Raw genomic sequence first — 142249 nt, 5'->3', positions numbered from 1 at the left:
GCACAGAGCCCCACGTGGGGCTGGAACCCACTAACCATAAGAACATGACTTAAACCAAAACCAAGAGTCAGTCACTTAACTGACTGAGCTACCGAGGCATCCCCGACTTAAAGAATCACTAATTTCTTCTGGATCTATTGAGAAAAAGACCTGTCTCAGAGATTTTTCTTTCAAGATGATTGTTTATAAAATTTTTGAATTGAGGCTTTTCAGCTTCTGGGATTTTACCCTGAAAACTTTTCTCTCAAATTATTTTCTTGGCCATGAATTTAAAATAGCAACTTTAAAAAGCAAGAGTTGATTAAGATATCAAAACATGCCATTAAGAAAGTAAGAAGGCAAAAAAAAAAAAAAAGTAAGGCAAGCCACTGTATGGAAGAAAACGTGTGATGTGTATAACTGACAAAGGATTCAGCAGAATGTATGAAGAACTCTTAAAAATTGATAAGAAAAAGGATAATCCAGTGGGAGAATAGGCAGGAGAATTAAGCAAGCAATTCACACAGGGATATTTGAATGACCGATAAACATATTAGGAGATGCTCCATTTTATTTGTCTTCAGGGACATGGAAATTAACCCAACAATGATATACTACTTATATCACTTATGTCTACAGGATTCACAGAGGTAATTGAGCGATGACATGGAGAGACGAGAGAAGAGAGATGCCATTGAGAGAAGAGTTGTATTATGTATTGTTTCTAGGAGAAGAGGGGACACATGCCATGCTGGGCCACATGGGGAAGCACCAGGTTTGGTCAGCAGGGAGAAGCAGGAGTGACAGAAAAGGATAGGCCACAGCCTTTATTGAGGTTTTTGCAAGAAAGGCAAGGCAGGACAAGGTAAACAGTTTAGGATTGGCCAGTTGAATAATGTCAGCTATACAAGTGGTCTCTAGTTGTCTGGCACCTAGCCCTGGATGATTTCGGACAGGGGAAATGTTGGCTTGGTGTGTGCAAGTTAGGTAAAGAGGGGGTTGGGAGGATGGATGTGGGCTTTGTTGAGGGGTTTGTAATGTGATTTTTGCAGGCTCACAAAGCCAGATTGCAGGGGAGATGCAAACAATTTGGCTGTTAGTTTGGCCCTGTGATTAGTGGATGCCAAATAGACAAATGCAGAATCTGAGAAAACAGAACAGCACTACCTCTACTAGAAAGGCTAAAAATGAAAAGAAAAACTGAAAGTACCAAGATCCGGCAAGGATGTGGGGAGCAACTGTAAGGCTCATACACTGCTGGTAAATGAAGTTCAAGAATAGGAAAAATTAATCAAGGTACTAGAAGTCAGAATAGTGGTTTCATCTTCTTAGGGGGAGCATTACTGAAAAAGGAGGGGCACAACAAGAATATTGAGTTGGTGAAGTCTTTTTCTTGGGCTTAGTTAACAGAAAACAGATATGAGACACAACAATATACATTTATTATATCGTCTCATGGCTACATGAATTCTTGGGCTTCATGCCACAATTTAGTACATAGGGATTTTGACCATCATACCCATTCCACAAGATTTCTTGCTGGATGTGACATAATAAGTATATATTCGATCTCTGCCCTTGTTCCTAAACACAGAGCTCCTAAAATCCATGTCATTTCCTGAGTAACAGGGGTGACAGGAGCATCTTACATAGAGCTCTTAAGTCCCTTGGACTTTCCCTGGTGATTGGAATGTCTTTTGTTCAAATGAGGTGGGTCTTGGTGGACTCTTGGAACGGGCCTGGTCACCAGAAAGACCAAGCCGTATTTATAGGGTTATAGGGGAGAAGTGTTATAAAGACCTAACCTTGAGCATCATTTCTGAGAAGGTTTAAAAACTTAGGTGAAAACATGAGGCAGAAACATCAGAAGTAGAGAAACCAACATTGTGATTTCTAAGTGCGTGGAATTTTAGGAGAAAAAGATGACACAGCCTATGACCTGGAACACCAGGCTTACCTGACACCTGGGCATTTCTTCTTCTTTCACCTCATTCTCTAGATTTCTTTCTCAGAAGATGTTTGTGGAGAAATCACAGCTGTATCAGGAAAAAAATTTTTTAATGTTTATTTTTGACAGGGAGAGAGCACGCAAGTGCGTGCGCGTGCGCACACACACACACACACACAAGTGAGCAGGGGAGGGGCAGAGAGAGATGGAGACACAGAATCTGAACAGGCTCCAGGCTCTGAGCTGTCAGCATAGAGCCTGATGTGGGGCTCAAACTCACGAACTGTGAGATCTTGACCTGAGCAGAAGGCAGACACTTAACTAACTGAGCCACCCAAGCGCCCCAGGAAAAAATACCTTTAAAGCCACCAACACAGCCTCTTCACTAGTAAACTCCTCACTGGCAGGCAGGACTTTGAAATGAAGAAAGGCCCAACTTCCCAGTTTTTTACGTCAGGAGCTTTTCAGAAACTAGGAGCTCCTCCTTGCAGACCAGTCTCTGAGTTTTCCTTCTGTGCTTTCAGGGGCCCCTCCTTCCAAAGACACCCACAAATTCTGCTTGAGCATAAGCATACTTTGCTACATGGACCTGACCCTCCCAAACTCCTATAGAGATCCAGTTACCTCTCCTTGAGCCAAAGCCTGCAATCAACTCTCATAAATTAATGGAAAGCCTTTCTGTGTAACCCTGGCCTCACTTAGTGCTCACCTGGAGTACTTAATTAAAACAACGACAACAACAACAACAGTCCCATCCTCTGGAGAGATGAGAGGGATGTCAAGACTGAGTTAGTAATCAATAATGCCCATGTGATGAAATCTCCATAAAAATCCCTGAACCACAGAGTGTAGAGAGCTTCCAGGTTGGTGAACATATCCATGTGCCAGAAACTTAGCACACGGTGCTCAGGATCCTTCTGGATCTCACCCTATGTGTCTCTTCCATCTAGCTGGTCATTTGTATCCTTTATAATAAACCAATAAAAGTATTTCTCTGGGTTCTGTAAGCTCTTACAGCAAATGATCAAACCTGAGAAGGGGGTCATGGCAATGGCAATGGCAATGACAACTCCCGATTTGTAGCCAAATCAGACAGAACTGGTCCACTGAATAGATGACATCAGACTAACAGGACACACGGAGTATAAAATGGCAAGTACCTTACCTGCTTTAGGAAACACATGAATATCAAAGGATGGGGAGACCAAAGTACAAAGGCTTTCACTTCATTGAGGTGTTTTGTGGTTTTGCATACAGGTGTCCCCTCCAAAATGAAGGACATGTTGCTTTACTTGTGCTAGCTATCACTAAATGAAAAAACAAAGAAACAACATTCAGGTGACTTTAGAGACAATGTTTACCATAGTTAGGTGTGTTGCTCTGACCTCCTTACCTGGTCACCTGAAAAGAAGCCACATCTGAGTGAGACTCAGAGGAAGAGAAGCTTCTCCGGCTGGTCCAGTCTGCAGTGCAACTTGGTCTTTATGATCCCTTTGGTGTGCACTGTTTGTGACAGAGGTACTGTATGGAGCCTGGGTCAAGTTCTGACAGGAGAGTCACAGCAGAGGCCCTGTGACCATGACCTTTGACAAGTAACTGTCTCTTTGAGAATCAATTCTCGGCTTGCTGCTGGGCCTTAGACACAGAATTGCCATGGAATTCAAGCTGTTCATCACGAGCTCTGTAGTCCTCCTAAATACGAAGCTGGATATGGATCCATTATCAAATAGAAATGATATATACACGGTGATGCTTGAGCAGATCCTGATGACACGAGTGTCTCACAGGACCCATGCCTGTACGTCTGTATTACCACTATGCTTCCCTGCTTCTGTCACTGTGACCTGGTGAGATGTGCCCTGTTATCAGTTGGCTGTGGTGGAAAAGCATCAATATTAGTTTATAGCTGCATTTACCTGATATGCTGGCATTAGAAAGAAACAGACTGCAGCACTATTATGGCCCCAAATCAAGGGTGACCCTGGAGGACATTGGGGGTGGGGAGAACTTCAAGAAATACATCTCTGTAGTTTTCCCAAAAGGAGAGATGGCCTGAGGTAAAAATATGCACTGATTCTTGGACAGAGGCTAACGGTTTTGCTAGATGGGGAGTTAGAAGTAATGTTAAAAGGAAGTTTGGAGAGGAAGAGTGTAGATGAAACACTCAGAAATGTGAGAATGTCTGTCAGGCTTTGGTTGCAGACCGCAGATATCACTATCTTCTTTAAGGGAAAAGGGATTTACTCTAAGGTGGCTTCTGCAACATTTGGAAGGGCTAGAGGAATAAATTTTATGTGGAGCTTTAAGAGCAACTTCCTGTCCCTAGAATCTCACCGGTTCTGCTACAGTTGGGTAAGCTATGGCTGTCACCACAGGAAACTGTCAGATTAGTGAACTGGTAACCACAGATGCAGTTTCTCTGCCATGATCCACAGCAGCAAAATAGATACTTCACACTCTGCCTCCTCTGCCCTTAACTCAGTTAATTCAGTTTTCAATTCAAGTTTCATGTAAGCGCAAGATTGGCAGAATCTCAATCACATCTGGAACACTGACAGCAATAGGATCCAAGACTTTGTTTTAGCTTTCCAGGCTGAGTATAGGAAAGTACACTAGAAGAAGTTTGGAATGTGTGTTGAGCGCACCATCCTACTATAGGGAAAATATTTGTGTCCCAGCTATAGAAGAAGCTCGAAACAGTCAGGTAGACAACATGACCTGGTCTGTGAATGGTGTCCAGCCTCCACCCTAGTTACTCCAGAGCTTGCTCTATGAGCTCATGAACAAAGTGGTCTTGGGATGATTGGTGCTGCAAGGGCTCAGCAATAGGGACTTTCCCATGCTAAAACTAACCTGGCTAGTGCCAACTTGGACCCCTTCCAGCATGGAGGGAGCACTAATATGTCCTCACTACAGAAGAAACTTATTTTGGATTTCTGTATATTTCCCTGCCTACTGTACTTTTGCTAACACCACCATCCAAGAAGTTATGGAATGCCTTATATATCAAGCTGACGTTCCACACATCACTGCTTTTGACCAAGGGAATTCACAGTGAATGAAGTAGGGCAGTTGGAAGACACAGTTTAACCCTTATGGTACTCCTTTGTCTTTTCATGTATTCCAGCTGGCCTTATCCAACAGACCTACTGAAGTCTTCGTTCTTTTGCCATCCAGAAGACAGCAATTCATAATATTAGAGTGCTATTCTATACAATGTGCTGTGTGCTCTGAACGTGAGCAAGTATAATGGAGCTATGTTTCTCATGCCCATAATTCACAAGTGGTACCTCTTAAAATTACACTTGCATCTGTAACAGATCACCACAAACGTAGTGGCTCAAACCAACCCATTTATTATCTTATAGTTCTAGAGGTCAGAAGTCTGAAATGGTTCTCACTGAGCAAAAATCAAATGTCATTGTGGCTATATGACTTTTGGACACCCTAGGGGCAAACCTGTTTTCTTGCCTTTTCCAACTTCTAGAGAGTGCCCACACTCCTTAGTTCACGGCCCCCTTCCATTTTTTTTTCTTTTTTCTTTATTGAGTTTTAAATTTAATTCTTTTTTAAATGTTTATTTTTACATTTTTTAATGTTTATGAGAGAGAGAGAGAGAGAGAAAGAGACAGAGAATGAGTGGGGGAGGGGCAGAGAAAGAGGGAGACACAGAAACTGAAGCAGGCTCCAGGCTCTGAGCTGTCAACATAGAGCCCGATGCAGGGCTCAAACTCCTGAACCCTGAGATCATTACCTGAGCTGAAGTCAGACACTTAACTGACTGAGCCACCCAGGTGCCCCAATGTTTATTTATATTTGAGGGAGAGAGACAGAGAGAGCACAAGGGAGGGACAGAGAGAGAAGGAGACAGAGGATCCGAAGCAGGCTCTGCTCTGTCAGCACAAGAGCCCAATGAGGGGCTCAAAACCACGAACCATGAAATCATGACCTGAGCCAAAGTTGGATGCTTAACTGACTGAGCCATCCAGGAGCCCCTTAAATTTTAGTTTTAATTCCAGTGTAGTTAACATACAGTGTTATATTAGTTTCAGGTGTACAGTATAGTGATTGAACAATTCCATACATCACCCAGTGCTCATCATGACAAGTGCCCTCCTTCGTCCCCATCACCTATTTCACCCATCTCTCCACCCACCTCCCCTCTGGTAATTATCAGTTTGCTTTCCATAATTAGGAGTCTGTGTCTTGGTTTCTCTCTTTCTTTTTTTCTTTGCTTGTTTGTTTTGTTTCTTAAATTCTACATATGTATAAAATCATATGGTACTTGTCTTTCTTTTGTTTTTTTGATACTTAAGCATATCATTCAAAAATTTGCAGCATTACAAATGTAAATGAGCAGACATTTCATCTGAGGAGGAATGTGGGGCAAAAAAGTAAAGCTGAGTGAAAACAAAGTCAGAGAGAATAGGAAGGCAAAAACCAAAACATTTTGACAGCAGAACTAGAACCAACCAATGATTTCTTGTTATGCACACATTCTGAACTCTCCTTTCTGTGCCCTGACTGAATATGAATTTACAGCATCTGTTCTCTTTGATATCATGCAGCAGAAATGGCATGTATCCTGTAACACTGCTGGTGAACAGTAAGAAAAGAAGAAGCTAATGCCACCATACTTACCATTTGGGTATTTCCAACATAGCAGTTCTTATTCCATAGGCTTATTTATTTATTATTATTATTATTATTTTGTAATTTAAATCCAAGTTAGTTAATATATAGTATAATAATGCTTTCAGGAATAGAAGTTAGTGATTCGTCACTTACATACATACTATCCAGTGCTCATCCCAACAAGTGTTCTCCTTAATGTCCCTTGCCCACCCCATCCCCCACCCTACACCCATCCAGCAACCCTCAGTTTGTTCTCTATACTTAAGAGTCTCTTACAGTTTGTCTCCCTCTCTGTTTTTATATTATTTTTGCTTCCCTTCCCTTATATTCATCTGTTTTGTATCTTAAATTCCACACATGAGTGAAGTCATGATATTTGTCTTTCTCTGACTGACTTATTTCGCTTAGCATAATACCCTCTAGTTCCATCCATGTTGTTACAAATGGCAAAATTTCTTTCTTTTTTTTTTGATTGGCAAGTAATATTCCATTGTATATATATACCACATCTTCTTTATCCATTCATTAGTCCATGGACATTTGGTCTGTTTCCATACTTTGGCTATTGTTGATAGTGCTGCTATAAACATTGGGGTGCATGTGCCCTTTGAAACAACACTTTTGTATCCTTTGGGTAAATACCTAGTAGTGCAATTGCTGGGTCATAGGGTAGTTCTACTTTTGGTATTTGTATTTCTTTGACTTATTTTGCTTAGTATTATATTCTCTAGCTCTATTTATGTCATTGCAAATGGTAAGAGGGAAATAAAAGCAAAAATAAACTATTGGGACTACATCAAAATAAGAGCTTCTGCACAGCAAAGGAAACAACAAAACTGAAAGGCAGCCTACTGAATGGGAGAAGATATTTGCAAATGATATGTCTCATAAAGAGTTAGTATCAAAAATATATAAAGAACTTATACAACTCAACACCCAAAAAACAAATAATCCAATTAAGAAATGGGCAGAAGATATGAACAGACATTTCTCCAGAGATGACATCCAGATGGCCAACAGGCACATGAAAAGATGCTCAACATCACTCATCATCAGGGAAATGCAAATCAAAACTACAATGAGCTATCACTTCATACCGGTCAGAATGGCTAAAATCAACAACACAAGAAACAACAGGTATCAACGAGGATATGGAGAAAAAGGAACCTCTTGTACCTCTGGTGGGAATGCAAACTGGTACAGCGACTGTGGACAACAGTAAGGAGTTTCCTCAAAATGTTAAGAATTTTTTGGGTATTTACCCAAAAAATACAAAACCACTAATTTGAAGGGATACATACACTCCTGTGTTTATAGCAGCATTATTTACAATAGCCAAATTATGGAAGTGACTCCCTTCCATTTTCAAAGCCAGCAATGGCTGGTCAACTCTTTCTCATGCTTTATCACTGACATTGAATCTCCTGCCTCTTTCTTTCATTTATGTGGTAAACACATTGGGCCCACCTGGATAATGCAGGATACTCTCCCCATCTCAAGGTCAGCTGATTAACACTCTTTATGCCATCTGCAACCTTAATCCCTCTTGCTGTGCCTAACATATTCATAAATTTTAGGAATTAAGATGTGGATGCCTAACTATTCATAAGTTTTAGGAATTAAGATGTGGTCATATTTGGGGACCATTATTCTGCCCACCACATCATCAACCCTGAGCTCTGCTAGGAGGAAAGGTTTGACCAGTTGGCACAATAGGGAGAGTCAGGTTGCTACTTGGCCATTTGGACTCCTCATTGCAGTGGGTCAACAGGGAAAAGTAAAAGTTACAGTGTTGTCTATAATCATTAATCCTAATTTTCAAGGAGAAATAAGTTTGACTACACAAAGGGGTCAAGCAGCATATGGATGGGACCCAGAGAGTTCCCAGGGGTACATCCTTATACAGTCACATCCAGTACAAGAAGTTAATGAAGGACTCCTTCAACCTCTTGTATAAGCAGGACCACCGAGAGCTTGGATCCCTCAGAAATGAGATTTGGGACACACCGTGGGTACAAAGCAATAGCCAGTGGAAGTTCTGCCTAAAGGCATGGAGAACATGGACCAATCAGAGAGGGCAAAAGTTATAAATACCCACAGCCTTACAATCAGTTATGGAAATGAGAACTGGAGTCTCTACCCATATTTCCTTCCTCAATGTTTCCTAAATATATTTATCTATCTAAGCTAATTTCTCTTTTCTTTTAATTCCTTTCCTACTTTTTAAAGAAAAAATTTTTAATGTTTATTCATTTTTGAAAAACAGAGCATGAGCGGGGGAGGGGCAGGGAGAGAGGGAGACAGAATCAAAAGCAGGTTCCAGGCTCTGAGCTGTCAGCATAGAGACGCAGGGCTCGAACTAAGGAGCCATGAGATCATGACCTGAGCCAAAGTTGGACGCTTAACCAACTGAGCCACCCAGGCACCCCCTACATTAAAAAAATATTTGTTAATGCTTATTTATTTTTGAGAGAGAGAGAGGCAAAGTGTGAGTGGGGGAAGGGGCAGAGAGAGAGGGAGACACAGAATCTGAAGCAAGCTCCAGACTCTGAGCTGCCAGCACAGAACCTGATGCGGGGCTTGAACTCAAGAGTCGTGAGCTCATGACCTGAGCTGAAGTCAGATGCTCAACCGACTAAGCCACCCAGGTGCCCCTCCATTCCCACTTTTTAAGAAAAGTTTATTTATTTTATTTTTATATTTTTAAGCATTTATTTATTTATTTATTTTTAAATTTTATTTTTTATTTTTTAAAATTTACATCCAAATTAGTTAGCATCTAGTGCAACAATGATTTCAGGAGTAGATTCCTTAGTGCCCCTTACCCATTTAGCCCACCCGCCCTCCCACAACCCCTCCCATAACCCTCAGTTTGTTCTCCATATTTATGAGTCTCTTCTGTTTTGTCCTCCTCCCTGTTTTTATATTATTTTTGTTTCCCTTCCCTTATGTTCCTCTGTTTTGTCCCTTAAAGTCCTCATATGAGTGAAGTCATATGATTTTTGTCTTTCTCTGACTGACTAATTTCACTTAGCATCATACCCTCCAGTTCCATCCATGTAGTTGCAAATGGCAAGATTTCATTCTTTTTGATTGCCGAGTAATACTCCATTGTATGTATGTACCACATCTTCTTTATCCACTCATCCATCGATGGACATTTGGGCTCTTTCCATACTTTGACTATTGTTGATAGTGCTGCTATAAACATGGGGGTCCATGTGTCCCTTTGAAACAGCACACCTGTATCCTGTAGATAAATGCCTAGTAGTGCAATTGCTGGGTCATAGGGTAGTTCTATTTTTAGTTTTTTGAGGAACCTCCATACTGTTTTCCAGATTGACTGCACTAGCTTGCATTCCCATATTTTTAAATAATCTTTACACCCAACATGGGGCTCGAATTCATGGGGCTTGATCACTCATGTGATCAAGAGTCACATGCTCCACCGACCAAGCCAGCCCAGGCCCCCTACTTTCCCACTTTTTGGAAAACATAAATACCATGAATGGTGATTGATAACTTTACAAGTTAGTCTACAGAAATATCAGGATGAGCCTGGACAGAGCTAGGAGGGAAGTAGGCATCAACAGACACTGGACTTGGAGCTGGATGCAGTGACTACTGAAACCTGAAGTTGTCTTTTTGCGAGGAGGTAGTGGGTGATTTCATTTGTATAAGGAATATCTGAAGTTGCTGAATAGAATTACTTTCTGGAAGACTAAATATAAGAGAAGAATGCATGTGGATAATAGGCAGCAGGAGGGATTTTCTGAGCCTTTCCCATCAACACTGTGAACTGCACAATTTACTTTCAATCATTTTATTTTCTGCTTAAGTTAGCCAGAGTTGAGACGTCTCACTTATAGCTAAACACCCTGATTGACACAGCCTCCCGGCTTGCCTTATCCCTCCCCTTCTCTCTTCACACCTACCAATTTCCTCTTCCTAAAACACAGAAAGGGTAGATCACTTTATTTTATCAGGCAGAAATGTCCAAAGACTTCCCCACTACTAACAGGGAAAATTCTAAATTCCTTACACTGAGATGCAGGGTTTTTCACCAGACTGAGACCAAGCTCTTCTCCAAATGCGTGTTTGCCTGCTTCCTTCTAAAAGTCCAGCATTCAAGCCAGATTGTCTCTTGGGTGCCCAGAGAATCACCAAGAACATTGCAATGTAACCTTTTCTCAGGACAAAGGAGTGTAGCCTTCTTTGACATCCCAGTCCTCAAAGAGGTCTCCATATACAAAACTCCTGTTTGCAACAATTGGACTTAATGATTCACCACCTCAAGATTTTTTTTTTTTTTCTAAAGAGAGAGCACATGAACGGGCAAGAGGAGCAGAAGGAGAGAGAGAAACTCAAGCAGGCTCCACATTCAGCACAGAGTCCGATGCTCAGTCCCACAACCCCAGGATCATGACCTGAGCCAAAATCAAGAGTTGGATGTTCAACCAACTGAGCCACCTGGTGCCCCATGTGTTTTTTTACTGATAATGAAAGAGAACTTCAACTACCCCCATTTTGACCTCAGTCTGTACTTTCTAATTGGTTAAGTTCTTCTTTCCAGCTTACATAACTCAGGCAAAAGACCCTATGGGCAAAGCATCCCCTGATGGGAACTGAAACTACCCCTCAAGCAATAAGGACTGCCCTGAGCCAGCAAGACCCTGTGTGACTGACTCCAAGACCATAATCCACCTGCCCACCTGCATGTACCCACTGACCTTTGTCCCACATTTTTCTTACATAAACCAAGAAGTATTTTTAGCACTTTGGAGACAGTCTTTGAGATGCCAGTTTGGGGCCTTCCTGGGGTGGGCCTTACTGAAATAAATTCCCCCCCCCCCGTTTTTTTTTTAGAGAGAGAGAGCGAGAGAGTTGGAGCAGAGGAGGGGGAGAGGGTGAGGGAGAGAGAGACTGTTAAGCAGGCTTCACACTCAGCACAGAGCCCAACACAGGGCTCAATCCCACCACTCTGGGATCATGACCTGAGCCGAAACCAAGAGTCAGATGCTTAACCGACTGAGCCACCCAAGCGCCCCTGTCTTGAACGGAAATAAATTCCTGTCTTATTTCACCACTACTCATCCGTCTGCCTTTGGATTTTGTCAGTGGCAAGTGGCCAAACCTGATGTGTTTGGGACCCCTGGAGCCAAGTGCTCCTGCACTCCTGCTCCTCAGCTACGATATTTTGAACACTACAGAAAGAAACCAAAAAAACACCCCCCAAACCCTATGAGCTTCTCAAAGAGAGGGACTGTGTCTTACTCATCTGTATAGATCAAAACATAACAGTGTTCCTGGCAGCTATTATGATTAGAGTTTTCAACAATTCAGGGATATTTAATTTTTTTTTCTTTTTGCAAATTACAGTACCAATTTGAGCTAAGTTAAACTAAAAATGGAATCAATTAGAAGGTGTGATAGTTAATTTCATGTGTCAACTTGGCTTAGCCATGGTGCCCAGGTATTTAGACAATCATTATTCTGGATGTCTTTGTGCAGGTGTTTTTTGGATGAGATTAACATTTAAATGGGTGGATTTTGGATAAAGCAGATTGCTTCCGTAATATGGGTAGGCCTCATGCAATCAGTTGAAGGCCTTAATAGAACAAAGTGACGTCCCCAAGCAAGAAGGAATTCTGCCAGCAGACGGCCTTTAGACTCTTCCATGGGTCTCCAGCCTGCTGGCCTCCCCTGCAGACTTTGGGCTTGCCAAGCCATCACAACTGCATGAGCCAATTCCTTAAAATAAATCTCTATATATATCTACATCCTGTTGGTTCTGTTTCTCTGGAGAACCCTGACTAATACAGAAGGTTATTAGGTTGTTGTGTGTCATAAGAAATATATTTGGCCTTCTCCCCCAGTTTCTAGCACAAAGTCCCTAAAACCCTTGGAAATTCCTGATAGGAGTGTTTTGGCTATTCATAAGGAGCCCCAATAAGCACACTTGACTTTATGCTAAGGTGACTTAGAGTGGGACCCCCAGATAGCCTTAAAATGGGGCTGGTCATCTGAAGACGAAGTGATTAGAAAGTTATAACTTTCAGCCCCACCCACTGACCTCTGGGAAGAGGAAGGAGAAGGGCTGCAGCTTAAATTCTATAAACTCTTTAATTATGAGATTTGATCAATTTCCTGGTTGGTAAACACATCTACATGCTGGGAGGGTGGTGCACCCCAGTTCCATGAAGACACAACTTCTTTTGCCCAGGACCCTCTGGACCTCACTGTTATGCAACTTTTCATTTGGCTGCCCATCTGTATTACTTATAATACTCTTTATAAAAAATTAGTAAATGCAGGTGCCTGGGTGCCTCAGTCAGCTGGGCATCTGAGTCTTAATTTCAGCTCAGGTCATGGTCTTGTGGTTCATGGGTTTGAGCCCTGCATTGGGCTCTGAGCACTGATGGTGAGGAGCCTGCTTGGGATTTTTTCTCTCTCCCTTTCTCTCTGCACACCCCCCCCCCATCTTCAAACTAAATAAACTTAAAAAAAATAATAATAAACTGGTAAATGTAAGTAAGTGTTCCCTTGATCTTTGCGAGCCATTCCAAAAAATTATCTAATCTGAAGAGGGGGTTACTGGACCCCCTGAGTTACAGCCAGTCAGAAGCATAGGTGACAGCCTGGACTTGTGAATGGCATCTGAAGTGAAAGTAGTCTCTCTCTTTTTTTTTTTAATGTTTATTTATTTATTTAAAAATTTTTTTTTAATGTTTTGATTTATTTTTGAGACAGAGACAGAGCATGAGCAGGGGAGGGGCAGAGAGGGGGAGACACAGAATCCAAAGCATGCTCCAGGCTCCGAGCTATCAGCACAGAGCCTGATGTGGCGCTCGAAATCACAGACTGTGAGATAATGACCTGAGCTGAAGTCGGACGCTCAACCAACTGAGCCACCCAGGCATCCCAATGTTTATTTATTTTTGAGAGACAGAGAGAGACATAGCTTGAGAGGGGGAGGGGCAGAGAGAGAGAGAGACAGACAGAACCTGAAGCAGGCTTCAAGCTCTGAGCTGGCAGCACAGAGCCGGACGTGGAGCTCAAACTCATAAGCCATGAGATGATGACTTGAGCCGAAGTCGGACGCCCAACTAACTGAGCCACCCAGGTGCCCCATGAGGTAGGAGCAGTCTTGTAGGATGGAGCTCTTACCCCATGGGATTTGACATCATCTCCAGGTGGATAGTGTTAGAACTGAGTTAAATTTGTAGGACATCTAGGTGGTGTCCACTGAGAATTGGAGAATTGCTTGGTGGTATTAGAAAAGAGTCATCCAGGATTAATTCCAGACTTATCTCATGAAATCCAACTAAAGTTTTAACAGCTAGATCTTGAGAAGAAAAGGAGCCAGCACAACTTCTGGAATATAAGCAGCTGGAGTTATTTACACCGTTGTCTCTGATGTGACTCGGCTTGTAACAGTTCTGTGCATTGGTGTCTCTCACTGTTAAAACTCCCAGGAGAGACTAAATGATCGGCTTAACTAAAATCAGATATCTATCTATGTTTCAGTCAATTCTGACTATAGAGCACAAACATGATTAGAAATGACATATCTCTTTGGGGGAGGCAGTTTCCAGAGAAGGATAAATCACTGTGAAGAGCACAACAAATTATGGTATACCCTATGAAGAATATTATAATTTAATTTCTCAAGCTACTATTTCTTGGTCCTAACTTGACCGTAAGCTCTTTGAGGACAAGAAAGTTGAGGTGTAATTATTAATTCCTCAGAACTTAGCTCACATAACCACTAATAATCTAAAGGAGATCCAACCTATGTCTACTTCTGAGATTGATTCTAGCCAGTGGTCTGATGAACCAGTGGCAAGGGCCTGATAAACTAGTATAGGGACCATCCTTGGGAAATACCTCATTCTAAGGGAAGAGAGCATCTGACAGATAAACTTTGACTAATGACAAAATCTCTGTGATGGTTAATTTTATGTGTCAACTTGACTGGGCCATGAGGTGCCCAGATATTTGGTCAAAAATTACTGTGGCCGTGTCTGTGAGGGTGTTTTTGGATGAGATAACATTTGAATCCATAGACTGAGTAAAACAGATTGTACTCCCTAATGTGAGTGGGCTTATCTAATCAGTTGAAGGCCTAACTAGAGCAAAAAAGCTGATCCTCCTGCAAGTAAGAGGGAACAGCTGCCTGACTGTTTGAGCTGGGACATCATTTTTTTTTTTCTGCCTTCAGGCTCAACTGAAACATTGGCCTGCTGGCATTTTGGACTAGAACTCTACCATTGGGTGTCCTGGATCTCCAACTTGCTGACTGCAGATCTTGGGACTTCTGGACCTCCATAACTATGTGAGCCAATTCCTTATAATCTGTCTCTCTTCTCTCTCTTTCTCCCATTCTCTCTGTAGTCTCACTCCACATAGATTGGCCTCTCCAGTGGACTGTTGGACTTCCTGCGTAGCACCTTAGGCTGTTCAAAGCCAAAGCTTTCCAAAAGGGAGGAAGTCAAAACTGCCAGTCCTTTTAAAGGCCAGGAACAGAACTGGCCCAGTGTCGTTTCCACCATGTTCTATTGGTTAATGTGAGTCATAGATCAGCCTGCATCTAGAGTTGGAAGGAACTACCCAAGGGTATAATCATTAGGAAGTGTAGTTCATTGGGAGCCTTCTTTGCAAAGCTACCACAGATAGTTTAGCTGGGTGTCAGGTCTAAGTTGAAAATCATTTTTCAGGGGTGCCTCGTGGCTCAGTTGGTTAAGCATCCGACTTTGTCTCAGGTTATGATCTCATGTTTTGTGAGTTTGAGCCCTACATCGGGCTCTCTGCTGTCAGTGCAGAGCTTGCTTCAGATCCTCTGTCCCTCTCTCTCTGCCCCAACCCCCCCCCTCCCCCGGTCACTCTCTATCTCTCTCTTTCTCAAAAATAAACATAAAAAAAAGAAGAAAATCATTTTTCACTCAAGATATTTGCTACATTGTACCTACTGAGAAGCCGAATACCACTCTGATCCCTAACCTCTCTATACATGGCCTCTTTTTGTGTCTGGAAGATTGTAGGATATTCTCTTTATTGTCAGGGTTCTGAAACTTCTGGTGCTCTTTAGTTGGGTCTTTTAGATTCATTGTATTGGGAACTCAGAGAGCCTTAGAATTTAAAGACTCATCCTTCAGTTCTGGGAATTTTTATGTATTATTATTATATTTTTTGATAATTTCTTCCCCTCCTTTATCTCTGATCTCTCTGGAATTTCTAATAGTCAGATGTAAGATTTCCTGAACTGATTATCTAATCTTATAGTCTTATTTTTCCCCATTGTCCATCTCTTTGGCATTTGTTCCACTTTTTTTTAATGTTTATTTATTTATTTTTGAGAGACAGAGAGACAGAGCACAAGCAGGGGAGGGGCAGAGAGAGGGGAGACACAGAATCCAAAGCAGGCTCCAGACTCTGAGCTGTCAGCACAGAGCCCAACACTGAGCTCAAACTCAAGAGCCTGGCCATGAGATCATGACCTGAGCTGAGGTCAGATGCTTAACTGACTGAGCCACCCAGGCGCCCCACATTTGTCCCACTTTCTAGGAGATTTCCTTGTCCTTAAATTCTATTCTTCAATTTAAATTGTTATTTTGCCCAATAATGTTTTAATTTCAAATACCCTTTTTGATTTCATTTCTTTAATGTTTTTATTTATTTTTGAGAGAGAGACCCCGTGTATGCGGGGAGGGGCAGAGAGGGAGACACAGAATCTGAAGCAGGCTCCAGGCTCTGAGCTGCAGCACAGAGCCCAATGTGGGGCTCAAACCCACGAACTGTGAGATCATGACCTGAACCGAAGTCAGACACTTAACCAACTGAGCCACCCAGGTGCCCCTATGATTTCATTTTTATAGTCCATTTCTCTTGGTTCATGATTGCAATATCATCTCATGTCTTTTGGGGGATATTGTTACTTTTAGTTTTAAATTTCTTTTGGCCCACTTCCTCTGTTCCATTTGAGTTTCTTTTTTCTTTCTTTCTTTTTTTTTTTTTTTTTTTTTCCTGATGTTTAGCCTATAGGTGGTTCTCAATGGGTGATCCTTGGCTATCATTTGTATTTAAGAGAAAGGCACTAAGAAGCTGAGTAACTATAGGTGCATGGTGTGGGCTTGTGGGCAAGTCGGTATCATTGCAGAGTGCCCCAAACGTTGGTGTCTATAGACATTTTCTCTGGGGGTGATTCGATCTCTTCAAGGGAGAGTCCTCCAGTCTCTTGGCTAGGAATATAGGCTTCCTGCCTGCCTGCATTCTGGAAGCTGGTTAAAAAAAGGACTGGAAGGTCTTGCCAGACTTTTGTCCTGTTTTTCAGTATGCTATCTCATCACCATGCTCTGCTGTGGAGATTGCTCTACTGTGGAGACTGCTCCCAACTGTTGGGGAAGGGAAGGTGCAGCCGTCTGGCTATGTGGGCTAGAGGAAGAGGTCAAAGGGTCCAACTACTCATTATACCAACTTGAACCCAGTTTTACTGTTTCAGCACCACCTCCCCTCCCACCATCAGAGGTACCTGAGGCCTCTAGGATCGTGAGAGTTGTGTGTATGAATCATCGGGTCTCTTTTTGGCTACCTCCCTGCATGCCTGTTTCTGCTTTGCTGAGTCAGTTACCCATCACCATTTACTTTCCATTTTCCTAAATTCTGTCAGCATCTCCTGTCTATTCTCACCAGTCCTCTTACTCCTTTTGTCCCTAAATATTTGCCTTTTTAATTCCTTTATTGTCTTTTCTTTTTAAATTGAAGTAACATTCACATAACAAAAAATTAACCATTTGAAAGCAAATAATCTGGTGGCATTTCGGGCATTCCTATCCCCAAGTAAGGTCACGTTCTGAAGTACTGGGGGGACTCCAACAGCTTTTTTGGGGGACACAGTTCAACCCATAAAGGCGGCATGGATGTTAGGTAGGAACTTACTCAGAGAAAGAATCACTGGGCTTGTCGTGTGCAACAAGGTAAGGAGGTTGTCCAGGCAAGGGTAGCCTGGGATTGGTGTTAGAGCCCCTAAGGGAAAGAATGTGGTGGCCCTATGTGGGATGTCATAGGAGGGTGTTCACACATCAGCCTGGCACAGGGTGTCAGAGTCCAAGTGGATTGAGAAAAGGGTATCTGCACAAGGGAAGGGGTGGTGATAGCAATGGGAGACTGGTTACAAGCAGAAAGGCTGATAAATAAGTAAAGTCGTTAAGGATCCAAGTTTCCTCAGTGTTGCAGAAGAGAAAAGCAAGTATGGAAAGGGAGGAAACTAGATGGAGCCCTGTGGAGTCATACTGTAATTAGAGATATCATTGTGAACCCATGTTATTCAAGAAGGAGATAGATAGGGGTGTCTGGATGACTCAGTCGGTTAAGCGTCCAACTTTGGCTCAGGTTATAATTTTACAGTTCATGGATTTGAGCCCTGCATCGGGCTCTGTGCTGAGAGCTCAGAGCCTGGAATCTGTTTCAGATTCTGTGTCTCCCTCTCCCTCTGCCCCTCCTCCGCTAGCACTCTGTCTCTGTCTCTCAAAAATATGTAAACATTAAACAATTTAAAAAAAAATTTTTTTAACGTTTATTTATTTTTTGAGACAGAGAGAGACAGAGCATGAATGGGGGAGGGTCAGAGAGAGGGAGACACAGAATCGGAAACAGGTCCAAGGCTCTGAGCCGTCAGCACAGGGCCCGACGCGGGGCTCGATCTCACGGACCGCGAGATCATGACCCAAGCCAAAGTCGGCCACTTAACCGACTGAGCCACCCAGGCGCCCCTAAACAATTTTTTTTTAAAAAGGCGATAGATAGGATAAGATGAGATGAGATAACAAAGGGAAGCCTGGGTGGTTCAGTGGGTTAAGCATCCAGTTCTTGGTTTCGGCTCAGGTTCTCATAGTTCGTGAGTTCCAACTGAGAGTCAGGCTTCGCACTGACAGTGCTAATGCTCCTTGGAATTCTCTCTCTCCCTCTCTCTCAGCCCCTTCCCCCCACCCTCTCAAAATAAATAAATAAACTTAAAAAAAAGATAAGATAAATAAGATAGGTAGATATGTAAATGTATACACGTATATATACATTTTCTAGTTCTGTGCACTGAGAAGGCCAGGAAGTGGCAACACTCCTATAGCAACGAACACACCAACTTCATAGATCTTGGATTCTAAGTATTATTTCTCACTGAAAGGGCTTCTTGCAGGAATGGCTGACTCCACCACTGGAAAGAAGGAAAGTACAAGATAGGCTGAACATTTTGTTGTGCCCCCAAAAAAGGAAGTACTCAAAGAGTAATGGAAATGTATCAAAAGAACACAGAATGGGCTCTCACTAGCTAAATTGAAGACACTTTGAGGATCAAAATAAATAATGATAGTAACAGATTACAGTTCATTGAATATAATCGAAAACCATAAACCAATAGTGATATAAATGAATGAATGGATTATATAATGAACAGGACAATTACAGTTTCAAATGCTTCTATGCAAAATACTTAACAAATTCCTAAAAAAAGAGAAACTGCACAGTAGATAAGCCTGGCAGATATCACCTTCCTCAGGTGATGGGAAAGTTCACCTTATCAGCACTATAAAGGAACATTTGAAGTCTTGCACCACCTGATGGGATGCAATGAGAGGAACATAGCATCCCTTCTATAGTATTCCTACCAATGATATATAGTGTGAATCCAACCACAAGGAAATCCCAGCAAAACCAAATTGAGACACATAAAATAACTGGCCTATAATCTTTTTTGTTTTTAAAGATCTAATTATTTTTTTAATTTTATTTTTAATTTTATTTTTTTTAATTTTTTTTTTAACATTTATTTATTTTTGAGACAGAGAGAGACAGAGCATGAACGGGGGAGGGTCAGAGAGAGGGAGTCACAGAATCCGAAACAGGCTCCAGGCTCTGAGCTGTCAGCACAGAGCCCGACGCGGGGCCTGAACTCACGGACCGCGAGATCATGACCTGAGCCGAAGTCGGACGCTTAACCGACTGAGCCACCCAGGCGCCCCGTATTTTTTTAAATTTTAAAAAAGTTTATTTATTTATTTGAGAGAGAGAGAGAGAGAGAGAGAGAGAGAGAGAGAGAGAGAGAATGTGGGGGAGGGGCAGAGAGAGGTAGAAAGAGAGAATCCCAAGCAGGCTCTTCATCACCAGTGTCGAGCCTGATGTGGGGCTTGAACTCATGAACCATGAGATCATGACCTGAGCCTAAGTTGGATGTTTAAACGACTGAGCCACCATGATGCCCTGGCCTATAATCTTTTAAAAAGTCAGGTCATGAATGTCAAGCAAAGAAATGAACTGTTCCTGATGAATAAGACTAAAGAGATATAAAACTTAAATGCAGTGTTATGATTATGATCTGGATCTTTTGGGGACAACCAGAGGCTCTTGAGCAGAGTCTGCAAGTTAAGTGGTTGTTCTTTATCAATGTTAATCTATATTGTATGGGAGTTAGGTAAGATAATGTCCTTACTTTAGGAAACACCTATTGAAGTACTCAGAAACAGTGGGGCAATAGGTAGCAATTTATTCTCAAACCATTCAAGAATAAAAAAAGCTCTGTAATTTGTGTAACTTGCAAGTTGTTTCCAAACCTCATGCCAGGAATGGGTTACAAGTGTGTCAAGAAATTATTCCTCTCAGTCCTGGGGCACCTGGGTGGCTCAGTCGGTTAAGCGTTCGACTCCAGCTCAGGTAATGATCTCACAGTTTGTGAGTTCCAGCCCTTCATCGGGCTCTGCACTGACAGCTCAGAGCCTGGAGTCTGCTTTGGATTCTGTGTCTCCCTCTATCTCTCTATCCCTCCCCTGCTTGCACTCTCTGTCTCTCAAAAGTAAATAAATAAACATTAAAAAAGAAAAGAAAAGAAATTATTCCCCTCAGTCCTGAGCAGGAATAGGTACAGACTGACTAGGTGAGTAGAGTGGACAGAGCCAAGGACAATGAAAAATGAAAATATCGGGAAGTCCCAGATAAAGGGTTCCCTCTGCCTAGAAGGCTTTACCCTCCACTTCTGCCTCCTTCTCATCTTCAGAACTCAACACCAACATCACTTATTTGGGAAGCCCTCTTTAACTTCTCTGGCCATGTCAGATCTCCTTACTATATGTTCTCAGACCATCCCATGCCTTTTATTTCATCATACTTATCATGGTTGTAATTTTATGTTTGTTTGTTTATTAATAAACATACGACTCTCATACAATTCATCTTGACCTTAAGTTATATGAAAGCAGGGACTGTGTCTTCATCTCCTCTTTGTAAACTTTTTGTTTATTTATTTGTTGGTTGGTTGATTTGTTTATTTAAAATTTATTTATTTTGTGAGAGATAGAGAGAGGGGGAGGGGCAGAGAGAGAGGGAGAGAGAGAATCCTCGCAGTCTTCTTGCTCAGTGTGTGAGAAGGGGCTCGATCCCATGACAGTGAGATCATGACCTCAGCTGATATTAAGAGTCAGATGCTTTAAAAAGGGCTTCTATTGTGAGTGGCACACATAGGGCAGCTCCATTGCTCTTTGTGCAGAATTGACATCAAGAGATTTCAGAAGCATAATTTTTTGTTACCCAGGCAGCTTGTGATCATTGGTCCTGAAAGAAAAAAAAAAAAAAAAGAGTCAGATGCTTAACCGACTAGGCAACCAGGTGCCCCTTTTTACAAACTTTTAAAATCGAAACCTATACACAGAAAAGTGCACAAATCCTAACTGTTTAGCTTGATGAATTATCACAAAGTGAACACATCTTGGTCAAGAAATAGAACATTCTCAGGATTCCAGAAGCCCCCCTCATGTAACCATTGAACTTCAAACCTCATAATTAATTTTGCCTGCTTTCTGAACCCAGTATAAATAAAATCATACAGTTTGTATTTTTTGTGTGTCTGGCTTCTTTGATGCAACATTGAATCTGTGAAATTCATATAGTTATTGCATATAACTACAGTCTATTTTTTGCATTGCTATATGGTATTCCATTGTATGAATATACTACAATGTGTTCATTATACAGTTGAAATCTCGACTATTATAAATAATGCCATAAGAACGTTTTTGCATGTCATTTTTATTGTGGGAAAACATACATAATATTTAACTTTTTAACTATTTTTAAGTGTACAATTCAAAGGCATTAAGTATACTCACAATGTTGTGCAACTATCAACACTATCCATTTCCAGAATTTTTCTGTATGTGTCTTTTTTTTAAATGTTCATATATTTATTTTTGAGAGAGAGAGAGCACGTGTGTGAGCTGGGGAAGGGCAGAGAGAGAAAGAGAGAGAGAATCTTAAGCAGGTTCTGCACCGTCAGCACAGAGCCCAATGTGGGTCATGAACCCACAAACCATGAGATCGTGACATGAACTGAAATCAAGAGTTGAATGCTTAACCAACTGAGCCACCCAGGCACCCCTGTACATATATCTTTTTTGATGCATATATGTGCATATTTCTGGTGGGCATATGCTTAGGAAATGCTGGGTCATAGAGAATGTTCAATTTTAGTAAATACTGCCAAACAGTTTTCCCAGGTGGTTGTACCAATTTACATGCCCACCAGCCCTGTATGAGAGGGCTGTATTAATCCTTTAACCTAATAAGTGTTTAGTACAGTGTATCTTTTCCCATTTCTCTGATAACTAAGACAGTTTAGCACCTTTTCGCATGCTTAATGGCCATCAGAGAGCTTCTTTTCTTAAATGACTATTTAAGTCCTTTGCCCATTTTTTATTGGATTGCCTATATATTTCTTATTGATGTGCAAGTTTTTTATACTAGTACAAGCTCTTTCTTGGATGTTTTGCAAATATTGTCCTTCATTCCATGACTTATGTTTTCACTCTCTTAATGGTGTCTTTTGAGCAACCAATGTTTCCACTTTTAATATAGTATTATATACCAGTTGTTTCATTTACAGTTAGTGCTTTTTGTGTCCTATTTAAGAAATCTTTCTTTGCCTATTGAGAGTCATGAAGATATTCTCCTATGTCATTTTCTAGAAACTTAATTGTTTTACCTTTTACAATCTGAAATTTACATGTAGATAATATCAATCTGGAATTAACTTTTGTGTATGGTATTAGATAAAGGTCAAGATTCATTTTTTTCTCCTGTAGTTATATGCCCAGCAGACCCAGCCCACTAACTGAAAATATCTTCTGTTTCCCAGTGCACTGCAGTGACAAATTTGTCCTAAAACAAGCATGGATTTGTTTCTGGACTCTGAATTGTAGTCATTGATCTATTTGTCTCATTGTGCCAATATCATGCAATCTTAATTTGTAGCTTTCTGATAAATCTTTTTTTTTTTTTAAGTAACCTTTACATCAAATATGGGGCTCTTACTCATGACCCCATATGCTCTACTAACTGAGCCAGCAAAGTGCCCCTGTAGATTTCTGATAAGTCTTAATATCTGGTAGTGTTCTTCTTGCAAAGTGCTTTTGCCATTCTTCAACTTTTGTGTTTCCATACATATTTTCAAATCAAGTTGTTGATTCCTACTAAAAAATATGTTAGGATTACATCGACTCTATCTATAGATCAATTTGGGAAGAGTTAATTAACATTTTTACAATATTGAGTCTTTCGGTCCACGAATATGGTATATCCCTCCAGTTATTTAGATCTTCTTTACTTACTTTTATTAATGTTGTATAGTTTTCTCTGAAGAGATTTTATACTTCACTTATTAGATTTATTCTAAGTACTTGGAATTTTTTGAAGTTATTGAAAATAGGCCTGTTTTTCAAATTTTAGTTTCTTTCCATAGGTATATAGAAATACAATTGATTTTGGTGGCCCCTGGGTGGCTCAGTCGGTTAAGCTCCAGGTCTTGGTTTAGGATCAGGCCATGATCTTATGATTCATGAGATTGAGCCCCATGTCTCACTCTGCACTGTCAGCTTGGAGCCTGCTTGGGATTCTCTCTCTCTCTCTCTCTCTCCCTCCCTCCCTCCCTCCCTCCCCCCCCCCCCCCCCCAAATGAATAAAATAAACTTTAACCAAAAAAAAAAAAAAAAGAAGGATACCTTAGTATTACAGTTTCCTTAACATTAAAAGTCAACCTTAGGGGTGCCCAGCTGGCTCGCTTGAAGAACATGCAACTCTTTTTTTTGTTTTTTTTTGGTAGTAGGTTTTAAAAAAATGTTTACTCATTTTTTAAATGTTAATTTACTTATTTTGAGAGAGAGACAGAAAGCGCAAGAGGGAAAGGGGCAGAGAGAGAGGGAGAGAGAATCCCAAGCAGTCTCCACCAGAGAAGAGCCTGATGCAGGGCTCTATCCCGTGAACCATGAGATCTGCCGAAACCAAGAGTTGGAAACTCAACTGACTGAGCTACCCAGGTTCCCCAGTGTTTATTCATTTATTTATTTATTTAGAGAGCACACATGTGAGTGGGGGAGGGGCAGAGAGTGAGGGAGAAAGAGAATCTCAAGCAGGCTCCAAGCTGACAGCATGGAACCCAACATGGGGCTGGAGCCCACAAACCATGAGATCATGACTTGAGCCAAAAATCAAGAGTCTGATGCTTAACCAACTGAGTCACACAGGGGTCCCCCGCATGCAATTCTTGATCTTGGGGTTATGAGTTTGAGTCCCAGGTTGAGAATAGAGATTATGTAAATAAATAAATTAATTTAATTAAATAAATAAATAAATAAATAAACTTTTAAAAAATCACCTTAACTTCTTTTTACTTTGCCTCCAATTTAGCAATATCTATGAAGATATAAATTTTATATGCAAGCCATTTTAAATTTATTATTTATTTATTTGAAAGAGAAAGTGCACAAGCAGGGCAGAGGGGCAGAGGGAGAGAGAGAGAGAGAGAGAGGGAGAATTTTAAGCAGGCTCCACTCTCAGTGCATAGCCCAATGTGGGCTCAATCCCACAACCCTGGGATCATGACCTGAGCTGAAATCAAGAGTCTGACACTCACCTGACTGAGCCACTCAGATGCTTCAGCAAGCCATTAAAAAAAATTTTTTTAATGTTCTATTATTTATTTTTTTTGGGGGGGGGGAAGGGCAGAGAAAGAGGGAGACACAGAATCCAAAGCGCAAACTCACAAGCTGTGAGATCGTGACATGAGCCAAAGTTGGATGCCCAACTGACTCAGTCACCCAGGCACCCCAGAAAGCCATTTTGCAATCAATTAAGCAAACACTTGTCTGTTAACATATAAAAGTTTGTTTTACATAAATCTCTAGAATTACTTCAGGTGTACATATTACACTTTGGGATACATTGCTGTAAATGTTAGCTGTTTCATAAACATTTGTGTTAGCTGTTCATATTGTTGCTAGTGTTTATTTTTTAAAAAGATTTTATTTATATATAATGTCTACACCCAATGTGGGACTCAAACTCACAACCCTGAGATCAAGAGTCATATGCTCCACAGACTGAGCCAGCCAGGTGCCCCTATTAATGTTAGTTTTTAAATTTTTTTTATAAGTTGTCATATTCTATTGGTCACACAGACCAAACCTACTGCCATATAGGAGGGGACTATACAAAAATGTGAATACCAGGAGACAGAGATCATGGGAGGCCATCTTGGAGGCTGGATACCACATCTGAGGAACATAAATTGCTTGCTAGCACAAAAATAATACCATCTGGACTTCAAATTTCATAGGCTACAGTTTTGTCTTCTCTCTTTAACCCTTTTATATTGTAAAAATTTTCATACTGTGCATAAAAGGTGCGTAAAACATAAATGTGCAGTTTACTAAGTTATGAAAAAAACTGATATCTGTGGAAAAACAATCACCCAAGTAAAGATCTGGAACAATGCCAACACCCCAAAAGACCCCTCTCCATTCTCCTGAATCACAGTGCCTTCCACACTTTTGATGATCACCATGCTGATTCTTAGGGTTTTCAGTTTACTTTTCTTTATAATGTACCACCTAAGAATGCACTCCTATTCACTATAGTTTAATTTGCCAGTTTAGAAAATTTTTTACAAATGGAATCATGCAGTATGTAGTACTTTTGTATCTATTTTCTTTGGCTCAATATTGTTCTTAAGATTTATTTCTGAAAAAAAAAGATTTATTTCTGTTATTGAATTAAGCAGTTCGTTCATTTTCGACTCAGTATAGTATGCCATTCTATAAACATACAAAGTGAATCCATTTTGCTGTTTAAGAATATGTGGACTGTTTGTCTATTACAAATAAAGCTTCTGTGAGGATTCTTTTTAAAAAAAAAATGTTTACTTATTTATTTTGAGAGAGAGGGAGGGAGAGAGAGAGCGAACGAATGTGAGTGGGGCAGGGGCAGAGAGAGAGGGGGAGAGAGAGAATCCCAAGCAGGCTCTGCACTGTTAGGAGACAGCTCACAACCAGAAGTTTACGACCTGAGCCTAAATCAAGAGTTGGACCCTTAACCAACTGAGTCACCCAGGCACCCCTCTGTGAGCATTCTTACATCTTCCAGTATACCTGCACATGATTTTCTTAGGATATATACTTAGGAATAGAATTAAATAGTCATTTTCAACTTTAGCAGATAATGCCAAACTGTTCTTAAAGGGGCTGTGCCAACTTACACTCCCATCTGAAGTGTATGTGCATGTCCTTTGTTCTACCTCCTCACCAACATCTGGAATTTTAGCCCTGTTAGTAAGTGTAAAGTGTTATTTCATTATGGTTTTACTTTTCATTTTCATGATTATTTGTGAGGTTTTACATGTTTACTAGCCATTTGGATTTCCACTTTTGAGCACTTAAATATTTTGTCCATGTTTTGATCGAGGTGTCTGTCTTTTTCTTGTATTTTAACTGTTGTTTATATATTGTATATACGAGTCCTTTTTACGTGTACCATATCTTTTCCAACTCCATTCTCTTTTTTTAATTTATTTTTATTTTTTGTTTTTAATTGAAGTATAGTTGACATACAATATTAAATTAGTTTCAGGTGTACAACACAATGATTTAGCAGCTCACACATTTCCAAATTCTCACCACAGTAAATATACTACAAAATTATTGAATATAAATATGTATTTTTTACTATAAACCAGGTATTGTGCTACATGTAGATTTTACAAGTTTGAACAAAATGGACATGGCCATTACTCTCATAGAGCTGACAGAAATTAAACAAGCAATTATAATTATACTGGAGATATTATAAGGATGTCAGCAAGGGGACTCTATTACAGATGGTCAGTGAGGGCATCTCAGCAGAAGTAATATTAAATGCTTCTTTCCTTGTATTAAGTTTCTGTATATATCAGTGTATGATTTAGAGCCATACTGACTTTTTATTTATTTTTGTTTATTTATTTTTCACATTAGCAATGATTTTAATGAAAATGATCTAAATACACAAGTTAAAAGCCTGAGATTTTCAGGGTGGATTAAGAAAATTGTATTCAACCATGTTATGTGAATATGATTAATATTTTAGGAAGGAAAATTATATTAAGTAAAAAAAGTAAAAGTGATATACTATTCAAACAGCCAAAAAAAAAACTATAATGGGTATAAGGACAATATAGTCATTAGAACAAGGAAAATTATCATGAATAAAAAGGATATTAAAAAATGACAGAAAGGGTCAATTTTCCAAGATGATATAACAATTTTAAACATGTACACACCTATTTTTTGAAAGTATATATGTTTTCTAAATTTGATATATCATTTTATATTCCCACCAGTAATGTATGAGTGCCCCTGTTACTCTGTGTTCTCACCAGTAATTGAAATTTCATTTTTTTCTCCTTTCTAATAGTTTTCTAGTGCTATCTCATTGTACTATTACTTTACCTTTCCTGATGTTTGCACATTGTTTTATGCACATACTTGCAATCTGTACGTCTTTTTTTTTTTAAACTTGTTTTATTTATTTTTTTAAATTCACATCCAAATTAGTTAGCATCTAGTGCAACAATGATTTCAGGAGTAGATTCCTTAGTGCCTCTTACCCATTTAGCCCATCCCCCCTCCCACAACCCCTCCCGTAACCCTCAGTTTGTTCTCCATATTTATGAGTCTCTTCTGTTTTGTCCTCCTCCCTGTTTTTATATTATTTTTGTTTCCCTTCCCTTATGTTCCTCTGTTTTGTCCCTTAAAGTCCTCATATGAGTGAAGTCATATAATTTTTGTCTTTCTCTAATTTCACTTAGCATTATACCCTCCAGTTCCATCCACGTAGTTGCAAATGGCAAGATTTCATTCTTTTTGATTGCCAAGTAATACTCCATTGTATGTATGTGTGTATATATATATATATATATATATATATATATGTATCCATTCATCCATCAATGGGCATTTGGCTCTTTCCATACTTTGACTATTGTTGATAGTGCTACTATAAACATGGGGGTACATGTGTCCCTTCGAAACAGCACACCTGTATCCTGTGGATAAATGCCTAGTAGTGCAATTGCTGGGTCATAGGGTAGTTCTATTTTTAGTTTTTTGAGGAACCTCCATACTGTTTTCCGGAGTGGCTGCACCAGCTTGCATTCCCTTCCAACTCCATTCTCTTAATGGTGCCATTTGATGAGCAGGAATTCTTCGTTGTGGTGAAGTCAAGTATATCATTCTTTTTGTTGTCATTTGTGTTAGCCTGGTTCCCCCTAAACCAGAGCCTCATTGTATTATTAGGGAGTCCAGGGTGCAGGTGTGAGGGACAAGGAGAGTGATGCAGGAAAGAAAGGAGAAACAACAGGAGGATGTTTCATCAGATACCTGGCGACCACTAAATGAAAGTGATTGCTGGATCTGGACACCGTGTCCTCAATAAACAAACTGCTTCTCAAAACCATCCTGGGAGAGGTGAGATAATGGAAGAAATGGAGATAAATTATTCACAGGCTCTTGTCTCCCACTGGTCAAAATTCCACACCATGGAGCATTATCTCCCTCACATTTACAGGTTGCATGTAAGAGTATGCACCTTAAAAAACAGACAAATGAAACATTTACTGTCATTTTAGAGGGGTTTAGGGACTTAATAGTGATAATGCATGGATTGAATCCACCATGTTTAACATAAAATCATATTTTCTAATTGGTTATTGCTAGCATATAGGAGCTGGTGATATAAAGGTACGGCCATTCCACTCACTGAACAGGCAGTGCCTAAGCTCAGTTCTCATCTAAAGACTCAAAACTTTGTTCTCCCGCTTACTTGGCACACAGCTTCCCATAAAGCTATAGCCCCAAGCAGAGGTTTGGCAATAGTTATGTTCAGGTTGCACATAGGGTTGGAGTGTCCTTGGCTTCAAGCTGAAAACCTGGCCCAGGTCCTCCACTTCCTGGGAGGCACTTACTTCTCCACACACAGGAGTGAAATCTCTGACGGCTACCCTTACTTCTATCTAAACTTATTTCAAAGCCTCGGAAGTTTGTGGATTTGCACATATTCACAGGGAAGGTGTATTGTGTCTTAAAGTCTAGGTCTCTTTTCCCTTTTCAGGTTTTATCTGTCATTGCTATACGTCTGCTGCAGTGTGTGTGTGTGTGTGTACCCATTTCACCATTTTCATTGGGGGTCTAGTAAGAGTTTCTTGAACTGGTGACAGACAGCAGTTATGACAGGATGTTAATTAGATTCTCCCTGTTGTCTTTGGAGTTTCAGCAAAGGCCTCAAAAGCAGAAAGGAACACAATAGATGCCAGGCACCCCTTCCCCCACCATCCACCTCAAAGGGAGATGGGAAGAGATTGTGATCCAGTCGGCCAGCTTTACTAATGTTCTACAGTTTGTATATGAGAATGAGGATTGTGTTGGGAGTTACCTGTGGGCTCTGAATTTCCTCTTTGCCACTCTGGCGAGGGAGAAGGGTTGTTCCCTTCGCCTAAGGCCAAGTGACTTAGAGGCTTCCACTAGCACCTCTCAGAATGTTTGGCATATATCTCCTGGGGTCTGGAAGTCCATAGGGAATGATATCCTAACTCCCACCTGAGGAAGTTCAAAAGCAAGATGCCAGCTGACTGACATGGCAAGTAAGGTGTGTGGGATAGAGAGTGAACTGCACTGCCCTTGTTAGCAGGGCAAAGATGCATAAGTGGTCTGGTGGGCCAAGTGTCCCCACAAAGAAACCAACATGGAATCATTTTAAAAGGATCCTTCCCAATCCAATTAAAAAATGGGCAGAAGACATGAACAGGCATTTCTCCAAAGAAGACATCCAGATGTCCAACAGACTCATTACCAGGGAAATACAAATCAAAACTACAATAAGATGTCACCTCACACTAGTCAGAATAGCTACAATCAACTATACAAGAAAAAACAGGTGTTGGTGAGGATGTGGAGAAAGGGGAACCCTTTTGCACTGTTGGTGGGAATGCAAACTGATGCAGCCACTCTGGAAAACAGTATGGAAGTTCCTCAAAAAGTTAAAAATAGAACTACCCTATGATCTAGCAATTGCACTGCTTGGTATTTGCCCAAGGAATACAAAAATACTAATTCAAAGGGACACATGCACCCCAATGTTTATAGCAATATTATCTATCACATCCAAATTTTGGAAACAGCCCAAATGTCCATCAACTGATAAATGGATAAAGAAGATATGGTGTATATATACAATGGAATATTAGTTATAAAAAAAGAATGAAATCATGCCATTTGCAATAACATGGATGGAGCTAGAGTATTATGCTAACCAAAATAAATCAGAGAAAGACAAATACCACATGATTTCACTCATGTGGAATTTAAGAAATAAAACAAAGGAGGATAGGGAAAAAAGAGAGAGAAAGAGGCAAACCAAGAAACAGACACTTAACTATAGAGAGCAGACTGATGGTTATCAGAAAGGAGGCAGATGGGGTGACAGGGTAAATAGGTGATGGGGATTAAAGAGTGCACTTGTTGTGATGAGCACTGGGTATTGTATGTAAGTGTTGAATCTCTAGATTGTACACCTGTAATTAATATTACACTGTATGACAACTAACTGGAATTTAAATAAAAACTTAAAACAAACAAGCAAATAAATGAAAGGATCTTTCCCATGATGTGTGCCCAAAGAGGAAAGGGACCCCAGGAGAGTGAGTTTTATGTGGGATGAATCTCTATAAGGCCAGGGACTGTGGGGAGAAAAGTAACAGGCAGTCAACCAGAGAAGAGGCATCACTGAGGTCCCAACAGGAGAGCCATAAAAAAGCCCACAGAGGTGACATACAAGAGAAAGAGCCAACATTTGTGAATCCTCCACGTGCATGGGAAACCAACTTTCAAAGATAACAGTACTCTGCACCACCCAGGAAAGACGGCCCTTTCCCCCTAATCCATTCTTTTCCTGCACCAAATGCTGGAGGAGGGCAGTTCAGAAACAGCAGCTGGCCAGTGGGAGAGGAGCAATAGACACTGAGGAGTAAAGGCAGGGATGTGGAGAAGCCTGGCATTCCTCCCTTCATCACAGCAAATTTCCCATCTGTAGCAGGCAAGAGCTGGGGAATGGGAGAACCTCATAAACTGAGGTGTAGAGTGGTACTTGTTACCCTGGACAAAACATTTTCACTACTGCAATGAGACTATTCTTGTGACTGAAAAATACTTAAAAAGTGAAGGAATCTGCAAGAGGTTTCATGCGGGACATGGAAAGAACTATGTGTAAGGCAGATGTGAAGGAGAAGCAGAAGAGTTTTGCAATTTTACACCATGGAGGCCAAATCCCTTGGTAAAAATAGCTATTCAGTATGGGAGAAGGATTGAAGAGGAGAATTTGATATAGAGTATAACTAACCCTGATTTATTTTGTTTTAATTTATCAATTTTTTAAAGTTTATTGATTTATTTTGAGAAAGAGAGTGTGTGGGCGTGAGTGGGGAAGCAGGAGGGGCAGAGAGAGAATCCCAAACTGTCAGCACAGAGCCTGACTTCGCCCACTGGATCCCATGAACCAAGAAGTCATGACCTGAGCTGAAATCAAGTGTCTGATGCCCAACCAACTGAGCCACGCAAGGTGCCCCTAACTAATCCTGATTTAAAAGGTATTGACTCCAGGGGCGTCTGGCTGGCTCAGTTGGTGGGGTGTGTGACTCTTAATCTTGGGATGTGAGTTTGAACCCCACGCTAAGTGTAGAGATCGCTTAAAAATAAAATCTTTAGGGGCGTCTGGGGGGCTCAGTCAGTTAAGCGACTGAGTTCAGCTCATGTCATGATCTCACAGTTAGTGAGTTTGGGCCCCTGTCGGGCTCTGTGCTGACTGCTCAGAGCTTAGAGCCTGCTTTGGATTCTGTGTCTCCCTCTCTGTCTGCCCTTCCCCCGCTCACACTCTGTTTCTCTCAAAAATAAACATTAAAAAAATAAGTAAATAAAATAAAATCTTTAGGGGCACCTGGGTGGCTCAGTCGGTTAAGCGTTGACTCTTGATTACGACTAAGGTCATGTTCTCCATATTTGTGAGTTCGAGCCCTGTCTTGGCCTCCACAATGACAGGGTGGAACCTGTTCAGGATTCTTTCTCTCCCTGTCTTCCTGCCCCTCATCTGCTCGCTCTCTCTCTCTCTCTCACTCAAAAATAAATAAATAAAAATAAAATAAAATCTTTATTATTTTTTTAAGTTTATTTATTTTGAGAAAGACCACATGCATGAAAGGGGGAGGGTCACAGAGATAGAGGGAGAGAGAGAGAGAGAGAGAGAGAGAGAGAGAGAATCCCAAGCAGGCTCAGCACCATCAGGGCAGAGCCTGATGCAGGGCTTGAACTCACAAACCACAAGATCATGACCTGAGCCGAAATTGGACACTTCACTGACTGAGCCACCTAAGCGTCCCTAAAATAAAATCTTAAAAAATATATAATAATAATTGTTTCTCAGCCTTTTGGCTAAGATCAAGTGTAAAAAAATAAATAAAATGTATTGACTCCAAGTGTCTGTGAACATCTTTTAACTTTTCTTCATGTTTATTTAGATCCCACCAAAAACATGAGTAACTGAAATTCATGTTTAGGCTAATAAAAAGACAGGGCACACCCCTCTGGCAGATTTTTAATTATTTTTTAAAACAATTTTATAGACTTTTAATTTTTATAAATTTTTAATTTTTAATTTATAGATTTTTAATTTTTAGAGTCAGACAATACAGATGCAAAACAAAATAACCAAAAAACCATTTTCATAATGGTCACATTCGTCAAGGTTGTACTGTGGTAGCAAATTATCCTTCAAAATCTCAGTGTTTTACACAACAAAGCTTCATTTCATGCTCATAGTGTATGTTCAACTCAGGGTTGGGGGTGGTACTCTGTTTTACACAGTCACTCAGGGACCTAGGCTGACAGGTTGTACCATCTGTAACATGTGGCTTCCTCATTTGCCACAGCAAAGGAGGAAAGAGCATGGAAATCTTATAACCATTCCTTCCTGATAGAGCCTGGAAGTGCTTCCATTCAGTCTATAGTGGATAGAAATAGTCACGTGACCCCCTTTCTGAAAGAAGGAAGGAAATGTCCTTTTCTTTGTGCCCTAAATGAGAGGAAACACAGATTATCAATAAGCCCTGCTAAAGTCTCCCAGATCTCTGAATCTCACCAACCCAGGGATGACTAAAATCATCTTCCCTGGACTATTTTATTTTTTTAAAGTAGGCTCCATGCCCAATATGGGGGCTTGAACTCACAAGTCTGAGATTGAGAGTCACGTGCTCTACTGACTGAGCCAGCAAGGCACCCCTTCTCTGGACTATTTTATATGGCAACTTAACTTATATAGACTGTCACCCTTCAGTTGTTACCTAACCAGTTCAGTTTGCCCTATGCACAGAAAGCCAATCACTGAGACCTGCAGATATGTGGCAGAGAAAGGAATTTATTCACAAGGCAGCCAAGCGTGGAGATGGAGAACAGGTCTCATATCACCTTTCCTGAAAAAAAGGTCTCTTGAGTATTTATGGGATTTTAGGGACAGTGTGGGGGGATATGACTGGAAGCTAGAGAGGGTGAGATAAAGGTCAGGGAATTGTTGATCTATGCAGGCACAGTCCATCATCTTGCTTCTTCATATATCATATGCTCAAAGATGGGGTATTGACAAGATTAGGGGGTGGAGATTTCAGGCTCCTTGACATCAAAATGTCACCTATGGAGATTTGTGCGGGCCCAGTAGGAAGGTCTTGACCTGTCTGAACTGGATGAAAGTGGGCCTCTTAGTTCCTGGAAGACAACTTAAGCTTAAGTGTCTTGTGACTTGTACCTCAGAGACATTTCATACATAGAAGCAGTTATACATTCTTATGATATTTTACCTGGGCTGTCTGCTGTTCAGAGGCAGTTTTAAAGTTTATTGTTTTAAAAAACGGGCCTTAGCAATGAGAAAGAATGAAATATGGGCCTTTGTAGCAACGTGGATGGAACTGGAGAGTGTGATGCTAAGTGAAATAAGCCATACAGAGAAAGACAGATACCATATGTTTTCACTCTTATGTGGATCCTGAGAAACTTAACAGAAACCCATGGGGGAGGGGAAGGGAAAAAAAAAAAAGAGGTTAGAGTGGGATAGAGCCAAAGCATAAGAGACTCTTAAAAACTGAGAACAAACTGAGGGTTGATGGGGGGTGGGAGGGAGAGGAAGGTGGGTGATGGGTATTGAGGAGGGCACCTTTTGGGATGAGCACTGGGTGTTGTATGGAAACCAATTTGACAATAAATTTCATATATTGAAAAAAAAACGGGCCTTAGGTTATAGTTTGAGTAGGAATTTTCCCCATTTTCAACCTGACAAGTCTTTTATGCTACTTAGCTGGTATAATCAAATCTCTGAGTAGAGGTCTCTACTGCACAGCACACATTATGAAATATGTTCTAAACTGTACAAAAACCTTACATTCATGTATTATGGTTATAATATAATATAAGAATAATGAATAATATGAATTCATGAATAATAATGAATAATATGTGAAATATGAATAACGAATAATATATGAATAACTCATATATTCTGGTTAAGAGCCATTGCTTTCTCAGACTGCTTTACTTTCTTTTACTTCCATCATCAATACTGATATTTTGTTTTCTTTTCACAAGGAAATCCCATTAACAAAATCTCTTTACTGTTAAATTACACAACTAAAAGAAAACAAAATGGGCGGAGTCGTGGATGGTGAACACTTGGCAAGGTTCATTCATTAGCTGGGTAACTCACTCCCTCACTCTGACTTCCCACTATACAGGTAATCCCAACTCATGTTTTGAACAAAATTGGTTATCTGTGAAAAGTAATTTTAAATTTTAACTTAATGAATTGATTATGGGGGAATTCACACGTAAAATCCCAGATAAACTAAATATGGAAAACAAAATCATTCAAGTGTTAAAAAATATGCGGAATACATTAATAACCTTGACATGATGAAGACCTTAAGCCATGAAACCCAAAAGTCAGGAATCAAAAATTCAAATGCCTATTGGGAGCAAGCTTGTAATGTTAAGGAGGGAACTAAGCTGAGTGCAAGAGAAATTAACTAGTAAAAAAGTTATTCTTACAGAGCTATGATATAAGCAAATGTCATGAAATTGGATATATTTTAAATTTAATGTTGTAATATATAAATTAGAAGATAGAAATCTTTTATGTTTAAAATTTTTGTTCTGCCTTTGCTTGCGAATCAGAAGTCTAATTCTCATACCAATTTCACATTTTGTGTTTCTAGCTGATAGATGAAAACTGTCAAAGCGTTGTTTTGTTTGGAAGAGTTTGGTTAAGGTCAACTTTTTTTTCTGTTTTGACCATGGTTTTTCTTCTTTCATGTGTTGACTTCTTGACTTTTGTATCAAGTATGCAGGCCCTGAGCCTGGGGACTACTACAGTCAGGTGTCCAGGAAAATTCTGGTCATAGATTGGAGGATCTGAATCGCTCAAAAAACTCTCTAGTCTTCCTCTCATGATATGGACCCCTTGGCAATGAGACCTTCCCCATGACCGTAAGTATTTTGGTTGATAGAACAATTTAGTCTGATGTCTGCTTTGGGTTTGACTCTCGCCCCCCAAACCCGTCCCCATTCCGCATTTCTCCGTCCCCAACTTCAATCGACAGAGATCAGATAAAATGGAAGGTAAAATGATGCGTCTTCTGTGGGGTCCGGGGCGTTGGTGGTCACTACGTGCCATAACCTTCTCCATACCTAACGTTTTGGGTTTATTTACATTCCCATCACTTATAACCACTTATCGTCCCCACATAAAGTAACAGGGTTGGGGGACAGGAGAAGAGCGAAGATGCTACCAGATGTCACCCTACGCCTCGAGCAACCCCAGAAAAGCCAGTTCAGCTCCCTCTAATCCCCTCTTCCGCCCGGGCCTAACTGCGCGGAGGCTCCCGAAGTCACGTGGTCGCCGGGGGACGGGGAAGTGGGAGGCTCAGCCGCCGCCATCTTGCAGGTTCGGAGGCGGAGCGTGCGGGGCGCAGGTCGCGCGTCCGCTTCCCCTCCCCTCGCCCTGCCTCGCTCGGGCTTCTGCGCTCCTCCCCACTTCAGGCTCTTGTGGCCGCTCCCTGAGTGGAGGAGCGGGGAGCCCCGGAGGGCGGGGGGGTGTGTCGGACGCGTGCTCGCGCTTCCAACCGCCAGCAGCGGCCGCGCGCTCGGCCGGCCCCAGCGGCGGCGCGGGGCCGAGGGGAGGGGGCGGCTCCGGCTGCGGGGGCGGCGCGTGGCGGCCGTGGCTGCAGCTGCGGCGGCGCGCTGGGGCCCCGCGTCCAGGGCGCCCCCCGGTCGGAGCTGCCGCCGTGGCTGCTGCTGCCGGAGCCATGTACCGCAGCGGCGCCCGCTCCTCCGTCTCTTCGCACCGGCCTAAAGAGAGCGGCGGGGGCGGCCCGCGCACCGGCCGCAGCTCCGGCTCCTCCTCAGGCCCGGCTCGCCGCACCTCGCCGCTGCCCTCCAGCTCCTCCTCGTCTCGGAACCCAGCTCGCCGTCCCCGCTCGCCCTCAGGGCACCGCGGCCGCCGGGCCTCGCCGTCCCCGCAGCGGGGTCGCCGTGGCTCCCCGTCCCCGCCCCGCGGCCGCCGGGCCTCGCCGTCCCCGCCGCGGGGTCGTCGCGTTTCCCCCTCCCCGCCGCGGGCGCGTCGCGGCTCCCCGTCGCCGCCGCGGGGACGACGACTCTTCCCGCCGGGCCCGGCCGGTTTCCGAGGCAGCAGCCGCGGGGAGTCCCGCGCGGACTTCGCCCGGGACGGCCGTGGAGACCATCCAGGCGACAGCGGCAGCCGGGTAATCCCACCCCTCGACCGGGACTCCCTCTATACCCTAGCCCCCTCGCCCGGGCTTCCCGCTTTCAGAAACGCCCGCAGCACAGGCGCCCCAAGGCCTCCAGGCCAGAGTCCCAGGATCGAAGGCCCTCCACCCCCCCCCCTCGGGCTCCCTCGGCGACGTCCGAACCTGGAGGTTCCCCCTCAGCCCTGGGAGCCGCTTTACACAATAACGGACTCGGGACCCAGACGGGCGCCTGGTTCGGGAGGCAGTGCATCATTTCAGGAATAGGCTGTTTGTCTCACTCTGGGGTGAGATGCGGAAAAGTTTGCCAGGGCGAGGGGAATGTCCTCCAAACTGTGTGCCTGGTACTTGTTCAGTAGTCGATGTTTCCCTCAGAGTTGCGTGGTTTGGTATCCCCTTAGACCTGAGCTGCCCCGTGGCATCTTTTCTTAGAAAAGAAGCTGAAATGTCTTTGTGGCCAGTTAGGGTTGCCTAAACCTCATCAGCGAAGACACCTAGAGTGTAAACTGTTAGCAAATTGGCGCTACTCCGAAATGAACTGTGCATACCCACAGTCATTAATAAGTACCACCACTTACTGAGTTATGTGGCAGGATTATGCTTCGACCTTCATTTACACATTCCCTTTGAACACTCACAACCCTTTGAGGCGAGGAAGTTAAAATTTTGCCTTATTGAATAGCTGAGGTTTCCAGAGAGGTTTGAGCAACTTTAAAAAATGTCATACAACTAAGAAGTGGTGTAGCTGTGATTCAGTCCATGCGTACCCGGTTCCCACCATCCATAATTTTAACAGTTATGTTTCCCTGCTAAAGGAATGGGACATGAGATTAAGAAGTTCAGTTTAGGAGCACCTGGCTGGCTGGGTTTGTAGAGTAGGGCTCTTGATCTCAGGGTCATGAGTTCAAGTCCCACATTGGGTGGAGAGACTACTTTAAAAATAAAATCTTTTTTAAAAAAGATAGAAGGTTAGACATAATATTGACCTCTCACCGTAACTGCCTCTGGCCTGGGACTGGTGTTTTGGAATTTGTTTTTATTTTCAGTTCATCAATTTTTTTTTAAAAAACCCCATGACAAAGTTTCTGTTTTCTCTGCTTGCTCTCTAAGAGTATTGACGTGCTCTAGGTACTCTGGTCTTAGGTGAATTGACTTGTCACTATGTTAAGATTTTCACAGCTGAGCAGCTATAGTCTGAGGAAGCAAGAAGTTCTACGGAGGAAGCAAAGAAAATTGAATACTAGTTCCCACAGCCTCCCTTTTCTTCAATGCTCCAAGCTTTTCTTCTCAAGTCAGTGACATCACCCATTGCTCAGCCAGAAATAGTGATGGTTTCCCTTCTCCCAAGTCTAAGCTGTCAGATTCACTCCATGTGTCAACATGTCAGCTCTGCCTCCAAGATACATCCCCCAAACTGTCCACCTGCCATTAGTCTAAGCCCTATTGCCTTTTGAGTGGATTATTGCCTTAGTTTCCTTTACATTCCATTCTTGTTACCACCTAGTTTATTCTGTACCTAGCAATCAAGATAATTTTTGTTAATCTTCATTTTATACAATTGAGAAGTATTTATTCAACATCTACCATATTAGACACTGTTCTGGGCACTGGGGATACAACAGTGAACGGTCAAAAACCCCTGCCCTTACAGAGCTTATATTCTACCAGGGGGAGTCAGGCAATAAGAGAAGTAAAATATTTTGGCATATTAAATGGGATTAAGTACTAAGTAAAAACAAAAACAGAAAGGAATTCATCATTTTTAATAGGGTAGCCAAGGAAGGCTTGGGAAGGTGACTTCAATAAAGACTTGAATGAGATGAGAGTAGGAGCAATGCAAGCATCTGGAGGAAGAATGTAGTCAGATCATATCACTCTAATGCTTGAACTCCTTCTGTGGTTTATTACTACACTAAGAACAAAATCCAAATTTCCTGTCTTCTGTCACTTTGCTACAGTCACACTGGCTGTCTTTCTGTTACTCAGAACATGCTAAGCTCATTCCACAGCTTGTTCTTTTTGCCAGAAACATACTTCCATCTGTTTGCAAGGCTGACATCTCATCAGTCAAGGGTCAGGTTAAATAATATCACCTCAGAAAAAGCCATCTTTAACCATCCTATCTGAAGTAGTTCCTTTTCTCTAATCTCTTTCATATTATCACTTTTTAATGACTTTATAGCACTTACTGCTATCAGAAGTACTTTAAAAAACACACAAAACCTGTTATTTGCTTACTTCACCAGAAATGTATAGATTCTGAGTACAGACTCGATTTACTCTTTTAGTCCCATGCCCAGTACTAGTAAATGAAAGAATGAGAGGTCTCTGATTGGGAGGCTTGGAAGTGTGGTCTTTCATCTAAGAAAATGATAATTTTTAAAAATATGCTTTATTTTTGGATAGTATCTTACCATAGTCATTTCTCTCCTTTTTGGGTGACAATTTTATGACCTCCGAGGAGTACATTTTTGGGTATAGGGATGTCTTGATCCTATAGAATATTACATTATCTTTTACTTTTGTAGAGACGCTCTCCTGGTCTGCGTTCTGACTCTTCTTTGGAACAGAGCTTAAGAATCACTGTTGGCAATGACCATTTCTGTGTTGGCATACCAGAACGGCGGCGGCTTAGTGATCGACTGGGGTCACCAGTGGATAATCTGGAGGACGTGGACAGGTAGGCTTCATTTGGGGTAGGGCACACTATAATAGTGCTTGAAGCTAGAAAAGTTGCTTTTTTCTGAATAATGTATTTGAAAGAGTGGTGCCAGCACTGAAGTTACACCTTGTGTCCAGTACAAAGTATAGCATTGGAAAAGGCTTTCTAAGTGGGAAGAGTGTATTGACGTAGACTCTGTTGCTGAAAGAATTACATAGAAGAAAAGACTTTAATTTAGAATGTCATCCTGGTCCATCTAGAAAGGGGAAGGCTGAGGGGACATAGACAGGACATAAACGTAAACAATTGAGATGGTAAGGATTCTAAAATACTGGAACTAGGATCCTTTCTACAAAAGAAAGTTCTGGACAAAATAGGAAATCTTTTTTAAATGGCGTTTTCAGCTTGGTCAGGCTGAAATATAGATTCAGAAAGGTTTTAGATAAATTCATATCTAACATGTATCTAAATTCAGTATAAAGTATATTAAGCGTTAGTAGAAAAGTTAAAGCTCTTTAAAAATGTTTAATTTCAGTTTTTACAACTATTGAATGCTGAGGGCAGACAAATACACTCCACAGAGTATTAAATGTAGATCTTAGGTATTAGGAACCTCACCACGTGGGAAGTTAACTAATCACCTTAGGTGTTTTTCACCTCACAAAAGTAAATAAATAAGAATGGGAGTACAGGGAAAGTGCTTTCTGAGAGCTGGGAACCATGTCTGTTGTGGTATCTGCCCAGCATATTGGGAGTTTTCACAAATGATTAGCAGTAGCAACAAGTCAATGTAATATTCTTTCAAACTGAGACTGTCCATGTAGTGGTACACTGAGCATAGGCAGACAGGTGGGGGACAGCTGGGCAGGAAGTCTGAAGACCAGTGTTACTCTTTGGTGATATTTACTTCAAAGCTCCAGTGGCAATTTGATGTGGCAGACCAAGGCAGGAGAGTTGTGTGTCATATGACAGCAATTTCTGGGGCACCTGGGTGGCTCAGTAGGTTAAGCATCCGACTTGGGCTCAGGTCGTGATTTTGTGATTCACGAGTTTGAGTCCCCCGTCTGGCTCTGTGCTGACAGCTCAGAGCCTGGAGCCTGCTTCAGATTCTGTCTCCTCTCTCTATGCCCCTCCCCCACTCATGCTCTATCTCTCTCTCAAAAAAAACTAAAAACATTAAAAAATATATTAAAAAAAAGAAACTTCTGAACATAGGGCTTTAAGTTATGTGACTATATCCCTTAATTGAGGCAAAAGCCCTTCCCCTTCTGGCTACTTCTATTTTGGGAAACGATTGAGTAGGTGGTGCCAGGTGTGACTCTCTTCCTTCCTTGTTAAGGTTTTGAGATAACTATAGCATTTCCTCTTGTCACCTCCCCTTTCTATAAGCTTCGTTATGCACTTGTGCTTCAGATAGTGAATTGTCCGTTTTTAAGTTGTAAAAATTAAAAATTGCCTTTTAGGGAGTTTGGGATAGTAATTGTCTTCCCAGAATCATGTGTTTCAGAGAGACAAGTCTGTTTTAGAGAAAATGAGACTAAGGTTCTAAAAGGAGCTATCAGGGGCGCCTCAGTTGGTAGAGCATGCAACTCTTGATCTTGGGGTCGTGAGTTCAAGCCCCACATTGGGCATAGAGATTACTTAAGGAAAAAAATAATAATAAAAGGAGGTAGCAATCCATTCTTTATATTGTTTTGTCCCCTGTATTTTTTCTCTATATGGTTTGTGTGGATAATTACTGTCCAGTAATACCAGGCCATAGGACCACTGGCGTTCTCATGATGTCTCCTGACAGTGTATCCAGTTCAGCTAATGAAACAGGCCATTTCCATCCTTTGTATGTAGGTGCTTTACATTTTTTTCCTGGCGATACGTGGTTAGCTAAGTCACTAGGGCATGCCACTTTTATTCCCAGGGACTCTCGTTCCTGGGGGTGTTAAGTTCGAACCCCAGGTTGTGGGTGTAGAGATTACTTAAAATTTTTAAAAATAAACTTTTCCTGGGACCCTGATAATCTTTCTCTTCCCTTATTTATTTTTTTTTTTTTGTAAAGTTTATTTATTTTGAGAGAGAGAGAGAGAGCGCACGTGCTCTAATGTAAGCTTCTAAAGACTTGTGGCTGTGAGTTCAGTTTACCCTGTTAACAAAGTAGTCTGCACGTTCCATTCACAAAATTCTTATCTTAACTCTTCCTTGCCCTGACTTAGGTTGAAGGAGCAGAATTTTTTCTTTCTGATTTGCCTTAGGGAAAAGACAGAAGCAAAGAGCTTTCTTCAGGCATTTTAGGGAATCAGCAGAAGAATGGGAAGTTTGGACTCTACAGGGTCTTTTTTCTTCTTCTTTTTCTTAATCATATACATTTTTTAACAGCTTTATTGAGCCATAATTCACATACCGTAAAATTCACCCATTTAAAGTGTATGGTTCAGGGGTGACTGGATGGCTCAGTCTGTTAAGCACCCAACTGTTGATCTCCGCTCAGGTCTTGAGCTCAGGGTTGTGAGTTTAGGCCCTGCACTGGGCTCCATGCTGGGCATGGAACCTATTTAAAGAAAAAAAAATGTGTGCAGTTCAGTGACTTTTAGTCACTGAGTTCACAGAGTTGTGCATCCACTACTATGATTAATTTTAGAAAAGTTTTATTACCTGCACTCTTAGCTATTAGTAACCCCCCCCCCCCCATGCGATAGTTACCGCTAATCTGTTTTCTGTCTAGATTTGCCTGTTCTGGACATTTCATATAAATAGAATCATACAATATATGGTCCTTTGTGACTAGCCTCTTTCACTTAGCATAATGTTTTCAAGATTCATTCATGTTGTAGCATATAATAGTACTTCATTTCTTTTTGTTACCAATAATATGTCATTGTATGTGTTTGTTTATCCATTCATCAGAGATGATTGGATGGATAAATTTGGGTTGTTTCCACTATTTGGCTATTGTGAATAATGCTGCTGTGAACATTGGTGTACAAAGTTTTATGTGGGTATATGTTATATGTTTTTTTACTTGTTTAATGCAATTCATAAATACAGAAGTACAGAGAGGGAGCTCCCATCTACTTGCTAGATGAGATGCTGACCAATGCATGAGTAGCTTAAAAAAAAAAAAAAAGTAGAATAATATAGTGAACCCCCATGTACCCATCCAGCAATCCAACAATCAATTACTTATTTATTTATTTTTAAAGTTTATTTATTCATTTTTGAGTGAGAGAGAAAGTGAGAATCCCAGGCAGGCTATGCACTGTCAGTAGAGAGCCTGATGAGGGGCTCGAACTCACAAACCATGAGATCATGACCTGAGCCAAAGTCGGATGCTTAACTGGCTGAGCCACCTAGGCACCCTGTCAGTTTTTAAAGTAGATAGACCTTATACACTATTTAAAACCTTAGAAAAGAGTGGGACTTAACTAAAACTTTCAGAGAGAGTCTGTCCCTGGACTATTCTAAGCTACAGAGGATGGGACCCTTTTTAGGGCTCACTTTTACCGTAGCCAGTTCTTTCTCTTATCCTTTGGGAGACCTGGGGAAGGAAGACATGAGCTTCTAATAAGCATCTTGATTTCTGCCTGTATAGAAATCAATGATTTCTGTATTGCATGATATATATGCATGATATACATATGATAGTTTATTCTTTTAACTGTTAACATACCTTTTTTCATTGTGTTGTTTTTGCCTTCTTTTGCTGAAGGTTACAAGTCTGGATTGATACTGTCTGGGAGTCATCTCATTATTTCTAGCTTCTTTATATTTAGTGCTAGATTAGATCTTGAGCTAGTATGCCATTTGGTGGTGATATGTAATAGTTCTAGTGGGGAGCTGAACATGGAAGTATGGATGAATTTGCCACTCCCCATGGAGCCTGTGTTTTTTCCTCTACACTAATACAGTCAGAGACTTTTTTATGGTAGATGGTGTTGTAGTAATAGAGTGGCTCATGGACATTTCCTCCCTGGAAATAGGCGTGTTCATGGCTGACAAACCTATAGAGTAAAATATATTACTCTAGTTATGTTTGATTTCAGAGATCATCCTTGGTTCATTCCCATTTTTTCCTATTTTATTTATTTCCTACTATATCGAGACCTCAAAATTCCCCAGATTCTTGGGGAGGAGGTGGGTAACAGGAACCTGGATTCTCATGGGTGGCATTCTTTTATTGGAAGTGATAAAGTTTATCTATGATAGTCTTTCGTAAAATTATTTATAGCTGTTACCCAGGTCTACAACTTTGAACAAAGTTCTAGAAAAGGCAACTCTTTGATGTTCTGCTCAGTCCCAGAGAAAGCAACTAAAAAAAAACAAAATCAAAGAAAAGTTATTTCTCAGAAACTCTACAAAACACAAAAGTACATACTAGAAACTAGAAAACACCAATGTGAGTGGAGTGTGAATGACACATAAATTTTTTAAAAATGTTTATTTTTGAGAGCACACGTGCAAGCAGGAGTTGGCGGGGGGTGGATGGTGAGAGAAAGCAAGACAGAGAATCCCAAGCAAGCTCTGCACTGTCAGCACAGTGCCCAATGCAGGGCTTGAGGTCATGAACTGTGAGACCATGACCTGAGCCGAAATCAAGAGTTGGATGCTTAACCAACTGAGCCACCCAGGTGCCATGACATGTAAATGTTTCATTCAGATTACTTAAAAGTTAGAGTGCTGGAGGATCTTTATTTCTATCTATGATTGAGTCAGAAATTTTCTTTTTTGGACAGTAGAAACTCTGTGACCATAGTACCCAAAAAGATTAGGGCTATTTTGTGTGATAAAGATCTCTGAGCTGAAAGGACAGGTGTCCCATCCTATATTTTTATCTTTGTGCCACAAAGGTCCAAGACCATTTTATTTCTTTTTTTTTAAAGACCATTTTATTTCTATGAAAATAAAAATATATAGTGAGCCAAATCATTCCATACTCTTTCATAGACCCAGGATGAGCAGAGTGCTTGTGGATATCCAAGCAAAGTAGAAAAGAGAGAACAAAACAGGCTGTAAATGGATTTTATGGTTTTTAATATGTGACCTAGCAAAACAGAGCATTGGAGAATCTTCTAAAACTTGTGAGAAAATCGTGCCAATTAGGTAGCTCAGTAGTTTAAAAAAAAAATCTTCCCCACAGTGAAATACTTCTTTTCCAAATGGTATATTATACAGAACTTTACATTACAAACAGTAAAAGTTGGGGCCAGTATGATTTCAGTGAGGTGGAAGGCCCAGAGCCATGCAGGCTCTGCTTTCTTAGCATGTCCTTCCTTTAGGCATCTCCTAAGCACTCTTAAGAGTCTCTGTAGAACACAGCTTGAAAATTATTGACCTGGCCTGATATTTCTCACATTTCATTTATGGATTAATTTTTTTGAGAGGGGGTTGCAGAGGGAGAGGAAGAGAGAGAATCTTAAGCAGGCACCCCACCCAGCACCAGAGCCAGTGCAGGGCTTGATCTCACGAACCGTGAGATCATGACCTGAGCCAAAATCAAGAGTTGGATGCTTAACTGACCTAGCCACCCAGCCAGGTGCTCCCATCTCTCACATTTAAAAGTGCATACAAATCATCTGAAGCTCTTGTTAAAATAATGCAGTTTCTGAATCAGTAGGCCTGGATGGAGCTTGAGATCCACATTTCTAAAAAGTTCCTAGGTAATACTCATGCTGCTAATTGAGACCACACTTTTGATAGCAAAGAGCTAGAATTTAAACTAGCGTGGAATTGTGTAACCCACACTTTTTGTAGTCTGGTAGCGATGTTTTCACATCTCCCAGACCCTCTCGTGATATTCTGCATCCCCAAAGTCTAGTCAAAGAGATTAGCCTAAAAGTTCTGTCTAGATAGATAGTAATAGTTCCCTTTGGTTAGAGATTGAAGCTGCTTGTGCCCAGGGGAAAGGGAGAAGAAATGTTCCATAGATTTGTTCTTGGATTTCATGATTTTTGTCTTTTGTCCTAAGCAATCTGTAGCCCCCTTGCTGAATGTCAGCCTCTTAGAGGCTTATTTGCTCTTGCTCTTTCCAAGTCCATTGTATTCACTGATGCTTGTCTCTTTCCTCAGGGATGACCTGACTGATGATTCAGTCTTCACTCGAAGTTCCCAGTGCTCTCGAGGTCTTGAACGATATATTTCTCGGGAGGAGGGACCTCTCAGTCCCTTCTTGGGACAACTTGATGAGGACTACCGGACAAGAGAAACTTTCTTGCATCGTTCTGATTATAGTCCCCATATCAGTTGTCATGATGAGCTGTTGCGGGGAACAGAGCGGAATAGAGATAAACTCAAAGGCTCCTACTCTGTACGACCTGAGGAAAGGAGCCGGGAGGCCAAACGGCCCCGTTATGATGACACAGAGAAGATACATGGCATGGGCGGTGATCACTCAGGTTTTTCATCAGGGACCCGCAACTATCGACAGCGTAGACGAAGCCCAAGCCCTAGGTTTCTAGATCCTGAGTTTCGAGAGCTGGACCTTGCCAGGCGAAAACGAGAAGAAGAGGAAGAACGAAGTAGGAGCTTGAGTCAGGAGCTAGTGGGAGTTGATGGTGGTGACACTAGCTGTTCTATTCCTGGACTATCAGGTGTCCTAACAACATCAGAGCCAGGGTATTCTTTACATCGCCCTGAGGAAGTATCCGCTATGCCCAAGAAGTCAATTCTGAAGAAACGGATTGAGGTGGACATGGAGCCTTCCATTCAGGTCTCTGCTGCATTTCTTCTAGAATCTCTTGCTAGTCCCTCTAATATCTTAAAACTCGGTTACTTTCCTGAGGGTTGTGTCCCTAATGGTATCTTTGTAATATAGTATCTTCCAAGATTCTCCAGAGTAAACTGTAGGCCTCATAATGCATCAGTAGAGGGCTTCTATTGTCATATATTAGGCTAAGTAAACATTTTGGAGAGTATTTATTGAAAGTTTTTTTCTCTAAATTGGATAGCCCTCAAGGAATCTTTGAATATGGGTTTCTTGGAAGTGAAGCTTGGAGGGCAAAGAGAGTAGACGATCTGAATTTTCCTCATTTCTCTTTAGAGAAAAGATTTATGAGTAGACACTAGGCACTAGACCAGAAACCAGGTGATTCTGATTCTGATTCCGCTGCCACTACTTGCTGTGTGATTTTTAGACAAGTTACTGGGCCCTGATGTTTTTTCCTCATCTTTGAAAAGGTGGTCAAGCATGAACGCTAGTTTTTAGCTATTCTCCTAGGAGCTAAAAGTTTCTGAAGAAGTACCTAAGGGCATGTAAGGAAGCAAGGGGAGGTTGATCAGTTAGGTTTCAGAGTTTCCTAATCTCACTTCAAAGTGGCTCCACTTTTATATGTTTCCCCCCCTCCCCTTTGAGGGACCCATAGAAAAGAAACAAGCTAGAGTATATCTCTAAAATCCTTTTGAATTCGTATTGCTTGGTAAGGAGTACAAGAAATGGGCAAAAGTAAAGATTCATGCCAATCTACTTTATTTCCTGTTCCCCCTTGCTACAGCAGAAGCATCTGGACAGACGGAGACCCAAATCTTGAACCTGCCTAAGGATACTGTACCTCCCTTTCATTCATACTTAGCATCCCCCTATTTATTCAAGAAGAACCAACTATTTAAGTATTTGTCTCAATTACTAGTTTTCTGAGATTCTACATAGAGGCTAAATCAGTTGTGTCTGTCTTTACAGCTTGAGAGTTTTTCCAGCAATACCAGCCCCAGCCAGGATCACCCTGTCTACTCTGGTCACCCATCTCTTCCACTAAGTGGTGCTATTGCTGCTTTTGCCTCAGAGATTGAAAACAAGGGGACTATGGTAGAGACTACCTTGAAAGAACCTCAGGGCAACCTCTATCAATGGGGTCCCCTCCCTGGGATGCCCAAAGACAACAGTCCTCTCACAGAGAAGTTTGGAAGTTTTCTGTGCCACAAGGAAAAATTGAATATGAAGCCTGAGGGGCCTGAACGACACACAGACTTCTTGCTGCCCCATGAGAGAGCTAGCCAGGATGGCAGTGGTTTTTCCCGCATTTTGAGCATGTTGGCAGATTCTACCAGTACACAGGAAAAAAGGCGCCGTAGTTTCCCTGACATTGAGGATGAGGAGAAATTTCTCTATGGGGACGAAGAAGAGGATTTAAAGGCAGAATCTCCACCAAAGCCCCTTGGGAGCTCTGAGAATGAAGTCATGAGACAGAAGGCAAGCTCCCTGCCCTCTTCAGCTCCAGCTGTAAAACTAGAATCAATAGAAGACACCAATCCAGAATATGCCAAGATTCATGACTTGCTCAAGACCATAGGGCTGGATATTGGGGTAGCCGAGATTAGTAAACTGGCCGCACGCACTCAGGAACGACTTCATGGCAAGAAACCATCACGTTCCTCTGCTGACCGCCGTCCATCAGTTGACCGGCACTTTTCAGCAGAACGCTGTTCCTCAGTTGACCACCATTTCTCAGCTGATCGGCATTCCGCAGAGCCTCACAGACTGGAGAGCAGAGAGGCACACCATAGCAATACCCACTCCCCAGAGGTGTCCCATCCACATCCAGTCTCCCCTGTAGACCCTTACCTGCTCACAAAAAACAGCCCCCCATTCCTAAAGTCTGACCATTCAGTGGGTCATATTGCAGGACCAGAGGTGGTTGGCAGTGGATTTCAGTCATCTGTGGCAGTCAGATGCATGTTACCATCAGCCCCATCTGCCCCAATTAGACTTCCACATCCTGCTTCTTTATCACAGTTTCATATGCCAAGGGCCTCTCAGTTTGCTGCAGCTCGGATACCTCCTAACTATCAGGGACCTGCCATTCCCCCTGCTTCCTTTGATGCCTATAGGCACTACATGGCATATGCAGCCTCCAGGTGGCCCATGTACCCTGCCTCTCAACCATCAAACCACTCTCTACCTGAACCACACAGGGTAATGCCAGTTACCAAACAGCCTACTCGTAGCCGTCCCAATCTCCGTGTGATCCCCACTGTGACTCCTGATGAGCCCAAGCAGGAGGAGTCAGTGCTAGGCTCAATTCCTACTGCTCAAGTGCCTGTCCAGGTGTCCATCCCATCACTCATAAGATATAATCCGGAGAAGATCTCTGATGAGAAGAACCGTGCTTCCCAGAAGCAGAAGGTGAATATTAGCTTTGGGCATCCTGTGCCTGAGTCTTCTATTTTAACATAAATTGGTATTTGCCTTTCAGAGGATGTAAGGCCCTTTTAAGTTTTTGGAGGCTGCTGTCCTCACTCTAAGTAATGTATATACTCCCTCTGTTTTTCTCACATTTTCTTATTAGGACTAAACTAAATTCTAGCCCTAGGTCCCACTGTGATTTCTTGACTTTTTTAAGTTTATTTCTCTATCAGAATTATTGGCCTTAGAATACTATGGGTAGGAGTTGAGAGCCTTGAAGTTTTCAATATGACCTCGTCAGGGTGTGAGGAACCAAAATTGGATTGGGTGAAGGACGATCGGTAAATGTGTTTTCATCTTAGTGAATTTTGGATCCATTTCCTGTAGTGATTATGTGGGTTAAAAGCTAATACCTGGTTGTTGCTTGGTAATTAAAAAATCAGCTTTGCTTTTTCTGGTTTGTTTTAGAGTCCAAGAATACAACATATTTTTTGACACTTAAAAAAAACAGTAGTTTTTATACTACAAAGTTCATTGGGTTCTCAGGTACAGGAAGGGAACTGGCTGGGGTAATGATGTAATAATTCTACATATTTTAAAACAGCAGGTAAAAATTAGGGATGAGGAATACAGAATAGCAGAATTTCAAATGGAAAAATTAATGTGTATTCTTAACGTAAAGGTCCTTAGTAACTAATGACTCACTTTGTTTAGGAGCGTAAAAATGTAATATATTAAATTTGGTTTGCTAATAAAGTAATTAAAACCTAAAGAAAAAGAAGGAAAGGAAAAATTAGAGGGTCAATTTTTTTCCAGTTTAAAAGAAATTTAGCTGATTCTTGAGAAAACAAAAATCACCTCTTAATTTTTTATTGCATTTAGATACTCTGAGCTTCAGTCTTTTGTTCTGTTGAAGTCTTTTGGAAAAGAGGAGGGAAAGGTTCAATATAGACAAAACCTGAGACTGTACAGACACTGTTTGGAGATTGAGTGCTTTCCTTTTACTTCCCCTTCAAGAACCTAGCACTTAAGTCAGGGCTGATAATATACAGGTTTTCCACACTAGTCCATTATATACAAACTGTATTTGTTTTTTCCATCAACTAGTAGTAATAACAGTTGAAATGTGTGCTTTAGGCTATATATACATGGATTTTATCTATCTATCTATCTATCTATCTAATATACCTGGATTTTAAATCTTCTTACTGTATGACCTTGGATATGTTACTTTATCTTTCACAACCTCAGTTTTCTTACTGTAAAACAAGGATAATGTCATGAGGATTAAATAAATTGATGTATGTAATGCAACTAACACAATGTGTCACCTGTAACACTCATTAGTTCACTTCTTGATGGTTCCCTTTGAGCTCAGAACCACTGTCTAATAGTTGCTGTCAGTGCCTTTAGGTTAACATTAATAGTACAGTGCTTCCTGCATAAAAATAATGCTTTCTGGGCAATGTAGTTCTGAAAAGGATAATTCTACTCTGGAATTTGGATCAGAATGAAATACCAACTTTGCTATAAAGTCAGAACTTCTCTGTGTAGACATTTGGGTCCTTGGATTCAGGTATCATCTGGCAGGAGGACTTACAGAAGAGAGTAGTAGAAAAAGGAGAATGATGGAGGCTGAAGGACACTATTATGTACTTTGCAGGTTATTGAAGAGAGGGAAAAGCTAAAGAGTGACCGGGAAGCTCGCCAAAAAAAGATGTACTACCTCAGGACTGAATTGGAGCGGCTTCATAAACAACAAGGTATCAGACATTCCTGTGCAGAAGTGCCTTTTTGCAGTAACTTGAGTAGGAGACCCAAATGGAGAACTGTGGGGACTCTCAGATAAGTTCAGTGATCTGAAGCCTCACTTTTTAAAAAATTTGGCTTAGGGGCGCCTGCGTGGCTCAGTCGGTTGAGCGGCCGACTTTGGCTCGGGTCATGATCTCGCGGTCCGTGGGTTCGAGCCCCGCGTCGGGCTCTGTGCTGACAGCTCAGAGCCTGGAGCCTGTTTCAGATTCTGTGTCTCTCTCTCTCTCTGACCCTCCCCCGTTCATGCTCTGTCTCTCTCTGTCTCAAAAATAAATAAACGTTAAAAAATTTGGCTTAATTAGACTCATAAAAAGTTGCAGTAATAGTTGAAAAATTCTCAGATATTCTCCATGATTATGAGCATTTTATCATATTTTCTATATCCTTTTTTTCCTCTCAATCTGTGTATGTGTGTGATTTTTCCTGAATTCTTTAAGTTTTATATATGATACTCCTTTAACTCCTAAATACTTCATTGTGTATCTCCTAACAATAAAGCATTCATTTGTATAACCATAGTACACTTACCAAAATTAGGAAATTAACCATAGTGTACTACTAGTCTACGGATCTTATTTATATTTCACTAGCTGTCCTAATAATGCCCTAAAGCAAAAGAAAATGGAAAATTATACGTTGCATTCAGTTGTCATTTCTTTCACTCTTTTTTTTTTTTTTTTTTATAACATTTCCTGGATCTTTATAGTTCATGACATTGACATTGTAGAAAAGAAGTCACATATTTATAGAATGTCCTTTAATTTTGGTTTGTCTGATGTTTCCTTATGATTAAATTTAGGTTATGCATTTTTGACAAGAGCATCACAGAAGTGATGCTGAGTTTGTATCATTATTAGTTTGTCCCATTACTGGTGATATCAACTTTGATCACTTGCTTAAGATGGTGTCTTCAGGAATTTCTTTGCTGCAAAGTTATTATTTTACCCTTTATAATTAGTAACTTATAGGAGAGATACTTCTAGACTGTGTAAATGTTTAGTCAGTCCTCAAATTTCCTCTCACTAGTTGAGCATTCATTGGTGATTCTTGCCTAAATCATTTGTTATGATGGTTGTTAAATAGTGATTTTCTAATCTCATTATTCCTTCTACCTTTATTAGTTGGCTTTCTACTAGGATGAAGAGCTTCCTACCCATCCCTCCTCTCCCATCTCTTGGTCATTTATATTGGTGTGAAGTCATGGATTCTTCATTTAACAAGTTATAATTATATATTGTCATTTATTTTCATGCCAAAATTGCCCCAGATTTGGCCAGTGGGAGCCCTTAAAGGGTCTCCTGTGTCCTTTGATATGTCTCCATCATTTTTTAAGTACTTCCTTATTTTTTGCACAAAAAGATGTTCCATGATGCCTCTTGATTCCATCTCTTCATCTGTGCCTTTAGGAATTCACATGCACACTGAGGAAAGAACATAATAAGGCTTCTAAATATTACAGCTTGATGACAGCTTGGAATAATAGAGAGTGAGAGAAGATACACTTTCTTCTGTTTGGATTTGGACTGTTTATGGATAAGAAATTTAGTTATTAATCCTGTGAAGATTATTTCATGAGGACCTTCTGTTTGGAATAGGAGATAACATTAGGTGAACCTGAGGCAAAACCTAACACTCAGTGTAGGTACTGGTAAAGGGTCCTTAAATCAAATAAAGTCAAATATGTAACTGAATTCTTTTCGCCCTCTGAATAATTCCTTGGTTCTCTGAAGAAGACCGTCACTGGATTCATAGTTAACAACATAAAGACAAATGCACATAAACTCATATATACCATTTTGGGGATTCATGGATCTCCTGAAGCCTGCTTGTAGATCCTTACCTAATAACTCCTACATAAGAGATAATGTAATCACTCATCCTTTACCTCCATAGAAGCTTCACCTAAACTAGCCCATGTGATAGGAGAGTCTTTCTTGCCTTTATAAAGGAAAGTTGTAAGGGAAAAGATTTTCTGACCATAGACTCTTGGGAAATTACTACTTGTGACAGAAAAATGACCTGTCTTACTTTCCTTGTGTTTCTTTCTTTTGACATTCGTCTGCTCAGGAGAAATGCTGCGCAAGAAACGAAGGGAGAAGGATGGCCACAAAGACCCACTGCTGGTGGAGGTGAGTCGGCTTCAGGATAACATCATGAAGGACATTGCAGAACTTCGACAAGAAGCAGAAGAGGCAGAAAAGAAGCAGTCTGAACTGGACAAAGTGGCTCAGATCTTGGGAATAAACATTTTGGATAAATCCCAAAAGTCTTCAAATGACAGTAAAGAGACTACAGAGAAGGCTGGGAAAGCAGAAAAATCTAAGAGCCCAGAAAAAGTGTCATCAACCTCAAGCTCCTCTTCAAATAGCAAGGTAACAATTCAACTTTTCCATTTCTTTAAAAAAATTTTTTTTTTAATTTTAAGTAGGCTCCATGCCCGGTGTGGGGCTCAGTCTCATAACAATGAGATCAAGAGTTGCATGATCTACTGACTGAGCCAGCCAGGTGCCCCTTTCTGTTTCTGTTATATCTTTTATTTCCATGGGCTCCTAAAGAAGCCTTCTAACCATTTTCTTAGATTCCTTTTCCAACCTGTTCTTACTCTTGTTGAAGTTATTTTTGTAAACCATAGGTCAGACAACGGGACTCTACTTCAGAATTTTAGCAGTTCTCATTGCCCACAGAATAGAATCCCAAATCCTCAGCATTCAGGGCCCCCCATGTTCTTGCTCTAGCCTTTATTGCTTAACCCACTCCAGCCTGGCTTCTAATCTTCTTGTAACTTATGTATACCATTTTGTGGGTTCATGGTTAGCAACAGGGTCACCACCATGCTGCATAGCCAGTGAATACATTTTAGTTCTCAAAGCAGTATTTAATACAGGGAAGCACTCTCTCTAAAAATGCTTTCTTCCCTTGGCTTCTGTCACATTTCTTTTCTTCCTAGTATGCTGGCTGCTGCTGCTGCTTAGTCTCCTTTGCTGCCTATTGTGTTTTGCCTGATATTTAAATATTTTAGTTCTTCAGGAATCAGTCATAGCCCAGTTCTCCAGAATTCTGCTTTTTCCCTAGGTCATTTCATCCAGGTCTATGCTGAAATACCATGCTGACAACTTCTAGTTTTATATTCTAACTCAAAGGAGTCTGGTGAGATCCAAACCTGAAGTCCAGTGGTTTACTCACCATTTCTACTTCATTGTCTCATAGACACTTCAAAGTCAACATACCCTAAACTGAACTAAACAAACTAATGATGTGCTCAACCTCCCTCTTTTCTGCCTTCATTGTTAACCCATCTCAAGGGCCCCAGTGTCCAAGAGTTTTCATGCCAACAACCTGAAAAGCTTTCTTAGTGCTGCTTTTCCTTAACTGCTCCATACAAAATCAATGCCAGATTCTTTCAGTTCTCCCTGCAAAGTAAATCTCAGTTTCATCCATCTCACCATCTTTGTTTCCATCCAAGTTCAAGCCACCTTCAATTTTTGCTTATATGGCTATACTCTTAATCCTTTCTCCAGGTATAAGCCAGTGATTGTAATACTCCCTTACCTACCTCTTCAGCCTCATTTCATGCTTCTTTTTCCCCTTGCTCATTATAATTTCATACTGGCTGGGGCACCTGTGTGGCTCATTTGGTTGAGTGTCTGACTCTTGGTTTTAGATCAGGGCATGATCCTAGGGTTGTGGGATAGAGCCCTGTATTAGACCCCATGCTGACAGCACAGAGCCTACTTGGGATTCTCTCTCTCTGCCCTTTCCCTGCTCACATGCACGCTCTCTCAAAATAAATAAACTTTTGGGGCACCTGGATGGCTCAGTCGGTTAAGCGGCTGTATCTTGGTTTCAGCTCAGGTCATGATCTCATGGTTTGTGAGTTTGAGCCATGCATCAGGCTCCATACTGACAGGGCAGAGCCTGCTTGGGATTCTCTGTCTCCCTCCCTCCCTCCCTCTCTCTCTCTCTCTGCCCCTTCCCTGTGTGCACACTCATGTTCTCTCTCGAAATAAATAAAATAAATAAACTTTTAAAAATTAGTTTATTGTTTAAAATGTTTAATCATTTTGAGAGCAAGAGAGAGTGAGCAAAGGAGGGGCAGAGAGAGGAGGAGACAGAGCGTGAGCAGGGGAGGGGCAGAAGGAAAGGGAGATACAGAATCTGAAGTAGGCTCCAGGCTCTAAGCTGTCAAGACAGAGCCTGACACAGGGCTTGAACCCATGAACCATGAAATCATGACCTGAGCCGAAATCGGACGTTTAACCAAGTGAGCCACCCAGGTGCCTCACCCCACCCCTTCTTTAATATATTAACTATGTAGTGAGCTCTCTCATAATGTATTATGGTTACCGTATAAGATTTATTTCATTCTATCTTATTTAAAACTTAATTAAGATCATGTTTGTTCTCATGCCTGTCTCTTCCACTAAGTAAGAACTTCCTGAGAATAAAAGAGTAAAACTCATTTATCTTTGTGTTTCCCATGGTATCCACTTTGTCTAGGGCATAGTAGGTGCTCAGTTAATGTTGGGAAGGTAGAGAAGAGGATATTCTGTATCCTCTATCGTCCAAGCTCTAATTTTTGTATGCCTTCCTGGGAGAGTCCTCTTTTCAACCAGGTAGGACTATGCTCTTTTTTATACCAGGGTCATTGAGTTCAGGGCCTTTGATGGGAGAAGAACTTAAAAGTTCTGACCCTTTATAGTTGACTTATACATCGTTTGGGGTCCATTTATGCACCAGCCCCATGATGGCCTGTCATCTTGATTTGAATTTGGCTTCATTTTTACTGAAGCTAATATGGATATGTTACAAGTCAGTATTCATTTCAATAGTAAGGAATGTTGTTCCTTCCTCTGGTTGGTATTTTTTCTGTTTTTGCCTCACTTTAAAATGCATAGCTGGCTTGAGGTTTTCTTTCTATTCATTTCGTAAAAATAAACACACACACAAGTCCACGATTCATCTAGCTAGAGACAACTGTCATTAATACCTTGGTGTATATTATTCCAGCTATTCATTTTCTGTTTATAATTCGTTAAACAAATATTTATTGATCTCCCAAGAAAGTGACAGGCACTATTTTAGATAGAGGGAAGTATAGCAACGAACTATATAGACAAGGTCCTAACTCTCATGAAATAGAAAAAGATAATACAAAAGCAAGTACAGGTTAGGTAATGATAAATGCCTAAAAAAAAAAAAAGAAAAGAAAACTGGATAAAGGAATATGAGTAGTTACAGAAAGTTGTTTGGATAAGATGATATTAGACATTGTGTCCTATTTGCATAGCCTTTTTGATTATTCAAATGTATTTAGTTACTTGCTTTTTCAGTATATCATGAACATCTTGCCATGTTAATAAATAGATTTCTATAATTTATTTTTAAAATATTTTCTTACAGTTTATTTAATTGTGGAGAGGGGGGCAGAGAGAGAGGAAGAGAGAGAATCCTAAGCAGACTCCATGCTGTCAATGCAGAGCCCTGCACAGGGCTCGATCTCATGAACCATGAGATCATGACCCAAGCTGAAATCAAGAGTTGGACTCCTAAGTGACTGAGCCACCCAGGTGCCCTTATAATATTTTAAATGACCTTAATTTGAAATTATTGTATGGATACCAAAATTTATTTAACCAGTCAAATCACCTCCTGTTTGACAAAATCATTTACTTTGGATAAATGTCAAGGAGTAGAATTGCTAGGTCAAAGGGTATGAAGAATTTTGAGATGTGTAATATGTATTCCTAGATTATTTTTCAGAAAGATAGCGCCAGTCAGTACTTGCCAGCAGTGTATACACGAACCCATCCCTTACCTGCTGGGTGTGATTTCTTTAGTGACTCTTTTTTTAAAAAGTTTTTTAAATGTTCATTTATTTTTGAGAGAGAGAGAGAAAGAGAAACACAAGCAGGGGAGGTATAGAGAGAAGGGGACAGAAGATCTGAAGTGGGCTCTGCGCTGACAGCAGTGAGCCCAATGAGGGGCTTGAACCCACAAACCAGGAGATCATGACCTAAGTCAAAGTCAGATGCTTAACCAGCTGAGCCACCCAGGCACCCCTCTTTAGTGACTCTTGAATAAGACTCTAATAAGGAAAGATTCTCTTTGAAGTCCTAATTGTTTCTCTTTCTCCAGCCTATCTTCCTCTCCCTACTAACCCATGTGCCTAGTTCTCTGACCTTGTCTCCTCATTCATACTTACCCTCCCTGTGTTCCAAATTATTGTTTTCTGTGCCTCACTCCTCAACATTAACCAAGATTTCTCACTTCCTAAGTACCTTATTCCCAGCTTGCTGACACATGAATTCATATTAAAGTATTTATTACTGGTAACTTAATCTGGGGAGTTGATATGTTTTAAAAGAGGATTCACATTAAGTCAAAGGTGTTAAATTCTAAAGATGGTATTTTAGGCAGTTTGAAATATTTTACCCAGATTCTTTTAAGTCATTCCATGTAGATGACCATCTGCTTTATCTGTGCACAGTGCCCACCCTGCTGTCCAGTTTTGTGTCCCTGGATGTGACTTTGACTTGTTTTCTGCATTTGCTTAACCTGTCAGTTACCTTTTCCATATTGTTTTTTCTTTTCTTCGTAGTTGTCATTGTGATTTTTAAATTTAACATATTTAATTGCATAGAGAACACATTCAACATCTACCAAAGGGTATATAATAAAAAGATTCCTGTCCATCTTTTTTTTAAAAAAAATTTTTTTTTTCAACGTTTTTTTATTTATTTTTGGGACAGAGAGAGACAGAGCATGAACGGGGGAGGGGCAGAGAGAGGGAGACACAGAATCGGAAACAGGCTCCAGGCTCCGAGCCATCAGCCCAGATGCCTGACGCGGGGCTCGAACTCACAGACCGCGAGATCGTGACCTGGCTGAAGTCGGACGCTTAACCGACTGCGCCACCCAGGCGCCCCGATTCCTGTCCATCTTTGTTCTCTACTTCCTTCTCCAGAGGCAGCCAGTGTTTCCATAATATTGAGTATTTTTCTAAATATTTTGGGATACATAAGTAAATATATTGCCATTATGATGTATTCTCCCTGGTAAGGCAGCACTATGGAGTCTAGTTCTGTTTGAGCCTTGCAGACAGATTTCTCGGGTTTTCCCCAGTTTATATAGATTTAGGCCCTGGAAATACGGTCATATGGCCCTGTATCTATTATAGTGGTAAGCTGCTTGCTTTTTCTGAGAGAAGACAGGTCTAGACTACCTTGAATTCCTTCTGAGTGCAGGTGTTTTCCCTCTAGGAATCCAAAATAAACAGTGAGAATTCCCATACTAAGAGCCCCAAGCCTGCTGAGAGCCTCCAGCCAGCTGCTAAGCATTCTGATCAGCCCATTGCTGCCTATGAGTATTATGATGCTGGCAATCACTGGTGCAAAGACTGCAACACCATCTGTGGGACCATGTTTGACTTCTTCACTCATATGCACAATAAGAAGCACACACAGGTAGGTATCATGCCCACTGTTCTTTCCATTCTCGCCCTCCTTCCCCTCAAACGTCTATACCCCCATCTGCATTACAAAGCTGGAAAATGAAACATTCTCATATGGGCAGGAGCCCCAATCTGAAGAGCCAAGAGATACCAACAAAGGAGACACCATCCCCAGGGCTCAGTCCAGGGGACCTGCCTGTAACTAAACACCATGACAAGTGTAAGTGAGGCTTCTGCCTCTTTTGATTCCTTGAGTACCTGATTATTTGTTTCATTTTATCTATTGCTAGTACTTGCTCTAACATGTGTTTACCTTTTCCACAGGTGATTTCCGTTTAAACAGTTCGCAGAGAGGGTGGGGGTGGGTACCTGGGGGCTTCTGGTCCCCCCTGGTGTGGGGGAGAAAAAGGAAAGAAAAGGGGTCATTGAGTTTTAGTGCTGTTATGTGAGCACCTCTGCCTCTTGCAAATAGACACTGGATCCCTACAACAGACCTTGGGCTTCAAAGACCCAGAGTGAGGCCAAGCAAGATGCTGTAAAACGTACTGACAAGATAACTGTTCCTGCAAAAGGTATGTTCCCCCCTGGCTCCATTTGTAGTTTCTTTACATTTAGCCAAAGAAGAGGTGTCCCTGAACTAGGTACTAGGAAGCAGCATAGGATGAGACATAACTGTTTTGTTAACAACGGTGTAAGAATGCCTTCTATGTGCAAAACAGTGTACTAGAGTCTAAAGAAATAGAGATCTGTAAGACAAGAATGCTCTCTACTCATATGGCCAAAATTCTAACACATGTTACATATACATACCACATACTACTGGCTCAGTCGGTAGAGCATGCAGCTCTTGATCTCAGGGTTATGCATTCAGTCCCCATGTTGGGCATGGAGCCTACTTAAAAAAATTTTTTTTTAATATATGTATACTTTTTTTCGTCACTGATTTATGCACTAAAATCTCATTTATTTAGAGTCCACGTAAATAAAGAACAGTAAAAGGTATGGTAATTTAACTGCCTTTTCAACTAAGAACTAGAAAATATTTTTGAATAGTTGTTATTGGGGATAAGTTGAGAAGTAGAAAGTTTCTTTTGTCTTTTTACTTCTCAATTTCTTACCTTTGTAAGTAGTCAACGCTGCTCCATCCTTTAGATCTATAGAAGGTAGATTCCTGAGTCATTAATACCAACATGAGAGATCCTCATACAAATGGTACTGAGCTAGCATCCTACAATGCTTAGTGGTAGTTGGAGTTTGAGGAGAGTCAACAACAGAAATGAGTCTGGCACAGAAAACTCCTGAATTAACCAGTTAGTGTTCCCAAGAGGTAGAAGGGCTAGAGGTCCTGAGTTGAAGCTTTAAATTGGGAAAACTGTGCCATTTGGATTCATCTAAATGCCACTTCTGACTGGAAAGTGGGTAAGGTCCTATATACCATTAACTTTTTTGCTGCAAAGGGAAGTGGGATTTCCTTTACTGACGTCCTGGGTGGAAATGACTTATTTTCTTGACTTCTACTTCTTCCAGGGTCTGAGTTTCTGATTCCCATCACTGGATATTATTGCCAGCTCTGTGAGGAATTTTTGGGGGATCCAATTTCCGGAGAGCAACATGTGAAGGGTCACCAACACAATGAGAAATACAAGGTTGGTCTTTGTAGTAGTTGTGGAGTTTCCTACTTTCTCCAGTAATCCTTTTGACTTTGTCAAACCACTTCAGAGCCAGAAAAAGTTGTTAATACTTCAAATTCCGTGTAATCTCTAGGAAGTTCTTGTCAGTCTTAATAAGAGATGCTGACCTGGTAGAACCATCTATATCCTTGAAGAAGATGACTCTAGGGGTTTCTACCAATTGAATTCCAGTAGTAGCAGGGCCAAGATTTTCTTTCTTATTGTATTTTGACCAGTTGTTGAGCCTTTATGTTTTCTCTTCCCAGAAATATGTGGTTGAAAACCCATTGTATGAGGAGCGGCGGAATCTAGACCGCCAAGCTGGCTTGGCTGTGGTCCTAGAGACAGAACGGCGACGGCAGAACGAGCTAAAGCGCAGACTGAGTGAGAAACCAAAGGAGGAGAAGAAAGAAAAAAAGGCAAAGGTCTTGAAGGAAGTAAAAGAGGATGACAGAGTCTCTGAGGAATTAGAGGACCAACTCTCTGAGGGTGGGAACTCCCCTGAAAAGGCTGAAAATAAAAGGAAGGGTAGCATCAAACTGCAATTAAAGGAAGAGGTAAAGAAAGAATCACCAACATCTTTTGGGAAATTCAGCTGGAAGAAGCCAGAAAAAGAGGAGGAAAAAAGTTCAATGGTCCCAAGTATTCCTAAGGAAGAGGTTGTGGAAAACAGTAAGGACAAAGAGGATGGGAAAGCTGAGGCTGGGAAGGCAAAGCCCATCAAAATCAAGCTCTCTGGGAAAACAGTTGTTGCACATACGAGCCCTTGGATGCCCGTTGTGACAACTTCAACCCAGACTAAGATCCGACCCAACCTGCCTATCCCATCCACAGTACTCCGCAAGTCAGGTTCAGCCACAGTGAGCAAGCCAGCTCCTCTTAACACCTTTCTGTCCATCAAGTCCTCTGGAACTACTGCTAAGCCTCTGCCAGTGGTTAAAGAGTCTTCAGCTGATCTTCTCTTGCCTCCTGATATCATCTCCAAAGCATTTGGTGGGGAAGAGGTGATTCTAAAAGGGTCTCCAGAGGAAAAAATGGTCCTGGCTGAAAAGAATGAACCATCCCATATACCTGAACAAGTGCTACCACCTCCTCCACCACCACCTCCGCCACCCCCTCCGCCACCCCCAGTTATACCTCATCTAGCTTCTCCATCTCCTGCTCAGACAAATGCTGTCTTGGCTCCAGTCAAATCAAACCCAGCTGTATCTCACACTCTCAGCCCTGGCTTCCTGGGTCCTAACATTTTGAATCCTGTGTTGCCAGTAGCCATCATGGCGTCGGCACAGCCAGCTGCCATTCCTTCCGATGAGACAGCTCCTGGGGTGAGTGAGAGTGACCGAGACCAGACCCTCTTCTCTGTGTTAGTGCGTCCTCCACCTCCCCTCTCAAGTGTGTTCAGTGAACAAGCCAAAAAATTGGAAAAGCGAAATTCATGCTTAGCCACAGCCAATGCTAAGGACCTATATGATATATTCTACAGTAGTGGTGGAAAGGGGGCCCCTGAGACTAAGCTGAGTGGCGGTCTATTGGCCAATGGGGAAAATAGCAATCTTTCTAGAGTCGAAAGTTCGGACACCTCTTCCACTTCCACTTTGAACAACAGTACATCCCAAGAGGGATTGCCTCCAGATAGAAGTTTGATCTCTGCTCCTGAAAAGCCCACTGCAAAAACTCTGGTGTCCCTAGGGAAATGGTCAGTTGTAGAACACACAGACTCAGAAAACAGAGGCAGTGGCTATGGATTCCTACAGCCTCTGACAAGGTTGTGCCAAAGCAGGCCTTACGAAACTATTACCCCAAAGACAGATACTTTGGCCATGTGGACTTCTAGCTCCTTCCAGAGTGATACTAATAGGGATATATCTCCAGGAGGAAAAATCGAGCTTGATCTCGGAGAACCAGGACCACCAGGTGTAGAGCCAGCCCCTCAGCTGTCAGATATGCACTGTCATATCATGGAATCTCAGAAGTTGGTAGAAACCCACCTTATAGACTCTGGTAACCAGGATGAGGAAATTCAAGAGCTCCACAGATCTAAGGATTGTGAGGAAAGTGAGGTAGAGGTAAACAATAGACTAAGAGAAAAGAGACCAAAGCTTTCTGAAGGGATGGTAGGAGAGGAAACAGGTATCAGTGCTGGGCCCAATAGCATAGAGGATTCTAATTTGAACCGTGGGGACAGATGTACATGGGAGGGAGAAATAGAACAGTCTGAGTTGCAAATGACTGACAAAAAGGCTGAACAGTCCAGGAAATTGATGACAGTGAGTGAAACTCAAAGTAAAGTAGTGAGTGACTTGAGTGCACAGGCTCTCTCTTCCACAAAGGCAAAAATAGACTCATTTCCACCAGAAGCTAGGTCTTTACTCCAGAACCCACAAGATATACCTGTGAAAGTTTCTGCTCCGGAATTGCTTCTCCAGTCCCCAGCCAGATCAGATATGTGTTTAACAGATAGTGCACAGGAACAAGGAGTTTCAACTGGTAATGAAGAGTGGCTAGAAAATTCAGCTCCAGAATCTTCTTCCAGGACAAGTTACAGAAGCCTCAAACTCCAGAGAGAAAGCTCAAAAGACTTGCAGGGTAAAATGATTTATGAACTGACTGTTTGGGATGAAAATAATAAGTCAGAGACCTGGGAGAGCCCAGAGAAACCAGAAACAGAAACCCTGGAGCTACAAGATGTCCATCCAGAATTAACAGTGACAATAGAAAGCAAGGCCTTAGAAGGCTTTGCAGTTACAGACTTAAAAGTAGAAGAGCTTGCTGCCCTGGGGAACCTGGGGGATATGGGTGTTGATTTCTGCAATACTCGGGTAGACCAAGCACATAGATCCCCAAATGTCCTGTCTCAGAAAGTGTGTGAAGAAAATTCTATGTCACCTATAGGATGTAATCCCTCCACTCTCCCTGACTTGGAACCAATCCCATCCTTTTCTGAGTTTCCATTAGATTCTCCCAAAACCCTGGTGCTTAACTTTGGAGCAGAAGGTGAACAAAACTCATCTAATCCCAGAAGTGGAAGGATCACCCCTAACATTTTGAAAACTGGACTTCCTATAGAAAATGTTAACCTTGGTTTGGGGAGCTTAGAGGGAACACACCAAGCACTTGACCTATTAGCAGGAGGAATGATGCCTGAAGAAGTGGAAGAAACTTCTCAATTAGAGAAACAAGATTCACTCAGATTGGAATCGGAAACAATTAATCCTGCAGGCCTTGGGCCATCTCCTTGCCTTCCAGACCTTGTTGAATTTGTCACACGGACATCTGGAGTTCAAAAAGAGAAGATATGTTCTCCTCTTTCTGAGCCAGGTGACCCTCCTAAGTGTAGTTCCCCGGAGACGGGACCACTACAGCTAGAAATACCGAAAGTATCCATCACACATCTAGCAATTCCTCAAATAGATGAGGACACTGACCACCCTTTGAATTTGGCAAAATCTCTGGCTTCAGGGTCTCCTACAAGGGAGCAAATAGTTGGAGGCAATATGGTCCCTCAGGAAATAACTGCACAAGAAGCTTCAGTTGCTGCCACCCAGGACCACACAGAATCCAGTGTTCATGACTAAAAGTACACATCCAGAGCTACTTGTGGATGAATCAAATTGGCTTCTAGAAACCAGGTGCCCAGATGATCCAGGACTAGTTGGCTATCTCATCTGGAACCTACACCAAGAGATGCAGTAAGCATCTTACAGTAAATGTTCATGGAAGCCAAAAGTTTACCTCTTTCCTTTTTTTTTCCTTTTTTCTTAAGATACCAGACAAATCAGTCATAACTTCTATACATATCTGTAAAAAAGTATTTTTCTGTTATTATTATTATTTTTATTTTTATTTTTTGCCAATTTGCTTTCTCCTACTTTGTCATTAAAATCAAATGTCTGTCTGGCTCACCACATAGTGTGCTTTGATTGATTGTATTTTGGCTTTGACTCTGCCATTTCTGGAATGTGGGGGAGGAGGGAGACAGAGAGCTGACTTCGATTGCTATGTTGTATTCCTACCCAATTTCCTGGGCAGCTGATGGATCTCTGGGAGAAACACCAGAAAGCCTGCTGAAATGGAAAACTAATGAAGGAAGGATTGTTCATCTCTTAGGCTTCCATTTGGATGGGCCTGCCTTAACATTGTTTGAAATGCAGCGTGAGTAGCTCTTTTGTTTACTGTTTACTTCCTTGTGCCATGTCAACCCCACACTTCCTTTATCCTGTTGCCTTTGCTTGAAATGGTCCTGCTAACCCACAAACCTGTTTGGAGATAGCCTCAATAAAGGAAGAAAATCTAGCAGGTTCACTTTTGGAAGACGACAAATCGGTAAGGCTTATTCATGGCTCAATGCCAGGAGCAGATATGCTTTTTGGGTCACTTTTATTTTTGAAACAGCCTTTGTGTTCATTGTATTGTGATCCAGTAACATTTTGTGTTAAATTGTGTAGCAGCCATTTCTGTTCTGAAGAGGTAGAAGAGCTGAAACTTGTTTTGGGATTGGACTCATTCTCTGTTCCACAATCCATATGTGTTCTTTCCTCTACCTCTCCCTTTCCCAAGTTATTTCCACCATAGTGTGATGTTTGGGGTTGTACATTTTGTTCAAAAGATTAAAGAATTTATAAGTTGGCTTGGACAAGTTTAATTTTATTTTTAATGTGTTAATTACTTGGAATAAATGCATTAACCTCATGTTTCTTTCTGGATTTTGTTTTGAAAACCACACACATTTGAACTCCACAGGAAAACTAGAACAATGAACTCCTGCCGTCCTGTTGTCTATCTCCTCCCTCCCAGTTGTTTTTTCCCCCCATTTGTTAGGGCTGCTTCCGTCATGTCAGATTGTTAAATTATGTAGTCTGTGCCCAGTGCTGCCTGGGTGGGTAGTGAGTAGGCAATAGTGGTCTGGTTTTGGCATCTTCCTATTGTGAAGCTTTTCATAAACTCTTATATTGGCTCTCCCTGTGCTCTGGAAGCTGAGCTCCCCATAGAACATTCATGTTCTTGCTGAAGGTGCTCTTGGGGATCAGAAAGCTTAGTCCTCAGATTTTTTTCTTTTCTTTTCTTTTCTTTTCTTTTCTTTTCTTTTCTTTTCTTTTTTTTAATGTTTATTTTTGAGAGAGACAGCGCATGAGCAAGGGAGGGGCAGAGAGAGAGAGGGAGACACAGAATCTGAAGCAGGCTCCAGGCTCCGAGCTGTCAGCACAGAGTCCAACACAGGGCTCGAACTCATGAGCCGTGAGATCATGACCTGAGCCAAAGTCGGGTGCTTAACCATCCCCCCAGCCCTCAGATTTTCTGATCTCTGTCCCAGTTTCCTCTTTACTTTCTTGTTGTCAGAAATTTATAACCTGGCTCAACAGAGGCTTCAGAGTCTTGTTTTCTACCCACACCCTCAAAAATAATGCAAAGTTGCTGATCTTTTTTCCTAGGAATTTTTTTCCCTGTTAACTTGTGTGCAGAGCTGCAGAATCCTAGGTTGAGTTTGGGGAGGCTATTTACTTTTTCTAAAGCCTTGACTAATGTCTACTTAGAAGATGTCCTGGCCTTTGTTGTTGTTCATGTTGTGGAAAGGGCACATATTTGGGAGAGTTAAGTCCTTGAATGTTCCTCAGCCATTTGCCTTGCTGTGATATTGGACAAGTTACCACACCTCCCTGTGCCACAGGGATTTTTTTTTCCCCCTCCTTTAAGATGAGGATCATTATCTCCATTGCAGCACCAAATGTGTCCAGGGTCATGCCATCCCTAGTAGTCTTCCTAGGCCTGCTTTTTAGGCTGAAGCTTGAGTTTAATGCACTTTCCTGGCCCAGAAACCATAGACTGACTCAGAAGGTGCCCTTTAGATGAACGTAAACCCAGGTGAGCTTCGGAGATGTATTTGTTTTTCTGGAGAACTACTCCTTCCCTATTCTGGCAGCCTATCTACAGGAATCAGAGAACCTAAGAGTTTAAAATGCCAGATATTACTTAGTTCATCTCCCTTTGGGGACAGATGGTTGGGTTTAGAGTGGAGAGGGGTTAATCCTGTCCATATCTCTTACCCTTATTCTATATCTGAGGGAGTCAGAATCTTCCTCTTTAGGTTAGGAGAGGGACACTGGAGAACGGTAGGGAAGAGAAAAGAGGCAAAATCTAGGCAGTACAGAACTAATTCAAGTAGCTGTGGCTGGAGTACTTTGAATTACTTTCTTGTACTTGATAACTTCAGGCTTTTTCTAGAATAGTGAGTGGATTCCTGCTTGTAAGAAACAATAGTATTCTTCGTATCTGCCTTGAACTAGCAGAAGGAGAGCCTTTAGGATTCTGTAGTCTGGGCAGGAAGTGTTGCTGGCTTTCTCTTTGATCAGTAGGATCTAGCTTTGAGCCCATCTAGAGAAGCCTTGTGATAGGAAAGGCAGAACTCTAACCCAGTTGCCAGCATCTAAAAGTAGGGCCTATTTTTATTCAGCACTATCACAGCACTGAATAAATGTTCACCTTAGGAGACAGGCACATGCAAGGAGTGGGCCCTAATCTTTATATGTCGCTTATGGTGTCAGAGATAACTATTTTAATATTCTGCAAACATCAGAAAGTTTTTATTGGAATCTCTCAACTGTGAAAACAAATTATCAGTAGTTAGGTTTAAATTTGGGCAAACCTAATTTTACCTAATTTGTGTAAATAACCCCCCCAAATTCCACTTGGCTTTGTGAACGGAGACCTTTTGCTTCGTAAGCCATCTTCCTCCTATTCACAGGGCAAATAATACTCTTAGTCTTTGTGGTAAGTATTCCCATTTTACCTAATACAGCTTCATCTCTAAAAAAAATTAAAATCAAAAAGCTAGCTAATGCTTTGGTACCAAAGCATGCCAGGACATGTGTCCATTTATCAACTGCCAGATTCAGGGACTGCGGAAGAATGGTGAGGGGTTGGGCAGCAGGGATGGTTGGACATACAAAAACAGGCATCCTATAGGGACATTAAGTATGTGATTAAAAAATAAAAAGTCAGAGGCATGTTCAGAGAGGAGACAGCCTATAATAGAAGTGAGATGGGTATTTTTTTTTTAATGATTATTTTTAAGAGAGAGAGCATAAGCAGGAGAGGGGCAAAGAGAGAGGGACAGAGGATCTGAAGCAGGCTCTGTGCTGACAGCAGCAAGCCTGATATGGTACTTGAACTCATGAGATCATGACCTGAGCCAAAATTGGATGCTCAACCAACTGAGCCATCGAAGCACCCTGTGAGATGGGTTTTTAAAAAATACACCTGAGGCACCTGGCTGGCTCAGTCAGTAGAGTATGCATCTCTTGATATCGGGGCCATGAGTTCAAGCCCTATGTTGGATCTAGAGCTTATGTAGAAAATAAATATCCCTAAACTTTGGTTCTCACCTTAACAAAACATACCTGCCAAGCTTGGGATAAGAGAGAACCTAAGCAAGGTCTTCATTTATTAACAATTTTGTGAGAACATGGACAAATGAAAATAGTTTGGGATTGTGAACACATTTCTTTAGAGTTTAATTTTGTAATAACATTTATGGAATTTTTAATCAAAAAAGTTCTGTATATGGTAACTGTTCATTGATAAGCCAAGCGCTGGAACTGATAATGAAAATCTATCATTTAAAAAAAAAAATCACTCCCATCCTGGTTTGCCCTCAATGCTTATACACTTTCAGAGGACTCTGTATGTTTTCATTGTAGCAATTAATGTTTTAATTTTACATTTATGTGTTTATTTGATCAATATATGCCTTCCCCCACAACTAGATTATAAACTCTCCAAAGCAAGAAGTTTGTCTTTGCTTACAGTTTTTTCATGATTGTATTCCCAGTGCACAGTTGCCTGACCCACATAAGAGTGCTCAATAAAAATTCGTTAAAAGAATCAATGTGGTAATAGTAGCTATTTTTTGTTAACTGATTTTGAATACTCAGCAATTTATAAGTGGGTAAAAGCTGCAAACTGCTGATTGTATTTGTTGGGTACTTAGCACTCCAAAAGACTGCTTCTGTCCTGGATCTTTGTATACAAAGCACTGTCTATAACAGCAAATGCATATCAAGGCTGCCAGTGGCCTCTTCATTTGAACAGCATTCTGGCCAGGAGGGGGACACACTGCCCCTGAAGCTCCTAGAAGAAAAATTGAGGGTAGGAATGGGGATAAACTGACCTTAGAGTTACCAATAAAAGACTTTTGGACTCTAATTTTCAGATGGCTACCTTTCTCCTTCCAGCCAGATTTTATAGGCGCATTGAAGTCAGTCAGTCAAACCCACATCTCTGATTTGGCGCAACATCCTCTTTGTCACCTCATAAAAACTAAGTCAAGCTGCCATTTGATTTCCGGAAGAAAACAAAAAAAAAGCAAAAAGTTTGCTGTTGGTAGAAGGAGGAGGGATGCTTTCACTTCTTACTCTCTATTTTTGTTTCAACATCCTGACCATTTTATATAAAATATAAATATTTCACGCACATATAAAATAAGTACACACAAACACACACGTAAAATATGTAACTTTATGTCAGTAAGGGTTATCTGGTGCTGTGGAATTGTAGACCAGGTTTTTTTTTTTTCCTTTGTGTATTTTTAAATATGTGTCTCTCTCACTCAGTGGATCCCTGTCTTCATTCCTCTTACCAGTTCTCTATAAATAGGTCCTGCTGCTTTTCCTTCAAGACTCCCTAAATTCCTGTATTCCCATCAAGGCTGGGCAATGTACATTCTTCAGCCTCCATTCTTGAAGAATATTATTCTTTTCTTGTTTCTCTTTTCCTCTTCCCTTTCTCTTGCTCCCGCCTCTGTTTAGCTGTTTATGTATTCCCAAGTATACAAACATTTGGTCATAAAATACTATAAATTGAGCTACTTGTCTTCACAAAGCTTACTTTAATGCAGGTACACAAAAGATACCACAAAGTCTTTGCTGCATTCAAGAGGATAAAAGTTAATTCATATCTAGATGTATTGATTAAAAGCTTTATAGGCTTTTGTCCATTCCACTGGTGGAAGATCAGGAGAGAAAGGTGTTTTGTAGAAAACAATGGAAATGAGCATGTTTAAGGGAAGTGAATAAGCAGGGTGAAAGTAGAGGCAGAGTTACACGATAGAGGATATGGAGAAAGATGGCAAAGAGGTAAAGTCAAGCATATTGAGGTATTTTCTTTCATCTCCTCTGATACTCTGCCCCTGCTAAAGTTCCACCCAGCTCTCCAACAGCCTACCTACATAAGGATGATTATGAAGATGTTTACTGACTTTTGCCCGCCTCTCTTCCTTTCTTTTCAGGAGCAATTGCAGAAGTCTTCAGATTTCCAGAAGGAACGACTGCAGAAGACCTCTCTGCCTCAGGGAGGCAGGGATAGAAGCCACAGAGACCAAAGAAATGATGAGCGCCCTTGGGGCCAGTAGGTAGTCACCTCTAAGGTCTGACTTTCAGAAGGTGGGTATGACTGCTGGGACAGGAATGGGTTGTGGAGAAGACCCTGTGTTTTTAACTGCCAGGAAGTGGTGAATTGGGTGAGCAAGTATGTATGTCTGTATTTTTGTAGCAGTAGAATAGGGACGAGATAAAGATAGGCATATAGATGTATATTTTAAACTTGCCACTCCTCATCTCCAATTATCTCCTAACCTCCATCTCTCATTTTGTGCCACACTTACGTTAAAGCTGTGGAGTTCAGATCTTCTCATCCGTCCTAGATCCAGGGGCCCCAGTGTTCCCAGCAAGTAGAACATCTACTGTCTCAGTTTCATTCTTGTCCATTTAAGAACCAAGGTAAAAATTTGGCATGTCCTTAGAGGAGTGGGGTATGAATGGACAAACGAGGCAGAGGGATGGGGAGACAATCACAAAAGGTAGTGTTTGAAAAATCCTGACTTCAGGATTTCTGACTTCAGGACCGCTGTCTACCAGTTTTCATTCAGACTTACTACCTCTCCTACACTCACTGAAACATCTAGTACACAGAAGCAGGCAAGCATCATTTCAAACTACCAGGGAAACCCCTTACTCTCTATCTAAAATGCTAGTAGGTACTTTATTTACTCCTTTTTGCACTTTGGGACTGTGGAGGAAGAAAACCAAAATCAAATAAAATTTTAGCTGACCTTTAAGTCCTTTAAACTCTGAGATTCATTTAAATCTGAGCTCCCCCGATCCAGATTTGCCCTTAAAACTCTTAGCCTACTTTTGTTCATGATTTGTAAATCCAGGCATTTTTAGAGTCCCAGAGGTCTAATTTACTACCCAAATAAATCTGTGGTTTGGGTAAGTTTTGGGAATACTTGTAACACTACAAGTACAAAGAACTGCATAATATACAACCAAAGCCACCAAAGGAATAAGAAGTAAGGGGATAAGGGGTAAAAAGTATCTCAGGGCCTCTGGCTGTTGAGCTTCTGTCAGTTAAGGACTACTCATTCCTAAGGTATGACCCTGTGGATGAAGCAATGGAAAGCGTTCTGGTGCCAGGGCTGCCAACACTTTGTCACCACCACTTTCTACTTTCTCTCCCTTGCTTCAACCCAAGATCTGTTTCTCATCAGCTACCACCTTCCTCTGTTCAGGGACAATCAGGTGTTTGGTCACAGCTTTCATTCCTAACTGTTCCTGCTTGCATTCTCCAGTGGTATCTGAGGTCCACCTTTAAGATGTGCTGATCTGGGGGATGGGCAGGGGGAAAGGGAACATTTTTATTTATTTTATTTTACTATTTTTTTAATTTTTAATTTGTTAATGTTTATTTTTGAGAGAGAGAGAGAGAGAGAGAGAGAGAGAGAGACAGATGTGAGCAGGGGAGGGGCCGAGTGAAAGGGAGACACAGAATCGAAGCAGGCTCCAGGCTCCGAGCTGTCAGCACAGAGCCTGACGCAGGGCTCAAACCCACAGACCACAAGATCGTGACCTGAGCCAAAGTTGGTCACTTAACCGACTGAGCCACCCAGGCACCCCTAGAAAGGGAACATTTTTAGAGTAATATTTTCCCTCTGAACTTTTATTTGATATGCTAGAGTTCACACATATTATAATGATAAGATACTTAAGGCCTTTTTGTTGAAATATATTTCATATAACGTTAAATTTTTTGTAACATAAGATTCACCATTTTAAAGTATACAGTCCAGGGGCGCCTGGGTGGCTCAGTCGGTTAAGCGTCCGACTTCAGCTCAGGTCACGATCTCACAGTCTGTGAGTTCGAGCCCCGCATCAGGCTCTGGGCTGATGGCTCAGAGCCTGGAACCTGCTTCCGATTCTGTGTCTCCCTCTCTCTCTGCCCCCTCTCTCTCTGCCTCTCCCCCGTTCATGCTCTGTCTCTCTCTGTCTCAAAAATAAATAAACGTTAAAAAAAAAAATTAAAAAAAAAAAAGATTCTCTTTAAAAATATATATATATATACAGTCCAGTAGTTTTTAATATATTCAGGGTTGTGCAACTATCACCACTATCTAATTCCAGAACATTTGTACCACCCCCCCCCTAAAAAAAATACCCATTAGCAGACGCTCCCAATTATTCCCTACCCCAAAGCTGCTGGCAGTCACCAATTTGCTTTCCATCTCAGTGGCTTTACCTATTCTGGGTAGTTTGTATAAATGGAGTCATACAATGTGTGGTCTTTTGTGTCTGGCTTCTTTCATTTAACATGTTTTCAAACTTCATTCACGTTGTCCCGTGTGTCAGTACTTCATTGTATTTTGTGGTTGAAAAATACACTACTTCGTCGATATACTACATTTTGTTTATCCACCAATTGACGGGATTTGGGGTTATTTCTGTTTTTTGGCTAATATGATTAATGCTGCCATGAACATTTGTATGCATGTGTTTGCGGACACAAGTTTTTCAGTTCCCTTGAGTATATCCTGGGTCCTATGGCCAACTCTCTAACATTTTAAAAATGAAGTTTTATATTAAAGTATAAGGTGCATATAGAAAACAGAAGCACACACATCACAAGTGTAAAGCTCAAAAATTTTTATGGAATGAACGTACCTAGGTAACCAACAACCAAATCAAAAGATAGAATATAACCAACACCCCTGAAGCCCCTCTCATGTCCTCATCCAGTTACTACACTTTCAAAAGTGTAACCACTGTTCATTCAAGCCTGCATTGGGCTCTGCATTGACAATGTGGAGCCTGCTTGGGATTCTCTCCCTCCCTATCTCTCTTCCCTCCCTTGCTTGCACTCTCTCTCAAAATAAATAAATAAATAAACATTATACACACACACACACATTTTAGAAATGTAACCACTTTTCTTGACTGCTATCTGAGGTATTGTTTTGTTTTTGTTTTATGGAGGTGAGATAAACAAGTGACATTTAGCACATTCACAATGTTGTAAACCATCACCTCTGTCTAGTTCCAATACATTCTCATCACCCCAAAATAAAACCTTGTGTCTATTAAGCAGTTAGTTCTCATTCCTACCTCCCTTCAGCTCCTGGCAATTACCAATCTGCTTTCTGTCCCTATGGATTTACATATTCTGGTTATTTCACATAGATGGAGTCATAGGATATGTGACCTTTTCTGTCTGGTTTCTTTCACTTAGCATAATGTTTTTGAGGTTCATCCATTTTGTAGCACGTATCAGTCGCTCATTACTTTGTATAGCTGGATAATATTCCATTGTATGTGTATACCACAGTTTGTCCATTCATTCATTGATGGGTATTTGAGTTATTTCTACCTTTTAGCTATTGTGAATTGTACTGCTGTGAACATTCATGAATAAGTATGTGTTTGAGTACCTGTTTTCACTATTTTTCAGTATATAACTAGAAATGGAATTGCTGGGTGATTATTTTTATGTTTAACTTTTTGAGGAACTGCCAAACTTTTCCACAGCACCTGAATCATTTTACATCCCTTTAAGCAATATACAATGGTTCCAATTTCTCCATATTCATAACACTTGTTAATTTCCTTTTTTATATATATTATAGCCATCCTAGTGTTTCATTGTGGTTTTGATTTACCTTTCCTTGATAACTAATGATATTTAACATCTTTTCATATACTATTTGGCCATTTATATATCTTCTTTAGAGAAATGTCTACTCAAGCCCTTTGCTCATTTTTTAATTGGGTTGTTTGTCTCTGTTGTAGAATGGTATGTATGTATGTATGTGTGTATGTATTTTAGAGAGGGAGCACAAGTGGGGGAGAGGGGCGGGGTGGGGGGAGAGAGAGAGAGAGAGAGGGAGAGAAGGAGAGAGGGAGGTGGGGGGGAATCTTAAACAGGCTCCACACTCAGTGCAGAGCCCAACGCGGGGCTTCATCTCACAACTTTGTGGTCATGACCTGAGCCGAAATCAAGAGTTGGATGCTCAACTGACTGAGCCACCCAGGCACCCTTTTGTTGTAGAATTTTAAGGATTCTTTATATGTTCTGGATACTAGACCTTTATCAGATACATGATTTGCAGATATTTTCTCCCATGCTGTATGCTGTCTTTTCACTTTGTTCTTTTGATGCACAAAAGATTTTAATTTTTTTTAAGTCCAATGTATCCATTTTTTCTTTTATTGTTGGTTTGGTGTAATATTTAAGAATCATTGCCAAATCCAAGACCATGAAGATTTACCCATCAATTTTTTCTATGAATTTTTTAGTTTTAACTCTTATGTTTAGGTTGTTGATCTACTTTAAGTTAATTTTTATATATAGTGTGGGGTAGGGGTCCAGCTGCATTCTTTTGTATGTGAATATACAGTTGTTCCAGCACCATTTATTGAAGAAACTGTTTTTTCTACATTGAATGGTCTTGACATTCTTGTTGAAATTGATTGGCTGTAGATATATGGTTATTTCTGGACTCTCAGTTCTATTCCAGTGGTTTATATGTCTGTCCTGATGCCAGTGCTACTCTATTTTGATCGCTGTAGCTTTGTAGTAAGTTTTGAAATTGAGAAGTATGAGTCTTCCAACTTTGTTCTTCAAGATTGTTTTGCTGTTCGGGCCCTCTTGCAGTTTCATATGAATTTGAAGATTGGCTTTTCATTTCTGCAAAAAGGGTCATTGGAATTTTGATAGGAATTGTTTTAAATCTGTAGATCACTTTGGATAGCATTGCTATTTTGACAATATTAAATTTTCCAATCCATGAACATAGATAGGATGCCTTTTTGTTTATTGAGGTCTTTTTTAATATCTTTCAGCAATATTTTATAGTTTTTTGTGTATGTCTTTCACGTCCTTGGCTAAATTTGATTCTCTGTATTTTTTTATTTAATATATATTTTTAAATTTTTGTAATGTTTATTTTTGAGAGAGAAAGAGAGAGACAGAGACAGAGTGTGAGTGGGGGAGGGGCAGAGAGAGAGACACAGAATCTGAAGCATGCTCTGGGCTCTGACTGAGCTGTCAGCACAGAGCCCAACGTGGGGCTGGAACCCACAAACCACGAGATCATGACTTAAGCCGAAGTCAGATGCTCAACCAACTTAGCCACCAAGGCGCCCCTGTTCCTCTGTGTTTTATTCTTTTGTATGCTGTTGTAAGTGGAATTGTTTCTTAATTTCCTTTTGGACTATTTATTGCAGCTATAGAAACACAAATGACTTTTATATGTTGATCTTATACCCTGAAACTTGACTGAATGTGTGTGTGGACTCTTTATAGTATTAATATTAAAAAATAAATACATATTATTAATATAGTATAATATATATTATATATACATAAGATCATGTTATCTGAGAATAGAGATAGTTTTACTGTTTCCTTTCTAATTTGGATATCTTTTATTTCTTTTTCTTGCCTAATCGCTCTAGCTAGAACTTCTAGTACAATGTTTAAAAGCAATGGTAAAAGTGACATCCTTGTCTGTTTCCTAATTTTAGGGGGAAAAGTTTCAGCTTTTTACCATTGTGATGTTAGCTCTAGGTTTTTCATAAATGACCTTTATCATATTGAAGGAATTCCTTTTTGTTTCTAATGTTCTGAGAGTTTTTATCATGACAAGGTGTTGAATTGTGTTAAATACTTTTTATGTTTTAATTTAGATGATTATGAGTGGGGTTTCTTCTTTCATTATATTAATGTTGTGTATTGCATTGATTGATTTTCTTATGTTTTACCACCCTTACATTCCTGGGATAAATCCTACTTAATTACACAGCTGTTCATAGGGTTATCTTCTAATACCTTCTTATTTCTGGGAGATCAGCAGTAATGTCCCACTTTCATTTCTGATTTTATATTTTTTTAAATTTTTTGTCCAACTACATATCAGTTTTAGTAAAGCCATTATTCTTTTTGGGGGTGGGGGAGGAACAGAGGGAGAGAGAGAGAGAGAGAGAGAGAGAGAATCTTAAGCAGGCTCTATGCCCAGCATGGAGTCCAACGTGGGGCTCGATCTCACAACCATGAGATCATGACCTGACCCAACATCAAGAGTCAGACGCTTAACCTATTGAGCCACCCAGGTCCCTCATTTCTGATTTTAGTTATCTGCATCTTCTCTCTTTTTTTCTAAGTAAATTTAGCTAAAGTTTTGCCAATTTTGTCAGTCTTTTCAAAATACCAACTCTTGATTGATTGCATTCTCTATTGTTTTTCTGTTCCCTATATCATTTATCTCTGCTCTAATCATTATTATTTCTTTCTTCCTACTGTCTTTTAGTTTTAGTTGTCTCTTTTTTTTTTTTCCTGTTTCCCCAAGCTGTAAAGTTGGGTTATTGATTTAAGATCTTTTTTAAAACATTTCACAGCTATAATTTACCTCTTGGCACTGTTTTCACTGCATCCCATGAGTTTTGGTATGTTGTATTTTTATTTTCATTCATCAAAGCATTTTGATGAATTCATCAAAGTATTTTATTATTTTCTTGTGAGTTCTTCTTTGACCTATTGGTTACTGTATAGAGTGTGTTGTTTAATTTCCATTTTTGTGAATTTTCCAGTTTTCCTTCAGTTATTTTTAGCTTCATTGTATTATGATTGGAGAAGATACTTTGTATGATTTCAGTATTTTTAAATGTATTGAGTTTTATTTTTTAGATATGTTGTGGACTAACATATCTATTCTGGAGAGTGTTTCATGTGCACTTGAGAAGAATGTATATTCTGTTTTTGGATAAAGTATTCTGTATGTTAGGACTACTTAGTTCAGTGTTGTTCAAATGTTTATGCATTTGCCTTTTATTTAAAAAATTTTTTAATGTTTATTTTAGATGGGGGGGGGGCGGGGGCAAGGGGCAGAGAGAAAGGGAGACAGAGAATCCCAAGCAGGCTCCACAACTGTCAGCACAGAGTCTGATGCGGGGCTCGAGCTCACAAACAGTGAGATCATGACCTGAGCTCAAACCAAGAGTTGGTCACTTAACCAACTGAGCCACTGAGACACCCCTGGGCATTGGCCTTTTAAATCATATGAGAAACTAAAGGGGAGTTACAAACCACATATAGAATAATACTGGATTTTATATTTACCTTTGTGTTTTCTTTGACTGGATTTCTTTCTTTGGATGGTTTTGAGTTATTGTCCTAGTGCCCTTTCATTTCAGCCTAAAGGACTCCCTTTAGCATTTCATGTAAGGCAGGTCTACTAGTGATGAACTCCTTCAGCTTTTGTTTCTCTGTAAAGGTCTTAATTTCCCCTTTGTTTTGAAGGATATTTTTGTTGGATATAGAATATTGGTTGAGAGTCTTTTATTCTTCTACTCAGAATAATTTCAATAGTCCATCTTCAAGTTCACTCATTTTTTTCTTCTGCTAGCTTGAATCTGCTGTTGAATCCCTGTAGTGAGTTTTCCATTTCAGCTACTATACATTTTAGCTCTAGAATTTTATTTAGTTCTTATATAATATTATGATAATAAATGTATATTAAAATAATATAAATTTAAATAATTTCTCTTTATTAATATTCTTTATTCATTTGTTCATTCTCCTAGTTTCCTTTAATGTTTTTGTCTATTGTTATTTGTTTTGTTTTGTTTTGGGGGGGAGAGTGAAAGTGTGAGCAAGGGGCAGAGAGAGAGAAAATCCCAGGAAGGGTAGAGGGAGGTGGGGGGAGAGAGAGAGGGAGAGAGAGAGAGAGAGAAGCAGGGCTCACCTGAAGCAGGGCTTATGTTTTACCTGAATTGGGGCTTGTGTTCACCAGATGTGGGGCTCGAGATCACCCAATGTGGCACTCCCAACTCGTGAACTGGAAGAATATGACCTGAACCGAAGTCAGATGCTTAACAACTGAGCCACCCAGGTGGCCCTGCCAATTTTTTTCTTTAGCTCTTTGAGCATATTGAAAACCTTGATTTAAAATATTTGCCTAGTTAAGTCCAACATCTGAACTTCCTTGGTGAGATGGCTTCTATAAACTTTTTTTCTGTGAATGAATCATACTTTATTCTTTTTATACCTTGTGATTTTTTTGTTTAAAACAACATTTTGAATATTACAGTGTGTCAGTCTGGGAATCAGATCGCCTTCCCAGGGTTTGCTGCTGTTGATTATTGAAGACTGTTGTCATCCATTTGTTTATTAACTTTTCCAAACTCTTTTTGCTAAGACTGTATTTCTTGTTGTGTGTGACTACTGAAACTGTTTCATTATCTCAGTAGTCAGCCAGTGACCTGACAGAAATTTCCTTAAATGCCTGGAGTGAAAACACCACCACCACCAGCTTTTTGTAGTTTGGCTCTGAGCTGGGGCACTAGTTCAGTGCTAAACCAACTTGTCTGAAACTCTGCCTTAGCCTTCACCTCCTGATTGCATGGAGCCCAAAGATCATCCAAAGGTGCAAGTCTAGGGTCCTCTCAGTTCTTTTCTGAACATGCACTTTCATGCTGGGTTTCCCCAATCACATGATAACCCTTCAGAGTCCTTATTTTCCCATGTAGCTTTCTCCTCATGCTCCTACTTGTCAGGCTTTTAAATCCATCTGCTGCTTATTCCATTCTCCATCTCTTGCTTTAGGTAACCACCAGTAGTATATATGTCTTTAAATACTTTCAACAGATGCTACTTGGAAATCTGCTTCAACCTGAGCGGGCAAAACAAGAGGTCAGACTCAGCATGGGTCCCCTGGGGAACCACTAGACAGGGCAGAATTTACAGCCACAATCTTTTGAGAACAAGGATGCATATATCCTCCCCTGGCACTAACAAGCCACACTAGGAATGTGGGCCACTGTCCCACAGCCACCACCAAACTGGGGAAGAGGGGATGGTAGGTAAACAAAAATGCCACGTTTTGTTACTGATATTTATTTATTTTTTTTTAATTTTTTTTTCAACGTTTTTTATTTATTTTTGGGACAGAGAGAGACAGAGCATGAACGGGGGAGGGGCAGAGAGAGAGGGAGACACAGAATCGGAAACAGGCTCCAGGCTCCGAGCCATCAGTCCAGAGCCTGACGCGGGGCTCGAACCCATGGACCGCGAGATCGTGACCCGGCCGAAGTCGGACGCTCAACCGACTGCGCCACCCAGGCGCCCCTAGTTACTGATATTTAATAGCTGCTTCCTTCATTAAGCATCCCACTGGTTAGACTCCATTGTAAGTTTTATTAGACACCCCGAGTTCTGAAAAAGTTGCTTCTTTCAGTTTTTGCCAGCTTAATGACAGCTTCGGTGGAGGACTGATTCTTGTAACTCTCTACCATGCCATTTCTGTGACATCACAATATATTTAACTTTCTGAGGAACTGTTGAACTGCTTTCCATAGCAGCTGCACCACTTTGTACTCCCACCAGAAGTGGGAGGGTTTTATTTTTTCCACATCTTTCCCAACGCTTGTTATTTTCTGTTATTGTTCTTTGATTACAGCCATCCCAGTGGATGTAAAAGGATATATCCTTATGGGGTTTTTTTGCATTTCTTTAATAACTAAAGATGTCAAGCATCTTTTCATGTGCTTATTGGCCATTTGTATATATTCTTTGGAAAGCTTTCCAAATCCTTTGCCCATTTTTTAATTGGATAACTTGTCTAAGATCCATTTTTTAATATATCAGTCTAGTCTTTTTTCTTACACGGTTATCCTAAAAATCATGTATTAAGAAAACATGTATATAAAGGTATCTACAGTGTCAGAACTTTATACAACATGACGTAATTCTTAAGTACAAGAAGAGGTACTTCTACCTGTGTAAAGATGCATGTTGTATTAATTAGGACTCTTGGTTATAACAGAAATCTAACTCAAACAAGCTTAAGAAAAAAATGGATAGGGGATAATTTATTTGGTAACTGGAAAACTGGGGCAGCGTTATATCCAGGAGATCAGAGATGTCATTAGGACCCTCTCTTCCCCTTTCCCTCAGCTTTGCTTAGCCTCATTCTCTCTTCACTCAGGGGCAGGATAGTCCCTACAGTCTCAAGCTGCCATGGTCCTTATAGGTTTCTATCTAGAAAATGAAAAATGTATTTTTCCTAATAACACCAAAAATCTCTGGGATGAAGACAAGTGTGACTTGGTCCACATTCCTATCCCTGAACAGTTACTATGGCCAGGTGGATGAAGTACTCACACCAGGCCCTGCTCATAAGCTCACCATGGAAAGGCAGGCTCTACCCTATAGAACAATCTAGACTAAGTTGAATTCATGTGGAATGGGGGAAGGTGAGATTCCTCAAAGGAGATGCTTCTCTTTTTTTTAAGCTTTCTTTTTTTTAAATGTTTACCAATTTATTTTTGAGGGGGGGGGGGTGTGCAGAGACAGAGGGAGAGAGAGAATCCCAAGCAGGCTCCGTGCTGTCAGTGCAGAGCCCAATATGAGGCTCGAACCCACAAATCGTGAGATCATGACCTGACGTGAAAATCAACAGTTGGATGCTTAACTGACTGAGCCACCTAGGCACCCCCAAAGGAAATACTTCTAAATAGAAAATAAAATGTCCTCAGTAGAGCTGCAAAGATTCAGTGCTGCCTTTACGTTTGTAACCTTTCTCTTAGTGACTTTTAATCACAATACGGATGCTCAAGTTCTTGTCCCCACAAGATATGATAATTATTGCCCTGTCCTTGGTGGAGGGTGGTGGTGGTAAGAGATTATGAATAAAGATGTTCTAGCTCTGCCTCTTCCAAAAGTCCCAGAGAAGAAGGGGAAAAGCCAATCATTTTGGAGTGGGAAGAGCCTGGAATTTGACTCCTGATTCTCTGATTTTGAGTTTCATAGAGGAACTGAGAAACTCCTCTATAAAAAGGTAAGCATTTGCATTTTTCTGAATTCATAAGATTAAACTATTTTAGTTTCATTAACATGGTCTCATGACCTGGAAGGACTGTTCTTATATATTGTAAAAAATTACCCACCACACCTTAGATGAGGAAGTTGCCGATGAATATCAGGTCTATAGCAGGCTGACCACCAAGTTTCACTCTTTTTGTTTTCTTCTCAGTTTCCAGCATATAAATAAATTTTTCATGCTGCAAATTATTTGGATATAGTTATTTTTATATACTTTGAGATGAAATATACATTTCGAAGTGATATTTGAGAAACCAAATTCATCTTTTTATGGAAAACCACCATTTGAAGCTGTTGTTGATTTCTTCATGAGCATAAGTTGAAGGCAACTGTGGTAAAGGATCAGAGGGTCCTTTCCTACAATCTTCATTCTGAATTAGCGCACAGCTGATGCCACTGAATCACAAAATCTAGCCCACTTAATAACCCTAAGCAGCTAACCACAAGTAGCTGTATACAGGGGGCTCTCCAGGTTCGTGTAATGACAAGTAGAAAACAAAGGAAAAGGTCAGACTTGCTGGTGTGTTTTTAAGAAAGCATTTCAGTCTGTTTTTGTTTTGTGTATATGTTTCTATTTTTTTAAAGTAATATAAATGACAAAGTTTACTGGTTGGAGGGGATATTCAGAATATGGAGAACACAGGTTATGGGAAATAAAGGTTAAGAAACACAATGATCAAGAGGTAAGACTAATTTTTCATTAACATGCCAGAACTGAATGAAACCTTTCAAGAGTCATCTAGGAACAAAGTTTTTGATAATGCCTTAAAAGTCAAGCATGTGCTCATATACTTGAACAAATCTACAAAGATATAAAGTAAGTGGACTTTATAGTTGTAATCAAAACCCACTGCAATGCTAACCTGACATATGGCAGCCAAGTTTGTATGGTGCTTTACAGTTTACATAACACTTCCCCACATTCTCTCATTTGCCATATATTTAATGATAGACATAATTGTGCTACATACTAATTAAGTTTAATTAGTAAGTTCTTGTGAATGACTGTAATTAGTGGAACTGGTTTGCTGCCAAAGCAAATTTTCAGTTCTCATTTTATTAGTTACCTAGTATTTATAATCAGAATCAGCTTAAATCATATTCTGGTTTGTATCATACATGCTGATCCTCATGAATATCAAGAGAGAAACTCCTGAGTTCTTACTCCTCGGCACTTAAGCTTCCCTTGCTCCAGGGCTTTTGTTGTACCAAAACTTTCAACTCCTACCAGTCCCCTCCTAACTCCACATCTCTTCACTAGACCTCATCTACCCATTTTTTGAGGGAGACTTGTATATAACATTTAACATTCTTTCACCAATAAATATTTATTGAGCACTGTGTATCAGAGATTGAGCAAGGTATTGGAAACATACACAGTGGTTGACAAAGCATTCCTGGTCCAGCCCTTATGGAGCTCACAGACTAATGGGTAGACAAAGCCTAGACTGGAGTGGGGAAGGTGGGCAGGAAGTTGTCAGACCTGTTTTACTCTCCCACTAAGCTACCAATGTAGACTTTATCATGAGTCTCCATTTGTCTTTTTTTCCTTGTGTGGTTGAACTCTCAAGCAAGGAAAACACAGTTATCATCAATTGTACCCCCTGGACCCTCCAGCACAGGATATTGTAGGAGAGAGTGGCGGGGGCCAGTAGCCTGGTATTGAGTAGGTGAGGGGAACCTAAAGTTAGGCAGGAATTAGTGAGGAATTAGTGATCTTAAGGAGGCAAGTTCTCAGAAAAGAAATAGCATTTGCAAAGGTCGTGAGGCAGGAAGGAATTTGGCAGGTTTAAGAAGCTCATTTAGTATGGTTGGAGAGAGAAACAGGAGAAATGGCTAGAATTGGAAAGGTGTAGGGCCTTAGAGCCAAGTTAAAAACTTTACCTTGAGGGTACTGAGAAGCCATGGAAAAGTTTCAGTGACATTTTCCTGTCTCTTGTAACCCATTATTTACCTGGATAGGTCCTCTTATCTTTACAGAGGTGGTGTGCAGACAGGTGTAGTATCTTTTCAGACTGAAACACACGAGCAGCATAGCAGAAACCATGCTTAGAAGCAGGGGGTGGAGAGAGCTTGAGAGCTTGAGAGTCTTGGGTCTGTATGATTTGAACAAATCTTTTAACCTCTCCAGGCCACTTTCCTTTTATGTACAATTGATAATGTAGCATTTAAACCCTTCATCAGGCTGTTGTAGGGTCAGGAATAACAGGTACAGTGCCTATGACTGGTACTCCATAGGTGATAGCTGTCTCTATTTTAACAGTGTTCTCTTGCTAACACAAATTTTACACTCTTCTTTGGGAATAGAATCACAAAATCATATACTGTACTGTCAAATTGTGAAGAAACCCCGAAGGTCTGCCTGTGTATGATGCTTGCATCCCTTCTGCAACGCTGGCGATCAGTTGGTTTGTTGTCCAGCATTATTTATAACATCCAGGGACAGGAAGCTTACTACTGTCTGAAACATCCACTCATGTTTGGGTTCTGCAAAAGGGTTCTTTTCTTGGACAGAATCCAAATCTGCTTCCCTGTGACCTGTCTCCAGGGGTCTCAGTAGTGCCCCTAATGCCTTGTCCATGTGACAGCCCTCAGGTGTTTGAGGCCATTATCTTCGCCACCACCTAGAGTTGAAGAGCTTATTTCTTCAGCTTCACAACAACAATAAAAGGGTCAATTCAGGGGCAGCTGGGTGACTCAGTCATTTAAGCATCCGACTTTGGCTCAGGTCATGATCTCATGGTTCGTGAGTTCGAGCCCTGCTGTGCTGACAGCTCAGAGTCTGGAGCCTGCTTCAGGTTCTGTGTCTCCCTCTCTCTCTGACTCTACCCTGCTCGCTCGCTCTCTCTCTCTCTCTCTCTCTCTCTCTCTCTCAAAAATAAATAAACATTAAAAAAAATTTTTAAAGGGTCAATTTATCAAGAAAGACAACAATCCTAAAGCATACATGTACCTAACAATAGACCTTGAAAACATGAAGTAAAAAGTGTTAGCGATAGATTTTAATAAAAATAAAAGGGGCATCTGGCTGGCTCAGTCAGTGGAGCATGCAGTTCTTGATCTCAAGGTTGTGTGTAGACATTACTTAAAAATCTTAAAAAATAATAATAGTAGCTATCATTTACTGAGCATCCACATTATACTTGGTACTATAGATAAACAGATGAGTCTCAGTCACAAGTAAATAAGTGTAACACAAGTATACAGATACTGTGACCGGTCTGTGCAGGAAAAAAAGTAGGGTGTAATGGTGGAGCACCAAGGGAACAATCATCTTTATGAAAGAGGAACCTGCCTCTTAGATGACACAAACTCTACCCTGACAACTGAATGGGTAATACCTACACTCAACTGGACTTAGCCACGTGTGGTATTTGTTAAAATATCACTTTAGAGGCTTTAGTCACACAAAGTATTCATAACAGCCACTGTCAGTAAAACAAGGGCATTTCTACAAGAAGTGTTCATTTTCCCTGTTAACATTCTTTATAAAGCCTCTTTTAAAAGAGACAGAATAGGGGCGCCTGGGTGGCGCAGTCGGTTAACCGTCCGACTTCAGCCAGGTCACGATCTCGCGGTCCGTGAGTTCGAGCCCCGCGTCGGGCTCTGGGCTGATGGCTCAGAGCCTGGAGCCTGTTTCCGATTCTGTGTCTCCCTCTCTCTGCCCCTCCCCCGTTCATGCTCTGTCTGTCTCTCTATGTCCCAAAAAATTAAAAAAAAATAAAAAATAAAAGAGACAGAATAATAGCAGCCAGGCAGCCAGGCAAGGAAGAAGAGTGGAATACTGTGATTTACTGTATGTACAAATGGATGGCCAATATTTAGGAAGAGCTTCAGCTAGTCTTTCCTAAGCACTGACATAGAAAAGACAAGGCATACTGTGTTTGTTACAGCCATACAGTACAGGAAGGCCACAGAAGAGAGGAGGAGCAAAGCACTTGCCCCACTAACTCAGTGCAAGTTGTGTGAAAGCAGCATGGTGCTCACACTGCAACACTGGCTTCTTTGTGTAGGGCCCTGTGCTGGATGCAAGGGTAAAGATGACCTCTCTAGGAGGCTGAGGCATGTGTCCAAGGTGATCCAGCACAAAGAGCTACAGGGCCTTGGGAAAGGATTGCTCTGGAAATTCAAAGGATAGATCCTCGGACAAATGAAGCTAACCTTCCTAAAGGAGAATACATACAATGTCTAAGAATAACTACAACGAAGTCCTCCCAGCCTCCTGAAGTGGGACCTCCATGAGAACCATAGAGAACAAAAAGCAATGAATCTCAAGCTGCCTTCTTTAAGAAGAAATGAATGAGAGGGGCAGAAACACAAGAGTAAATATTGGTGGAGACTAAAACTAATATTTGCAAATTTGTAAAAGGAAGCCCATCAAGAAAGTTACAAAACTCTAGGGGTGCCTGGGTGGCTCCCCTACCCATCCAACTTCAGCTCAGGTCATGATCTCACGGTTCATGAGTTTTGACCCCCACATCAGGCTCTGTGCTGACAGCCTGGAGTCTGCTTTGGATTCTGTCTCTCCCTCTCTCTCTGCCCTTCCCCCCATGTGTACTCTGTCTTTCTCTTAAAAATAAACATTAAAAACAACAACAACAACAACAACTAAGGATCTTGAAATAGTTCCCAAAACAAGAAACAATGAAAATGTATAGAAAAGTTTGTTTCACGGTGTGCAGCCTTGCACCTTTATAATTCAACAAGGAGGATAAAACAAGTGTTATAAGCAAAAAGTACTGATGGAGACAAGTGAAGAAACGGGAGTGTTAAGTGGAAGTTCATAGACACCAGTCCCATTCCATTGCCCAGTTGAGGGAACTCAAGTCCAGAGAGGGTTCTCTGACTCCTGAGACACAGACTCCTCTTACCCAGCAGAGCAGAGCACTGCAGCTGAAGGATAACTTTAGCACAAAGTCCCCTTCAGCTGTTTCTGAGCTGACTTGACAAAACAAAGAAGCTTACTCCAGAAAAGTCTTAATTTTACCACCTAATACTTCATCGAGGTATTCTTTTCACTGCTGGGGCACTGGCACACAGTAATCAGCTCTCTTTCCTGCCCCTCACTTGCTGAGCTACCTTTTTTTTTTTTTTTTTTTTTTAAATATTTTATGTTCATTCATTTTTGAGAGAGAGCACAGCAGGGGAGAGGCAGAGAGACAGGGAGACACAGAATCTGAAGCAGGCTCCAGGCTCCGAGCTGTCAGTACAAAACCCGATGCAGAGCTCAAACTCAAGAACCATGAAATCATGATCCGAGCCGAAGTCGGACGTTTAATTGAGCCACCCAGGTGACCCTCTGAGCTACCTTTTTAAAAAAATAAGTTCTCTTCAAGCATTGTCATTAAGAAATTGCTCACACACCATAAAGTTCACCCTTCTAATGTATACAATTCATTGATTTTTAGTATATTCATGAGGTTGTGCACCTATCACCACCAATTCCAGATCATTTTTATCTCCCCATAAGATCTCATACCCATTAGCAGATATGCCCAACTGTTCCACCCCAAACCACTAGCAACCACTAATCCACTTTCCATCTTTATGGGTTTTCCTATTCTGGACATTTTATACAAATAGAATCATACAACATGTGGTGTTATGTGTCTGGCTTCTTTAGCATGTTTTTACGGTTCATCCATGTTGTAGCGTGCATCAATACTTCATTCCTTTTTATGGCTGAATCATATTCTATCACAGATATACCACATTGTTTATCCATTTATCAACTGATGGACTTTTGGCTATTGTGAACAGCAGTACAATGAACATTCATGTACAAGTTTTTGTGCGGACACGTGCTTTGCTTTCATTTATCTTGGGCATATACCTAGGATTGCAGTTGCTGAGTCATATGGTAATTGTCTAACCTTTTGAGGAATTGTCAGAATGTTTCTCATAAGGCTGCACTATTTTACATTCTCATCAACAGCATATGAGGAATCCAATTCTGACACATCCTCCCTAACACTTGTTATTACTCCTCTTTTTTATTATAGCCATTCTAATAGGTCTAAAATGATATTTCATTGTGATCCTGATTTTCATTTCCCTAATGACTAATGATGTTGAGCATCTTTTCGTGTGCTTGTTGGCCATTTGTGTATCTTCTTTAGAAAAATATCTATTCAAATCCTTTGCCCATTTTAAAATTGGGTTGTCTCCTTTTTTTATTTTTTATTTATTTTTTAACGTTTATTTATTTTTGAGACAGAGAGAGACAGAGCATGAACAGGGGAGGGGCAGAGAGAGAGAGGGAGACGCAGAATCCGAAACAGGCTCCAAGGCTCTGAGCTGTCAGCACAGAGCCCGACGCGGGGCTCGAACTCACGGACCGCGAGACCATGACCTGAGCCGAAGTTGGACGCTTAACCGACCAAGCCACCCAGGCGCCCCTGTCTCTCTTTTTTTTTTTAATTTATTTATTTAGAGGGAGAGTATGAGCAGGGGAGGGGCACAGAGAGAGGGAAAGAGAAAATCCCAAGCAGGCTCTGCGCTGTCAGCACAGAGCCCTATGCAGGGCTCGAATTCACAAATCACAAGATCATGACCTGAGCCAAAACCAAGAGTCAGACACTCAACTGACTGAGGCACCCAGGCACCCCAAATCAGGTTGTCTTTTTATTGCTGAGTTGTGAGAGTCCTTTATATATTCTGATTATTAGATCATTATCAGATACATGTTTGCAAATATTTACTCCCATTCTCTGTGGATTTTCTTGAAGTGTCCTTTGAGGTGCTGCTGGGCTACTTTTAACAAATACTAAAACACCTCAAAACAAAATTAGGAATATGTAATTAGTGTCTGAATTATAGCTTTAAATTTAGAAGCATTATAAAGCCCAACTGGCTCAGTAGGAAGAGCATGCAACTTTTGATCTTGGGATTGTGAGTTAGAGCCCCACATTAGCTGTAGAGATTACTTTAAAATCTTAAAAATAAGCATTATAATGTCATAAGCAAAAGTTGTTGTTTTTAAGTTTATTTAGAGAGTGTGAGCAGGGGAGGGGCAGAGAGAAAGGGAGAGAGAGAATCCCAAGGAGGTTCCTCACCGTCAGTGCAGAGCCCAATGCAGGGCTCCGTCTCACCACCCTGGGATAATGACCTGAGCTGAAATCAAGAGTCAGTCGTTTGACCGACTTAGCCACCCAGGTGCCCCTCACAAGCAAGCTATTGTATCCATACCAGTTTTGAGGCTTCCAAAGAATCTTGAGTTCATTATGAGATCCATCATAATGATAGCTATCACTTTTATAGCAGTTATGTGCTAAGCACTGTTTGGGCACTTTCCATGTATTAACCTACTTAAGTTTCCACAACAATCCTATGAGGTAGAGATTTGTCATTATACTCATTGTACAAATAAAACGGATGCAGAAGGAGCTTAAGTAATTTGCCTGAAGCCAGAGAGTAAATAGCAGAGATGCTCCCCAGATTCCGTTGCTCTTAACCAACCACCTGAGAGACTGTCAAGGCTGAATTAAAACATTTCAAAGAATGCCTGACCCCTCACTTTAAGGAAATAATAGTGTTTTCATGGCGTCTACACTCTGGATAGTTTTCCTCTTGTACCAAGCCAAAAACTAGTGCCACCCTTCCAGGCGTCTTCATTTCTATCTTCCTTTCCAGTCTGGTTTCACGTCCCTCTATTTTCTCCACCGGCCGGAGGCTTTAGTTTTGGAAGTAACCGTCTCCCAGGTGGAGTTGTTCTAAATTTCTGACGGCCAATAGGCGCCGAGGCGCCTCGGATCCAGCCCAATGAGGCTCAAAGCTGAGCCATGGGAGGGGCCAGCGAAGGGGGCGGGAACGGAGCCCCCCTAGGTGGTGCCTACTGTGTGCGGCGCCAGCTTCCTGCGCGGAGCCATGAGCTGGACCTGCCCGCGTTGCCAGCAACCCGTTTTCTTCGGTGAGGTCCGGGCTGAGGAGGGAGGAGGAGATGGGACGTCCCCTGAGAATGCGAGGAACTGGCGACCGTGTGGTCTCAGACCCCCTTTCCACCTCTCGGGAGCAGGGCACTCGGGCGAGTTGGAACTGGCCTCCCGGGGACACTCCTCGTAGTCTCTAGGAAGCAGGGCGGGCGGGGCTGAGGAGGGGAAAGGGGGCGCCCGCTGCTAGGCCTGGCTCCCCCACAGCCCGGTTCCACCTTGTCCCCCACAGCGGAGAAGGTGAGCTCCCTGGGCAAGAACTGGCATCGCTTCTGCCTGAAATGTGAGCGCTGCCACAGCGTCCTGTCCCCAGGAGGGCATGCAGAGGTGAGGCCTGGCCAGGGCGCACAGCCCTCTGTCTGTCCCTGTTCTCCAAGCACCAGTCCCCCCCAGTTTCCGCTCAGGAAGCTCACCGAAGGCAACCTCAGCAGTCAGCTAGCAAGACCATCTACCCGGAGGGCCCCACACCAGCCAGGACTTGGGACGCCTGAGTTGTGCTGGTGGACCCGGTGCCTTTTGATGGGGAGGGGAGAGAAGCAATGCTGTTTTCTGGCCTGCTCTTGCCCTTTCTCCTGTCCACAGTGGCAATTCTAGCATGCCAGCTTACCCTCCACCCCTCCCAGCCTCACCAGCCCCACCAGGCAAGTGGACAGATACACCTGGCAACTGGACTTGAGGGAAGGCCTGTAGGACACAGGAGAACCACCCCCCCCCCCCTTAGCCCTGAGCAACCCTCTTTCCTCTGCTTGTGCCTAGCACAACGGGAGGCCGTATTGCCACAAGCCATGCTATGGGGCTCTCTTCGGACCCAGGGGTAAGTACCAGCCTAGAAGAGGCCAGGGGACAGCAGGACCTTCCTTGTGGCTGGGAGCTGGAGACTCAAGGCTGACTGCCCCTGTTTTCTCTGCAGGGGTGAACATTGGTGGTGTGGGCTCCTACCTCTACAACTCCCCCACTCCCACCCCTGCCAGCACCACTCCCCTCAGCCCCAGCAGCTTTAGCCCCCCCCAGGCCCAGGACTGGCCTCCCCCAGGGCAAGAAAAGTAAGTGAAGTTGGGCCCCAGCTACTCCTCATCCTTAGGCTGGAACAAAGGGTAGGACCAGGTGGCAGTCTCCCACCTAGTCCTCTGCTTCACATTCCTACAACTTTGTGGCAAAGTCTTCTTTTGTCCATGGCACTTTGGCGGGGGAGAGAGGGGTTCCCTTATGTCAGCTGCTGAGTTAAGAGGTAAATTGGGTAGATGGCATTATCATCCCCATTTTACAGGTAAGGAAAACAAAGTGTGTAGAGAGCAAAGTGTGTGGCTTGTGCAGTCACACACAGCTAGTCAGAGGCAAACCTGACCTGGAATTCGGGCCTCTCTCAGGCCAAGGCCATGGAAAGGATGACCTAGGAGCAAGGGGTCATTGAGACAGGGCCAGCCCCTCATATTCTTCCACTTCTCCCCTCCCCCTGTTCCTCCCTCCCATCCCCTAGAGTGGGCAATGACACCATGCTCCCCAACACCTGACACCCATGCCCTGGCCAGCTCCTGTATCAGCTCAGGTTTCCTGAGGATTGAGTTGCTGACAGGGTTGGGATGGTGGGCACCTGAGCCCCTGGGAGGAGAAGGAAGTAGGTGGTCCCTCCTGCAGATAGGGATGGGGCAGGACGAGGGGCCACAGGAAACTGAGCTCTGTCCAAGAAAGCAGACTCATGGCCACCTGGGTGGGGGGCTCTGGGATGAGCATGGCTTTTGGGAGAAGCCATGTGCGCGAGCCAGTGCTGGTGGGCCCTGCTTAGGCATGGCCCCCACCTCAGCCCTAGCCAGGGCCTCTTCCCCTTAAAGGCCATCCCCACATGAAGACATTCACTGGAGAGACTTCACTGTGCCCTGGCTGCGAAGAACCTGTCTATTTTGGTAAGCGATAATGGAAAGCTTGGGGAGGGGGGCAGAGGATGGGCATCAAAGTGTAGGGAGGTGGTGCAAAGTAGGCAGGTCTCCCTGCCATGCCCCTAGAACTACCAAATGTCTCCACCACCAGCTGAGAAGGTGATGTCTTTGGGCAGAAATTGGCACCGACCCTGTCTGAGGTGCCAGCGCTGCCGGAAGACCCTCACTGCTGGGAGTCATGCTGAGGTGAACAGGGTAGGGATGGGTGGTTGTGTGGGGAGGAGGGAGGCTGGAGATGGGAAGAGAGCCAAGCTGAGATGGCTCTCTTTCTCTTTATGTCCCAGCATGACGGCGTCCCCTACTGCCACATCCCCTGCTACGGCTACCTGTTTGGCCCCAAAGGTGGGTAGCCACACCCCAGACAGTGGGCCTAAAGTATGGCATGTGGGTCTGTGGGGATGTGTGGGCAAATTTCCCTGTGGTCAAACACACCCCAGACCCCTCCCAATTCCTTTCATCCCTCAGCCCAACACCCCCCAGCACCAGGACCCTTGGTAATGGGGCTCTCTCTCTCAGGTGTGAACATTGGTGATGTGGGCTGCTACATCTATGACCCCGTGGAGATAAAATCCAAATGAGATGCTCACAGGAGAGGTCACTCTAACTTGGACCTCACCCATTCCCTCCATGGTCCTACTGGAAGCTACAGAATTCTTCAGTCCCACAGGGGGAAGGTGGGCTTCAGGTGGCCTGGGCCTAGACTCTACGGTAGACCGGGGGGTCTAGACATTCTCTGCCAATTCCTGCCTTTCCCATTTCTATCTGGTCAGGGGAACTAGGCTACCACATTTTAAAGGGTAGCCTCCTGGCCTTCCCAATCCCTTTCCCTAGCAAATTCTATAACTTCAAGGTACTTATAAAATGTGTTGATTTTGGCTTCTCCAATAAAATGTTGGCTCCCATGCCTTCAACTCTTTTTTGGGCATGAGGCCTAATCAATGGGTTGGAGGATAGGAAGTGTAGGGAGGGGGGATGCATTACCCTGCAAACTACCTGGGAGGTATAGGGCCGGCCATGGGAACAAAGAGCTCTGTTCTCCTGGAACCCTGGTCCTGGACAGTTCCCAGCACCATGCAGTGAGTGGACAGCATGCCCACCAGCTCTGTTGGTGCCAGAAGTTATCATAGGGCAATTCCTTCTTTAGCACCATCTGTAGGAGAAACACATTATTCAACATCTCATTTGAGCATGACAACAGACAGATCCTGTGGTGAGGTCTGCTAAGAGGCTTCATTATCCGTTTGAGAGATGAACAGACTGAAGCCCAGAGAGGGAAACCCACATGCCCAAGGTCACACAGCAAATCAGTGGCAAAGTTGGGATTAGAACCCAGGGCCAGACTCTGGCTTCCCATCCAGGGCTCATCCCACAGCTCCTCACTGCTGCCCCAAACCCACGGGACACCTTTATTTACAGAATAAGAGGGGTACCAGAATTGTCCAGCAGCCCACTGCATTCTAGGAAGTTGCCCAGTTGCTGGAGGCTAAACAGTCAAGGCTGGATGAGCACAGAGAAGGGGGAGCTGGTGGCAACTCCAGCCCTGGGCAGGGGACCTGATGCCCGTAGCCCCAGCCACAGGGCTTGCCCTTCTAATCTTCCAGCCCCTGCTGCAGAACTTCTGTAGAGAGCTTGCCCCTGATACCACTCAGTTCTGGATCTGCTTCATGGGCATCTCTTCCTCCTGAAGCCTAGACAGGGCACTGGGGAAGAAGGAGTCATGAGCAATGGTGGGATTTAGCCCCTGGGCCTACCACCCAAGCCTGCCTCATCACGGCTGGCCTATGCCTCTCCCCAGCTGCTGGTAAACAAACATGTATACTTCTGCCAGTGACTCGCACACATGCTTGTATGCATCTCTGATGTGCAGGCATACGTGAAGGGGTGCACACATCCACCTCTTCCTGGACAATCTTGGACATCTGTGTACACACACATATATGGACTTGTGTACTTTTACACATGCAGTTTGCATACCTCAGGCCATACACCCATGCACGCTTGCACATATGCACCAAATACACAATGTGCACACAGGTCTTCTCTGAATCCTACCTAAGGTGTCAGGTACCTGGGCACCCATTCCCACATGCATGTGCTCACACAGACACAAATAGTTCTGTGCACACACCTCCTCTCCACATCCTGGATGGTCTCTGGCAGCTGTGCTTGCTTCGTCTCTGGTAGAAGGAGGGCAGTGCAGGCAGCCAGCAAGGCGATCCCCCCATAAGTGAGCATGGGTAGTGACAGCCATACTCCATCCAGCAAGGCTGCCAGTGGAGCCAAAGAGCCCCCCAGCCGGCCCACCAGTGCAGTCAGCCCCATTCCTGTCTGTCTGTTCAGAAAGAGGATAGGGGAAGGTAGGTGTTCACACCTACTTAGGGTCATGCCTCACAGGGCTCCCCCATCCTGGGCTGGCAAGCCCTGGTGTCCCCTTCTCTCCAGACGGCTAAGAAAGCTAAGGCTTCTTTCAGGTGGTCTTCCCACCTGTCCCCAGGCCAGGGACCCTCATTCTGAGAGTAGGGTGATGTGGAAGGAAGAGGGACAGCAGCTCCTACAGACCCTGTCATGTTGGTAGAGGAGGAGCAAGGCTTTCTAAGCATACCCAGATGCCAACAAGTCTCCCCACCTGCCAACAGCTAGCTGAAAGGGCCCCAGGCATTACTTTCAGAGACAACCCCATAGGGCAGCTCTGCCTGGGCTGTGGTAAATGGGAGGGAGGTACAGATGGTGCCTTTTGTGACTGTTTTATTTTAAAGGAGCCCCAGAGAAGTGTGACCTCACTCAGGGTCACTTAGTAAAGATAAAATGTTCTGCCTTCTCCCAGACTTAAGCAAACGCAGACGGCTCTGATTAGCTCTGTATTCTGGGTGTGGTATAAGGAATGGGTGGGAGGAACTGGGCTGTAGTGTGTGTGTGTGTGTGTGTGTGTGTGTGTGTGTGCGCGCGTGTGCGCGCGCGTGCGCGCGCGCGCGTGGCGGGGAAGGGGGGGGTTAGTAAAGAGACGTGATTACAAGCCCTCCCCCCCGGATGGGTTGTCAGGCTCCCCTCACCTGAGCACGGTAGGGTACAACTCCGATGTGAACAGATAGGCTGTGGTGAAGGCAGCTTCACAAAAACCTTTTCCCATCACTGCTAAGGCGGTCCTCCAAGACCCCATCTCTAGAGGAAAAGGGGTTCAGGCAGTGAGCGGGTCTTGTGCGAGATGGAGAACTCCCAGGGTGGGAGGTTGCCCAAATGGAGGGCTTTGAGTGGGGGCCTCCGGGAAAGGGCAGGAGCTCTGGGCCAGGAGGCGGGGCCTCCGATGAGTGGGCGGGGCCTCCGGGTGAGGCTCACCCGAGGTCACCAGCAGTCTGGCACCAAAAGTAAGGGCGGCACCCAGCAGCATTCCTGCTTGCGTGAGACGGCGTCCTGCGTAGCGCACCGACAGGTAGACCAGCAGCTTGGAGGGCACCTCCACGGCCCCGAACAGCAGCTGCGTTTGGTACACGTTCAGCCCCAGCCCCGACACGTCCAGGCTCAGGCCATAATAGGAGAAGTTTACTCCAAACCTGAAAGGGGTCGCAATGCACTCAGGGACCCTCCTCTTCATCCCCCTTGTCCTGTCTTCCTAGGGAGCCTTGGCCTTTTAGAGGGACCACCTCCCCCGCCTCCAGAGCCTACTGCCCACCACCATCCCTGTCCTCATAATCCCCACGGAGTATGCAGCACGTGCCAGTGGCCAAAGCGTCTGTACCTAATCTTCACAGCAACCTTGTGAGGTAGGAACTAACAGCGTCCTGTTTTGCAGAAGGGGCTCTGAGGCTTGGGGTTAAGTGACCTGTCCAAGATCTCACAGGAAGTGGCAGCACCTGAATTTGAGCCCTGCTTCTGATGCCTGCTCCATCTTGTGATCTTCCAGTGTCCCATCTCCCCAGAGGCTGGTCCTCCTGCCCTGCACGGTTACAGTCCCTCCAACTCACACTCAGCATCATTCTGGAGTCTGCCTCTCTGTCCACCCATCCCCCGCTCCTCACCACATCACCATGCAGCATAGCGAGATATGTCGGAGCCTTGGGGTCCGGAATAGGTCTAGGTACGAGGGTCTGCGGACCACTTGCTCTCTGGCGGCCACTTTGCTCAGGGCCTGGTGGGAGAGGAGGAGAGTTTGTGACATCAGAGTTGGCTGTGGGCCTTAGCTAGGCACACTGATCTCTCTGGGTCTCTGTTCCTCCTCCCTTCTCCAATAGTGGGGGTGGGGATGCACGTGCAGGCTGAGTCGGGTGGGCTCCAAGTCAAGGGTGTGGCCCACCAGAGCCAGGTAGGACATCCCAGTGAGTTTGGAAACTCTCCACTGGGGGTCAGGAGCTTTTCCTGCACATACCGTGGGCCCCAGGAAGGGGACGCTTGACACAGGACGGCCACACACACACACACACACGTGCGCGTCCCCACACACATGGACTTGCATGTGCTCACACACACACATTCACTCTCACCTCCTGGCTCAGGCTGTCCTCACCCACAGGCCGCCCATTGATCCTGGCACAGCGGAGTAGGTACCTGTGGGCCTCCTCCACACGGCCCTGGGTCAGAAGCCAGCGTGCAGACTCAGGCACCCACCTGGGGGACAGCAGGAGGCCCTTCAGGCAGAGTCAGCACCCACAGTCACATCTCCCTCCTGGACACACCACAGCCTGTCAGCCTCCAGGCTCTTGCTCATGCAGTCCCCTCAACCTGGAATGTGCTCTCCTTCTCAAACCCTCCTCACCTGACAAACTTTTATTCATCCTTTAAAGCCCAACTTAAAATCCACCCTGCCACACTTCCTTGCCCAGGCTTAGTTCCTCCACAGCCTGGGATTCCCTTCTCTGTTCAACTGGATTGGTCTCATTCTCATTCCCCAGCGTCAGCCACCCACTTCTCCCATAAGTGACAGGAGGGCATAGGATGAAGGAGAGACCGATATACAGAAATCCCCAAGGGGCATCAAAAGCCAATTCATTTTTGGAAGACAATGAAATGCCCACCCTGCCTGGCTTCCTATTGTCCTGCTTGGACTCCCTACCCCTACGCTGGCCCTGTCTCTCCATCCCTGTCTCTCTTGTGACCCCCATGTCCATCTCTATCTGTCCCCCTGAATCTGCCCCTCAGTCCTGGTCTCTGCCACTTGCTATCTCTCACTGATTCTGTTTCTGTCTCTCCACTGTCTCTCAATATGTTACTGTGTGTTTCTCTGCTTCTCATGCCCACTGCCATCTTCTTTGTACTGATCTGTCTCTCTTTCTCTCTTTTTCTGTTTCTCGGTCACTGACTTTTTCTTTCTTTTCATATCTCAGTCACTCTGTATTCTAATCTCAGCCTCTGATTAACTCTATCTCTGGCTTCCTCTATCTCCCGCTCCCAAGCTGCCCACAGTCCTCACCAGAGGCTGAGGATCCCTGGGGCACAAGGCAGAGTGACAGCCAGCAGAAGCCATCGCCAGTCCCGTATCAGGTACCCGACCAGTGCCAACAGCGTCACACCCCCTGTCCAGAAGGTGCTGCTCAGGACACCTGCCACGGTGCGGTGTTCCACGTCCAGCCATTCCAGTTCTGGGCCCAGGGCAGGGGCCAGAGACAGGAAGACAGTTAGCAAGGGCCAGATGAGTTCAGTCTCACCCTTGGCAACTGCCTCCCTCCAGTCTTCTGGGCCCTGCCCGTCCTTTGCCTGCCTCACCCAGTGGCATCACGATGATGGTGAAGCCAGCCAGAGCTGTGCCAGTGAGGGTGCGGGTGATGACAAACATGATGTAATTGACTGAGGCTGCAGACACCAGGCCTAGCACCAGGGAACTCACATAGGCCACCAGCAGTAGACGGCGCCGCCCAAACCTGCACAGGGGTCATGCAGAGTCAGTTCCCTGTAGAGGGGAGGTCCCACGACAGAGGTAGGCTAGGCCCATACCCCAACCAGTGGGAGAGGGTGCCCCAGCCCGCTCCCTTATTGGCCCCCACTGCACCCCACCTGTCAGACAGGTATCCGAAGGCCACAGCCCCCACAAGCACACCAGCAAAGAAGAAGGTGGACGTGGCTTTGTTCAGGCCTTTCTGCTCACACACGAGGTCCCACTGCAGGGACAGACAGGGAGGGGCCTCTCATGGGCACAGGCCCTCTCTAGGTAGCACCAACCCCCCCCACCTCCAGACTCTCGGCCTCCTGAGGTCAACTGTCCCATCTTGGTACCTCCGTGTCAGATAATAAACCCTCAACTATTCACTCCAATTTGAGGGGTAAGAGACTTTGCCCTTCCCCAATTCTGTAGCCTCAACTTCTTTCCGTGGAGGGTCTTGACCTTGACAACAGGTCCGCTCCTCTCTAGAGAGACTCTGCCCCATCTGCACTCACCTCTAGGTGGATTATGTAAATCCCAGACCTGGGGCCAAAAAGAAGGGAAAGAAGGAGGCCTCTATTGTGTCTCCTTCTCCTACTGCAGAACACCTTTCTCAACTCTCCCCCAACTCCCTAGAGCCATCTTAGCCCTTACCTGCCTTAATCACCTCCTAATTAATAATAGCAGCTCTGGTGTATGGGCTCCTTACTACAAGCCAGGAACTAAGCTCAGTGCTTTAAATTCATAGACCCCATCTACAGATAGGTAAACTGAGATTAGGTAAGGTAAGGTAACAGGTCTAATGCCCACACAGTAATTAATCACCCAGGGCAGTGGCAGGCCCATCCCATTCACGTGTCCCCCAATCTCCTGCTCAGGTACCTCGGTTGCAATGGTGGAGGAGAACTCCGAGCGGTCATACTCCCAGCCCTGAGGACAGGGCATTGTGGAAGGCTCACCCTCCAGCTGCCCAGGGCTCTGCCCTGCTCCCCATAATGTGGTGTTGGGGAGGGCCTGGGAGTGATTGAAGTAGAGGCAGGAGCTGAGGGTGCCATCAGGCTCCCGGGGCAGGTGGGCCTCCAGCCAAGCATCCTGGTGGCTGAAGTTGGCAGGGGCATCAGGCAGGGCACAGCGGTGGGCAGGTACGGCAGCCAGGAAGATGGGCAGGAGAAAGTTCATGGGCAGCAGCACTCGGGGCAGGGCCAGCAGTGCCACATTCCACAGTTGGAAAGGCCCAAAGCCTCCCACCTGATCTAGCAGCTCTTCAAATCTCATGCCGCCCACCCACCCACTGACCGGTCTCAGTGCGGGCTTCCTCTGTAGCGTTCAGTGCAGCACAGTCCACCCACCACTTGGACCTTTGGACTCTGGAGGCGGGAGCAAGTAGACTGATGAGCAGAAGCTTACCGTCAGAATCCAGCCCTCAGGGGCTGGGCCAGGACTGAGCCCTCCCTGGTCACCAGGTCTCCAGGGATCCCCGCCTGTTTGGCCCAGTGCCTGGGTGAGGGGCCTTCCATTCAGAGGTCACCAACTCCATGGCTCTGGGACTTACATATTGGTGCTCAGGGGTAGCCTCCAGTTGCCATGATGGGGTAGCTAGGTGTGCAGGAAGTGAGCCCCTAGCCCCAGGATCAACTGAGTTCCAAGAGTCCTTAAGAGGAGGAGTCCCCTGGGGCCTGATGGCAACTCTCCAGGAATGCCCTTTGTCCTGTGAAGATTTAGGTCAGCCTTATGTATTGAAGCCACAGCTTGGCTGGACCCTCAGGATTCAAGACTGAGAGCTAGGCCCTAACCAGGCTGAAGAGTTGTTTCTGCTGAGCCACAAAGCCTCCCTATACCCCAAGGTCCCCACTCGGAGCTTATGCCCTGGCCTGAGACACACCTGGAACTGCACTGGGAAGCCTGGTCAATCTGGAGGATCCCAGACCTATCACCGTCCCACTTCCCATACACATAGTCCCTCCTGCCTTCCCCCTGCCCCTCTTTTCAGGAGCTTCCCCTTGGGGGACTGAGTGGGCAGAGAGAGCGGTTTGCCAAGGTCCCACCATAGGTAGCTGCAATGCCTAAGACTCAGGATTTGTCTGACTTTCCCCACTCAGTTCCCATTCATGGCCCCTGCAGCAAAAGCACAGCAGAGGCCAGCAATATCAGCTTTATTCTCATCTGCTTCTCCAAACTCAGGGTTGGCAGAGCTGGGAGGTTGTCAAATTTGTTTTCCCCAGGGCTCCAGATTTCTAAGCAAATAGGCTTCTAAAAGGCCCAACCTAAAAAAAAAAAAAATTTGAAAACCACTAATTTAATGTAGCCCTCATTTTGAACAGCTAAGGAAACAGTGATGGGGGGTGGGGCGGGGGCATTGCTGGGGCCACACAGTGACTCAGCAGCAGAACTGGAAAGAGAACCAAGATCCCTGCCTCTGCCCAGGCCTTTCACCTACTGCTGCACTGAGGATGTTCCGTGTGCACTAGGCTGGGCTCCCCGAGAAAGCTCTGGGAGAGGAACTAACCCACTGACATGATGTGTGGTAAGGGTGGTGCTAATAACGTGGAAGCATGAGAGGAGGACAGTGATCTAATGGCCATGACAGGAGGTGATAACAGTAAGATAACCTAAGCATTCTGCAGAGTACAAAGATGCCTGTCACAGCCCCTGCCCTCAGGGAGCACACAGTCTCGCAAGAGGGTTAGAACAAGCTGAACAAGGCTTCCTGCCTCCAGTCTCACCCCTCTCACCCCTCTCACCTCTGCACACCTGCCACAGTGGACATTTAGAAACACAAAGCCGACAGGGCAGCGTCCCAGGGCAAAGCTCCCACTGCTGGAGGGTGAAAGTCCAGTTTCTCCATTTGACCTACGTGATTCCTCCCCTCCCCCCTCCAGAATTGCCCCTCTCCCTTAGCCCCACGCTGGCCCTTCCCTACCATGCCCCCTTCCCTCCAGTTCCCCCAATACACCAGCCTGTTGGCACCTCACACCTCCTTGCAGTCCCCTGGGCAGGACTGGCCTCGCTTTTATTCACTTGGTAGATGCCCAAGCTGCCCTGGAGACCAGCTTACAAGTGACACAGCCCTGCCCCTCTTGCTCTCACTTACATGTGACTTCTACCCTGTTGGTTCCTCCCTCATAATCATATTATTTATATAAAAATATAAAATATCGAGGTAAGTGGCTGAGTCAGTTGGTAGAGCATGCAACTCTTGATCTCAGGATCGTGAGGGCACGGAGCCTACTTTAAAAACAAACAAACAAACACATACATACATACATACATACATACAAACAAATAAATAACCACAACCATTTGCAGCTCCAAGAGCTAAGTTTTGCAGGCATCTCACCCCCGTGGTTCATAGGAAATACTCTGAAGTTTTCATAGCCAAAGGAAACAGCCAATGAGGCCAAGTCTGGGCATGGCTGTGGTGCCTTTTTTTTTTTTTTTTTTTTTTTTTTTCTCTTCTCCACCATGGGAATTTCTCTCCTGCCTTAATATGAGAAAGAGCTGATAGTCGGATAGTGGTTACCTTCCCCTCTTTGCACTGACTCCTAGGAAACTCAGATCTAAATATGCAGCCACTTTCTACAGAGAATGATTTGGTATTAATTGTACTCCTGTCTTCATTTTATTTCCTGCTTCCACCCTGTATGGCAACTCTCCTCTCTTATGTCATCAAGGAGTGGTGGTGACAGTGACCATGATGTTTGGAGGCAGATGATGGAAATAGGCAGGGTTTGAAATGCCAAGGGTCTAACCAGAGGGCAGATCAGCTCTAAACCACTAGTTAAGAGCTGGTTTTGATTAAATTTTTAACCATTCTCATCCCTCTCCAACCTGGGAATCCAAACTTGAGCTCAGAGGCCAAGATGGAGGAAACATTCATTTATACCAAACTAGAGGAGAAGGAGCCTTGTGCACTGGAAAAATAGCAACTCCTTTGTTGAAATTATTGCTAGAACTGTTAGAGGATTTGGGGAAGAATAAGTTCCCATTTGGGATTGCTTGCAATACAGATTTCTTACACTTTAAGACTTATTACTCTTTTCCCCTCTCTACATTGAGTGACCTCAGATGACCTTCCCTTCTTAGTTGGGGTTTCCCTTAAAGCATTATTAAAGCACCATTAAACTGCAACCCATGTAATTATTTCCTACATTGATGATGGTGGTAATGACGGTGGAATTCCAACTGATGGAATCCCAATTTAGTGATAAGTATGGTAATGGGATGGGAATACTGATGGTAAAATGGTGGTGATGGGTCTGGCTAGAGTAGGGGGTGAGGGGTATGGGGCTAGGATAATAGTAATACTGATGTGGTTATGAAGGCAGTGGTGGTTACAAGGGTTATATTGTAGATGATACTGATGGTGGTGGTGGTGGTGGTGGTATTAATGGTGGAGGAGGTGATGGTGGGCGTGGCTATGGTGATGGTATTGTGGTGGTGAAAGTGGTGGTGGTGGTCATGATGAAGACGTACAGGATCCCTGAGAGCAAGAATCTTATCTCTCTTGTTAATCATTCTGTCATCAAAGGCTGGTAATGTTGACGGCAATGGTGGTGACGGAGCCTAGTTTGGGAGAAGGGTATCTGTGATTTGAGTAATGATGGGGCTGGTAATAGAGTTAGAGGTGGGTAATGGAGATAGAGGTATTAATTGTGGTAAATTTGATGGTGGTGGTAATGGGTAATGTTATGCCACTTTGGGTTTAATGGTACATGGGATGAGAAGGAATGCAGAAAATGCCACCTGGAGTGATGGACATGAACTTGTGTCATGTGTCCCTTTTAACCTATAGCCACATTCCTATGACCATGTAGCCTCCCCTCCCCATCACCTCATCACCATGAGCAATGACATCTTCTGAGGACTCAGAAGGTTATCCTGACCGTCCTTCAGTCTTGGCTTGGCCTTGACTCCTGAGTAGCCAGTGGGAAAGTCTCAGCAGGCCCCAGTGTCTGATGATCAGAGGCATGGCACCACCCACCCTACTCCTACCCTGTCTCTTTTCTCCAGGTATACCCAAGGGACCTCTCTCTACTAACAACTGTACCTCCAATGTCCTTGATCTTATCACCCCTCTCTAGCCCCTGACTGAACAGCCTCCATGAAGCCACTTATTTCTCTGTGCCCATGTCCTCAGAGCTCTCATAGCTCCTCACCCATGGAGCATCATGTAGGCTGTGGCAGTCATGTTGGGCCTCAGGAGGTGAGTGTGCCCAGCAGATCTCAGGCTTGGAGAATGGGGAAAGCAGGGATTCTCTACAACCCTATAAAGCTGTCCTCCTTGGCACAGTCCCACCACCTTTCACTCCTCTCTCTATCCCTCAGTTCACACCTATAACCACCACACTGAATGACATGTAGTTCTCACTCCTCCACAACTGGCCCATGCTACTCCCTCTGCCAGGAATGTCCTTTCCTCGTCATCTGGCCAACTTCAGTTTGTCCTTCAAAATTCAGTCTAAGAATCATATCCATCTGAGGCCCTTCCTTGAAGGGCCCAGTCTGGGCTAGGAGTCTCTGCCTGAGTGCACATAGCACATGTCAAATGAAAGTTAATTTACAACCACCTTCTTGAGAGCCCACTATGCTTTGCCTCAATTCTCAGACAATGTCCCATGTCTGGCATAGCTTCTGGTACATGTGGAGCTCAGCAATGGCCTGAAGAATTAGTTGAATGAATGAATGAATGATTGAAAGAATGTTAAATAATGAACGAGTAATCATGGCATTCCTTCCTTCCTTCTCAGTAATAGTAAGAGAAATAAAAAATTGGAAAAGATACCATTTTTCATCTATTTGATTATTCTGGGAATTTTTCCTAGCACTAGACTTGCAGAGATAAGCAAAGATTGGAGCCAGTATGTTAACTTTGATACTACTTGAAAGAGTGAAAAGTTAGAGAGAATCTAATGAAAAATCAACAAGGAGTAGGTTAAATAGATTATGGATCATTCATGCCATGGACTACTATGTAGCCATTAAAAAGAACATCCTCATATATTACTGGTAGGAATGTAAAATGGTGCAATATTTGGTAATTCCTCAAAATGTTAAAGATAGAATTGCCAGGGGCACCTGGGTGGCTCAGTTGGTTAAGCATCTGACTCTTCGTTTTGGATCAGGTCATGATCTCATGGTTCATAAAGTCCAGCCCTGTGTCAGGCTCTGCACTGACAGCATGGAGCCTGCTTGGGATTCCCTCTCTCTCTCTCTCTCTCTCTCTCTCTCTCTCTCTCACCCTCCCCTGCTTGTACTCTCTCTCACACACAATAAATAAACATTTAAAAAAATTGATTTAAAAAACAACATAGAATTACCAGATGACCCAGCAACTCTACTTCTAGGCATATACCCAAGAGAAATGAAAACATATGTCCACACAAACACTTGTAAACAAATATTAATAGCAGCATTATTCACAGCAGCCAAAAGGTAGAAACAACCCAAAGCCCATCAACTGATAAATGGATACAAAAAATATGGTCTATTCACAGAATGGAATATCATTCAGCCATGAAATGGATGAACCTCGAAAACAATGCTAAGTGAAAGAAGGAAGTCACAAAGAGCCACATATTGTATGAAATGTATTTCATGTATTATAGGAAATGTTCAAAATAGGCAAATCTATACAGAAACAGAAAGTAGATTAGTGGTTGCCTAAGAGCTGGAGGTGTTGGGGAGATTTGGGAGTGACTGTTAATGGATAAGGAGTTTCTTTTTGAGGTGATCAAAATGTTCTAAAATTGTGGTGATGGTTGCACGACTCTGTGAATACACTAAAAACTGTATTTTAAGATATCGCTGGGCATAAAAATCATTTCAGAATAGCAAGTATAATATTCTCTTCTATTTATGAGGGGGGAGAGAGAGGGAGACAGGGAGAGGAAGGGAGAGAGTTATTATAAACATAAAGAAAAAGCCATTGGGGCACCTGGGTGGCTCAGTGGTTAGAGCATGTGACTCTCGATCTTGGGATTGTGAATTTGAGCCCCATGTTGGGTGTAGAAATTAACAAAAAAAATTTTTTTTAAATAATCCATTGGGTGCCTGGGTGGTTCAGTGGGTCGAGTGTCCAACTTCGGCTTTGGTTCACGTCGTGATCTTGCGGTTCTTGAGTTCGACCTCTCATCGGGCTCACTGTTGTCAGCACCAAAGCTGTCAGCACAGAGCTCACTTGGTATGATCTGTCCCGTTCTCTCTCTGCCTCTCTCTCTCTCTCTCTCTCTCTCTCTCTCTCTCACACACACACACACACACACACACACACATTTAAAAAAATCCATTTATAGGAGTTACCTCTAGATGATCAGATTCATGGACAGGGGGCTTTCCTGTTTTATTCTATATGCTGATAACATTCGCTTTTATACTACAAATATGACCTGCTTTTGACATGTTTAAACAAGAAGGAAGGTGAAAGCATGTGGGGGCCCCACTGAAGTCTGGTAAATTAGGACCTAGAGCCCCCTGGCATGCACGTCAGAGGAAAGGGGATCCCAGGAGGCAAGGGTGGGGAATAGGAAATGGTTACACAGGTTTTGGAATGTCAGAGCTGCATCTGAGTCGTAAAGTAGAACTTCAGAACCTGTCTCTTTTACCACTGATCCCAGGCACAGCCAGAAGCCTGTCCTGAGACAGAAATTGTTTATGTATTGCCTAGGGGAAATTTTTACACCTGGTGAACACAGGGTCCAAACTACAAAAGGTACCGCAAGTACACTGCAGTGAAGCCTCCCTTTCTCCACAGCCTTCCTCCCTGAAGCAACCAGAGATCCCTCACTCATCTATAAATAGCTGTACCTCATACACATGGTTCTTTTACCTATTCTTAGTCTTGGAGACCAGTCCTTAAGTGTATACAAAGTGTCTACACCTCCTTCACTGTAGAGCCTCACAGTACACTGTGATAGGGTCCCCATCATATGGCTGTCCATGCTGTACTGATCAGCCCCAACTAGTGGACATTTAGATTGCCTCTGAACTTTTGCTTTTACAAGTCCACAGTCTCTTATCCAAACCATTGGGATGAGAATTCTTTTGGAATTCGAATTTTAAAAATTATATATATATGTGTGTGTGTGTGTGTGTGTGTGTGTGTGTATACACACATACATACTTAGTGCGTATTCCATATATTATGAAATACCCTAATAGGATCAAACACCTTGATATTTCCATTGCAAACATGTATGATAAGTGGAATTAATGAAGACTATAAACGGTCTTGTCAAGTTTTGATACCACATGAGTTTGTGTGAATCTAATGAAAAAACTCCCATTTCCAGAATGTTTTGAGTGTGAGATAGCAGATGAGGTTTGGGGAGCTCCATGGAAAATGCTGCAGTGAGTAACTTTGGACACATGGAATTTCACAAGTTTACGAGTCCATAATACGATTCTGTCAGTGGCAATGCTAGGTCATAGGCTGCATTCATTTCTAATTTCCATAGATTTTTCTAGAATAATGACCATTGTTTCTCCTTGCCTGTGAGCTTTTTAGCTTTATGGTTTTCCAAACTCACTTGTGTCTGTTAACTTTGGGGCAATGCAAATTCTTCCTCCCTTCCTCCCTGCACAAAGCTAGACTCTGAGTCTCCTTGGAGAGACAACCAGGGGAGCTGAGAGAGCAGAGGCTTTGCTATCAGAGACAGAGAGTAGCCCTCTTCCACCTGTGTGACCCTTTATCTGTTCCTGTCCTGAGCGTCTGTTTCCATCTCCGTAGAGACAATCTAATCTGCCTCCATGGCAGTCCACTCCCACTTGCCCACCAACTTGCACTCTTCTCCCCTGCCCATTCCCAGCCACAGTGCCTAGGCTATTCCCTCTTCCCCAAAGGAAGAAGAGTCCAGGCCAACAGAACGAAAGGTCCACAGGCTTTTTAATGGTGTGATGGCTACTTCCCTTCCAAGACCCGATCTAATCATGACAGCGGCTTCCAGGGTGTTGGGGTGGGGGTGGACAGGTGCAGGGTGGGCAGAGGCCATGCAGTGACTGGGAAGAGGTGGGGGAGGGTGTTACATTCTGTTTGGCATGTAAACATTCTTCAGTGGCTTCCCTGGGGGAGGGGGAGGGCACCTCCCTGCCCCCCACTCCATGCCCACCAGGGCTGATCCCCGGAGCTGAGAAGACTGAGCCAGGCCCCCGTGAGGAGCCCGGAAGGGGGGTGCCCACATGAATGGGACATGGCCCTTCTCCTGCACCCGCTTCGTGCACAGTGTGGGTTGGGAGGGGAGGCATGTTCTGGGGTGAACAGACCTGTGTCTGAGCCAATGACACAGGTTTGTCATGATGGGAAAGTGCTTGAGGGGTGAGGTGGTGGTAGCGGTGGTGGTGGTGTGGCACTCTTATAGAGAAAGGGCTCAGGCCCAGGAGGGCTTGGTGGAGGGGATGGATGCTCAAGGGGGAAGAGGCTGCAGCTGGGGGTGGGGACACTGGGAGGTGTGGTGTCCTCTGCCCTGGATCCTTCCTGGGGAGAAGAGCAGAGTCAGTTCCCTAGTCCCCTCCCACACTCACCCCTACCCCTCCTCCCCAACCTTGGTGACATTCCATGACGCAGAGGCCTGAGGTCAGTTGGGAGCCCTAGGGAGGTCTGGAATCCCGAGAGCAGACAGGGTTTTGCGTCTCTGCCCAGCTCCAGTGCTGGGTGAAGCTAGGGGTCAGATGGGCCTGGGGCTCTCTCAGGCCGCCCCCTTTTCTTCCCAACACCAAACCAGGGTGTTGTTGGTCCTGGGGCAGAGGTGAAGCTGGGGGCCCTACATTCACGGTTCGGTTGGTGGCAAGGAGCAGGCCCAGGACCTGGGCACCGGGGGTCATGCCCTGGTCCCCACCTGGCACGAGCTGATTGTCATTCGGAGAAGCTCTAGGTGGCAGGGAGTGGCCCCTCTTCCACCCCCTCTGTTGGACCCAGAGGGCAGTAGAGGCCTTGGGAGGGTCTTGGGTTGACAAAGAGGGCTCTGTCCGGAGAGGTTTCCTGAGTGTTCTGAGAGCTTCTGCGTCAGCATGGGATGGACCTCAAAGGCCGTCCACCCTGGAGTCCTCCCCTGGGCTGGTTTGCAGAGAAGCCACCACCTTGGTGTGGAAACAGCTGCCCAAGCCTGCTGACTCTCCAAGAGGGGCTTCAGCTGGCACCACCAGGCTGCTTCCAGGGCCAACTTCCTCATGGGCATCCTTCTAAGCGATGGTGGCTGGATGCTGCCAGACCACTGGGGCTTGCTGGGGCCTTTCTTCCTCTTCCCCTGGTTGCCTAGCCTTGTTCTCTGTGACTCACAGAAGAACAGAGGGGCCAGGCCAGGGGACAGAGGCTGAGGGTGCTGAGGATGGAGAAGGCCTGCAGGGGACCTGTCCCAGATAGACAAGGTCGGCTGTCCCTTCTGCAGCCCGTGTGCTGCTTGGCCAAGATGTAGGCAGTTGAGGCTCATGAGGTGGGATGAGCTATGCAGGAGCCAGACCCAGGAGGAAGCCCCATATCCATTCATGGAGCAGCACAGCCCTCACCCTCTGCAGGGACAGCTCAGCTGCTTGGGTTGGGGTTAAGACAAGAGGAGACAGGCTGAAAGGTTAGCTGGGGGAGGAGGAGACTTAGGCTGGACCCATCACACAAGCATACCATCTGGACTTAGAAGGGCCTTTCTGTCTTGAGTCCAGGGGCCAGCTGTCAGGCCAGATGATGGTCTGATCCAGCCCACTCTCCACCCCAGGAGGACAGACAGGGTGACCCGGCCAGAACTGAGTCCATGAATCTCTAAAGGGCCAGTGCAGAGAAGATGAAAAACAGCCATTCTCCACCTCCACTGAACTCAGGAGAGAGGGAAGTTGGCTGAAACTGCAGCAGGCAGGATTGAGGTTAGATGGCAAGAAGGAGTTCCTGATGGTGAGGGGTCCTGAGCACTAGATCAGGAGGCCAAGGGAGGGGGTGAAACCTTTTTTAAAGCCCCCCTCCAACTTCCCATTGGGAAACATGTGCCCAGGAAGGCAGCCCACACACACTCTCTGGTTCCCATTGAGGACCCACCCAAATTTATGGGGAGAAGGACTTTGCACCCTAGGGGTGCAGAAGAGCAGCCCCCCCCCCCCCAATCACCTGCCCACCATCTTCCACAGGGGTGTCCAGAATGGAGCGGACTTTGGGGCTGGTCAGATCTGCCCCCTCACACCTGAGTAGACCAATGGCCCCTGGATCCCAGCTCCCCAACCCCAGCCTAGCAGCTGAGAAGAGGAGGCCTTTTGGACCACCACAGCTTCCAGGAGATTGTGGTATTGGTCCCTGGTGGGGAGGCTGGAACTTCCACTTCCGGAACTTGAGGCTGCCTTTCTCAAAGTGGAGGTGGGTGGGCTTGGGCTGGAAGAAGGCCGGGAGGAGGAAAAGGCGCCGCAGGAGGTGTAAGCAGAGGTCCCTGTGGGAGCACGAAGAGCAGCAGAGGCCTGGCAGGTGAGGGGGCGTCCCCATTTGTGGAGTCCTCAGTGAAAAAGTGGCTGAGCCTTCCCCGGGGCGGAGGGTGAGCCTGCCCCACCCGAAGGGCGGCAGGGGGATGGCAGGGGTCACGGGGAGGGGGCGGAGTACCGGGAGCCTGGCGCTCCCCCCCCTCCCCCACCCCGCGGCGAGGCGTCCCCCTCCGGCCGGGCCGGCGGGCGGGCGCGGCGAATGCTGGCGCGCGTCCTCGCGGGTGCAGGCGGGAAGCTGGGGCCGCGGGTGGCGCGCGTCAGGCGCGTAAGGCTGTGCTGGGAGCTGTTTCAGTGTGGCCGGCTGCGGATGGGGGGCCGGGGTGAGGGTGGGGGGCCGCGGAGAGCCTCGCGCGTCATTATCTGGCCCCGGCCCGGCCCTCCGCGACCCCCGCCCGGCCTTTGGTTGCTGCGCGCTGAGTCTGGAGTTTCCCTCTGGGTCCTTTCTTGGGGCCCCCCGGGGAGGGGGTACCATCAGGCTGGGCCCGGGCCTGCGGGGCGCCCCGGGGCGGGGGGCCTGCGGGCCGGGCCTGGTGCGAGGGAGAGGAGCTCTCTTTGCGGGACAGGGACTGGCTCCGGGGGGACGCGCTGGGCTGGCGTGGCGCGGCAGAGGTGGAGGGGCCTGGACTTCGCGGGGCGGGGGGCCTGGTGCCGGCTGGGGCTCGCCCTGGGCCCGGGCCACGGCCGGGGGGCTGTTTGGGGCGGAGGTCAGCAGCAACGGCCGACCCTGGGGGCTTCTGCAGCTGGAGCCTGCGGGAGGAGGGGGACGGAGGGGTGCAGAAGGCAAGAGAAAAGAAGAAGGCAAAGAAACAAAAAAGGAGAGACATTTTCAGAATCTCTGGGCACTGAGCCCTAGAGTCCTGCGTCTTCAGAGCTGGATGAGCCTGAGATCATGGCACAGGTGAATAAACTGAGGCCTGGTGCTTCATCCTCCAGGGCGGGACCTCTAGAGTCCACCCTCTCCCAGGCTGCTCACCAAGAGCTTGCTGCAGGCTTTCTTGGACGTCACTGTTTCATCTCTGAAATTCTCATGGATTTTACATTCTGCTCTATAATGTACCCGTGTTTACATTGATATGAATCGTGTTTTTTCCCAACTACTCTGCCCTTTATCCTTTGGGTTCAAATGCCTCATGACATACCTGAGGCTGTGATGTGAGCTCCACTGGCCCCTATTAACCTTTCTCAAGCTTGGCCTCCTTGGCACCCCTCTAGACATGTTCACTGTAGCCCCTCCCTTGAGCCCAGTGACAGGGCTGGGACCTGAGTCAGAAGAGACACTTAATGGGGAAGGTGGTGAACAGGTGTAGCTGCATCCTCACTAGGCCCTGACCTTGGCTCTGGGGAGGCCCCTGCTGGTGGAGGCCTTCTGTGGTCACCCTCTGCCCACCCTGGGGCTGGCAGCGGTTTCTCACCTGCTGGTGATGGCTGTGTCAGATGCGGGGGCAGCGCTGTGGGGTCTGCCAGGGGACTGCTGGGCTGCAGCAGTCGTGGGCATGCGGATGCTGATGGGGCGGGGAATCCGGCTCCGGGTGGTAGCTGCCCGCCCTGCCTTCCTGGGGGCGGCAGGCTCCGAGGCAGGTGTGTCCTCCTCTGAGCCCGTGCCTGAGAGCGTCTCAGAGGCACGGCGCTGCTCCTCACTGGAGGAGGACGAGGCCCCAGAGGCCAGCCGCAGCAGCAGGCGGCCCTGCCTCTTCTCCATCACCAGCCGTGCCAGGTCCTGCTGTGGTCGGGCCCTCTTGCCCCACCGCTCTTTGGCCGACAGTGAGCCCGAGGGCTCCGAACCTGTGTCCTCCTCAGACAGCAGGACAGGGATCCGGCTCCTGGGACGAGGGCCTGGCATGGCATGGCGGCTGGGGGAGACAGTGGCCAGTTTCTCTGGGCCTGGCTCCAGCGGGGATGCTGGAGCTGGCCCATTAACAAGGGCTGGGCCATTGGGCAGTGAGTCTGTGGCCACCTCCAAGGGACTATCCGTCGGGGGTCCAGACAGAACATAGCTCTCCAGCCCTGACTGGGCGATGCCATTCTCCAGGGGCACGGAGGCCCCCTCCTCCACAACCCTCCCGTCAGAAGGTGCCTCCAGGCCCGGCTCACCCCCAGCACCCAGCTCCTCAGACCGGGAGGCTTGTCCACCGGAAGACATGACATTGAGGTGGGTTTTCTCTGCAATGTGCACAAAGGTCCTCTCAACTTTGGTGAAGGGTGAGGAGGTGACTGCCACTCCTCCTGCCCCTGTGGTCACTGCCCCGGCCCCTGGCCCTGTTCCCGGCCCAGGGGGCTTGGGCTCAGACTTGAGGACAGAGGACAGGGTGCCTGGCTCAGACACGTCCAGCTGGCTGCCGGTGGGCTGGGGCCGCTCTTGCTGAGGAGTGAGGGCAGCCAGAGTGCCCAGGTCAGGGTCAGGGGCCAGGTCGGCAGTGACGGGCGACTTCTTCATGTCGCCAGGGGAGACGAGCACCAGCGTTTTGGAGCCCTCTTCAGGCTCCAGATCCCCGTCGGCCATGGAGGCCCGGCCCCTGGACTCCTTCTGGTCATCAGCCAGCAGCGTGGAAGGGGCACCCTCTTGGCTCCGGTCAGTGCTCCTCTCACTCCCATCACTGCTGGAGCCACTGCGAGGCCCCAGCACCTCCCCTAGAGCCACTGCCTCCTCCTCCTCTTCCTCCTCCTCGTCCTCCTCCTCCTCCTCTTCCTCCTCCTCCTCCTCTTCCTCCTCCTCCTCCTCTTCTTCCTCCTCCTCCTCTTCCTCCTCCTCTTCCTCCTCTTCCTCCTCCTCCTCTTCCTCCTCCTCCTCCTCCTCCTTCCCATTAGCTTGAGGCTGAACAGGAGCCAGTGGGACCTGGGAGGTGGTGAGCAGCATGTGGGAGAATCCCACCCTCCGGACCCTGTTGAGCAACCGAGCCCGTTCTCGGTAATCAGAGAGGTCTTTCTTGAAGTCCTGGTAGGGCAGGCTCAGAGGCACAGCTCGTGGGAGACCATTGACCTCAAACGGGGACGCCACGGAGAACACCTGCAAGAGGCACATACAGGGACTGGCTGAGGTCACCCACCCTGCCGGGCCCAAGGAGACCTGGGCTGTGCCCACAAGCTAGGAGGCCCACGTGCCCAGCCATGTGCACCAGAGTGTGTGCTCCATGAGGGTAGGCACTGGATCTGTTTTGTTCATTGCTCTGTCCCCCAAGGCCTAGAATGGTCCCTGGCACCTAGTAAGTGCTCAGTAAATCTCTGATGAAGGATTGTGTGCATGCTCCAGTTCCCCTGAGGACCCCTGGCCCTGATCCTGGCAGTTTCTCTGTCTCCCATATTCCATCTCCCTCACTCTTCTCCCTGCCTCCAAAACCCAGGGCCAGCTCTGGTTCAGTCAGTAGAAGACAATGACAGCTGCAAGGCATCGTAGCCGCCATGTAGATCAACCCTCCCTTTGACAGATGAGGAAATCAGGTCTGGAGGGGGGCAGCAAGTGTCTGGGTCAGCCCTCACTGCCTCCTTGTAGGGCACAGTTTCTCTGCAGCCAGGGAGCTGGCCACTAGGGCCATCAGAGCTGTGGAGGACAAGGGCAAAGTTCGGCGGTCTTCCACACCCCAAAATGCAGGCTGGGCCCCTGGAACTCCAGCCCCCCTACCCTCCTGTCAGTCAAGACTTTCCAGCCCTCTACAGGTGTGTTTTGAGTCCATACTTCCTTCGGGAATTCACAGAAGGGCAGTTTCTTTCCAGTTGATTACGTTTTCCCTTTTGAAGCTTTGTCCAGCTTGGCAATGTGATGGCCTGTTCTTGGTTTTCTAGGCTCTTGCCACATCTCCCCTTAGCCTCCTCCCTTCTGGACTGGAAAGCCCTGACCACCTTCTCAGGACTTCAGCAGCTGCAGAGCACATGGGCACATCTGCCTGGTGGTTCCCCAGCCGGTGGCCTGTTTTGTCCCTCCCGCACTGCCCACCCATCCTTCTGACAGCTGCTACAGTAATCTTCCTGAAACTTGAATCTGATCCTCTCTCTCTCCACTTCAAACCTGCAGAAACCTACAGGAGCCCCCACAGTCCTCAGAAAACAGTTCCAGTTCTTGGCTTGGCACATGACAATCCTGTTTCTCACTCCTTGGTCTGGCTCCTACCTTCAGTTCTAGCCTCACTTCCATCAGTGCCCTCTGATCCCCGCCTTGTGCTCCAGCCATGCTGATGCCACCAGAAGTTCCCCAAATGTATCATGGTTCTCACACTGCTGTCTTTCCCTCTGGCAGTTCCCTCTGCCTGAGTCCCTGTCACTTCCTCTGGGCACATGACAAATTCTTCCTCCAGGACTGAGCTTAAAACAACCTTCCAAAACACCTTCCTGTCCACCCACCAAGCAGGCATCATCACCCTCCCTTCTACTTGTTTTCCCTGAGGGTTTTTCTCTTCTTCCTCCCTCCCTTCCTTCCTTCCTCCCTCCCTCCCCCCTCCTTTCTTCCTCCCTTCCTCCCTTCTTCCCTTCCTGCCTCCCCCCTCCTTCCTCCTTTCCTTCCTCCCTTCTTCCCTTCCTCCCTTCCTTCCTTCAAGAAGAAGTCCTAGAATGTCTGTTGTCCTGGCCACCATGTTAGAGCCTATGCATCTGTGCATCAGGTATTGAACGAGATAGATATGGTCCTTGTTTTCACAGAGTGTACAATCTCTCTATTAGGAAATGAAATTGGGATAATGCATACTCCACAGAGATTGTGATCATAAATGAGATCAGATAAGCAATGGGTCTGGCGTATAGCAGTTGCTCAATAAATATCAGCTCCCTCCCACCCCCACCTCCTGCCCCCTGCCCTGCTTCTCTGGTTTGGAGATCACTGCCTCCCTCTGTAAGCCCAGAAATGCCTGGATGCCACACCTATGGGAGATAGGGTGGTGAGAAAAGGAGGGCCTCTCCCAGCTGAGGTTTCTGCAAATAGCCAAAGGCTGGTGGAGGGGAAGGTGGGAATCCCCAAGTCTGAGGATCTGCCCAAGGCTGTGACTTTTCCTCTCCTCAACTGCCATAATCTTTCGCATGATCAGACCATCCATGAGGATGTAATGAGGGTTGGGGGCATGCAAGATGGGGTAGCATCCGACCCCAGGCAGGACCCCTGCACACCCTGTCTGAGCCAGGCACCAGATGGCCTTAGAGCTTTTTCTCCTTCACATCCAGGCTGGAAGTCCTCAGCAATTGTTTTCTTTTTCTACACTATTCTCATTCATTCATTCATTCATTCAGCAAATATTAAGCCCTAGTTCTGTGCCAGGCCTTGTGCTGGGGGCCCTTTGTCATGTTTAGTTACCAACAGTAAGGCTAAAGACTGGGCAGAGGTGAGGGGGATGCTGTGAGACCCTGGGTGAGTTGCCACTGTGGTGTAGATGCTCGTACTGAGTGCTAGGTACCTATAGACAGACACGGAGCTCTGATCATGTCTCCCTACTGTCTAGCTCAGAACTCACCCACCCAGCAGAACCTCTGCCTATTTTCCCTGTCCCATCTTTGACACTTTGAGCGTCCGTGGCACAACTACCTTTCCCTCTACCCTTTAGAAAAGCCCCATCCATAGGACAGACCCTCTGTTCACAGTGTCCATGTTAGATGATCACAGGTGGAACCTTCTCCTTCCATCTCAAAGCCTTCCCCTTCTGTTACATGGGAGGGAGGAGGGATGAGAACTGAAATCAGGCATCAGTGACAATGTCAGATTGGGAAACTGAGGCCTGGAGAGAGGCACTGGCAAGCCCACTTCACAAAGCACATCAACCAACTTGGCCCAGAACCCCAAACTCTTTCCATCGCCTCACTGGCCTCCCACCCTCCCATGCAGGGAAACCTGGGACCTTCTGCCCTTTAGCAGGAAGAACCTTAACCTCAGAACAGGGACAGACTTGCCCTAAGGATCACTGACAAGCCCACCCAGGGCCTGAGCATACTGGATTTTCCATTTCAGAGTCCCTCCACCTCTCCCCATCTGGCTCCATGTTGGGAAGGACAGGCCTGGGCTCAAGTTCCTCCTTCCTCAGAGAGTGGGAGGTCCCCTTCACCCTCCCCCACCCTCTCCTGAATGCCTGAGCCCAGTGAATATTCATCCACTTGCCCATGCCATCCTGTGCTCATTCATTCAGCCAGAGTTCACTAGACAGCCTCTGTGTGCTTGGCCCTGTAGATTTGTGGATACCGTGGGAGGGGGACAGCAGTGACACTCTCCCATTCCAGCTCAGAGGGCAGCAAGTGTGCTGGGTGTCAGCAAGGGCAACTCAGCATCTGGAAGGACTCACACCTTCCTACTCCCTTCCTAGGTCAGCGACCCTTTATGATTCCAATTTATTTATTGTGGCTCTCCAGACTGGCTTGGCACTGGAGTCTCTCGGGGTGCTTTTTAAACCTAAAGAGCCCTGAGTCCTATTCCCTACCCCCCACCCCTAGTCTGTAGGTCAGAGACGAGGCCCAGAAATCTCTCTATTTTAAATCTCCCTGGTGGTTCTGATGGAGTTTGGCAAAAGGCTGCTACTGTAAGGGTGAATCATGGAGAAGGTGAGGCAGGCCACTGGAGCTAAGACCCGCAGAGAGAATGAAAGTCCCAGCCCTCCCCTTGCTGGGGTCTGAGCCCAGACCCCAAGACTGTGGCCTCCCCAGCTTCAGAGTCCAGCCCTAATCCATATTTACTCCAGTCAACAGGAAAAGTGGAGGGATGGACCAGCCTCTGATCTTTCCCTGCTGCTGAGGCTCTCCTCAGCCTTTGACACTAGTGACCCCCCACGCCGGGGACTGGATGGGTTACATACCTCCATTCCCTAGATGGAGTGCAGAGAGCAGCTCTGCCTGGACCCTGGCCAAGCCCAGACATTGCACACTGCACTTCAGCCCACAGTCCCAAGGTCAAAGAAGGGGGGCTGGTGAGTGACCAAAGCTGTAGGATGGACCGGGACATCCCACCCCTCCCCCACAAGGCTGGCGCACACCTCCCATCTCTCATCCTCCTGGGGAGCCCCCATTGCCATAATTGCCCCGCATCTCTCGTCCTCCCAGGGAGCCCCCATTGCCGTAACTCCCCCACCTGGAACCAGAGATGAGAAGTGGGCAGTGTAGCACTCTGACCACCGTTGCCCTTCCCAGACCTTTCAGCTACCTATCCGAGTTTCCACTCTCAAACCACACCTGCCAAGCCACGGCCCTCCCTGCACTCCTCCACCCCAGGGCCACCCACCTGGGCACACTGGCCATTGATGCTCATCTGGGGGCGGGGAGGGGTAAGAAGACCTGAGAAGGTGGCTGTCTACCCTGGGTCTAAGCAGATCCTCGCACACTTGAATCCCAGGTCTCAGTGCTCCCAACCCATCCTTGCCTGCCCCGGAGCTCACAGCATGAGGACATTCTAAATGCTTCAGGGGAAAGAAATGCAGCTCTAGCTTACCCTTCTGCCCTCACACTTGGTTTAGGCCCCAAGGAGTGAAGTGTGGCACTGTGACAGCAGACCTGCAGGAGCCGGGTGCAGGACTACGGAAGGAGAGCCTCCCCTCTTACACGCACTCTCTCTCTCTCTCTCTCTGCGGCAATCCTCCTTCTTCCAGTCCCACACCTCTCATGGACCTGGTCTTCCCTCAACCCACATTCTATCCGTCAGCCTCCCACCCCCGCCCCAGGCTCTGCACAATCCACTCTTACACTGATCCCCCTGGACAGACCATTCTCCCCCAGGCCAGGGCCATCTCAGATCCCCCATCAGAGCAGAGGGGCAGGGGAAGGCTCCTATGGCCCCTTCACAGAGCCCGCTGGCTTCCTGGCCTCCTTCCCACTGCAGGCAGGCACATGCGCTTGGCCTCAATAGTCTGATCCACAGAGAACAGATTTAGGTGCCCACCCACCTACTTCCCATCCCTCTTCCTGTAAATTGGCAATTTGGTTTCAGGCCCCAGAGACCAGGGTCCATCCCCAAACCACTCCTCCAGATGAAAGAAGACAGGGTGAGGGTTGCTAGAGTCCAACTAGGCCCCAAACCTCCTGGGGTCCCCCTCCCCGTCTCCATTGGTCCTCGTCTTAGGGGCAGCTGAGGTAGAGGTGGGGCTGGATCCCTTGATCTGGAATTTGCCCCCACCCAATCCCAGAATCAGCAAGATCAGCTCCTGCCCTCTGCTCAGCCAGGCACCCCCGGAGTTGGGGTCTGCATCGAGGGGTGGGTTAGGAAGGAGAGGTATCAAAGAAAGCAAGCGAGGCGCAGGTTCCTGGAAGGCGTCTTTAATCAGGTTTTGGTAGTACACAAGCTCTCCGGATTGTCTGCATTAACATACAGGGACTTAAAAAGGCACAAGATCCCTCGCACAGCGACGCGTGACGGCGGGGCGCCCCCCACCCCTGCCCTTGCGCGGCCGTGTGCGCGTGGGTGCGTGTCCGTGTCCCACCCCCGTGGCGGCGCCGCGCGTGTGCGTGTCGGTTTCAAGTGTTGGATTTGTACAGTACTCGCAGTCTAGGGGCGGGGGCTCAGTGCATGCTTTTCCACTCGGGCCCGGGGCCCCCCCGACGCCGCTATGTACACTGAGGACGCACCCCGGAGAGAAAGAGGAAGAAAAAAAAAGCGTCCCATCTTCGTGTGTGTGTGTGTGTGTGTGTGTGTGTGGTCTTGAGTTTCTCGTGCATGCTTACGCGGCTAGGGTTGGGGAACAGTGCAAGCTTATAATACAGTATTATTGCAGTACAAAAGGGGGGGGATGTGATGGGAGGGGGGAGGCTTAGGAATAAACTGGCTGGAATTCGGGACCTCCGGAAGGGTCCTCTCCCCAACCCCCTTCCCATCCCTCACTCCCCTCCCCACCACGATTAGGAAGCAGCTCCCAACGCTGGGAGGGGATCCTTGGGTCCCTGGAAGGAAGGGGCTCAGCTGGGCCCGGGGCTGAACTTCCCCGTCCCACCAGTCCCACCTCTCAGGGGGCAGGGGCCAGCCCTCTCCTTGCTAAATACTGGCAAACATTAGGGCCCCGAACCCCGCCTGCTCCCCCACGGAAGCCCCTCCAAGTGTGGGTGAGGGGAGGGGTCGACAGAGCAAGTGCAAAGGAAGCAGATGTTGGTCCCTGAGTTTTATTTTCGGGGGTGGGGAGGGAGAAGAGCTGGAAGTGGGGGCATGTTTGGGGACCCCCAGGGCCCGCAGTGTGGAGTGGGGTGGGGCAGGAGACACAGACGTGGAGGCGTGGGTAAAAAGGGGGTGTTGGGTGGCTCTGAGAGACCTAGGCTCAAAGCTTGTCTCCCCCTCAACTCTGGGCTCTTTGGCATCCAATTGCAAGGCCAATTATGGGGGGGGGGGTGGCTGTGGGCAGTTGAGGTAACAGGAATCTGGGGTGGGGCGACGGGGGCCCTTCGAGCCGGGAGAACTGGCCAGCTCCCCCTCCCAGCCCTTCGTCTGCACCCCAGCCCTGGAAGCACTGAGGGGCGAGCCCCCGCCCCAGGGTCGGGGACCCAGTGGCCGCGAGCCGGCGGAGGGGAAAGCAAACACAAACTTGGCGCGAGGGCGGGGCGGCGGGGAGGGCTAACCCCCGAGAAGGGGTATTTAGCAGCAGGCAGCTCGGCGGGGGGCTAGGGGGTCGAAGGTCCCGAGGGCGCGCGCGGAGGCGGGGCGACGTGGAAGGCGGGGCTGGGGGGGTGGTGTCGGGCGGTACCCTGGTCGCGCGCGTAGCAGCTAAAAAGACGTACCATACATTCGTGGCGCGCTGGCCGCGGGAACGGGAGTGTGGGGGCGGGCCCCGGGGGCGGGGACAGAGTGGAAGTGGTGGTTGGGGTCCCGTTACAGTAGTTATAAACCTGCGAGGGGTGCCCGGAAACGCGATCTTTGTGCTCTCCCGGCCGGGGCTACTAGTTTGCTGTCTGGAGAGTGGATGAAATGTGCGCGCAGCAATGGAGTGTGCGTGTGTGTGCGGGCCAGTTAGTTGTGGCAAGGTGAACCCCACCCCCCGCACCCGCAAAGCCTGTGCAGGTAGAAGGGACGGTATGTTACGGGACTGACGGCGGAGCCAAGTGAAAGGAGAGGTCTAGAAAGGTTCCCATAGTCCTCTGGGCTTCATTGCCTCTCCTCCCCTACTGCTTCTTAACTCTTTACATGGGGGGAAGGGGTCCACTCAGGCTCCGGGGCGCCCTGAGCTAGGAAGCCCACTGGATGGTATGGGGAGCCATTGGGGATATTTGAGGGATGTGGTCCTCAGGCTGGGAGCCTCTCCCTTAGGGAGAAGGATGCTTTAAAATTTTCAGAGGCTGACCCACAAGTCCCAGGAGGCACCTCTGTACCTAATAGGAATAATGCAAACTTTGGGGACATGCCCTCCAACTTAAGGAGAGTGATTTGCAGGGCGCCTGGATGGCTCAGTCGGTTAAGCATCCGACTTTGGCTCAGGTCATGAACTCGAGGTTGGTGGGATAGAGCCCCATGGTGGGCTCTGTGCTGTGAGCACAGAGCCCACTTGGGATCCTCCTCTGTCCCCCTCTCTCTCTGCCCTGTCCCTGCTCACACTCTTATCTCTTTCAAAAGTAAACATAAAAGAAAAAGGAGAGTGATTTGCCACACTCCTTGTTACCAAGGACTGCCTATGGCAGTGGGCAGATTCCTGCCCTTTGGGTTGGAATCTTAGAGGAGTTTGGGGTAGGGTGGGGTGGTGTTCAGGCTCTCCTTAGGGGTCCATTCTCAGGTATCCAATCAACCCAAAGAGAACAGAGGATACTGCATTCTCCCACAGCCAGGGGCCCCCACACACTCCCTAAGCATGGTCTTCCCTGGCCATCCAATATAGACACATTTGCCACGTTCCTCTGCCATCCAGTGGCCCAGGCTCCCCATCACCACTAGCTGGGCAGACACCACCCCCTCCTCAGAAAAAAGGGATCTAGGCAGGGCAGAGGAGAGAAAAGGAGGGTCCCGGGACCCTCTACAGAGAGGACCCCTACTTTTTCCTGGGATTGGAGGGGTCTACCCAACCCCCTTGGCTGGGGAAGCAAGGGTTAATGTACACGCATGGCTCAAAGGTCCCATCATTCCCCCACATGCTGGGCACGGCTATGCCCATTTCCCCCCAAACTGGAAAATGCAGAGGGAGATTGATGGATTCAGGATGCTAGTGGTTGGGATGAATGATCAGTGGTTATTGCTGTGACCCAAGCTGCCTTGAGTGTGTGGGGGTGTTTACTCATTACTGAGAATTTACTAGAGTATTTTTCACTGACCTCGGGTCCTGTGCCATCAGAGAAAATACTGGTCCTATCCGGAGGACCCCACTTACCCCAACAAGCCCACTGGACCACACACACATTCAGGCACACACACCATGAGGTCACCGACATGCACACACAGCACACGCCACACATCCCCCACTGGTCGGCCGTAAGCTGCCTCCTTTTAGAAGCCCACTTGATTTTTGAGTTCCTGGGAGGAACATCATCCCCCTTGAAGTGCTGCAGCCTTGGACAGAAGAGGAGGGTAGGGAGTCCTCAGGCTCACAGAGGATGCAAATTGTGTTCAGAGTCTCTGCCCTTAAGCCAGTTTTGTTTGGCTCACAGTGATTTTTCTTTAAAAAGTTGTTTGTTTGTTTTTTTTTTAATGAGATGCCAATAATTAAAAGTTGGGAGATTTCACACACAAAAAAACTGGAAGATAGTGGCAACAATTGGCTGAGCTGAGGATGGGGGGGATGGTTCTCCCATTTATCACAGTCCCCAAACCTGCCCTCTCTCTGACACTGCTTGGCTCCTGTTGAGGTGTGAGTTGGTGACAGCTCAAATCCCCATGGCCAGTGCTAACCAATGCCAGTACCTCCCCTGTGAGCCTGAAGCCCAGGAACACCCCCCCCCACCCCACCCCAGTCCAAAATACTCCAAGGTCATGGTTCTGAGTACCTGCCTTCTCACTGTAGCTCTTACTCCACCCTCTGAATCTCCAGAGCTGCTTTGGGATGCCTGGGGTTGTGGGATGGAGAGGGTGGGGTCTCTGGAGAGATAGGGTCGGCCACTGCAACCGACCCTGGTACTCTGGAGTGATCCCCACCTGGACACCATCCCACACCGAAGTGGGAATGGAGAAGGGAGGAGAGTCTGGCTTCTAGACAACTCCCTGCCTCTTAGGTAGAGCAAGGAGGAGCCAAGCAGAAAGGACAGTAAATAGACCACTACACAGACTAAAATGCTCTAAAATGCCTATCAAACAAGACCTCAGTTATTCGGCATTGGTGAGTGTTTTAATGTTTGGTAACTTAAATATTCTGATTAATCTAGTAAATGCAGGTAATACTGGGATCTACCTCCTAGGCTATTATGAGGATTCAATGAGTTAATTTTGTGAACTGCTTCAATCACTGCCTGGCACATAATAAAGTACTATGTGCCACTGGTCATTAAATAAAATTTAAAAATAATAATTGGAAGCCATCACTATATGCAGGGTGTGACTATAAAGTACAAAGACACCATTTTGGAAGTACAGCAAAGAATGCTGCCTCTTTTCAAAGCTGCCCCTGGGGAAGCTGTGTGTGACCTCCTCTTTGGGAAACCCTGCAGAAAAAGAGCCCAACAACACCGCAGACTCACAACTTCCCTACCCAGCCTGGGCCCTTACAGACAAGCGACTATACTCGTGCACGCAAAGCATGCATGGCTCTACCGAGCTGCGCATAAACTTGACCCAATACACGTAGTTCCAAATGGCCTTCGCTCTTTCCAGAAATCAGAGCCACCCTCAAAAGATAATAATGTTATCAGGATCACCTCCTGTTGGCTCAGAGCATTATGGCTTACAAAATACTCTCCCCATCACCACAGAGGGTATGCAAAAGGATGTCCCCTAAAGGACAGAATGTTTGAATCACGATCTTACTTTAAAGGACACATCCTCTCCCACAGGTATCAGTTTGGGAGGGGAGGGGTGTCTGTGAAAATTCAGCCACCTTTGGAATGCTTAACAGGATTCCCCACCTCCAAAAGCTTTGGAAACAGAAATATGTATTTAATGCTAAAACAGAGGCTGAAGCTAGTGCCATCATCTTTGATAAGTCACAAGGCACTTTGGGATCTTAGAGTACCTCAGGGTTCTGGTCACCGAGTGGGAGCTGTGCTCAGGGTCAGGTAGCAGAACCCTCTGGAAGGGAATGCCGGATAACAGAGTGCTTGGTTTCATCTAACCCCCGATAGCAGGGGCCCTGCCCCCACCGCTGCTGACTTTCAGAGCTGCTGGTGGACAGACTCCCCTTCATTTCACCCTCTGCCACTAGCTAGGGAAGATGGGAAGAGGGCCAGAGGGTAGGGGGAAGGGAAGGGGGCAGTGCCAGAATGTGGAAGGCGGGAGTGGGGCTGCTGTCCATCCCACCCCCTAACCTTTGTGCTTTGTGTTCTCTGTCCTTTCTCTTCAAAGGGTCTACCCTGCCGCTCCTCTCCCCTCTGCCACAGCAGGATGTAGAGCCACCCAAAACACACTGGAGGGCAACAGAGGCTTGAACTTGGGGAGGTTCAAAAGTAAGCAGCTGGGATGAGGTGGGAGTGGGGCACAAGTACTAGGGCAGGAGTCTGGCTTTCATTCCTAGATTAGGAAGGTGCTCTTGGCCCAGACATCCTCAGATAAGAACAGATTTTGGAGAAAAGAATGTAGTGAGTGTGGGTATAGCTCATGTGAATGAGCTATACACAGTGCCAGCCAGCCGTGAGGACATTTCAGCCAAACAGCACTGCCCACCCACTTATGACACCCCCAAGTTGGGGCAAGGATGCTGAGGCCTCTACTCCAACCAGAGATAGCTGGGGAGTTGAAGGGAGTTGACCTGGGAAGGAAGAAGAGTCAAGGGGAAAAGGGGGTAGAGAGAGGAGCCAGGATGAGAGTAGGTACATAGGAAACTATCAAGGACTGCACAAATATTTTTCTGACTCCCTAACACACACATGTGCACACTCACACACACCCACACACATAGGGCTGCCACACTGCAAATTCAGTGGGTGTCATTCACATTAGGATCTATGTAAATGGTACTCCCTGGAATTCTGCAGTGCACAGCCTCAGCACCTGTCCATGGCAGCCTTGCCACATGCCCAAATATTCATATATAAGCACACTCACACTCACAAGTGTACATGCATGCACACAAGCATATATACCAACACAGTCTCACTGCAATAAATATTTTGCAAACCTTCAGGCCTCAACCCTTCCTTCCCTTTCTAAATAGGCATAGGCACTACCCTTCCTGGCACCCTCCCCACCACTACTCCATTACCCAGAGAAACAGAGGTGCTGGCTGACAGGGGCAGGAATGAGGAAAGGGAACCTTGGGGGTCCCTGCAGTGACAGGTTGGGGGCTGAGAAATGAGCGGAAAGGGCATAGCAATCTGGCACCCATCTCCAGATCCCCGTGTGATCTGCCTACCCTGTGCTCCCTCTTCACCATGGTCCCTGGGGGCCAACTGGCTTGGCTGAGCACTTACAGGAAGTAGTCATCCTCTAAAAGGGACACTCGTGGGGCTGCTGCTGTCTGGGATTTGTCCTGAGCTCACAGGTGCCGCCTCATCCTTAACAACCACCCTCTCTGCCACTGCTTCTAGATTGAGCCCCCTCACCCTAGGCTCCAGCTCCGAGGGGCAGACGCCAGGCCCCCATTCGTCCATCCTCAGCTCCTAACGAGCTGGGCAACCAGTCCCACCAGGGGGTGATGGCACATATGCCCTGGGCCAAGGGCAGCCTACAGGGGACTGAGCTTCAGGCCTCCTGGGTCAGATGTGGGAGGTAGGGGCTCTGTCCTCTGTGACAAGGGCATGGGAAAGACTCGCTGGATCACAAGCCTGCTTTCCCTTCACATCACTGAGTACAGAGGCACTCTCTACCGAGCCCCAAATCTGGCCGACTAGGCCCCCAGCTCATACACAGGGCCACATGCCTTGCCCCACACAAACAGACACATTACAGGAGAGGGTCTCAATCTTCTGCCCCCTCCCCCAGGGCTGAACCGGCCCCGCCATGCCAAGAAGTCACCGATTAAACAGAATGAACTCCATGCCAGACCGACTCTGACCCAGCATGCCTTTTCTCCCTGACACCTTGCTTTCCACCGGACTCTGGACCACTAGTGGCTCCAGCCCAGTGCTTCTGTCCTGTCCCTGAAGGCGCACCGACAGCCCCACCCCTCCCTGCACCATTTGGCTGGCACCAAGCAAAGGGAGACGTTGGGGGGTGGGGGTGGGCATTACAGTACCTTGGGCCAACGTTATATGGGGCTGTATTGCATGATGGGGATGGGATGGGGTGTGTGAGTGTGTGATTATTGCGACCTGGGAAGGAACCATGGTCTCTGCCTGCTCCCCACCCCCCCCACCTGCCCCCTCCAGGAGGGGGGGGAGCCCAGCCTAGGTCTTGTGGGTGAAGCGGGCCCACACCTGCTGCAGCTGGGACCGCGAGATGCGGAGCACCGAGGGCACGAGTCTGTGGTTGCCGGCGGCGAGGGGCGCATGGCGCCGGTGGGGCGCCCGCACGGGGCTGCTCTCCGCCGAGCGGCTGCGCTGAATGAGGGAACCGGAGGAGCCGCCGCCGCCAGGGTGAGGGTAATGCTCGGTCTCCAGCGTGGAGGAGGAGAACACGGAGGACGCCAGTCGTCGCAGAGGGCTGTACCGCGGGAGGGAGTGCCCCGAGAGTCTGTCCTCCTCCAACTGAAAGAGACCAAGAGAGTGGAGGGAAAAGAGGCGTCAGGCACAGACTCGACAGCTCCGTCTCGGGGGGCCACCCACCGCTCACAGCCCCTGCGGCGCTGGCGTCCCGGGCAGGGCGGGGGGCAGGGTCGGCCAGGTGGAGGGGTGCACACTGCCCCGTCCAACCTCAGAACCTAGCCTCTGGCCTCCAACTCCCTTCCCAGTCCTCCTCCTCTCTGGCACTTCTCACACCTCGGTCTCCTTGCCGAGACCTTGGTCACTCACCTCCCCTGGGCAGCCTTCTTCCTGCCTTAGCCTGTGGGAGCTCAGAGTTCCCTCTGGGCTTGAGGAGTCCTCCGCCCTCCCCCCCCAGGAAGGCCCCTCTGCAACTGTTACCTGCCATCTGTCTCCCCAGCTGTACTCCTTACTCCTCATGACGTGGTCCAGAGAACATTCCTTGCACACCCTCTGCCTGTACCACAGCGGGATGCCAGGGTCTCAGTGAACAAAATGTAGCAGAATGGTAGGACTCTGGAGTCCGGCTATCCACGTTTGAATCCCAGCTCTACCACTCACTACCTGGGTGACCTCAAGCAAGCTACTTCACTTCTCCTGCCTCAGCTTCCTCACCTGTAAATGGGAGTAATAATGGTTCCCACCTCATAGGGTTGTTATAAGGATTAGGTGTTTATAATATGCACAGCACTTAGGACTGCCTTGGAGTAAATGCTGTGTCATGTGAGCTGTTCCATTATCCTTTAAGTCACTCTTGAGAATGAGGAAAGGAATAGAGGACTGGTAGGAGAGGCAAACAGAAACCATTTCTCCAAAGTGGCTTTTCCCCCAGTCCTCTCCAAGGCGGAGCCACAAGGCAGCCGGTGGGAGGGGGTTGGCCACCTCACAGATATCTGGAAGAATCCTGTTTGTGCCCTCTTGGCCTCATACCCTGAGAAGGAAAAGGGAAAGTGGGCCTGTGCATCCCAGGCCTGTGGGGATGGAAATGGTGACTGGGGTGTCACCAGACCTTTCCCATCCTGACCCCTAGCTCTTCCTGTGACTGAGGTCAGTTTAAATAGCTTTTGGTGGGTCCTGAGGACTGGGCTGGGCCAGCTGCCAGAAAGCTGAAGGAGTGGTGGGGTGGGGTAGGCCAGGACACTCAGTTCCAGTGCCCCCTTATAGATGTCAAATGGGGACGCAGGGACCCAACATGGAGCCTCCATCAGAGAGAGGGGGAGACAGAAGATTCTGATAGGATTGTCTTTGGCCCCACCCTGCTTTTCCTTCCAACTCCTTCTGAGCTGGCGGTCCTGGCTGCACTGAGGGTTAGGGGTCCGAGGCCCTCCATCCAAGCGATAGAGACACCAGCCCACAGCTCCCCTCGCAGCACACGTGCGCAGTCTGAGTTTAACACCCCAGCCAGAGTGTGGCAGCTTCCGGAAGGACTTAATCCCAGCGTGCTCCTGCCCTTCACTTGCCTTCCATGCCCGGTTGAAGTGCCACCTTTGCGAGACCACCCAGCTTCCCAGGCAGGCCCCCCCTTCTAGCAAAGAAAAGTTCTCTGCTCTCCGCTTTATGGCCCTTGCCAATAAACACCCATGTCCACACCTTTGCATCCCCACCCACGCCTGAGAACTGCAGGCTCTGAAAGAGCAGAACTGTGAAGCCTTATTCATCTTTGTCCCCAGCCCCCAGCACGCTGCCTGGCACGTGGCAGAGAAATGCTCTAGTGGCGGCCAAGCAAATGTCCATGCACTCAGAGAATGCTGGCCTGCTGTGTTATCAGCCAGAGACAACCGGCAAAGGATGGTAAACATCTCTCCCCCAAATCACACACACTCTGCTGCCTTCCCCTCGGCCTTAGCTTTCCAGCCACTACTAATTTGCACCTTAAATTGCCTGCAGAAGAAAGCAGTGTGTGTGTGTAAAGAGAAAGTTTAACATATCATGGCATTCACACCAAGGAACAATAGATGCTCTAAAATTGCGCCTGGTTCCACATTATCCTCGTCCCTGCTCCCCACAGTGTTGCAGGTGTTTGTATCTTTAAGGATTACTGTTATGAGGAAGTTCACACATCAGATGCTGAGCAGAGCAAGCTAGATCTAGGAGGGGATTCCCTGCAGAAAGGTGGCAGGGTGGTTCCAGTGTGCAGCCAGTCTTGGGAACCCCCCCATAGCCTGGACTCAGGACTCCTTTCAGACCAAAGAAAGAAGGAACAAATGTGCCAGTCCACTTCTCCGTCTTCCTCTGCCCTTGACAAGGAGGGTCTCTGTCTCCTTCACCTGGACTGTGCTGTACTGAAATACTCGGTAAAACATGTCACACCCCGTGTGCTCACACATAGCCGCACACACACACACACACAGGCCACCGTGCACACTGCTGTGCCCAAGGCACACCTGCTGATGTGGCCCAGCCAGCGGGTGAACACATACACGTGCATTCACACACATAAGTACTCCGGTTCTCTCTGACCCTACACGATGCTGCTCTCTCTGGCCTGTGTTTGCTCCTCTCCTAAACTCACAGGCCTCAGACAGCGCTCACCCAGCTCTACCTCTTGCCCCCTGGTGATCTTGGGCTAAAGGCTTAGCCCCTCCCAGCCTTGGTTTCCTTACCTTTTGAAGCGCCGGGCGGCGGGGGGGGGGGGACACACGTGAAATACAGAGGCATTAAGAGCAATGCATCTCTGGTCACTGTCACCAGAATTTTTGCTCTGATGATTATCAGCCCTCCAGCTTTGCTATCTCGGCTCCCAGGGTTCCCTGCGCTCTTGCAGACCCACTGCATGCTCCACAGATGCACCACTGTGTGTGCACACCCACACCCATGTGTGCTCCTGAGCTGAGCTGATACAGAAATGCACACACACAGCCAAAGAATGCCAACCAACTTCGCTGTCGTGCACTATGGGGAAACCAAGTCCCCAAACACTTAACGCCCCCTCCAGACACATACAACTCACTGCCTGTCCACAGCAAGCAGGACCTGAGCCCAAGGCTGAGACTGAACAAGTCCCCTGCGCCCGCTTCCCCAACTCTTTCTCCTTACCCCCTTGGCTGGAATTCCCCAAAGCAAGGGTGTTTCCCAGGACCTGGAAGGAATCTGAAGGTGAGAAAAACCTCCCAGATAGCTCAGCTCCCTCTCTGAGACTCAACTGGCCTGCAGTCACCAGGAGGGGACCAGCAGAGAGCCCAGGTCCAGAATCTAGGCCTCCTGACTTGGATTCTGGGCTCTCTCTACCCTCTACCACCACTGTCAGTCTCCCCTCCTAGACTCTGCACTTCCTGTGGGTGCAAATGACCTCTGGTGCCTCTGGGACCTGCCACAGGCTACATGCTCAGCAAGTGTGGAATGACTAGGTATTGAACAAATGAATGAATGCAGGAAAAAATGAGAGGGGAGCGACGTGGAATCGCAAACCGATCTTGCTTCTTCTGCTTACCCAGTGCTGGCCTGGTGGGCACAATGTCTAGGTCAACAACAGTCATGCTAGCCTGTACTCTGCCCTGGCTGAGCCTCCAATTTAGGTTGGCTAGGACCTCTCTCACAGTTCCCACTTTTTGAGTCCCCAGTTTTCCAGAATCCAGGGCACAGCTAAGACGCACACCCCTTGGGATCTCAGCTCAGAGGCCCTCTCTTCTAGACGTGGGGATGGGGCCTGAACATAGCCCTGCCTGGAGCTGCCCTTCTCCAGGGCACCCGCGTGCTCCCAGGCCGGGCCTCCCAATCTGAGCACACAGCAGAACTGACCCCAGCCCTGGGCCCTGCTCCTTGGATTTCCCAGAGCCACCTGGTACACACCCCTAACGTGGGGCGACTGAGTGGAACGCGGCACAGTCCCAGAGCCCTCCAGCATCACCTCCTTGGCCCTCCTCAGCCCGTCAGAGGAGACATGCTCCTTTCAAAACCACCAGTGACAGCACTGCTGTCCATCCAGAACTCAGCCGGGAACCCTCTGCTCACAGCCCCCTCAGTTCTTTCCCCAACACCTCTTGGTTCTGTCCACCTTGCCCCACGTCCAGAGCGCCCACCCTGGTCCAAGCCACCAGGGCACTCTCTTGCTGGCACCTGCTGTGTGGCCTTCCTACTGGCAGTTCTGTACCTTTTAATCCGTTTTCACACAGCAGCCGGAGGGATCATTCAAGAGGACCAAGGTAAACATATGTCACACCCCTGTTTAAAAGCCTTGGGTGGCTCACCGAGTCCTCAGAATCAAGCTCTAATCCTTTAGCTCAGCCCCAAGGCCCTCCAGGATGGAGCCAGGGACCTACCCCTCAGCCTCATCTGCTGCAACATGCAATCAGCGCAGTGCTTTCTGACTGCCACCTCCGGACCTTTGTACACACTGTCTGCTTGGCCTGGGAGGCCTTTCTCCTGCTTTGTCACCTGGCTGACACTGCTCATAATGCAAAACTCAACTCAGAACATTGAGGGTGCCTTCTCTGGAAGCTTTGTCCCCCAAGCATGGTTTTGGACCCTGAAACCTGTCTACCTTCATCACAGCCTGTAACTGTTGGGTGCTATTCAATAACCCCCATAGAGCACACAAGGAGCACATCAAGAGCACTCCAGGCAAAAACTATGGGCATCCAGGGGTGGGGAGTGGGTGCAAGCCCAACCTTACCTGTCTCTGCGGGCCTGTGGGATCGGACTCTCTCCGTCGAGGCCGGGGTCCCGAGTGCAGGGGCGAGTGGGAAGGGCTGCCGGGCGTGGGGGGCTGCGACGTCTCTGACCGGCCATCAGCTTGGCTCAGCTGGGGTGGTAGGGGCTGGGTTGGAATCTGCCGAGGGTCCTCCTCAGCCAGCGTCTGCATGCCTCGTCCCCGGGGCCTGACGGCGGGCTCTGCCCCTGGCCGCCGCCGCTCCTCGCCCTCCTCGGGCAGCGGCCGCAGCTCCTCGGGCTCCTCGTCCGTGGTGCCCGATGTGCTGGGCTCGGCCCCCGGGGGGAAGTCCTTGAGCTCTGTCTCCTTGTCAATGATGACCCACTCCTTGCTGTCAAAGTCCTCCTCCTCGGCCAGCGGCACTGAGCGGAAGGCGTTGCTAAGGGCCTCCTGCTCCACGGAGGCTGACACGTCCATGCGGCCGCTGGCCTGCCGATCGGCGTGGCCTGTGTCCACTGAGAGCATCTGGGCCGGCTGCGAAGAGCAGGCTTGGCGCGAGGGTGAGCCGGGCAGATCCATTCGTGACCTGCAAAGCCAGCCCACAGGAGGCTCAGTGCCAAGCCTCTCCAGATCTCCAAGGAACTCGAGTAGGTGGTCAGGTGCAATGTGACCCCTAGAACCTACTGACCACAGCATCTCTCCCACCCTGGGCCAGGCCCAGTCACCTCCTAGATTACCACCCCCGAACCTCACTCCCCACAAAGATTTCATTCATCCATTCATGCATTCATTCCCTTCAACACATGTATTTGAATGCTTACTGTGTTCCAGGAATACAAACATGCAGAAAATAAAACCTGGTTCCTGTGCCCAAGGAACGCTCCCTTCTGGACCAGCCAGGAAACTTAATCTCCCTAAGGCCCACTTTATGTTTGCTGGTCCAGTGCTCACACTCCGTCAGAGGCTGCCTCCAGGGCAAACACACCCATCTGGCCCTTGCTTCTTCTACCACCACCTCCAGGTCTGGCTGGCTGGTTTCACCACCCCTAGCAAACTCCAGTGGCTCCCAGCCCCGAGGACAAAGTCTATGTTGCTTAGCTTGGCACTCAAGCAGCCAGACTAAGGCCCAGTATCACCATTCTCCCAGCCGGACCCATGTCAGAGTCACTGGCTTTTCCCCAAATTGCGCATGTGCTCATATTTCTGTGCCATTACACACGTCACTCTCTCCACATGGCCTGACCTTCCACCCTTTGCTGTCCCAAGCAGCTTGGATGTCACCTCCTGTGGGGGGAGCCTTTCCATCCTGCCTGGGGGGCTACTTTGCCTTCCCAGCACTGTCTGTGCGCCCCTGTCCTCACAGAGTGGAGCACGTGTGTTTACATACCTGTCTCCCCACGAGGCCGTGAGCCCTGCCAGCCAGGGACTGGGTCCCATCTCACTCTGGGGCAGTGATCCTACCTTGGGACACCTCTTCCGTTGTTACCTTACACTGTGCTGTGAACCTCACATTACTTCCAGAGGTTCTCAACTGGAGGGGAGGGTACCAGTGCCAAGGTGAAGATTTTGCTGCCTTCAGGAAGCTACACAAAGGCCAGGGTGCCCCCACCGAGGACCATGGAGGCTTAGCTCCCCTGGGGTTGTGCACACCCTCATGCTCAGGCTGTGGGCAGGGGGCTGACTTTTTTTTCTCCCGCAGCCTTGAGCCTGTGAGACAGAGGGGTGCAGTTCAGAGCCACTGTGGGTCTTTCTCAACACCCCCCTGCCCTGGTCTGTGGGACCTACCAACTCCTCCCTCTCCACAAGATTTGTTTTGATTTAATAAGGCTTTAAATACAAACATCCCTGAGGTGGGCCACCCAGGGTCCTACACTGATGCTCCCATGCGAATGGCTGGTGTTGCTTCCTTTCCTGAGAGCATGGTTTGTTTTGATGGACACAAAGGAGAGAGGGGCTGAAGGGGAAAAGGGGGGGCGAGAAAAGGGGAGAAGGAGGAGAAGGAGAATCCAAATCCCATCTGCTTCATACTTTTTCCTGCCTCCCAGGTGTCCTAGAGCCCACCCAAACCCTCTGCCCTGCCTACGAGATCCTGAACCTTCCCTTCCAGAAAATCTCTCCTCAGCCATCTCCTCTTCCCATCATCCCTGAAACAAGGTGTTCATTCTGAATCAAACCAGTTTGCTCTTCAGGACTGTCTTTGTTCGGGGCATTCCCACCTCTCTTCTCCACTGATATCCCTTCCAAACTGCCGTTCCTCAGTTCTCCTTGTTTCCTGAACCCTCTGGGCTACCATGGATGAAAATGTGGTCTTCAGTCCCAGGGAGGCCAACCTGTGTGAGTGTGAGTGTATGTGTGAGGGCTGTTGGCCACCTGAGCACAGGGCCCACATCCCTCTGTCCTGGGGGTGCCATGGGGACTGGTGTAGGGCTCCCCTGTCTTGAGTACTGCCGTGCTCCAAAGGGGCGCCGTGCCCCATCCCAGAGGCAGAGTGCAGTCTGGAGCACAAGCCAGAGGAGGGGCCATGAATGAGATGGGGATGAGGCACACTGGGCCCTCCTAGGCTGGGCCTTGGGAAAAGACCCCTTTCCTGGTGCGGAGAAGACCTCAGCCCTGCTGTGAGGTCAAGCCCCGCCCAGAGCCAAGCGAGGGTGGGGACATCTCTCACAGGCCTCTCCCACCTGAGCTGTCCCACCCACTGGACAGCTCATCCAGGCTTCTGACTCTGGTCCCTGATGGCCATGGACCACCCTTACATTCGCACCCCCCCTCCTCCATCCTGAAGGATCGTTTTGGCTCTAAACTCTCCTCCCACCAACCAGGTCCCCCCTGTGACATTCAGATCCCTGAGCCCTGACCCCCAAAACCTGATCCACCACTCTTGGAGTTGAGCACTCCCTGGGCTCTCCTCCCAGGGCCCTCCCCCACAGCTGAAGGGAGCCTAGTCAGCTGCTCTGAGGCACCTGTAATTAGTCTCTAGGGAGAGGCTCTGGAAGCACACCCACATACCACCTCACCCCCTGGCCTCCTCCGGGGCCAAGGGACCCAGCTTCCCACTCGTATGGCATGCCTCCACCCTACATCCCTTTGTGGCATGAGCTGGGGCCTCTGTATCTGCCCCCCTCCAACCAACCGAGTCTGACCCCAGGCCCTAGTATAACCCTCTCAACACTTCTGGGGCCCCCCAACCTTGCATCTAATCTTTCCTACAGACCAGCCACGTGAAGGCTGAGGGGGCCAGAAGGCCCTTGGCCGTCCCCCTAGCCCCAGACCTACCTCCTCTCATGCAGTTCCACCCGCCCATCCGCTGTGGAAAGCCTCTCAGACTCAGGGCTGTTGACCCTCCGGTAGCGAAGAGAACGGACTGGGGTTGTCGGTGAGTCTGGAGGGGCACGCACCGGGGAGCTGGGCACCCCCACACCTCGGCTCTGCTCCTCTTCCACCACACAAGGGGTCTGCAGGAGAGGGGAGTGCCATGAACTGGGGCTGACAGGGCGGCTGCGGGTCAAGTGGTTTTCCCAGGGTGAAGGAGATTGAGGGAGGTCGACGCTGGTGATCCTGACATGGGGCAAGGCCACCGAGACAGGGCAGGTGGGCACATGGCTGGGGAGAGGGCACACAGGAGGAGCGGGAGGGGGGCCATGGGTTGGGAACCAGGGTGGGAGCGGGGGAAGGCCACCCACGTCCTTCTCTCTGGCTGCAGTTACTTTGCCGATGTTGATCCGGAGTTTGTTCCGGTTGACATCCGTCTCCTCCCAGACTTCAGCCTCAGGACCCCCGGGGTGGGGGGCAAGGTGGGGGCTGGGACCCAGCCCCTCAGGGGGCCGCCCAGGCAAGATTGGGGGTGCGTTCTCCTGGTCACTCAGGTGCTCGCCCTGCAGCACGTCCTCGGTGTTCTCCCGGAGCAGGTCCCCGGGCACTGGCGTCACGTTGACCACCCTGGAGAGGCCAGGAGGGGCCATGGGCAAGGCTGGCAGGGGTTCTCTCTCCTCCCAGCACAGGCCCTGGAGATCACTGCCACCCATGGGAGTAGGCACAGTAGAGGCCTTGGCAGGGGTTCCCTAGGCCCATCCCCATCCCTGGCTCACAAAGCCTGCAACTAGACTGTCCTTAGTCCGGCAAAGGGCTGCAAGGAGATGTGACTGCCCGGGACGGGCACGGCACCACCTCATCCTGTTAATTTAAGAGGCCCATTGCTTTCCAGGCCCAGCCAGATTTCCATCGCAGTTCACTGGCTGACCTCATTTAGACCAGGAATGGGTGTAAAGAGGAGTCACTTTGGAACTCCTTGAGCGGTATCTTTACAGTACGGGTCTCTCTCCTGGAGCCCCTACCCTTGTCTCTCCCTGGCTGCCCCCCGCGGCAGGGTGGGGTGTCCCTCCTCACTCTGGCCCCTCCCCAGGTGCCTCTGTCTTTGTGCTTGTCACAGGGTTCTGGAATCGCTGACCCATCCGTTACAAATATCCCAGACCCAACCAAGAGCACTCTGAGGGCGGGGGCTGCAACTTTCTTCTCTGAGCCCCCACAGGCCCCAGTGCTGGGGCTCGAGACATGTTCACTAAATGGATGCATGTGAGCAACAGAAACAGACGGTGGGGCTCAGGTATTTTCACTCAGGGCTCCCCACTCCCCCGTAAAGTCAAAAACTCCAAATGAGGATGTGCACCCTGTCCCCAGATTGAAGGTGGAGATGGGGCAGGACCGCCTGGGGTCTGAGAACCCCACTGTTGAGCACCTTGGATGGGAAAGACAGCCAGATGTGTCCAGGTGAGAAGAGGAGGAGAGGGCTGGCTTTTTGGGTGACAGCACTAGGCAGAGGTCACCTGGCCCCCCACTGGGCCGTCATCCCTCCCAAGACTCACCCGAACATGGCTGCCGTCTGCCGCGTGTTCTGCTGGGGTGGAGTGGAGGTGCTTGTGGACAGGAGGGCATCGGTGCCCGCCTTCTCCCAGTCAAAGGCCTCATTCTCAGCGATGCCCCGTTCCTTCATGCTGTTCTCAAACACCGACATGATCAACTGCAGGGGTGGGGGTGGCGGGAGGACAGAGAGGTGACCCTGGGGCTAGCCAGGAGGAAAGGACAGTTGCCGGGATTGCAGAGGGAAGAGAGGGGCCTTCCAGGACAGGGATAGGCCGAGAAGGGGCACTGGAAGGAGAAGGGCACATTGATTTTAAATGAAAACATGCACATGATATGCAAATCAGTACGCAAATTACTATCTTGGTTTGAGCCCCGCTGGCTGGACACAAGCCCTCTGAGATCTGTCCCCTGCTCACCATCCCCAGCCTGCTCTGCCATTTCCACCATCTGGGGTGGAGAGTGCGGGGGAGGGGGGGAAGCCTCCGCAGCCTGGAAGCACCAGTCATTTCCCAAAACCACCACCTGGGGTCATGCCTCTGCACAGGTTGCTTCCTCCGCCCACACCGCCTTTACCACCAATCCTCTCTGCTCAGCAAGCCTTCCCTGATTCCCCCACCCACACATTTCCTGATCTGCAGCTCGACATTCCTCAGCAGCCAGCACGGGCCGCACACCGTGTGCTCGCTCACTCGCAGCTGTCTGGCCTGGGGAACCCCAGGAGGCTGAGGATTGGGCGAGGGGAGGGGGGCAGGGCCTTCTATTGCCCAAGTGAGGCATCTCTGTCCACAACCTCTAGGCTCTAGGCTCTGGAGGCGGTGGGCACCTGTAGAACACCAGAGGCCCCCAGACCATTCCACTTTCTTTAAAAAAATTGTTTTAATGTTTATTTATTCTTGAGAGAGAGAGGGAGAGACAGACAGAGTGCAAGCAGGGGAGAGACAGAAAGATGGAGACACAGAATCCGAAGCAGGCTCCAGGCTCTGAGATGTCAGCACAGAGCCTGATGCGGGGCTCGAACCCATGAACTGTGAAATCATGACCTGAGCCAAAGTTGAATGCTTAACCGACTGAGCCATCCAGGCACCCCGGACCATTCCACTTCTGACTTAACTCTCTCCAGAATATAGGGCAGGTTCTCTCTGCTGGCAGGACCCACTTCACTGAGGGCTCACTGTGTGCCCGATGCTATGCTCCCTGTGGTGTGCAGACTTGTGCCTGGCACATAGTGGGTCCTGGGCAGAACACTGCTGATGTATCCTCATTCTCCTGTCGGGGTCAGTGGGTCCCCTAGGGGTGTGGTGGTGGCACCTTGGAAAAAGCACTGGACTTGGAGTCAGAAGAGGTGCCTGAGCCCAGCCCTGCTCGCGGCCTTGCTATCGGGCTTTCGTTTCCTCATCTATGAAATGGGGACAATGCAGAGTTTCGGTGAAAAGTACTCGAAAGCACTTGACTTCATTAACCGTTAAGTGTTAGAATAGTAACATAAGGAACACGCATTATCACCGAAGGCTCGTTTTGAAGCTTAAATGAGTTAATGCATGAAAGGCACTGAGAACAGAGTAAGCTGTTAAGAAATATTAGCCATGAAGACTGTTCGCAGGAGCACAAAACAGTTTCATGCAGTTGGAAGACCAGGGGGGGAGATACACGAGGCTAAGCCAACAGGGGAGTGGGGCCTCAGCAGTATGGGTGCTGCTGGGGATGGTCACCCCCAGAGAGATGTCTGGGGGTGCAGGGACCAGGTGGCAGGCTCCCACCTGGTAATCGGGCTTCGTGAAGTAGTCGAGGCTGGCAATGTGGTCCAGAAAGAGGTGGAACTCGGAGGGCATGTGCTTCAGCAGCATCCGGTGCTCATACTTCTCCTTGATCATCCCTACCTGCTCCTGGAGGCAACAGGGCACAGGGTAATGGAGCCCCAGCGACCCCACGCCCCCTCCACCTCCTCAGCCCCACCTGCACAGGGCTCACCTTGTCCTTGATCTTTCTCCAGGGCAGCTGCCCCACTGCAAACTCCACCAGCATGTAGAAAAGGGACCACAGGTCATCGTGGCGGCCCATCTCCTGGGGGGGGGGGGTGGCGACAGGGGGGTCACCCACACCTTTCAAGTCCTTCCTGGGAGTGTGGGCTGATCCTTCACAAGGAGGGGACCCTTCAGGGAGGCCTGACAGCCAAACCTTGGCTCTATCCCTGACCCTCCAACACACATCAAGTATGAGTCTCAAAACTTGTATCCACACAGATTGATGGTGGGAGCAGAGAGGAGGGAATCCCAATAAACAAGGAAGAAGGTAAAGTCATGGAGAAATGGCCGCAAAATCTTGTTCCACTCATGGCCTCTGGCGTGGCAGCTTCCGGCCCCTGCCCCATACTTCTCTCCCCACCTCAACAGCTGCCCACCCGACCCTCTTCCCCTTCCTCTGCCCCTGACCTGGGCCCTGCTGCCCCCGCATCCTCAGGCCCACAGCTCTGCCACTCACCCGGTTCTTGTGGGCATTGACTGAGGCATAACGAACAGTCCCTCGAAACCCGGCCACATTCCGAGGCTGTAGAAGGGAGAACACAGCAGGACACTCACCCGCTGCCCCTGATTTGGGCCACATCTCAGCCCTGCTAACTGAGCCTAACTGCCTACTTTAACCCTGACTGCTTTCCCTCTCCACCAACCCCCATGCTGGCCTGGTCAGGGGCAAGCCTGACACACCAACCCCAGTCCTACACCTGCCTCCTGACCTTGCTCCCTGCCCCTGTATCCATCTCTGACCAAGGTAGGCAGCCAGATCACAAGGTGTGGATGTGGCATCCACCAAGAGCCCAGGGAGCCAGGAGACGGGCCAAGCGTAGACTGAGCTGGGTGACACTCATATTGAACACGGGCCGGGCTTGCTTAGGCAGCTGCAGGAAAAATTAGTGAAGGTCAGGGGCCGGGTGAGGGGGCCAGGGATACCCACGAACAGCGATACTCACGGGCCGAACATCCCCCGTGGTGTTGGTGTACTGCCGGGCCAGCCCGAAGTCCAACATGTAGCACTTTCTGTAGGTGGAGGGCAGCCTGCCCATGGCAAAGTTTGACTGGGAAAGACAGTGGCTGTGACCGTGGGGCTTCAACCCCACTTGGCCCACCTCAAGGGGTGCCAAGAAACGTGTTTAAGAGTAAGCTTTGGGGAGCCTGGGTAGCTCAGTGGGTTAAGCGTCTGACTTAAGCTCAGGTCATGATCTCACAGTTCACAGAGTTCAAGTCCTTCTTTGGGCTCTCTGCTGTCAGCACAGAGCCCGCATCAGATCCTCTGTCCCCTTCTCTCTCTCTGCCTCCCCTCCCCCTCCCCCGTGCTCTCTCTGTCTCTCTCAAAAATAAACATAAAGAGAAAACATCAACATGCGCCATAGGCCACGGCATCCCATCTGAGGGGCAGGTGGGAGCACCCTCATTTTACAGATGAGGATACTGAATGCCAAAGAGCTTAGGGGGCTTCTCCAAGATCACAAAGCAAAATGACAACCCAGTTGGGGGTTCCAATCCTTAGAACTCCCCAGCAGAGCAGTGTGGCTTAGGGTCACTGTCCTGCTGTAAGGCAACAGGAGACCTGCATTGTTCTTGCTGTCTGACCTTGGGTCATTCAACCAATCTTTCTGGGCCTCAGTTTTCACCCCTTATTAAATTGGAGGTTTTTACAACACCGGGATCCAAGATGCCACAAAATCAGCTACTTGGAATTTCTTACCAAGCCCAGCCCCTCCATTCCTTTTTTAAAAAGAAAAAAATTTTAATGTTTATTCATTCTTGAGAGACAGGGAGAGACAGAGCATGAGCAAGGGAGGGGCAAAGAGAGAGGGAGACAGAGAATCAGAAGCAGGCTCCAGACTCTGAGCTGTCAGCACAGAGCCCAACGCAGGGCTTGAACCCACGGACCGTGAGATCATGACCCGAGCCGAAGTGGGACACTAAACCGAGGGAGCCACCTGGGAGCCCCATCCCTCCACCCCTTTTGATCAATTCCTCTGTACTTCCCCAACCCCTGCACCTTTTGAGGTTCAAGGACTAATCAGGGCATGGGTAAGGGAGAAGACAAGAACAGAGGAGAGACATGGGCAAGGGGCAGGCAGGGGTGTGTTCTCCTGGCAGGTGAGGAGAAGGGGCTTGGGGTGGAAAGCAGGAGGAAAGGACAGGTAGGAGAGGCTGTTCCTGCCCAAACCACTGTTCTGGAGGAGAAACCATGGGACCCACAGAGGGAGAGGGTTGGGGGGGGGTGTGCTTTGGAAGAGGGGGCAGGTGGGGCAGCCCTCACCGGCTTGATGTCACGGTGCAGGAAGCCCACCGAGTGGATGGCCTCAATGGACTCCAGGATCTGCTTGCCCAGCCGCAGCGTGGTGCTCAGCGTGAAGGTGCCTCGCGGCTGGCTGCGGCGCAGGTCGGCCAGATTCCGGCCCTGAGGGTGGGGGGAGGGGGGAGGTCCAGGCTCAGCTGTCATGCCAACCGGCACCACTGTGACACTCTGCCCAGCCTCGTCCCCAAAGGCTTGTGCCCACTCCTCACCCCAGGGGTCACAACCCAAGCTTTGGGGGGTAAGTGGAGGGAGGGTCCCACAGGGACTCACCTGGAGCTGCATCACCACATAATTAAATTTCTCATTCCGGCCACAGCCAATGAACCTGCACACGTGGCTTTTCCCTGTGGGGGCACAGACAGGGGTCTCCCAACTCCCACTCCTTCTTCCTCACTTCCGATCCCGAGGTGTCTCTGGTGCCCTCTTGATTCCTGGTCCCATGACCACTTCCGCCACCACCTCCCCATGCCCCTCTCCCCATCACCGCCCTTAGACTCTGGTTCCATCTCACCATCCCCATCAGCTCTCCCTTAGCCCCTGGCTCCACCTCCTCCCTCCCATCCTCCTGCCCAGGGCCCGCACCTTGCAGCTTTTTGAGCACAGCCACCTCCATCTTGAGGACCTGCTTGGGCTGCTGGGCTGACTCCACCTTGAGGGCCACATTCTCCCTGGTCAGCAGGTCCATGGCCTCGTAGATCTCACCAAAGCCCCCGCCCCCGATCTTTTTCAGCTACAGAGATGGAAGAGGGGGATAGGAAACCCAGGGATCAGGCTGAGCAGCTCCTCATCCCACACACTGCTGGGTCATACCCTTCGTTGGTGGGGGTAGGGCTAGTTTTGAAGGGGGGGACCCTATGTCTGCCTTCCTTACCCCACCCACCTGTGTCCCCACTTCCCCTCCTAGTGCCAGAGACAGCTCAGCCCATGCATGCATGTGCGTGCACACACAGGGCTAGGTGTCAGGCTGGGAGGTGGGAGAGGGTATGTGACCTCTGACCCCATGTAGATATGGAGATGAGCCTGTGTAGGATTCTGAAGACATCATGGGCCACCATAAATCTTTTTCTTTTTCTGGAAGGACAAGAAATATTACACTCTCCCCATCCCCCAAACTAGATTGAACAACCACCATCCAGAAGGAAAACTAATTTCCAGAACCTCCCAGCTTCAGGGTGGATCCTCCAGGGAAGCTGGCCCTTCCTGGGGTTGGCAATGTCCTGACAGGTGTCATTAGAGGGAGAGAGTAATGCGGGGGAGAAGTATTTGGGGGAGAGGACTCAGCAAAGGGTATTCAATGCCCATCCTGCTGCTGAAGCTCACAGCACTCCCTAGACCCCTGGTCAAATGCCTCAAATCAGGGTGAGCCTCCCCTGGGGGTAGGGGGCACTGTGGGACCATGGTGGGAATGGAGGTTTGGAGAGTCTGTCTATCCCCCCAGGGGACGGGGCAGTACAGACCTGACCCTCTAGGCCCTCCTCCTCCAGCATCCCTGGGCAGGCAGTGAGAAAAAGGCAGAGGGGAGAATTGTGTTGGAGGAAGAGTTCGCAAGGGTGGATGAGCATAGCTGAGCTATGGGAAGGGATTAAAATCACTTCAAGTCAGAGACCCCGGGGTCCCTGGAGTGTGCTACTGGCAATGATTAAGGACAAGGAGAAGGTGCAGACTTCTAAGTCGGGACCTGTTTGGTTTAAAAAAGATGTACAGCTCACCTCATGGGTGGCCCGCCCTCGCTGAGCACCTTCCAGAACCCTCAGTTGCCTCCGGTTGGCTTGTTAACTCACCAGCACAGCTGGGCTTGCTAGTGATTGGGCGGAGGCTGCTCTGACCAGCCAGCCTGTAAACGGACTCTGAGCCTCTAGCATCTCCAAGCCCTCCCCTTAGCATTTATTCAGCACTCAGACCCCATTAAATGTTTAATGGTGGCTGAAGCAAGGGGACGGAGTGGGGGATGGGCGCAGGGCTGAGCCAAGGACTGGGAGTTCCCAGCAGGTTACAGTTGAAACAACTCTAGGAAGAGAGAGAAGGAAGAAGGGAAGATTCAGAAAAGAAGTGGAAGTCTGGCTGCATCTTGAAGGCTCTCGTGCTCAGAAAGGACGCAGGAAAAGGGAAAGGGGGAAGAACAGTCTGAAACCAGAATCTCTCTCTACTTGAGATGAAAGTCAGACTCATCGAAGAATTTCAGAATAAGGAGGGGACAGATACAGACTCAAGGAAAGCAGCGTCATGTCTTCCCCTGGGGAACTTTAAAATCAGGGGAGATGATAGTATCTTCTAGAATCCTTTATGGTTTGCTGTACGTGAACATGGAAGACGGGGAGGGGAGGGAACAATAATCACATCTCAGGCTTTGTGCTCCCGACCCACAGAGATCATCTCAGCTCATCCCCTGGGGTTCCTGACAACACGTGGGGAAGGTCATAAGAGTCACCATTTTGCACAGAAGGAAAACTAAGGCACAGAGAGTTAAGTACTCTGCCCCAGGTCACACTGCTAGTAAGTAGCAAAGCCAGGTCTCATTTGAACCCAGGCAATCTGATGCAGAACCCACGCTCTTAACCGCGATATCATAGGAAACTGTTGACAGCACAGGGATTAAAAGTGTGAGTGCTGGGATTCAAGCCCAGATCTGCCAGACTCCAAAATCCTCACTGGAGGTGGTAAGGAGGGCTCGGGGCAGCCAAGACATTTCTGGTACCTGCTCCCCAATTTCCAAGGGTGGCCAATAGTATTTCTCTACCGTCTTCATTTCCAAAGAGGCTATTTCTTCTCCTCCCTTGGTCCCTTCCTTGCCCCCCGGCCCATTACAGAACCTCCCAGGGAGGCAAGCTGGGTATCTGCACCCACCCATTCACCTAACACCCCTCCTCCCCAGGCCCTACAGTCTGGGCCCACTTAACCGTCGGGCACAGCAGGCACAGTGGCCCATAATACTTACAGGAAGCCATAAAAACATTTCAATATTTCAAATCAGAAGGTCAAAAAATTGTATCATATAATATTAATTCATTCCTCTGTATACCAGTGCAGTCATAAAATATGATTTTTACTACTTTATTATAGAGAAAGGGGTCCATGAAGGCAGAAGGGCCCAGGGCCCATGAAAGTCATAATGTAGCCCTGCCCAAGCCTGCTAACAGAAATATTTTCTTAATCTCCCTTTGCCAGACCCTATTCCTCCTCTCCTAGTTGTTTTCATGATCCCCTCCCCTGTCAAAGGAACTCTCTAAACTGGAGGGCCAATACGACACAGTAGGACCAACATTTACTTAGGAAAAAGGAAATCTGGTTTCTTGGCCTAGCTCTGGGTCACCTGGAGTGAGTTTCTTAAATTCTGTGCCTCCACTTTTCCTCCTCTGTAAAATGAAAGAGTTGTTCTAGAACGGGTCTGAAAGACTCCTTCATCTCCGTGCTCCTGATTCTTGGGTGGGCTAATTCCTGCGAAGCAGTATGGCTTAGTGGCTGCTGACCCAGCAGTCAGACAGACCTGGTTCCACCCAGTCTTAAGAACTTGGCAGGTTAGCTAATCCCTACCCCTGTTTCCACGCCTGTGAAAAGGGGGTAATAACAATATCTACTCCATCGTTTGTTGAGATAATGCACCGTGTCTGGCGACAGTGGGGGCTCAAAACAAATGCTGCTTTTATCATTTATTAGTATTATTATTTGCTATTCTGATTCTGAGAAGCACCCCTCAAGAAGAGTGAACCGTTATTATTTGCAAATACTCCACCTAGTGCCACTGACCCTCAATTTCCCCTAGCCAGCTCATTTTTCTCTTCAGGGAGCTTGTTCTTGGTTCCTGAGCTCTACCTCATGCCCATGTCCCACCCCTCACAAGGAGACGGCTGAGGGGAGCCATCTGGCACCCCACCCTCCCTAGTTCTTCGGGAGTCAGCCTGGCAGCTGACCTGGAGAGGTCAGCCTGGCAAAGATTGTGGGCTTGCCCCTCCCCCCCAACTCCCTCTTGCCATTTCTCTCCCCACTCATCTCCCATCCCCTCCCTCAAAAAGTACAACAAAGTTCTAATCCAAACTCAGTATGGTGTGAACACCATCTTTTTCTCACCTCTTCAGTGCAAATGTCCTTCTGCCTCCAATCTGTCAGAAACTAGGCTCTCATGTTAGGGGACCGAAGGGTTGTTGGAGAAATACTCCTCAGTTGGCCAGACCCTCATTCCCTTGATTACTGCCCTGGCTCCTCCTCCCCCAATTTCGGTCCTGTCACTCTCCCTCTCAGGAAGTCCTCCTCTGGGACCTAGGCAGGCCTTCCCTCAGCTCTCCTGGCCCTCCCCAGTCCCAGAGACTTCTGAGACAATGACAACGCTGCCACCTTTGCTCCTATCCCTGGGACTCTAGGGGATCTGCCCGAAGCGTGGTTGTTGCCATGGAAACCGGCCAGCACCCAGGCCCCAGTCTCCTCTCAGCCTGACAGCTCAGGTGAGCTGAGCCTCCTCCTTCCACTCCCACACACCCCCACATAGAGGCTCAGTGTAGGCCTGTCTGTTCTCCCTCCCTTCCTCCAGGCTCCCCACTCTGCCACGCAGACCCACAAGATCACACACCATCGCCCCGCAATCCACCCTACACCATCCTGCCCCCACAATAAGAGGACCCCAGAGCAATCTCAAGCGACGGAAAGAAAGAGGGGGGTGGGTGGGACAGGGATTGATTTACAGTAGGTCCCGCTCCCCAGACACTGCTTTTCCCCAAGCCCCTCACATGTCCCCCTCCCATCCAGGCCCAAACCCGGAGGAGGCTCGGACTACAACTCCCAGCAGGCCGAACAGCCTGAAGTCCTGGGCTGGAGGAGCAAGGCACGCTGGGAGATGGAGTCTCGGCGTGTTGCACCTGCCGCAGGAACCAGTGAGGGGAGGAGGGTGGAAGGAGAAGATGGAGTGCGGCTGCGGTGGGAGCAGCCCGCAGGGCCTCTTTCCCTGAAGCCAGGCCTCTCTGTCCTCTGCGGAAGCTGAGGGACACATGCTCACTCACTGCCCTTCTCCAAGGTCCGGCAACGAAAGAGCCCCCTCCCCCACCCCGCCCGCCTCCCCCACTAAGCTCTGCAGCTCCTGCTCCGACGTCCAGCCAAGAGTTGTTCCAGGCTGGGCCGGAGCAACGTGACCTAGCGGGGAAGGGGGTGAGAGAGGGCTCTGGGAGAAAGCGATTGTCCACCAGCGTACGCCAAAATAGTGACTGCAAGCAGTATGCAAATGAGCTCAGGGGCACCTCCCTCTTAGGGTAGAAGAGTTGGGGGCAACTGTTTTAACACGTCTCCAGGTCCTCTCCTCCCATCCTCTCCCTACCCCTCCCTTGGCCCCGTCGGGTCACTCACTCACCACCTTCCAGCGATCCTTGACCACGTAGTTGGCCGGCAGTATGTCGGCCTGCTCCCCTCCCCCACTCATGTTGGTTTCGTCCTTAAGAGCGGCCGCTAGGCACTGCATCCGCCAGCCGGAGGGAGGGGTGTCCGCAGGGCCTGCCCTGGGGGGGCCATCTACCTGGGGGAGTGGGGAGGGACTGTGAGTGGGGCAGGCTACGGACCAGGACCACCTTGCAGCAGATATGGAGGAGGGCAGCTCCATTCTCCTGGCCGGCATCTTTCCTCGGCCCAGTGGGCAGATGCTCTAGGGGTTACTGGGGGAAGCATTGTGTAAACACCCAGGTGGAGGTCAGAGGAGAAGACAGAAATACTATCCACAGGAAGGGAGATACAAACTACAAACTGGAGGTGTGAAAAACAGCAGCAGAACACACATGTTGAAAAAAGGAGAGGAAAATGCCATGTGAACAGGCTATGGGGAAAGCGTTTCCCAAAGAAAGATATGCTAACTAATGTGGAGGAAAGTTGCTGACCCCGAGGGTGGGGGGCGGGCATGGGGGGATGGGGTGCATACTAGTCTAGGACCCATGCTTGTATAGGGGACACCTAGGCTGAGAAGGACCAGTCTGAGTGACTTGATCTGAGACCCCGGCACCCACACTTTCCCTGTGCCACCAAATGCCCATGGAGCTGTGCGTCTGAAAGGGGAGAACTGCTGACCAAGGGGTGACCCAT

The 142249-nt window shown here is 46.5% G+C and overlaps 4 protein-coding genes and 1 non-coding gene across 7 annotated transcripts; 3 read left to right on the top strand and 2 right to left on the bottom strand.

Annotated features, from left to right (window-relative positions):
* The first annotated feature begins 21034 nt into the window (after nucleotides 1–21034).
* On the top strand, nucleotides 21035–21219 carry LOC125939232 (U11 spliceosomal RNA). The gene has a single exon (XR_007462984.1). It is a non-coding gene; the product is annotated as a U11 spliceosomal RNA (small nuclear RNA).
* Nucleotides 21220–35937: 14718 nt separating this feature from the next.
* Nucleotides 35938–69566, top strand: ZNF318 (zinc finger protein 318). 2 transcript variants are annotated; one of them, XM_049653716.1, is made up of 10 exons: nucleotides 35938–36755; nucleotides 39287–39438; nucleotides 45478–46117; nucleotides 47084–48526; nucleotides 50190–50289; nucleotides 52406–52710; nucleotides 57598–57801; nucleotides 58261–58360; nucleotides 59316–59434; nucleotides 59725–67336. In XM_049653716.1, the coding sequence occupies exons 1-10, from the start codon at nucleotides 36300–36302 to the stop codon at nucleotides 63031–63033; spliced, it is 6828 nt and encodes a 2275-aa protein (XP_049509673.1). In that variant the 5' UTR covers nucleotides 35938–36299; the 3' UTR covers nucleotides 63034–67336. The 2 variants fall into 2 exon arrangements, with proteins under 2 accessions (XP_049509673.1, XP_049509674.1); XM_049653717.1 differs by lacking the exons at nucleotides 58261–58360; nucleotides 59316–59434; nucleotides 59725–67336 and adding an exon at nucleotides 68739–69566 and having other exon boundaries at nucleotides 35965–36755.
* A 16510-nt stretch (nucleotides 69567–86076) lies between these two features.
* Nucleotides 86077–90428, top strand: CRIP3 (cysteine rich protein 3). Its single transcript, XM_049653715.1, is given in 9 exon segments — nucleotides 86077–87566; nucleotides 87818–87912; nucleotides 88342–88399; nucleotides 88496–88587; nucleotides 88589–88628; nucleotides 89415–89486; nucleotides 89611–89705; nucleotides 89804–89861; nucleotides 90036–90428. Coding segments are annotated over 9 exon segments (615 nt in total). The 5' UTR covers nucleotides 86077–87523; the 3' UTR covers nucleotides 90098–90428.
* Nucleotides 90429–90711: 283 nt separating this feature from the next.
* Nucleotides 90712–96796, bottom strand: SLC22A7 (solute carrier family 22 member 7). The gene is made up of 10 exons (XM_049653714.1): nucleotides 96250–96796; nucleotides 95502–95629; nucleotides 95214–95368; nucleotides 94921–95089; nucleotides 93995–94118; nucleotides 93533–93642; nucleotides 92853–93067; nucleotides 92570–92678; nucleotides 91648–91851; nucleotides 90712–91219 (listed from the first exon to the last, which is right to left on the bottom strand). Exons 1-10 carry the CDS (start codon nucleotides 96640–96642, stop codon nucleotides 91165–91167), a joined length of 1662 nt encoding a protein of 553 aa, XP_049509671.1. The 5' UTR covers nucleotides 96643–96796; the 3' UTR covers nucleotides 90712–91164.
* A 7435-nt stretch (nucleotides 96797–104231) lies between these two features.
* Nucleotides 104232–141716, bottom strand: TTBK1 (tau tubulin kinase 1). Of its 2 annotated transcripts, XR_007462725.1 has the most exons (15): nucleotides 141531–141716; nucleotides 136781–136928; nucleotides 136469–136542; nucleotides 136160–136300; nucleotides 134841–134945; nucleotides 134354–134419; nucleotides 133844–133936; nucleotides 133633–133758; nucleotides 131878–132032; nucleotides 130723–130954; nucleotides 130292–130470; nucleotides 127043–127604; nucleotides 108225–109816; nucleotides 105198–107559; nucleotides 104232–104836 (listed from the first exon to the last, which is right to left on the bottom strand). XR_007462725.1 is itself a non-coding variant. In XM_049653712.1 (14 exons), exons 1-14 carry the CDS (start codon nucleotides 141636–141638, stop codon nucleotides 107169–107171), a joined length of 3972 nt encoding a protein of 1323 aa, XP_049509669.1. In that variant the 5' UTR covers nucleotides 141639–141716; the 3' UTR covers nucleotides 104232–107168. The 2 variants fall into 2 exon arrangements, 1 of the variants encoding a protein (XP_049509669.1); XM_049653712.1 differs by having other exon boundaries at nucleotides 104232–107559.
* Nucleotides 141717–142249: the final 533 nt, after the last annotated feature.

The sequence above is a fragment of the Panthera uncia genome (assembly GCF_023721935.1).
Source record: "Panthera uncia isolate 11264 chromosome B2 unlocalized genomic scaffold, Puncia_PCG_1.0 HiC_scaffold_24, whole genome shotgun sequence".
Classification (NCBI taxonomy): domain Eukaryota; kingdom Metazoa; phylum Chordata; class Mammalia; order Carnivora; family Felidae; genus Panthera; species Panthera uncia.
Note: the sequence above shows the minus strand (reverse complement) of the source record. Positions and strands in the feature narration are given on the sequence as shown.

What these genes read in the sequence shown, in the direction of transcription:
- ZNF318 (XM_049653716.1), top strand. Translation starts at nt 36,300, where the DNA reads ATGTACCGCAGCGGCGCCCGCTCCTCCGTCTCTTCGCACCGGCCTAAA. An exon ending in AATCTGGAGGACGTGGACAG is followed by an intron (nt 39,439 to 45,477) that starts GTAGGCTTCATT and finishes CTCTTTCCTCAG; the next exon opens with GGATGACCTGACTGATGATT. An exon ending in AACACAATGAGAAATACAAG is followed by an intron (nt 59,435 to 59,724) that starts GTTGGTCTTTGT and finishes TTCTCTTCCCAG; the next exon opens with AAATATGTGGTTGAAAACCC.
- SLC22A7 (XM_049653714.1), bottom strand. Translation starts at nt 96,642, where the DNA reads ATGAGATTTGAAGAGCTGCTAGATCAGGTGGGAGGCTTTGGGCCTTTC. An exon ending in CATCATCGTGATGCCACTGG is followed by an intron (nt 95,090 to 95,213) that starts GTGAGGCAGGCA and finishes CCCTGGGCCCAG; the next exon opens with AACTGGAATGGCTGGACGTG. An exon ending in CTATGCTGCATGGTGATGTG is followed by an intron (nt 93,068 to 93,532) that starts GTGAGGAGCGGG and finishes GACCCCTTTCAG; the next exon opens with GTTTGGAGTAAACTTCTCCT.
- TTBK1 (XM_049653712.1), bottom strand. Translation starts at nt 141,638, where the DNA reads ATGCAGTGCCTAGCGGCCGCTCTTAAGGACGAAACCAACATGAGTGGG. An exon ending in ATGTGGTGATGCAGCTCCAG is followed by an intron (nt 136,301 to 136,468) that starts GTGAGTCCCTGT and finishes CCCCACCCTCAG; the next exon opens with GGCCGGAATCTGGCCGACCT. An exon ending in CCACGGGGGATGTTCGGCCC is followed by an intron (nt 134,420 to 134,840) that starts GTGAGTATCGCT and finishes TCCCTTCTACAG; the next exon opens with CCTCGGAATGTGGCCGGGTT.